Source organism: Candoia aspera, chromosome 4 (assembly GCF_035149785.1).
Source record: "Candoia aspera isolate rCanAsp1 chromosome 4, rCanAsp1.hap2, whole genome shotgun sequence".
Taxonomy (NCBI): domain Eukaryota; kingdom Metazoa; phylum Chordata; class Lepidosauria; order Squamata; family Boidae; genus Candoia; species Candoia aspera.
The window spans coordinates 16246724-16390902 of NC_086156.1; the positions used below are offsets into that span (position 1 = coordinate 16246724).

The following is a 144179-nucleotide window of genomic DNA, read 5'->3' on the forward strand; positions in this document are numbered from 1 at the left end:
TGAGTCACGCATCTAATGTGATGCAGCTCCTGACATAGAGAAAACAGCATGACTTCGATAAAATCCACCCTCTGTAAAGCTGGATAAATATCCTTCTTTCCCATGGGAGGATTTTCTAAATGAGACTTGGGAAGTGCTCCATCGTATGTCTCCATTTTTGATGGGTGTAAGCTTTTTTATGGTACATGAATGGAATTCATAACAATAAACAAATAAAATGTGTTAGTTGTTGCTATGAAATGTGGAGGCCTGTTCTATCAAAGAATATCTGGAGTATTAATGTCAACGTATTGTTTTCTTTCCAGGCTGGAGAAAAACCTTTTCTGTATGCAGATGGTATAATGTTGATATCTTACTGTCATGCAATGCCTTTCCTTAACTTGCAACATATCCAGAATTTTGAGCACTCTGCACCTACCAAATGAAAAAACATGCATTTGGAAGGAAGCAACACCAACCCGTACCTGTTAAATGCGGCTTGGATGACTGGCAAATTGCAACTGAGAAAGCCACAATTTCAGTGGTGGTTTACTCATAAGAAACAGAATTCACAGCAGTGAGATTCTGCATATTAAGTGCAATTGTAATAACAAAGGTGATAGACAAATTAGCTTCTTAAACCACATTATGGTGTGATTCAGTAAACACTGCATTTGGACATAGATATTGCATGGCAAAACACTCTTGAAAAGAGAATGTTAAAACAGGAAAAGGATTAATAATGAATTAACCAATCCAAGGTTCTGCTTTTCCTGTTCTCTTTTGGCCCGTGATGTTGTGGGGGAAAAGGAAAAGTATGTTTTTGTGCAAAGGCAAAGAAAACATGAAATTGTTGAGTTCATTCCTCTTTTTAGTCTCAAATGCTAAAATAGTTGACATTAATATCCAGTTTGAATGGGCTGCATATTTGTAGGGTGATACATCAACCAAATGATTTGACTGGAGGAAATTAGTTCAGAACCCAGATATGCAACTCTATCAAGTTCTCCTACCCTGCGTCCTTTGGCCCACCAGAAACATTGATCTGGGAGAATATGAATAATCCCAGCAGGGGAGAATATGGCAGGAATTACAGAAAGCATTTTATTGACAGTTTTATTCTAAACATACATGACAACCAGTAATAGACAACTGGGCACAAGAGATTTAACAGTGGACATAGCTCAATAAATACTGTAAAGGGAAGAGTGGGTTTAGCCCAATTCCTTAGAGTGCATGAGAACACACATTTTTCATAGGAGATGATATTGGATCAGGGTGATGAGTCTGTGTGAACTAGGTTACTGTACTGGCATAAACCATAATACGAAAATGTTTCTAGTCAAAAGGTTGTGAAACTGATTTTAATGGAAAATTTTGGCATTATTTCAAAATAATACTAACCATTGTTCCTGTTATGAAGACAAAAACAACTTTTTAATAATCAGTGCTTAGCCAGTTTGGTGTAGTAGTTAAGGTGTCAGGCTAGAAACTAGGAGCCTGTGAGTTTTAGTCCCACCTTAGGCAGAAAGCCAGCTGGGTGACCTTGGGCCAGTCACTTTCTCTCAGCCCTGGGAAGGAGGCAATGGCAAACCACTTCTGAAAAACCTTGCCAAAAAAACTGCAGGGACTTGTCCGGGCCGTCTCCAAGAATCAGACACAATAAAAAAATATCAGTGCTAGGTATACTTAAACTTTTCTTACATATGCTGTCTCAAAGGAGCTACATCCAAGGTAGTTGGAAACTTGTACTGATATTAAAACATAAAATATTTTTTTAATTTTGCCAAGTTTAATGGGATAATAATGTGAGAATCTGGACTGAACTGTGTTTTCCAATTGTTTAAAACTGATATGTAGAGAAATAGTTATTGCATATTATTGGTATTTGGTATGGGTGGAAAAACATCAAAGCTATCACTCTCAAATAAATGAATGACAGCTTAATTATTTCCTCTATGCAACTAATTTTTAATAAGGAAATGCAATTACCATCTCTTTTTGTACTCTGCAATTCTCTTTTAGAACCTTCTCTAAAATTTAAGCCAGTGACTATTTTGAAACAAAGTTTTTTTTTAATCCTATGGCATAGCAGTTCATGCTGCTTTTTTTCTTGCTGGGAAATCCTTGTGAGGTCCAGCAGCCAGATGTGTAGACTATTTAGCCATGACAAGTCTCGTTGCCCGGGGTGCACCACAAGGATAGTCTACATTGCACCGAGTTGGGCTGAGAGAAGGTGACTGGCCCAAGGTCATCCAGCCGGCTTTCGTGCCTGAGGCGGGACTAGAACTCTCATACCACGCCTGATTGGCTCTTGGGCTGAGAGAGAGGGACTGGCCCAAGGTCATCCAGCCGGCTTCCGTGCCTGAGGCGGGACTAGAACTCACAGACTCCTGATTTCTAGCCCAGCACCTTAACCACCACTAGACCAAACTGGCTCTCTTTTGAAACAATGAAAACAGTTATATGGAGGTTGCCTTATGCCTCCTGAGCATTCACATTGGCTTTCAATTTTTTTCTTTTAACTTTCAGATTGCATAAAATGTCTGTAATGGCTTGGAAATGAAAATGTACAAAGAATGGGCAAAGTGATTAAATCATTAGGCGTTAGCATTCTTAATATAGTTCTGAATATCAGGAACAAATCACTGCAAATAAAGTTGGAGTAAACCATTGCAGAAATGTGTTATGTTGGATGCAAAAACTAGAGATTGAAATTGTGGCATTAATGGATTCCAGTTAAGTGGTAGATAAAATAGGGGATAAAATGAGTTTTGAGAATTTGGAGCAGTTGGCTTGTCTTCTTTTTCTGGCCTTTATGGCAGTGCGGAAATATAATGATGGCTTGAATTTAGGAAATCTAGATTCAAAACCTCACTTAGGATGGGATGGCCTTAGATATTTAATTATCAGTATATCTACTTAACAAGAAGGCTGCTTTGGCCAAATCAGTGTAAAGAGAAAAGAGTAGGATCCATTTTTATGTTGCACGGTATTACTGGGCGTTTTGAAAAGTGTCAAATCTAGATAGATACTTACTTTATTTAAGACAAATTACAGCTGATAGAAGCTTATCATTATACATCTATTTTTAATTCTATCAAACCTTGTTAATCTCCTGCTGGAGAAAATACCATATAATCAGATCTTCCCTTATTGCTTCTACATTCTTTTATTGTAAACTTTTTTTTCCTAATAACTATTTTGCCTGTTGCAATTAAAACCATTACTTTAAAATGGTGTTTAAGAAACTTAATATAGCCCTTTTGGGATGAAGATAAAAATTTAAAACCATTCTCTGCTGTATGATTGAACATAGCCTCTCTAATTGGTGCCCTCCAGGGTTGCTAGATGAGTTCTAAACCAGTGTTCCTAAAGTACTAAGTGTAGGATGGAAGGTGAAAAAGGTGAAAGGTCCCCTGTGCAAACACCTAGTCATGTCTGACCCTTTGGGGGGATGCCGCTTTCGCGATGTTTTCCTGGCAGACTATAGAGTGGGGTGGTTCGCCATTGCCTTCCCCAGTCGTCACCTTCCCCAGCAAGCTGGGTGCTCATTTTACCAACCTCGGAAGGATGGGAGGCTGAGTCAACCTGAGCGGGCTACCCAAGTGTAGGAAGGCTATTCAAATACCAATAGTTTAATGTTAGGCACAGCACCAAAGCATCAGCAATTCCTGTCATTTAAAGTCAGTGGATGAGGGTGGAGTAGGACAGTTTAACTGGAGAAGCTTAACAATTGATCTTTTCTTCATTCCTTAAAAAGAAAGCAACCAGGAGGAATATTTAGTAGGAAAAAAAAAACAAGAAAAACACTTGCAAGGAATTCTGAACTCTCTGTGGCATTTGTTTAAAAGATGGGGCCTGGGTGCCTCTCAGAATTGCTTGGCTTGAGTTGTTTTGGTTGATTGGAATTATTGTGGAAAATTTGTGCAGATGAGCAAAGATAATAGGGAAAATAAATTGGGGTTTTGGAAGAGTGGATGTTGTTTTCACTACGGTTCACCGCAAAGATGAAGAAGAGGAACAATACAAATGTGAATTCTACCAGATTCTGCTCTGTTCCTGAAAATAATTTACTGGGCTACTGCTGTAGAAGAATGTGAGCTGATGCCGGTCTATCGTAGAAGGGCAGTGAAGCAGCAGTAATGTGGACGTCATTAGTGAGGAGATGATGGGACGGAGTAGCTCACATTCAAGCCAATGGTTGTGATCCCCAGGAGTGGGGGGTGGAAGCAGAGGCAATGGGATGGAAATGGAACATTGGAAAGTGGTGGCAAAGATTAAATTAAATTAATTAAATGTGAGGGATTTGGTTGAACTGAAGAGGCTGCCATGGAGGCTGGTGCACCAGAAAGCAGAGTTGGGAACAACCAGGCTGTCAGGATTAGGCACTGAGACTGTGGATTTTAGCTGGATAGGAGGAATGAAGGAATTCTAGTTTCTTCCCTTTGAATATGACTCAGGATGAGGAAGGCTCTCCTTTAGAGTGAGAGAATGGGGCAGGAGAATAGGATTCTATGACCCTGCTGATGTATGGTCAGAGGTACATTAGCAATAGTGTGAGAAGCTAGAGAAGGTCTGATGGTTGGTATGTCAGGCTGAAGGATTATGTGATATCAGTGTTTTGGAAATAGAAGAGAACGATTGCAAGTTTTATGTTCTGGAAGGGAGAGATCAGGTAGTAACTACAGTATGCGGGGTTATGAATGAATGCTTTGGAAGTACCTACTGAGGTACTTCCTACAAGTTAGTGCTGGTGAAATGGATGAATGGTGAGGGCCCAATGAGATGGTGGAGGGAAGGGGTCCAGGATTAGATTCTGGGGATGGACTAGTGAGGGCTTTTATTGAGACCAGGAAAGTACAGTGGGTCCAAGTTTGCCATTCCAAGAGAAGGGGGACCAAATGTTAGTGCAGGTCTCTTCTCTTAAGCCTTCTTTTAAGCCCTCTTTCCTGACCTCCAGTTGGCCAAATTTTGGGACATCATGGACTCAGCCTTGGTAATGGATCTTCCCAATGACCTTCAAGGCCATTCTCCATGCCCTCTACATAGGAAACCATGGCTGGGGAGGAGATGTGGCCACAAATATACAGATGACTATGGTGCTGGCCAGTAGAATTGTCCTGGAGGTGACCACTAGAAAGTAACTTTGTGTGATGTTGGGTTACAAAGATAAGCTAGGGCTGCTGTTGGCATTCTGACTGACCAGCTGAGCACTTCACAAACTGCTGGATTTCATTTCAGAGCTGGGTGTGGGAATCTCCACCAGGCTTTTGGTCTGGGTAGCTTTAAAACCAAGCTCGAGGAGGAGTCAGGGCTAGCTCATGAGCTGTGGTATAACTGGACCATGACACCCTGACAACGATCACTCACACCCTGATCACTTCTCAATGGGACTACTGCAACATGCTGTGTGTTGGGCTGCTTTTAAAGGTGATCTGGAAGCTGCAGTTGGTATAGAATGTGGCTGTGCAGGATACTAGCCAGGGAGACCTATTATTGTAAGACAACAGCAATACTGAAGCTGCTACACCAAATGCCACAAGGCTTCTGGGCCCAATGCAAAGTGCTGATTATCACCAATAAGGACATATATGGTGCGGCTCCAAGATACACCAGGCAACACCTTGCCAAACATGATTTGGTTTCTCCAGTTCAAACATTGAGGGGAGGCTTAATCCGTTTTTTCCCTACTAGGAGGTCAAAGGGACTTGCATCAAGAGTAACAGACCCTGTTTTACGGAACATGCTCCCACGGGAAGGATAGATCCTGCCTTTTTGGCATTCAGGAAGGCCTGCAAATCAATTTTTTTACAGCAGGCCCTTCGGCTATAGAGTCACCACTGCACGTTTTTTACTGATTGTGATTGTTTTTCTTTTACAACTTCATTAAGTGTGGGTTATTTTAATTTATGAAGATAGTAATTTCTTTGGATTTCTCATACACACTTACCTAGAATTGTTAGGATTGGGGCAAATATTGCCAAACAAGTAAGTAAGAGTATTGTAAACAAACCCAATTGTTTTTGGTAGACTATTTTCTGATTTATAAAACTGGATAGCCCTTTGTCTCATTTGAGAAGCAAACTGGCTTGACCCAGAGTAAGTGTGCATAGGATTTCAGCCCCCGATGCTTCTGAAATGTTCTTATATAGTTATATAGTTATAGAAATATATCAGAAATATAACACATGCTTGTATGAGGTACAGGGTGTCTTGGTTTATGATCCAAATACTCAATTCAAATTTACCATTTTCTTTGTTGAAATTCAAATCCCATCTTCATGCTCAAAGTAACAGAGACAGTCCACCAGATGGTCCTAGTTTCCAATCCCTCTTACTCCATCCAGTGCAATCAGTGGAAAAGGATGGGAGTTGCAACTCAACTTCTGGAAGGCCACATATGACTATTCTTGAAGATAAGAATAGCCATATTTACTTTGGTAAGAATACAATACTATGCATGTCTGTTCTGAAACTGACTGAGATCAGCAGAACTTTCTCTTCAGAAAGTGGATATTACAGTCTTCTTACATTAACTCTTAATATCATGGGAGAAAATATACTCTTCATAATCTTTAAAAGAAACTCTTACTCAGAACAGCATACATTTTCTAGTGAAAAAATAGCATGAAATGAGAGAACATTAAACATATGACTATTCATTTTAAAATACTTTTAGTCCTCAGAATAGTGAACTATTCTCTTTTATTGGAATAGTAAGCTATGTGTAGAAACCAATGCTTTTACAATATTTATGTTTATATATGCAAAATTATGACAATTTCAAAAAGAAAGTAGCTTCATGATTTGCAGAAAATGTGTATTTATGCTGTTTTTACACAGTAGGGGTAGCAACTGATTTTCTTTCAACAGTATTCAGGCAAGAAAACAAAAATATCAAACATGGTTTACTATTTTACTTGGCCTCCTAAAACCCAGATACTCCAATAATCTATTTGTATAGCATATACATGCTCTAATAATTAGTTCTCCCACCTAACTCAAACTGGTTAGTTGTATCCTTCAGGACAACAAAACCTGAGCCATGTTTTTCTGTAGATCTACCATTATTATTGATGCATAAGTTTTTGACTAAGACCTGCCATGATCTTTAGTAGCTGTGTGCAAACTGTTACGAGCTTGAACGGTTTTAAGCTCACATCGCCCCATTTCAAGCTAAATCCAAAACAGTTGCTTCAGCCTTACTGAAAATGTTTTGACTATTCTGGAAACAATTGTTTCACATTTGAAGTAGTCCTGTTTTTTGCTCTGAACAATTCTGGAATGGTCATAATGTTATTGACAGGATCAGTAGAGCCTATTTTGAACATGAAATGTTTTATGTATCAATAATCTTTAGTAAAAATTTCTAATACTCCTAGCATTTGAAATTAACAAAATTTCTGAAGTATGCAAAGTCAGCTAATATAGGATAATGTAAATTTTTTGAGCTCCTTGAATTCCTGGGTAACATCCCCCACCCCCAAGTCCCATCTCTGCAGCATCTGTGGAATTGCTTTTCAGTATTTCAGAATATGAAAAATACATAGCTGCATGCAGTAGGGAAAGCAACGTTATTCTATGGTGGCAGAAATCAGGAGGACTGGTACCACCTTTTCCGGCCAACAAAATTTTATTAAAAGGCATAAGCTGTAACTCATGAAAGCTTGTGCCTTTTAATAAAATCTGTAAATTGGAAAAGATGCTATCAAACTCTTTCTGATTTATAGCCCCATGCACCCTCACAAGCAAATGGCAGTTTTCTCTGATAATGACTAACAGAAAAGGATGGTATAATCCAGCCTGGCTGATTTATCCACTTCACTTACTTCTATGGAACTAAGTGAAGATGCTGTCATTAGGAAGACAAACCTGCTGCTTTCTGCATAGTAGGGTATCTTCTCTGTACCCGTAGTAACCCTTAGGTATGGCAGGGCAGTGCCTGGGTAGCAGTAAGGGGGAAAGTCATTCTGGGGAGATTAATGTTTGGATAAAACTTTGGCGATATCCCACAGAAATATGTCAAAGGATAAATTTTATTTCCACAATAATGACAGTAAATCAGGCTTGTTGATGCTTTTTTATTGTGAGATGGGGAGTCTGGTAAAAAACTAGAAAATGACCATGATGTAACAAGGAACTTAAAAAAAAAAATGAAGCTTCAGATTTGTAACTCACATATATGAATACAGGAACAAATTGGCACAGAAATGTTAAACATTGTTCCCAACACTGTTTAGAAGATTACTCTAGCTTGGTTTCCCTAAAGAAATGAGTGTTTTATGGTAAGGTTAATCTCTTAATAAAACTGCAGAGCATCATGCTATTAGTCATACAGTGAATTTCAAAATTTAAGAGCTTTATATTAAAAACTGGGAAAAGGTAAAATGAATTGATTGCAATTGTAAATTGATACATTCCCATTTTGATTCTCCTCTTCTACAGTCCAAGGCAAGTATAAATGTTAACGTAACACTGTTAAATCAAATCTCAATGCAAGAGAACCAATTGCCTCTCTACTTTAAATCTTATCAACTTCCCAAATTTTCATACTAAAATATATTATTGTATTAATACAAACTACAGTATTATACACTACTGTGTAATAAATAAAGAAATATAAAAATAAGACACATAAATATAAAAGTTTTCTAAAACTAAAAAGGTACATATGTCAGTAAGAAGGGTATTAATACTGCCAGGTTTGAAAACATACAGTACAAAATGTTGCACAGATCTAAAAACTAAAAGAAATAAAATAATACTGATAGGTTAAAATCAGCTAACATTGTCAATAAATGGGGTCCAGAATAACTAACATTTGGAAACATATGAGCCCAATAACATATCATGTATTTGTCTGAAATAAAGTGAGCCAATATAATAGACTAGAAATTTCCCTTCATAATTATTGTAGAGAAATTCTCCAGTTAAGTAATTAAAAAAGGAACAACTAAGAGTGAAGAATTGCATTATGAAATGTACCAGTGCTTTTACTTTTCTGATGGCTGGGTGTTTTTGTCCCATGATTTAGTTTACTGAAATTTAATACAAATCAACAAATGCTAGTTATTGTAGGCCACACATTGGAGAAAGGCTGGTCAAAGCCTTTAAAATACTGAGAAATGGCACTTACAGCACACAGGGTCTTGCATAAGGCCAAAAGAGATACAAAATTTCATGTCATATCCTTCATATTTTTTACTACACACTCCAGACACAATTACAAACACTGATTTTGACAACTTGGCTGTCCTCACCAGTATTAACACTGTTAGTCCCTGCAATCAGAACCCACCACATTCTTCCTTTTCAAACTATATTTTCAACCACATGAGCAAGAAACTTCAGTCCTTCTATCAGCTGCTCCCTTAAGGCTAACAATACACTTTAAATGAGAACATGTTCTACTAACAACATCTAAATGTTATAACTGCTACCTTCTAAGCTGAATTTACAAAGGTAGTCAAACACTGTTTGGAACTGTGTCATATCTTTCTGCTTAAGGGAAGTCTGTAGTGCAGAAATTCTCACATTTTAAAAATATAATAAAATACTGAAGCGGAATTAGCAGAATTGTTTCACTGATAAAATAAAATAATAAAAAAGAACATAAATCTCTCCCAATTGTACAATCAAAATATTAAACAAACAAAAAAAAATAATACTGATGGTAACAAATTGATGTCCAACACATACCAAATAAAACATGTTTCCTACAACATGTTCTTCTATTTGCTTCCAGAGTCATCACGTTCTTCTAATCTGTTTCAGGTCACAAACTTGTTCCTAAATTTGAAAACTGTGAAAAATTACTAGATTTGAGATTCAGGCACACCTGGATATATATATTTTTTATATTTTCTGTTTTTTTTTTAATTTTTGTTACACAGTAGTGAACAGGAATCACAGTGCACAGACTACTGTGCTTCCATAAAAAGCATGTAGAGTATAGAACAACTTTCATTACCAGTTGAGATTCCTTCTCCTTGTACAAAACCTCATCATCAGTTAAGCTTTATCGGTTGCTGCTTCTGACATTAGCTCCTCTTTTAATGTAACTTCTGGTTTAATACTGTTTCCTTCATCTACGGCTTCTTTGTCCTTCATGCTATCTTCAGTTATTTCCTCCTCCTCCTCCTCTTCCTCCTCCTCCTCCTCTTCCTCCTCCTCCTCCTCTTGTAATTTTCCACATTCTTTTTCTTTTTGTGATCCCTCCATGTCTTTGTCTTCATCTTCCTCCTCTTTTTCACTGTCTTCCTCCTCCCTTGTTATGCTCTCTCTCTCATCAGAGTCGAGCTGTGAGGGAGACGCCACAGCCCTTGCACCCTCACTCCCCAGGTGCTCCTGTGCTGCTCCTTCCTGTTCTGTGCTGTCACGCTCTTCAGCTTCCCTTTTACAATAGGAGTAGCGATGATTCATGTGCTGAGAGTAAGACCCCGAGTGAGAAAAGCGCTTGCCACATTTGTCACACTGATAGGGCTTCTCTCCAGAGTGCAGTCGCATGTGTTCAATTAAATGATGTTTATGTTTAAATGCCTTTTTGCAGATCCCACACTCATGAGGTCTTTTACCTGAAAAATAGAAATAAGATCATTTCCAAGCTCCCCAGGGTATATTTCGCTTGAACTGGAACTCACTTGCTGCATCTACAGTGCTGAATTTTTTAGGGGAACCTCAAAGACAAATTGGTTCTTCAGAAGTCAAAAGTGGGGTGCCATTCTCAGCAACTATTACAAGAGGTCCCTTCTAGACTTCTCATCACAAACATCAGAACTCAGTGAAAACTGTTGTATTTGCTCTTTTTACAAAACCTAAATAGGGTTCAGGGATTTGTAATTCCATCATATTTGGAAGGTACCACACTGATAACAGACTAAGTTTTCCAGAAGTTCTAAATAAGGATCTGTGAGAGTGCATATCTTATATGAACAGCTATACAGAACCTAAGAAAAAAAGTTTGGTTTTTTAAAGTGGAAAATTAATGGTATTTTATCTAAGTAGTGAAATAAGGACAACAATAATGATGGAAAATATTAGTTCAGAAAATCAAACAGCAGTTAGCAAGTTATTGACTCTGTTTTCAGACAAGTCTATAGACTCAGTAAGTTGAGGATTCCATGTCTTTTAAAAAATCTGAATAACTGAAAGAAAACCTCTTATAATAAATATTGGCATGAACTAATCATTGCTAACTAGTGATAAAACCTACGCTGATAGCTAATATGAAACTGGATGTTACATTATACTTCTTACTCCTGTGCAGGATTCAGACATAAATTAGAGTTGTGCCATGGCCCCACTTGTACAAAAGGAAGTCCATGTGAACAAAGAGGGGCTTCTTCACTTTGTATTGTTGTTTCTGACATTTTTCAGTCTGGCTCATTTTCCTAACCCTTCCCTTGCTTTAGATGTGAATGGGCCAGACATGTGAACGAGAAATGTGGATGTCCCAGTCGCTTCTATGTTATCCACAACAGGTCAACAGTTGCTTCCTCTGTCTCACCCTCCTTAACAGAGAAATTACTTGCAATATTCTACCTCTAAAGTGTAATTTAAGTTAAGGAATTAGGTATAACTTGTTCCATTTTTGAAAAGGTTTCAAACTAGCAAAGTAAATATCTTTGCAGCTCTCTATTAATTAATTAATGAAATTTATATGGCTGCCCAACTCACTCATGGTAACTCCAGGCAGCTTACAGAAATAAAACCCCAAATACAAAGCCCAGTATACCCCTACCCCCTTGGCGACAACAATATATTCAATAAAACCACTTAATGGGCTCCACATCAACATGGGATCCCCAGGCCTGCTGGTAAAACCATGTCTTCAGGGCCTTTCAGAGGAGTATTAAGGTGGGGGCCAGTCTTATTTCCGCAGGGATGATGTTCCACAGGGCAGAATCTACCATGGAGAAGGCCCTTCTTCTCAGTCCCACTAGATGGACCTCCTTAATGGGGGGGACCCGTAACATACCCTGCCTCCCCGATCTGGTGGGTCAGGTAGACGTAACTGGGAAAAGGTGGTCCTTCAAATAACCTGGCCCCAAGCTATGTAGGCCTTTAAAGGTGATAACCAGCACCTTGATTTGGACCCAGAAGCAAATCGGCATCCAATGTAGCTCCTGCAAGAGAGGTGACATATGTGCAAATCTAGACTTGCACAAAACCATGCAGGCCGCCACATTTTGAACCAACTGAAGCTTCCAGATACTTTTCAAGGGCAGCCCCATTTAGATGGTGTTACAGTAGTCAAGCTGGGAGGTCACTAGGGTGTGTGTGCCTGTGAATAGGTATCTAAATCTAAATCTATCATCAGTACAAATGTGTATCTGGTGAAGTCCTACTCAATGAGCCCAATATGGAATGGCAGGAGCTATTTTTTGACACAGAGATGCACATTCCCATTTGGGGTTACCACCTGTTATATGTGCTTATGCCTGCTGTTGTAATTGGACCTGAATTAAAAATTGTGGTACCTTAATTTCTTGTTCACATACCTGTATGTTCATATTTATGCCTCAAAAGTGAGCTACTCTTCTGGAATATTTTGTCACACAAATCACAGGCATACATTCCATTTTCTGTCTTTCTCATCTTCTTCTTCGGTGGTGTAGAATCAGAATCATTCTGATCCTCTACATTTGACACTCCTTCTGAGCTAGTGTCTTGTCTTTCATCCTAAGAAATCAAGGAACAGAATTCTTAAATCTGTTAAAATATAATGTTGGTAAAAGAATGTACAATAAAAAACATAATCAGTGTTAACTACACATTGGTAACTCATTTAATCTCAACTGTGACATATCCATCAATATTGTTCCGTTAATAGCTAGAAGGCTGTGAATATATGCATCTCAGAATAAGAGATATTTATGCTCAAGACTAGCCCAACAGACAGACCACTGGTTAGCAAAGAGAACGCTAGTATAAAATGTGAAGATTTCATAAGAAAAAAAATATAGACTGAAAAATGATGAAGGCAGCTTCACTAAAACCTCATAAATGTTAATAATATCCATGCTTCAAAGATCACTACTACTACAAGTAGTCCTTGTTTAGCAACTGCCTTGTTAAGTGACCATTCACAAATACAATGGTGATAGGAAAGAAATAATTCTCTGACCAATGTGTGCACTTATGCCCAAATTTCTGCGCCTGACAACAACACACACCAGAGTGAGAGTAACCTGGCATTGCTGCACAATAGAACTTTATCAAATGAGATGGCAGCAACCAGAGATCTTTGCAGCCCATCACATGGTTTGCTTAGCCGTGTTGCTTAGTGACCATTTTGCCAGAACCATTTGCAGTTGCTAAACAAGGACTACCTGTATTTTTATCAGCTTTTTCCAATCTACTGTAAGAATTACAGTTCCGCTCAAAAATTTAGGCACCTCTGGTCAAACTGGGTGTTTCAATGAATCTCTGAGAGAACTGAAGCTAACACAACGATCTGCAAATTTGAATTCATACTTATTAATCATATACATTTGTTTACAGATTCAAACTAAGAACACTCATTATGGTAGGCACAGAGGTTTGGACATATTTTCAGTCAGTATTTAGTAATAATTCTTTAGCAAGAAAATATCAGCACCCAAATGTTTCTTCTAGGCAACTAGGTGTCTTTCTGTTCTTGCTTTTGGATTTTTTTCAAACTCTTCCTTGCAGAAGTCTTCTAGCTCAGGAATATTCTTAAGTCTCCTTGCCTGCACTGCATGTTGAGATCTCTCCACAGATTTTCAGTAATATTCATGTCTGGACTGTGAAGGCCATTCCAAAACCATTACCTTTTTTCTGTAAGTAGTTTGTGGTTGATTTGGAGATATGTTTTGGATTGTTGCCTTGCTGAAATAATCCATTTTTAAAAACTTTTAATAAAATAAATATCCAACTTGCTTTTAGCTTCAAATTTTTTTAACTAAATGTGGAACATTTAGCTTCTAGGATATGCTAATATTCTTCCTTCCATGCACACAATATTTCCTATGCCACTAGCTGTCACACAACTTCAAAGCATAATAGAGTAACCTCTGTGCTTAACGTTTTGCAATGTGTTCTTTTCTTCAAATGTTTCATCCCTTTCCCCCCAAAAGTATCTTGTATGTATAGTTGTGTCCAAAGAGTTCAGTTTTGGTTTCATCAGTCCAAAGGACTTTGTTCTAAAATGTCTCAGGCTTATCAATATTTTCTTTTGCATACTTTCAACGATGACCTGTATTTTGAGGTTTCCTTCTAACAACTCCCCCCCAGAGTTCACTACTGTATAAGCAATACTACACTGTGGATAACTATTTCAGTATCAACTAAACTTCAGCACCTGTCTGCAATGATCTTTCCGTTCTGTTTTGCAGTTTGGAGGCAGTTCTAACCAGTTTTCTTGATCTTCTAGATCTTACACCTTGATTTCAACGTTCTAAGTAATTTCAATTTTTTAGCAAACTTTCTCACAGATGAAATTGCTAGCTGCAAATGGTTAGAGATTTTTATAGCCTTTCCCTGCTTTGTAAGAATGAATTATCTCCATTTTCAAATGCCCATTGGGCCTCATTAACAACTTTACAAAAAAAGAAAATCAACCGGAAAGGTGTCCAAACTTTTGTACCTGCCATATTCACTGCTTTTTTATTCTGAATGTTTAAATATTTGCACATAAATACTAATATGTGTTCAGATTTACAGAAAGATATGTTCTACCATATGTTCTACCATATTAAGGTTGTGTCAGCTTCTGTTCATTAAGGGATTCATGAAAACAATTTGATCAAATATACAATTTTATCATATACACATGTAAGTTGCTTACTATGTCTCTCATAAAAGTACATGTATTTCTAATGTTCCTGTGTAAGTTCACATTCAACTATTACTGTAGAATTTTTTTAAAAAGTGTTTTAATTCTATCCTATGCCGGAATTTTCTAATACAGGGATCAGCAGCCACCTGTGACTCCAGTCTGCATGCACTGTCTGAATCTGTTTTCTGTGCCCCTCAGAGCTGTTCTGATCATGAATTCTGAGAGCTTACAGCAATTTTTTGGCGTTCTGAAGTTGGGGAAAACTGTAATGCATGCCCCAGAATACATCACAATTTTAAAAAACAAAGAACCCCTTAGAACTCCTCCATAAACAGACTTGTCATATGTGATGTGGCTTCACCCACTTTGTGACTCTTGGACTTAAAAAAAAAGAAGTTAGGTGAGGCCCTTGGCCAGCATAAGCTTGCCTGACTGTTCTAACAATACTAACAAGCTTAAAAAAACAAGAACTTTGTAACAGTTTTTAAAGTAATGTGACCACAGCAATTTACAAACTGAATTTTCCTTAGTAATTAAGTTTACGTTTAGATTTATATCAGTTACATAATTATATTAGTTGCACTAAGTCTGGATGAGTCTGGATGAGTGGAAAATTTTGATATGACATTAAGAATTCCCCAGTCAACAGAACATGAAATATAAAGCCATTAGGAATGGCTTTCACATATATACATGAGGAACAAGAGACAACAGCTCCATGTATAAAGAAAAGACCGTGAGTTAGTAAGATTACTAATAATATCATTCCACATCAAACAATTACATGGGAACAGAAGCCTCTCTTTTTGCCTTTTAGTAAGAGATACTGTAAAGTGTCCTGGGGTGGAACATATGGTACAAGCTGAAGTAGATAGGCGATGTCTGCTTGGATGTTATAGAGCAGACTGGAGAAACTGTTGCCCTACAGGTAATTGGACTCCAATTTCCATTGACCTGAGGCAGCAAACCAATTTAGTTCTCAGCATTTGAAAGGCCACAGATTTCTCACCTGGCTATATAGATTTTATGCATGTGGCAGCCTAAGTGTCCCCATAATCGGTCTGAATATTGGGGGAGGCATACTAGTAGAGACCTTAGCAACTTGTTCCATATTGGGATGTCTATGACACACCTTACCAATCATCTTGTCACATCCCATTTAACACAATTACATTTACTGGTCCCTACATTTGATTTAATTTGGCCTTATTGCCATTTTTTAACCTGACTGGTATGACAAGAACACAAAGTTGTTGATAAAATCACAATGCTAAGCCTACTGTGAAAACATGAATATTTTTTAAAGTTCAATAATGAGGCCTGCTGAAAAGTATTAAAAGGCAGTATCTGGTACATATAGCAACTGAAGCAAAGTATAACAAAGGGGAAGATGAAGAAGAGAACTCTGGATAGACAAAAACAGCAACTAAAGGATTATTACAGTACCAAAAAGGTGTTAATACACTGCAACTATTCAACTGTTAACGTTTTTCAATCATTTGTTCCAACAGGCCGCATAGGCAATGCTTTTGATAAATATCCATCTTCAAAAATATTTGATATAGTCCTAATGGTTATAAACACTTGCATAAAGATCCAAAAAGTAATAGCGTGCATCCTCAAAGTTTCATTTATATCTTTTTTAGAAATATATTATAATGTAAAAATGCATGCTAGACATTTGTATTATACTATTAAACATCACAGTTTAGACAAGTCTATAGAGAAGACTGAAACAACGGCAACACCACTCACAGATTCTTGATTTGCGTTGTCCACTCTTGGTACTAGGCTATGTGATATAACTAAAGAACATTTAGGAAGTGATATGAAAGACCCCTTGCTTATATGTAGTAGTATGAAGTATTTATACCAAGATTAAAAAATGTTTTAAATGTTATCAGCCACACGATCACTCAAAATAACATATAATATTAGCAAAACTAACATTACATTTTCCGTATCTATCTGGTACTTTTTTTTAATGACACTGCTTCATAAACTGAAATATTCACATATAAAGGGATATAAGTGTAGGTACCTGACTTCCATTGGCCTGCGTCTGTTTTGGTGTTTCTTGAACTGTAGGGTTAACTGTGGCTGAATAAGTGTAAGCTACCTGTGGGATAAGAATGGTTTGCTTATTGGCAGCAAGAGCTCTTAAGCATGGAACACTGTTCTGGTCAGCAATGGCAACAATTGTAGGTAACTGGGCAGTAACTGTAGGAATAGCAATATTAATGGGATTGGCACTTGGTGGGATTACATTTACAACTGGTTCAGAGTCTGTAATACTGCTGTCCTTTTGTGGTTCTTTTTTTGCACAAGTTAAGTTCAAAGGTTCTTCCTGAACAGAATATGCACTGTTCTGGTAAACACTAGTAGATCGTTCCAATGATTCTCCATGTTGCTTTGGTAATGAAAGGTCAAGAGGTTCTATTTGTGGCTCTTCCTGGACACCCTCATTAAGGTACAAGGAACCCTGTGCATTTCTAGATGAAGAGAGGTTAAGAGGTGATGGGGATGGTGTGTTACTCTGCGAGCCATTGTGAGCTGATCCTGTTGATACAGTCTGTGGTTTATCGGTCTTAAGAGGACCTACAGCTTTAGACTGACTGTCCTGCTGTTCATTTGCAGCTGTAAGTCCAGTGTTGTCATCATTATTAATAGAGTTTTTTAATTTGTCAGGTTCAGGGGAAGATTGTCCAGATGATGGTACAGAAATCTGGCCAGCTTGCATTTTTTCAAACCACTTTTTAACTACATCCAATGGCAAATTTACTGAATCAGCAATTTTTGAGAGCTCATCTGAGCTTGGTTGTGCATTTAATGCATAATAGGCTTTAAGGAGGGATAAAAGGTTTTTTAAAGGAGGTTGACCAGGAGATGGGTTAACCTCCCCTGCTTCTGATGAAACAGAGGATTCAGACTTCTCAACTTCTGCACCACTGGGCTGAGTTGGCTGAGTGGAATTTTTGATATCATAGTGCTTTGATTCTTGAAGTGCATTAGGTTCCCCTGGACAGTCATCATGAAGAAGGCAAGTGCTATCATTGGTCTCTCCTTCAAAACTTTTTTCTTTTTCAGACTTCACTCTGAGATCTTCTGGTAGTTTCTCAGTTTTGCAGCTGTTATTTGGGGCAGAGTTTTCTTTTTTCAAATTCTGTGGTACAACCTGAAGAGGGCTAGGTTGCTCCAAACTGTAATTAATGATAATTTTGGTTGTCCCATCTTGATCAACCAAAGGAAGACTGATAGCTGAAATGAGGGAATGTCCAGCTTGTTGTAGGGGTGCAGTGTTGATTGTTTCTTGTTCTTTGGATGTAAGATTGGTGTGACTGTTCTCCAATACTTGCCTTATAACATTACCATCCACTGCAACTTTAAGTACATTTTGAATGTCACTTAAGTTGATACTTATTGGAGATACCAGACCAACAGTTGGCAAAACAACAGCTTGCACAACGCCCTGAGTAGAACTGGTTGCCTGTAATGGGCTACCACCACTAAATACCCCATTTTGCAAAGGGGCTGAACAGTTGATTCCTGATGCAACCACTATGGGCTTGAATTCATAATCCACAGGTTCAGTTTTAATTTGGTTTACAGGGAGCTGTTCTTGTAAGGGCTTATTTTCTATCTTTTGTCGTACTTGTGGTCTTGTTGGGCTACCCGGAGATGCAGAAAGAGAAGGAGAAGAGCACTGAGATGTCTTGATCCCTGATCGTGCTCGGCCATTCACAGGCACCATACCAATACATTTCTTACTGCTTATGTGGGAGCTGTAGGAACCAGAATGGGAAAAACGTTTCTTGCAGTTTGGGCACTCGTATGGCTTCTCTCCTGGATACATACATACATATATAAAAAAGAAACATCATTATAATGTAGAAATCTCAATTAAGAGGTTACAGGATGGATTTACAGGACCAACACTGAAATAGTTCTGTGAGTAGGAGGTGCCTCCCAGATGGGGAAGGAAACCTCTATCCAACCTGATATCTATATAGCAACTCCTCTAGATTTCCAGATACAAAATTAATACAGGCTGATTGCCCAACTCCTACCCTCTGAAGGAATGATATTTATACATTCACTGTCACCCTTCTTTCTACTGATAACAAAAGTCTTCCCAATTTTTCTGAAAACGGGCTAGATTTTTTTGTGTTCATAAAGTATGTATATTGCATAGAATGTTTTCAAAAACACTGATTTATTCACTGGGCTTATAAATGTCAGTAGTTCAACTGAACCACTAATATAATATGGTATATACTTGTCAACACATTTTAAATGATAATATATAAGACAAATGAATGATACAAAGAACTATGCTTCGTATACTGTAGTTCACTAGGCATAATACTCATTCAGTACTGGAGGCAAAGAACTGAATGGAAGGAAAATTATAGCACAGAATTTTACATTCTGTAAATGCTTGTACAAGAAATCATGGAGTGGTTCTAATCACTTGCACAAGAAGGTAAACAAACTAGGGTGTATATGGAGTATCTCTGAATTAATATCACTTTTCTTACAGCAGGCTACAGTGCAAAATATAAGATAGCCCATGCATAGAGAACATCTTTTGATCCAATTCTATTATGGTTGGTCACGCAGTCAGCCAGATGTTTAGAATTGATTTGGCATTTTTGTCCACCTATCAAGACCTTCCCAAGGACCTGAGATGGGCAGATGTTGTTGTTTAATAGGATAACAATAGGATGTAAGCTATTATTATTACTACTACTATTGTTATTATTAAAAAGCAACAACTGTTAAATAGAAGTATATTAATGCCACTTCACAATTTAACCTAAAAGAGGTCATAAGGGTGAACTGCTTCAGTATTGTTCAGTAAATCTGAACAGTAACAGCCTGCTTGATTTGTTTATAATTTTTATTGCTTTAGCTGCTCACTGAAAAATGATATTCAATATCTCAAAATAGATGAAATTTAAACTATGACAGAAAAGTCAAAACAATGTACACTGACAAGCAAAATACTAGGATATTTACCACTGTGGATTCTTAAGTGTTCCTTTAAGTGATGTTTATATTTGAAAGCTTTTCCACATTCAGTGCACTTGAATTTTCTGTTACCACTGGATTGTGTCACATGTCTCTATAAGACAAAACATGAAGATCAATCAGAAGACTAAACAGGAATAATGAAGCTTTTATGTGTGAGAAATTTCTTATTTGTAATAAGATACATTGAAATTTAACAGAGTTAAAAATCATCAGATGATTGAAGATATTGCTTGTGAAAAAAGAACAAGAAGGAAAACAGGTGAGCCATATTAGAAAAACAAGCCACAAAAATCACTTTATCTTCTATCCGAATTTCAGGCAGAAATGGTTTTGCAATTTTACATGCCTAGGAAATTCCATAAGGCATTCTGTTATCTAAAGAATCTGAGTAAAGACACATAAACATTATAGAAACATTATTTTTAATTATTTGACTTGATTTTTCCATTTACATGCTTCTAATTCTTACTGTTGGCCTTGAATTCCTTTATGCATCCACATCATAGGGCTGTTCTAGAGAAGATGGTCCAGTAACAAATACACCCAGTCACAAATTATTCTCCAAATAAATGTACAGAAATCATATTTCAAAAGTTAGTACAGCTCAAGATCAATAATCAGTGTTCCTAAACAATACTGAAGTGACTTTACTATAATTTTAAAAAACACCTTTTTGAAATATATAGAATGTATGTTTTTGTGACATCCCTGTTTTCTGCATGAAATGGGAGAATCACAAAGAACAATGCTAAAAAACTTGCATGTTTACGTAAAGTAGATTACACAGATGATGCTAAACTCTCCCTTATGTCATGAGTGCCAAAAAAAGACTTGCAGGCAGCAGAGATCAGAAACTGTTTCTGCAATCAGAAACAAACATGCACACAGAGGATCTGGTGGCTTGCTCCCTTGCTAGTTCTCCCTGGAGTTGTTAAACCCTCCTCATAAAACCTGCTGGCCTCTCCTCCCCACAGCTTGTGGGCAAGCTGACTAGATAGGCTGCCACCAGCTACTTTACTTGAGAAAAGTCCTCTCTGCCACTGATTTACCAGGGAGAAGGTAAGTAGCAATCTCCTTCCTTTAGTAACCTGATCTGTCAGGGTGCTTAGTGGCCAGATCCCTTACCTGGGACCAGCACCACTACCTCACTAAGAATTTAAATCTGCGTTACATCATAGTCAGTGACATTGAAGAAAATTAAAAAGAAAAAGGAAGAAGAAATGAACTATTTTATCAAGAGGGCGATCTTAATCCTTCTCCATTCAGAGTACAGCTGTCCCATCAACCCAGGATTTCCCACAAACATAACGCATGCGAGAGCAACTCTACCAGCCTAGACTGCAGTCCATAAAATCAAACAGAATCTGTAGTGCAAACTAGTTTTACTGGTCCTAGCTTGCTTCCTCAATTCACTAGGTTTCAGCCTGGCTGCTATTGGCTGAGGCTTCTGGGAGTTGAAGTCCATATATCTTCAAGTGGCCAAGGTTGAGAAACACTGGTGTATGGTATCTTTTATACCTGTATGACATTGTCCCAGAGTAAGTTTGTGTTTTGCATCCTAGTGCACTGCCTCCCTCCTTATACATTACCCTAATCAGATATTACTATTATTCAAATGTGTTAGTCTCTTTTGTGTATATTGGTACTAATGTTACTAAATCTTCAGTAGAACTATCATGGTTTGCAATTTGTGAATTGTTTGGCTTAAGTTTTACATAACTCTAACCCTGTTCTAGACATTCTGGGGTACAGATCAACCTGACTTATCAGAAACTGTACTAGGGTATATAGGTCCATAAACGTGTCTTCAAAAACAGTTGATTAATTTGGATTACAGTTGTTGAGCAAGTGTCTTCCTAATTTATCTTCCATAGAATATCCAAAATTATTTCTCAGCATACTTTGGTAGGTAAGGCATACCCTGAAAATCTTGCATGAAATCAATTCACATAAAGCAAGACACTGATCCAGTGGAAAAAAGGAAGTTTTGGGGTATAGTGTCAAATTTTATAATCCAAATGCTTTGACAAATGTGCTGATACATTTTTAGAGCCTTACTCTTAAACACATTATTCAAACATGTTTCCTTCCTTGTTTCATGTCCTATGTACAGTGAAAGCATTTTCTCCATGTCTTCTACAGCTGGATTTGTAATGTTATCATGGCAGACAAAGAGGCAGAATGCATCACAGCACTAAAAATTTTATTAGCATTCTTTATGTTGCACACGTTAAAGATTTCCCCAAGTTAACAGCTCATCTAGGGCTGAGGATCCTTCACTAGTCTCAGCACAACATATTGTATTATGTCTAACTTTGTTTCTATTGTTAAGAGGCCCTTTTCCTTTTGGATAAGGAGATTGGATAAGATGTTGATTGTCATTTTGGTCGCATAGTAACAGTAGTAGCTATTGCAGGTACAGAAGTTAGTAGAAGATAGATAGAACAACCACACAACACAATGGTAAACGTGTGAGTGAGGACAGAAAGGGGTTTTGGTGGCAAGAAGTCTTGGCATGTTTCCAGACCTTTACTGCAAATTGATTACGCTGGGAAAAATCACACTATAGTGACTTTTTTTGCACAACACAAATTCTTCGATGAAAATGATGAATCAGATAATAGCGATTTCACAGAAAGTGAGATAAACCTCTGTTGTGAATTGACTTGGTGGATTTGCATTGACTGAAGCTTGGCAGCCAAAAAGTTGGCATAACACTGACTGAGAATACCTGTGCATAAAGTATAAAACGCTCCAAGAAAAGCAATTTTTCTAGGCCATTATATTTTAAGGTAAATATACTTTTATAAAACATTTGTGCACAAAGTCAAATTCAAATGCAAACAAAATGACACACATCTAAAGTAATTAGTAGTACTGAACAGAACAGTGATAAGAGAATTTCATCACTCACTTGATCTCTTCCAGATTTATGTGATGTCATATGGCGTTCAAGTTGTGTTCTATATGCAAATGTGTAACTGCATAAGGAGCAACTAAAGTTATCTTCATTTTTTTCATGGCGATATTTTATGTGTTCTTTCAGAGAGGTAAAGCGTTTGTACCCTCTATCACAGTAAGGGCATGTAAGTAGCTGCGAAAATGCATCTGGTGTGCCTGAATGAGAATAAGAAAGTATTATTTTGATGGTCATGATTAAAGCATTCTATTTTGAAATTGGCTTTTTATTTTCATCAGTTCACCTCCAGTCAGTTTATAAGGGACCAAAAGGTGGCAAGCATATCTATTCATGCTATACAGGTATACTCAAGCCTCCTGTCATTTAATTCAGTTTAAAACAATCACATGACCACATTGCTTAGTGACAACAATCCCGGCACTCCCCATTGCCATCGTTAAGCAAGGTCCTGTCATTGAACTGCTACAGCTGATGTCTCTAGGAGCTGATGGGACAGACAGCAGAATAACTACCTGTTCCTGATCAGCCTCTTCTACCACCATTCTCTATTTCTTCCCTAACAGCTGAATAGATCGATTTGAACTATTGCCACACTTCCATGCTGTTGCGAAGAAAACTACAAGGACACCTGCTTGTCACCAGTGGTAAAAATTGACCAAACATGTTACTTTTAGAGATACACTTGGGGCAAAGCTCAAGACTACCATTGTACCAGTGGTTGAGCAGATATGTGTTATAGTATTGGGTTAGCTGGCTGGTAATGTTGTGAGTACTTCTATTGTCCTTGCTAATGTTGTGCAAAACTACAATAGTGTAGCAATTCAATTCAATTCACCTTGCTTAATGATGGCAATGGGGAGTGCCAGGATTGCTGTCACTAAGCAATGTGGTCATGTGATGTCACACTTTACAATCACATTGCTTAGTGATGGAAATGCCAGTCTCAATTACCATCGTTAATTGAGGACTACCTGGATTGCTCTTCTATATTGTTTTTATATTTTTGATTACATTACTCCATTTAACCACTTGTGTAATTATTATTATTATTCTCATTTCTTTTTAAGATACAAACTGGCAGCTCTAATGGTACTGTAGCGGCAGTGAAATGCCCCAACTCAACCATGTAACTGCAATGCTTCTGCAATATACAGTGTAAATCTTATGAACCATTATTTTTATAGTGCATAACTAAAACTGCCACTTATTAATAATAGTAAAATTAGTCAGTCCATTTAAAAGTAACACTGCTTTCATGATACCTTATGACAGTTAATTGCTATTTCATTGACATCCATACAAAGAGCTGAATTTTTATTTTAATGTATTGCGTTAACAAATCATTCTTTAATTTTATTTTAATAACAGAAAAAAGAAAGAAAACAAAATAATAATATTAAGATACATACACTGTCAAGAAAAAAAACATTAAAAAGTGCTGTTACAAAAAGTGAAGAAATATAACAAAAGTAAAAAAAAACTTGTCATAGTATATCGTTATAGTTACAAATCCATATATATTTAATGTAAATATTATTCAAATGCATATATATTTCTAATACATTTATATGACTATTGTGTGTGTGTGTGTGTGTGTGTGTATTACCTACTGTATTTTGTATCATTATTTTTAATAATACCCAAAACATAGTAGATGCAATATTGCACACAACATTTGACAAGGACTATGCCTTTAGTCGTATAGGTAAGAGCCAAAGATGTGAGATTCAATTACCTAACAACCTCTCTTCTTAAAGCAGTGTTTCTCAGCCTTGGCAGCTTTAAGGTGAATGGACTTCAACTCCCAGAATTCTGGAAGTTGAAGCCCACTGTAAGGATGGAGAACCCAGGAGCAATGGTTAATTGCACCTGGGTGCTCTAACCTTACACATCAAAGAGAAGGAAGGATAGAGGAGAGACTACATCAATGAAGGGGCAAGGGATAAGAAGAGAGCAGATGGCAGCAACCCCATTCACAACTGAGAGACTGAGAGGCCACCATCACGCAAGCTGTCAACGCAGAGGAAGGGGTGGGACAAAGAAAAGGCGGGAAGACAAAGGAGGGAGGCGGGAGGAAGTGGAGCCAGTTGTGGCTTTGACGGTCTGAGGTAAAGACCTAATAAAGAACTTCGCATATCCATCGTGGCTTGTGCTGTGAGTTTCTGAGATTAGGCCTTAAAATGAAAACCTCACACCCACACATCTTAAAGTTGCCAACATTGAGAAACACTGCCTTAGAACAACCAAAGGAAATAGGGGCTGAATTGAATTGAATTGGGCCTAATTTTCACCAGAACATTGGCACTGATGGACATAGTTCCTCAAAATATCCATCAGATCTGCTATTTATTACTCAGTGGGGTGAAGAGTAGTTTCACTGGAGCAAGTCCATGTAAGCAATTGGTGCAGGCAAAGAGCTAAAACCTGAAAGGAGAATGCCTGTTCATGGCGGGCTTAAAGGAAAAAAAATCTGAAAAGTTATGATTATGAACTTTCTATGTTATACTTGATTTAGCCCAAAGTTGGATATTAAACAATAGGAAAATAGGAGTGGAATGGGCAGGGGTAGCGTGTTCTTTCATTCTGCATAAATGCGATGGCCTTTTGCCATTTCCTCTTCTACCCAACTTGATTCTTGCTTTTCAGAAAAGACCTTTCTCTCTTCCAGACCACTTTGGACCACTTCCATCTTATTTTACTCTATCCAATTTTCACTAGTTCTGAATCCTTCATCATTTCTTTCACCAATGTTTTTCATTTAAGGAAAACTTTAAGTCCTTTTTGGACTATGTGATTTCTACATTTTAGGCAAGAGTAAAGTTCTTTTTTTTTTTTTCAAAGCTAGCTGCTTATTTGCTTTTCTGGAGTGAGCACTGTACAGTTATAGAAACGGTGTATGTAAAAGGGAGGGGATAAGATTCAACTGTGTATATGTTCTGTCACAGATTTTCCCAAACTCTGTTTCTGTGCAGAGTAGATTCTTGCCGGAACTGAAAAACATGACTTCAAAGGATTGCTTATTAGATATTATAGAGATGCAATGCACCACATATGGCTTATGTATCTTTAGATCAGGTTTTTCAAACTTGGCAACTTTAAGATGTGTAGACTTTAAGATGTGTGGCATGCCGGCTGGGGAATTCTGGGAGTTGAATTCCACACATTTTAAAACCACTGCCTTGGATGCAACTTACAGGTAGTCCTGGCTTAACAACCACAACTGGGACTGGAATTTTGGCCAGTAAGCGATGAGGTCATTAAGCAGATCTGACCCAATTTTATGACCTTTTCTGCAGTGGTCATTAAGCGAATCATGTAGTTCCCCACTGATTTTGCTTGCCGGAAGCCTGTGGAAGCCTATGGGATGCTGCAATGGTCGTCAATATGAACTAGTTGCCAAGAACCCAAATTGCAATCATGTGACTGCAGAGATGCCATGATGGTCATAAATGTGAGGTTCAGACATATGTCAGTTTTTTTCAGCGCCATCGTAAGTCTGAACCATCACTAAATGAATGGTCGTTAAGTGAGGACTATCTGTATACAGCTCTTCTAATTACACCATTTTGGAAATTACAGAAAACTGAAACAGCGCTTACCGTTTTCATCCTGACCACTAGCCTCAGGTGTGCCTTGCCGCTGATCCTCCTCAGGTGCTTCAGGGTAGATAACTGCTGTGTCTTCTTGTTGCAGAAATTCTTCAACATTCGGGTCATGATTTTGTTCATTTTCTGCATCAGAATCACATTCATCTTTTACTAGAAATGAGGATTGATAATAAGTATTCTTTAATTACTTTATTTGTATTATGCCTTTATACTCAGCTGAGTACTCAAGATGACTAATAACAATTAAGGTAAAGAAAAAACAAAATAGAATTTAACACTAAGCAGGGGTACTGTGGGTTGTGTGTCAATAAAGTCAAGATGGTGGGCACAACCATGCAATCAAAGCCCTGCTCCTTTTTAACAGGCATCACAACTATATTAAAAAGGAGAGGGGCTTCATTTGCATGGTCGTGGCTGACACCTTGACTGTTTTACCTCCTCTGTGGACACCCCTGATATTAATAATTAAATTATTAAATTAAGACAAGTTTGAAATGTGTAGACAATGAGATAAAAATACAGAGGTGGATTCCAGTATTTTACCAAGGGTTTTTTTTAATGTACTAGAGTTGGATGTACAAGCCACTTCTATACACCCCCATCATATCCTCTACTTTCATCATCTTAATTTTTACCTTGACATTTCAAATGTTTTAAGAAATGCAGATGCAGTAATAATAAAAAAAACCCTTTTTATTTTGGGACAAACACGATCCATTTGATCTTTCTATATTTTGCAATTATTCCGTGATATTTAATAGCTCAGCCAATAGTTAGGTGAAGTCGCAGATGATAAGGAGGCAACTGTTTTTAAAAGTACTGAGCTGAAATTCTTATTTTAGCTTTATAAATATGACCATGACAACAAGAATAGGTCTTTAGTTAATGTTGAAAACTAGCTAAACACGATGCCAAACACAACTGGGCAGGGAAATAATTCCATAAATAATTGCTTTATCAATTATGTACAAAAAGTACTCATACTTTCATGAAAAAATGTTTCAGAATAGTTGCCCTCACTCTGAATAGGTTTTATTTGGTAAGAGTTATTATCACTCACCAAATTTAACTGGCTCTATCAAGGTTTTACTGTTTCCAGGAATGTGACTTAATTATTTTTTAAAAGTCAAAGTTGCACCTAGACGTAGTACATGGCTGAGAATAAGGTACAAAAAGAAGACTGGTGAGAAAATATTACTCCAAAGTGTAATATTTGTCTCCCAAATCTAAATGGATTAACACTCAGTCAAGCTTTTAGATTTACATTATTGCAGTTGGCAATTTCATTTTGTAAATGAAAGTTTCAGTGTATTTTCCATTCTTAAAATTTGTATTTGAATTAAACAAAAATTTCCCTTTAAATTGCACTTCCAGCTGCAGAATTACTTTTTTTAAAGTATTGTTTTGGACATACTGAAAATGGTTAAAGGATCTAATAAACTGATTCACGGGCCGATTTGATGTAGAGAAGTTTTGCTCTTGGAGACACCAGTCAAATGGGAAAAGAGTCATTGGAATGTGGAAAATCCACCTGTGAAAACGAAAGCAAATTCTCCAACCCCACAACGTTTTCTTACCAGATACTAATTGCCACCTCCTCTATCTCTCCTCTCCTACAACATGTCCCCTATTTCCTTCCTTCTTTTTCTGGACAGGTAGACATACTTCCAAAAAGGGGGGAAAAAACCAGAAACCAAAAACAAAACCAGCAAGCTGCAGTTGCCCATCATTTTTATTTTCAAAAAAGCTTATGAGGCCCATTTGGAACTTTGAGTAATTCTTTGAAATAAAGACGATGCTCGAGGCTAGAATCATATATATATAAATATATAAATATAAATAAAACAGGCATCACCAGCATCAAAGGAGATCTCTATGGGGACAGTGTACTGTCCTCCCGCCTCCATCCTGGATACAGGGATCCCATGTTTACATAATCACAATACAGGATCAAGCTTTTACAATTGCCATCTGGGAGTTTATTCTGAGTTCCCCAAGATGTAATCTATACTGACTTGAATACATTTTTTGCCCTATAATTATTAAATGCTATTTGTATTTACTGTCTTATTGCCATATTTTTTTAAAAGGAGAAAGCAAAAGTTTGAAAGCTGCCAAAATAGTTTTGTTGTATTTCTCCCCTTATTTTCAGAAATGGCTATTTCAAATTTAAAATTAATCTTAGCAGCTGAAATTACATGCATAGAAATTAGGGAAAGGCCCTCATTGGTATCATAATTCAAAATGTATATTCATTTACACAGCACATCCTTTTTAGCATGTACAGAAATTTGCACTGTGGTAAAGTAATTTCCGTTTCTTTTTGCTTACTTCCTTATTTTTCATTCTTTAACCTTTGTTCATTGCATTTTTAAATGTACATCTAGGGCTATGATAGTAACAAGAGCTTTCAAGATGCATAGAAATTCTAGGTGATCACATGCACCAAAGAGCACTTACCCTAGAGCTATGATACGCTGCCAGTTTAAAATCCTATACAAAATAATAATAATTTTTTCACAGGATTAAAAGAGGAATTGCAGTACTTAAACCATATTCTTGTTATATCATCAGTTATAAAAACTGATTTTATGTGCATAGCTGAGGACAAATCTAATATAAAAAGAATATGGCTTATACTGTCACCTATGCTGTGCCTCATCATAATCTTGTATTATAATCTTGCAACAGACCCAAAATAAATTGTTTATCCATTGTTCTGCTAGGAACAGCAGCTAAGAAATTGCAGAGGCACTGCAGTCAGGGGAAGGAACTGTTGTGCATAATTTATCAGCAACACTTCCAAACTGCTCTATTGGGAGCCTAATCTGTTCACTTTCAGTAACTGAATATCCATACTTAAAAGCCTTAAGTGCAGTGCATGTAAAAAGCCAGCAGACAGAAGAAAGAAGATTAGAAAGGAGAGGTATGGTAGTAGAAGAGGAGCAATTTCCTTTTTCAAGAATGCATAGTTATACTAACCTGAAGAATAATCTAAATACTGGAAACAAAATTAAGGAATTTGATGACAAAATACCTGGACATCCAGATTCATCTGTCTGAGCTTCAGGCCCCAGGATTTCCTTTCCTTCTTTACTACCTAAAATATAATGGGATGCAAATGAAGAACAATCCTTTAGTTAACCTAGAAGCTTATTTGCTTGAAACAGTTCAGTTTCCTATCCTCTGAGTCACACTGATAAATAAATATAAAAACAGAGCCACTTTGGTCTAGTGGTTAAGGCAATGGGTTAGAAACCAGGGGTATGTGAGTTCTAGTCCCGCCTTAGGCATGAAACCCGGCTGGGTGACTTTAGGCCAGTCACTCTCTCTCAGCCTAACTCACCTCAATAGGGTTGTTGTTGTGGGGAAAATCAGAGGAGGAAGGAGCATTAGGTATGTTCCCTGCCTTGAGTTATTTATAAAAATAATAAAGGTGGGATTAAAAAAATCTTTAAAAAATGTTCATAATATTTTAATATGATATTATTGTTGCTTTTACTTGAATTGCTGTATACCACATAGTGGAAAAATGATATAAATAAATAGCATACGCATAATGTGAAGAGATTTTTCAGTAATGCTAGAGAATGAAATAACACTGAAAAATCCCTGTCCTTTATTGCTACCTTTCTCATTTCAAGTTGGGGATATCATGAGGAAGGCTTCTGATGAAAATTACAGTAATTGGCTAAATTCACTAACTAGTAGATTTTCCTTCAGCTACCCCAGTCCCCAGCTGTTTAAGTCTTTTATAAGCCAAAGTGCTTGGCTTATAAACTGAAGCCAATTAAAAACCTGATCTTTAAGTTCTGGTATTCTCTATGCTGTCAGTACTAGTTGACAGCCTTCCTACTGAACTCTGAACAAACATGAAAGACATCTTCATATAACGTGCTACAGTTTGCAATTTGGGCATTAATAGGCGTTAAAGACTCTAGCCAGGTAACATTTATCCCTTTTGCATATATGTATATGTATATATGTGTGTGTGTGTGTATTTGACAGTGAATTCTAAAAGAGATGGCTGCAAATGAGAGTTTACATTGAAAAAAGATTAACGTGTGCTCTTTGACTGGAGCCTTCAGGATCATTAACTCCAAATGTAGTCCAAAAAACACACTAGGATCTATAGGGAGGTCTACAGAGAAGACCTTGAGATTGCAGCTGATGCCACTTGGAAGGTTTCATCTAAAAAATTCACACCCTTTTTATAATAATCTTTACATTTAAAGTATGTCTAAAACATAAGCTGAAGTAAAAATATGAACATAGTGAAGACCATTAAATTATTTGGTGTGTTCCCTATTGCCAAAGTTCAAGTTTCTACTTTGGAAGATAAACTATCCACTATGTGTATACTTCTATTAACCACTGCTTATTTCAACTGCAAATGGAATATAAGCAGGAGAAATAAATAAATAAATAAACAAACAAACAAACAAACAAACAAATAAGAACCATTATTGAAATATTGCTTTATTCACAGAAAATCAAATTATAAAAAGGTATCATCTGACTTCTCTACTGAAAGAGCTAGCTTATTACACAAAAAGCAGCATTTGTTTTGGATGTATATAACACATCTGGCATATTACTGATCTATAGGTATTTAAAACCATATCTGAAATTAGTAACAGAAATAAGGGTACTTCGGCATGAAGAGTTTTATTCTGAAAACATCTGCTTCATTCAGCAAATTTTATGAAGGGTTTAGATCCTCTTGCAATAAGCTCATTCTTACATTTGTTCTAACCACAGAAAAAATCTGATAAGGAGACAATGAGTAGAACAGGAGAATTGGATCAGAATATGCATACTTGAGGCAGAGTGAGGGGCATTCTCTCTGAGGACGATAGACAACATTAGGCATCCTCCTTCCTTTGGTGCTTGTTACTGATTTCCATTTGTAGTGTTTTGCATTCTGCAAATAAGTCTTTTCCCCCCAATAGTAAGGCTTTCCTGAGCTTACAGAGAGAGGAAAGTAGTGCTTACTTCTGAATAGCCATCAGTAGGATCAGACTGAAGGCCACAATTTTCTTATTATTCCAATATAGTTCCTACTGTGATTAGACAGATGTTATCTCAAAGAGGTCATTATCTCTGCAATGGGTGACTACCTGGTAAACAGGCATTCACTGGGAGTAAAAAGCCGACCTAAAGCATTTGATTAAAAAAATACCTAGTGATAATAACCTTAAAGGCCAACTCTTCCCAAGTGCACTATTTTTAATCTTTTTGTAGGACTTCTGTATCTCTGAAAGCTGGATATCAGATAGTAAACTACTGTGGCCCTATGAATGAGGACAATGCAGTGACAGAACCTCATAGGGCCTGCATTTTTGCCATCTTTCTTGCCACTGAAGTATTAGTGGGAAAGGGAGGGACACTTGCATGTTCAGTGGGTCCCATATTCCCACTACTGATTGCTGCTATTGTAATATTGTGTGAGTGGGTGCTGAGAGACAAATGTCACTGAGCTGAAAGATAAAACATCCACAAAGAAAAGGTTTGTGCAATCAGCCTATGAACAAGACACAAAAAAGTTAGAAAATAATAGACTAAATGATAAACTTCCTAGGGTATGAATGCCAATGCTATACCATTTCTAAAAGAGGTTAATATTTTATTTCTACGTTTATGAGGAGATACATTTCTTGATACATACCTTCATCTTCCCAGCAACTGTTTGTACTTCCTTCTCTTTCATTATGTTCTGGTAATACCTCATGGTCTTTTGGCAAGTCATCGTCTGGCACGCTATTATCACAATCTGTTCCATCTACTACACTTTCTTCTTCAACAATGTGCAATTTGTCTTCATCATCTGAATCTGAATTAGTTTCTACAACATTATTGTAACTGGTAACTGCAGAGATACAAGGAGAAAAGATCAATGCATCTACAGCTGTTCAGGAATGATTCATTTCTAATAAGAATACTGATAATTAGGCATAACTACTATATTGAGTTCAGTCCTCAATTCTAAATATATAGAAACATACTATAACTCTCACTGAGGCAATTAAATACAACACCCACATTGTGCAATATCCTCCCCCTGAGGTGAGGCTGGCTCCATCACATTTGACCTTCTGAAGGTCCCTCAAGACCTGCTTGTGCCATCAGGCCTGGGAACCCCAGCGGATTGCTGAACTAGTGAGGTGGCTCTGTTATTATTAACATCCTTTTGCCCACGACTTCTTTTTAGCTTTGTTTTTATAGTTTTTAATGTTTAATAATAGTAGTAGTAGTTGTTTTGGGTACTTATTAACTGTTTTAGCTTTGTTGTACACTGCCCAGAGATACTTGTTTTGTGAGATGGGTGGCAATATAAATTTGACAACTAAATAAATAAATATTCTTCCCACAGGTGTAATGTAGTTGGATGTCTTACAGATTCAACAAACAAACAACTTTGTCATGTGTTCCAGAGATGAGAACATTCATTCAAAACAAGACTATTTTGTAAGGTATCTCCATTCCAGCTATCTTCTTGGGAAAGTTCTTATAATCAGTCCTTTATTCACTAATGTTCCTTATAAGTTCATGACTTGCTATTTGAACTACAGAAAATAATACTTGTTGTTTAATCAGTTCATTGGAAAAACTAAAGTATACTCAGCTCTGTCTCCACATTTACTCTGGCAACATCATTACAGAATTTGATTTGATTTGTTTATTTCATTAAATTTTTTTATGGCCACCCACTTGGTAGACTCTGGGCAGCTTACAAAATCCAATACCTAGTTAAAAACATAAACAACACAAGCCTGCCCAGACTAAAAACAACCACAATAATAGAAACACACTGGAGCCCCCCAAAGGCCTGGATTTGACTGCATCACTAATCGGGGAACTTACACTTGCTCATTCTCTAATGTACTCTACTATATGCTACCATCTCTCAGCAATGATCCACTACATTTTACATTGGACAAACTGGCCAATGTATATATAACAGCAAACATAGACATCATGTTCAAAATCGGTAATACCAAAAATAGTGAGTGATATTTCAACTCCCCTGGACATTCTGTCATTGATTTCAAAGCATCCTTCTTTAGAAAAGGAACCAGGAATTCTAATTTCACTGGAAACAACTGAACTAGAATTCATCCAAGATTTAACACCATTTCTTATTGATTAAACAATCACTGAATTTTATTATCACAGTATGTATTACATCTCTAAGAATACACTGTATGCATCAGTCCCTAACCTTCTGTTTAGACTATGAGGTAACCAGGAAAGTAAAATGGAATTCTTTATTTACAATACAACTATGTACAATTAGCAATTGTCTCTTGAATAATAGTTCAATTCAATTCAAGCCCAACCAGGCAATGGCAGAGTGCTTGGCATTTTATTTATTTAAAGCATTTCTACGGCCTCAGAATTTGAACAATGCAACTCTGGGTGATGTAGAAAAACAAATAAATGAAAATAAAACAAAGCAAGCAAATACAAATAAAACAATTAATTGGTGATCAGACTCAAATATGTAATATTCCACCAGAGGGAACTCTACTCATCCGGACCCAAGCAAACCAATTCTATTGTCTTTATTTATAAAAGTATCCCTCAGACTTACTGCTGTTTATTATATTGCTTTATTGTCTGTATTTATTAAAATGCTTTCATGTCTCATACATTGCCAGAATCTTTTTGAATTACAATTATAAAGGCAAAACAAGTATCAGCATTGCAGAAACCCATTTTCAGATGATTATAATGATTTGGTGGCATATATATAAGTACTGAGAGCCAGTTTGGTCTAGTGGTTAAGGTAATGGGCTAGAAACCAGGAGACTGAGAGTTCTAGTCCCATCTTAGGCATGAAAGCTGGCTGGGTGACCTTGGGCCAGTCACTCTCTCTCAGCCCTAGGAAGGAGGCAATGGCAAACCACTTCTGAAATCTTGCCAAGAAAACTGCAGGGACTAGTCCAGGCAGTCAATGAGGATCAGACACGATTGAACGGGACAAAAACAAAACAAAACCAAGAATTAATCCAAAGTTGCTCAAAGAGCCAGTTTGTTATAGTGGTTAATGGCATTGGATTAGAAGCTGGGAAACTGTAAGTTTTAGACCTGCCTTAGGCATGAAAGCCAGCTGGGTGAACTTGGGCCAGTCATCCTCTCTCAGCCTTGGGAAGAAGATATTGGCAAGCCACTTCTGAAAATGTTACCAAGAAAACTATGAACTTGTTCCTGTAGTCACCAGGAGTCAGAGTTGACTTGATGGGCTATAGCAAGAAGAAAGTTGCTCATCTTTACAGTGTGAGAGAACACCTGTTTCCAGCAGTTCAGAAACAGCTGGTTACTTATGCGACTATTGATTTGCCTGTTGATTAATTCATATTTATAAGAAAGAAGATCTTTCTTATAAATATGAATTTATAAGCTTTGGGTCTTTACACATCTGAAAAGCTCAGTCTATAACCAGGTGAAGAAAATTTAATGTGAATTAGGAATCTTGTATGGACGTAGAACTAATTTCCTGGCCATTGGCAATACCTTTTTTATTCCACAGTTGTATGAATTGCTATATCTGTCCATGTTCTAGTGGGATAACAATCTCTCCATAATGTTATCAAAAGTGTATACACAGTTGAAGGATCATTGTATCTCATGTGTAAAGTAACTATGTAGATTAGTACTTCAGTACTACTGTGTAAATCAGTACTATAGTATATGGTTTTCAGCATGTAATACTGCAGAAAAATAGATGAATGTACAATTTCACCCTGAGAAATAATGAGGACTTACATAATTTCTTCAGAGCAATGGGCCCCTATTACAATTATTCTCTTTCGAACAGCACATTATTTCCCACGGCTGAGATTGAAAATGCTCCTAAGCTTCCAGAAGTTGGTTATATATGACCACTGATTGTTGCACAGAACCCCCGGCTGCTATCCCAAAGGGTATCTATCACAAGTGTGTGTGTGTGTGCGTGTGTGCGTGCTTTTAATTACAAATGTACAGAGGTGTGAATGTCATCATAAAACGTTAAAAAACAAAGATAAAACCTACAATATTACTGCAGTTGCAAGCCTAGAGTTTGGTTGAGTTCTGCCTTCACTCTTAAAGTCAGATTTCCCTAGGAGTGACAAGGATTTATTTAGAGTTCCTTATTATTCTAATCAAATATAAATTAATTTGATTTAAAAATAATGGTAACACCACCATCAGCCAATATCCTTTCTCTATTAAGGCTGGATATCCCCAAATGTGTGTGAAAATGCTTCAGCAAAGCAGATTGGAAGCTTGAGGGTTGATCCGTGAGAATCTCATTACAGTAGCGATACCTACCCTACTGAGCAAAGTATGCAAGTGATTGGCAATAACTTTTGCTATGATTGTGTGCAAGAAATTGCTTTTGGGTAACTAGTAGTATAATGAGAAACCAAAAGAATATAATGATTTCCTTTGGCTGACTTTGGAAAAGCTCAGGTATACCCATAGCAATTCTAGAAAACAAAGTAAGAAACAAAAATATTCTTTCCATAGATGCCTTGACTTGTTTCGCCTTAGGTCTGAGATATTGACATTATCTTTAGCTGCCCAGAGTCACTAGTCTGAGATGGGCAGCAATATAAATTGAATGAATGAATGAATGAATGAATAAATAAATAAATAAATCTCTGACCAAATGAATCTGTCTCTGAGCCTCAGTAGCATTTTTTCTTGCCCTGTGTGATCTGAGAATGGATTTTCATGGACAAATTTCAGCAAAGCTGTAGAACAACAGCTTTGTTCCATTTTCTCTTCAGAATAGGGATCTCTACAAATTCTGTATAAAATCCCTTCCTTTTTTCACAAAGATAGGACGTTCTATCTACTCATCCTCTTTTTCAGCTACTGCTCATTTGCAATTTTCCAAAGAAGAATCTTTTTCCTGAAAAATTTTAATATCAGCATCCCAGTTTAGTGTCAAAGGTTAGCCTTGGCTCTTATTGACCTTCCTAATAGCAGATTCCTTCCTTGGCTTTGTTCTTGGCACTAGGTCTGGGTGAAGGGCAAAATATCAGAGGAAGCTTCTGCTCCTGTACCTGTTTTTGCTTTCTCCTTCCCCCATTTCTCTTGTTCCAGCTTCTGAAGCTGCTTTAGCTCTTGTGGTCATTGTAGCTATTTCTTCTTTCTGCTTGTTTTTCAGTACATGGTTTTTAAGGAATCAGTTGCCCAGAAATTGGCAAGTCAACACCAATAATTTTTTCATAGGGCAATTCTTCCAAAATACCAACAGTGATTTTTTTTTTTTTTGCTTTTACTTTCAGGCCTGAACCCAGATTTAACCAGAGGGACTTCTCTAGTTTCTCAAAAAACATTAGTGATGGCCTTTGAATTAAGTAAAGTTGTCTCATTGGCAGAGTACAATTTTTTTTCGGCTTTTTGATCACTGATTACAATTTCCCTTTTTTGGGGAGGAATTTTGCTGGAAAGCTGCATTACTGGGGTTAGACCCCTTTTGGGTTGCAGGCTTTAGCCCAGTATTCCAATTATAACAGATAATCTTTACCCCCTTGTTCTTGCCATTCTCCTTTGCTTTTTCCTTTGGGGCTTTTACTTGCCCTTTTTTTGGCACTGCCCCTTTAGGAAGCCTGGATTTTTTAAAATTTGGCTTTCTCCTTGGTTGTTCTACTCCCAGCCCCTAGGTGGATTGCCAAACTCAGAAATCTCCTTGTGTACTTTTCAGTTTTCCAAGCAGCATCATAATTTTCAGCCAATTCAGCTGCTCCATGTTCTGAATCAGGTCAGTTTTCTTGAATCTAATTGGGAAGGGCTTGCAAGAATTGTGCAAGGATTACAGTACTTCCTCCATCATTCTAATTTGAGCATCACACTGTAGCCAATGACACATTAGTTCCACCTTTCCTCTGAGTCATATGTATAGCTTCTGAACCTCTGCCAATAAGTATACGGAGATACATCATACTGCTTTACTGTGCCATAAACTTCCACATCTGTAGATGGAAAGCTAGTGTACACTTTCAATGCTTTCCTTGTGAGCGTAACAGCTAATCTTTCTAGTCATGACTTTCGGCCATCTACATGCTGAGGCATTTTTCTCAAATCTCAATATTTTTCAATGTCCTCATCATCCTTTAAAGGATGGATTTTAATCTGACAAGGGACATTATTTGCAACCCTACATTTTACAGCCTTAAGCAAAGCTCCTTTTATATTTCTCAAGCAGTCCTTGAAACAGCTCAATCCAATCCTTCTCCCTGTCAGGTAGAGTGGAATCTGTCTTTCCCCCCAGCCTTGATCAAGGCCCAGGTTCCTGCTCTTTGGAACTGGAACCATGAGCAAATCTCTCTCTCTCCACAAGACAAGCACATTTACTTTTCTAGTTCCAGTGCTGCTAATTGAACAGTTTGTTTGGACTACTCTGCCTCTTCTTAGCACCCTCCCCAGAGTCTTCATGGACATGGTTATATGTGACCAGTGCAAGAGCCATACCTATTTCAGGTTTGTCACCACACCTTTCCACTGTGGTAAGTGCTCCAAGGCAGCTAACAAAACTTAAAAACTGAATATAAAAAGTTAAAAACAGATTAACAGTATTAAAAAAAATTCAAAGACCTAAATGTCTGGTGAAAACATGTATCTTTTTAGGTTTTCTAAATGTTGACAAAGTAGAGCCAAATGTAACTCCTGAAGAATTGGGATCAATAGAATGAGACAAAAAAGGCTCTTTTATTTGGACCAGAAATATGGGACTGACAGTGGAGACGTTTTCCAAAGGCCTCTTAATGGGACAGGTTTCTAACAGGAGAGGCAATCTTTTAGATTGTCACATCAATACCAGCACCTTAAATTATGTAACTAGTACAGATCTTTCAGTATAGAAATAGTATCATCCCTGTAAGTTTACCAGGCAGCAGTCTAGTTGCCACATGTTTCATCACCAACTTCTGGACATTTTTGAAGGGTAGCTGAACTGAAAAGTTGTCAAGATCATATTTAACAGACGATCCATTTCAAGGTTCCAATCAGAATATGACATTCCTATTATTATCTACATAAATTCTGTGTCTCAAGACAAGTCATTTGGGAGAAGTATTCTCAAACCATTATTTGTAGAGAAACAGAAACAGTTTGAATAACATCTGTCAAATATAGTAATACAACTGCCTTGTAATAAGTGAATTGTTTTAATAAGTTTGTTTAACCTAGTTATTTGTACTGTGGAACACTATAAGCTATGGGATCGTAATCTAAAATAATATAGGAAGTTCACTGGGTTACTCTGAGCCAGTCAGTAACATAATAGTTAATCTATTTTATGACAGAATTCTTGCTGATAGGAAACAAAAGGCGATATAGAAAACAAAAATATATTATTAAGAACTCTTGGTAGGAGTGCAAACTTTGTCCATCTGCCAAACTTCCTGTTATTACTGCTGTCTTAGTTGTTAACTTCAGAGAGTTCCTCTGCATGACAAATGATGAGTTATCAATTAGATTGTACAGGTTTAGAGTAGACCACCCTCTTTAGATTTTGTAGTACAGATCAAATTTTATGATTTTAAAGTTTTAATGACAATATCTTTTAAGAGCTCTCAGAAACAGAATATTAAACTCTCATAATGAAAGTTCTTGGCCTATGATGAGGTCTCAATCACCTGCTATCTGAGCATTTTAACTGGAATGGTCAGGATTGAACCTATGACATATTGCATGCAAGGCATGTGTTCTGTCACTGAGCATCAGACCTTCTACCCCTTTGTAACACAGTCACATAATTCATTTATACATCTTATACAGGATTCTGAACAATATCATTGCACTCTGGCACCACAACTACCCCATCTGTATATTGTACCCTTATACAATCTTTCTGTATTAACTCTGTCATCAAGGAGGCAACAACATCTAAGATCTATCCTAACTAGAATTGGAGGCACCAAAAGAGGAACTAGCAACAGGAAATCACATAGCCCATTCATAATGACATTTAGCTTTACAAGGTTCCCTATCACTTATAACCAGGAATATGGCTGGATGGAATTATAAGAGAAACAATGCTGCATTTGCAGGGGCTCTAGCAAAAACTGATAGAATTCTCTTGCAGGAAACCTGGATGCTAGTTATATTGACTTTCATGGGTATACTGTAATACATTTACCTTAAAGGCAACATCAAACCAGAAGAAAGGGAGACAAGTGGGGGCTGGGCATAATGGTATCTGCAGCTTTACATGTTGATCTCCATCCCCTCCCATCGCGCATACACCTGGTGATGGCAGTTTGTTTGTATTAATGTTGGTGCTGTTAGTCTCCTCATTTTCACTACCTGTCAACCACTATGATGGCTAAAATCATTATGCAAGAACAAATGTGATAAGCTAGAAAATTATATTGGTGAAGATAGAGTTTCCTCCAGCATTTACTGTAATTGGTGGAGATTACAATGCCAAATTGGGACCCAGTGATACAGCCTTGTATGCAAGCTTCCATCGGTGTCCACAAATTTGCATTCCTATAGTGGAAGGCAAATTTAAAGACAGCATCTCCAGCTTTGCTGACTTCTCCTTCTGTTTTGTCCAACTAACCTACTTCTTAAACTTGAACATCCTTAATGGAACAACAGAGGGTGATTTCCCTGCAGGATTTACATTCCGGGGATCTGGAACATGCACACTCAACTATATTATTGTATCAAAAATGTGCTTAATTTAATAACCTAATTTCAGGTAACAATGAGCATCCCAGACAGTGATCATCTCCCATTATGTTTAATGTTTCCTGAAACATACACGCATCTTGACAAACCTCATCAAGTTGATTTAGGAGGGCAAAGGGTGGCAGGAGAGCTAAACAGACAGAATGCCTGAGTAACGTCATTGCTCAATTGTTGCATTCTAACCAGCTTCAGCAAATTCGTTTGAACTTAATGAGCAATAAGAATAAGAAAGCAGCTGATTTGCAGGGTGCCCTAAATGAGCAGGAGAATCAGAATTTACCCTCTGGGGACAAAAATCCAAACCAGAGTTTGATCATGAATGTACACAAGGGAAAAAAAAGCCCTTATCTATAGTTGTACCCAATACAGGAACAACTCCCACGCTGTAAATTCCTAAGGTTTACTGACAGAAAAACTTCGACATAAACAACTGATTCTAAGGAAAAAGAGGGAATCGTTAATAGAAAATTGGCAACAATTGATTATTGTGTCGGTTCTAATGACTCTAACACTTTTTGGCACAAAGTTACACACAATCCATTTAGAAACCCTGGATGTCACATACCTGCAGCTGCTTGGGTAGCTCACTTTCAATCTTTATGTGCATGGGAGTGCAATGTTCCTTTTATGTCATTAGAGTTAAACCCAAACAAACTTCCAAGAGGGCCAAAGGTATCTGTAAGAAGATGAGCCAACTAACAGATCAGTTGAAAAGCAATAAAACCCCTGGTAATGACCTTGTCTCTGCTGAGGTATTCAAAAAGAACAGTGATTGGTGTGCTCCAGTACTGGCAACCCTCTTTACTTTCACTGACAATTTGGCTCACATTCCAAAGGACTGGACAATGGCAATCACTATATGAAAGGCCAGAAGAAAGACCCTGCTAGTACTGCCCTGTCTGTCTCCTGACATAGTCAGCAAAATGTATACCAAACACTTATATTCCAAATTCTATGACTGGATAGAAGTCAATAATGTTTTAGCAGAGGAGCAAGTAGGATTTAGTCGAGGCACATATCCCCAATCAATCAAGTTACGTTACTTGGTTCAGAAATATGCATATGACTCTGGAATTCTACTTCATGTAGCCATTGTTGACCTGAGATCCGTCTGTGACTCAATCTCCAGAGAAACTATGAAAGAAACCACTGGACACTAATATAAATAAAATACTTCTCCTATTGAGGCACAAATTATAGTAATACCAGCCTGAGAGTCAGATGTGCCTGCCTTGGCCAATTAACCAACTCAATTTCTATAACATAGGGCAGTGTTTCTCAACCTTGGCAACACTGACATACAGAGTAAGACAAGGGTGTCTCCTTGTTCCACTACTATTCAACTTTTATATAGATTTGATGGTATGGCATCTTAACAGTCAAGAGTTCTATCTTCCCAAGTTAGCTGAGAGGCACATCCTGATATTCTTGTATGCCAGTGATAAGGCCATCCTAACCTGTTCAGTTATAGGATTGAGAAGAATACCAAAAGCCCTTATGCAATATTGTAAGAACCATTCATCTAGGCAGGGAAGTACTCATTTAGACCATGTTTCACAAATAATACAGTGAACTGCCACAGCTATACTATTTTTATTCTAAGGGAGGGCAATATATCCCTGTGGCACTAAAATTATTTAAAGCAAAAGTAATGGTAAAGTTATTATATGACAACCAAACAGGCCCTTATTCTTTGTCTCAGCAGAGAGAGTGCAATCCAAATTCCTGGAATCGATTTTGCAAGTCCCTAAATGCATTTTCATTGTGGCTCTAAGACTGGAATTGGGAGTCATAGGGGTAGTCTTGGATCTAGAGTGCTACTCTTAAGCTTTTGACCGCAGCTGAAGTTTACCCCAATTGGCTTGGTTATCCTGATAATTAAAAACAGTTTTTGCTCCCAATGGCTTCACCTGGGATGGCTTTGCAACCATTGGAATATGAACAAGCCAGAAAGATGGTGAAACAAAGGATATTGGACAGAAAGTGACAGCAGCCAATTAATGCAGGTCTGAGGCACCTTAAAATAAGGAGGCCCCAATCCTGTACTAGCCATGTGTCACTAACAAATGTTAGACATTGCAAGGCCTTTACACTAGCTTGTTGTTGTTTATTCGTTTAGTCGCTTCCGACTCTTTGTGACTTCATGGACCAGCCCACGCCAGAGCTTCCTGTCGGTCGTCAACGCACCCAGCTCCCCCAGGGACGAGTCCGTCACCTCTAGAATATCATCCATCCACCACTAGCTAGGCTTGATATATTACCCTCAGCTTCAGTGGATGACAGACACTGTAAGATCCCCTTTTCTGATCAGCTCTACCCTTGTAGATCTCAGGTGATTAAGAATATAGGTCATGTTCTACTATATTGTAATTTCTATAGCAAACTATGAGTGTCCATAATCTTACCTCTGCTAAACAGCTACCCAGTAGAGAAGATGAAGTATATATTTCTTTTCTCCTAGCAGAATGTAGGAGAAACATTACATGATCAGTAGTTAGATTCTGCCTACTAATTATGAGGTTTCACACCCAGATCCTAGTGGATACAGCAGAGTATCCATGCAATATTTAAAATCATTTGGTTTAGAAACTACACTGCTGACACAGTGTGACACAGGGCTAAGATAACAACATAAAATGTCTGGATTCAAGGCCCAGAGCCCAGAAATCAAAATTTGATAGTCCCTAAATCATAAGGGTAGGCCAATGCTATTTCTCTTTCGCCACCTAATTGTTGTATTATATTTGATGTTGTTCTGCTGTATATTGCAATTCTATATATGGCTGGTCAATGACTGTAAATTAAATTTTGCTTACTTATTTTCAAAAAGGTGGGATAGACATTTTCTACTTTAGGAATAAGGTAGAGGCAATTATAGATTGGGGATGGGCTGAGGAGAGTCCTGGAGTCAGAAATTTCACTGGTCATCTTCATTTACCTGGGAAAAATATTAAGTAGAAGTCAATGCTTTCTGAATAGCTAAAAAGCACTGAAAGGGAGCATATTTTTCTCTTTCAATGTGTCTGTGAAAAAGGGAGAGTGCACAAAGATTATCCATGGTCTCTAAGCTAACAGCCTCAGAGTTTGAAATGATGCCTCTCTACAGAGATCAGATGAAAGTGGATCTCTTGTAATATTTTAGCCATGTGTCCAGTCTCACCATTCAAAAATGGCATTCTTGCAGTTTTAAATATTTCTGCCTAAAGAAAATATCATGCTAAAGAGAAAACAAGTCTACTTTTTTCCCCTGAATATTTTGCTATGCACAGAAAGTTCTTTATACAGGAAAGAATTCAACAATAGCAACCTCCAGCTACAAGGTGATATTGCACCATAAGGAAAAATCTTAACCACTTGACTGTGATATTGATTTTGTAATCTGCACCTTAGCATAGAAACATCTATCTTCACTCTGTGACAATTGTTAAGTTTACAGTGATCAGGAGATGTAAGCAAAAGCACGTTTGAGAGCTTTAAGAAGTGTCTTAATTATATCTTGAACAATTACTAATTAATAAAAAAGGGGAAAAAGGGGAAAAAAAAGAACACATCGAATCCTTAGCTGTATCAAAATGCATCCAACTGGAACATATACACCTAACACTATTCAGGCATTTTATTATTTGCTCCAAATTAGGAATAACAAGGAAGCAAGATTATTTCTACTGTCTTCCACTCACCTTCCACTTTTTAGAGGCTACTAACTAGACTTTAGTTCCAATATGCCAACTACCTTCATGTATAGATATTGCTATTTTACTTCTGTTAATGAAACCTCATTCTTTTTAAAAAAAGAATAATGACCCTGGCTAAAGAATTATGGTATTAATATTAATAACTATTTAGGTACCAGCATAGAGATCTGCACTTGTAATTTAGAAATGAGGAAATATGAAAATAATCACAAGAAACTCATGGATAGGAAATATATATAGTCTTCCTAGAATCTGCAATTTTACATATTTATTAACCATCTAACCATCACCCATTATTTCAGATTACTTTACACCTACTGTTTACTAGTATCCAAATGTGCAGTGTAACAGTGAAGCTACATGTTCACTATACTGTACTGGATACTATTTGATCTTACATGCACTAATTTCCAGTGTGAACATCCACAATACCAAAAATTTGTGATCGCTGGTCAACAGAAGATTCTGCTGCCTCCATATAGCAGTTCCTACTGTCAGAAGACCACAATGTTTCTTGTTCCATTATTTCTCCTGCAACGCAATTTGATGTTCATTTACTGAAAAGCCCAATTAAGTTCATTGAAGTATACTCCAAGATAAATACAAACATGTACTCAATGTGATAATTTCCCTACTTTTCAGATTCTACCTCTTACTACATAAGGAAAGATTCCCTATAATTCTATCATATATTCAAAACTGTATTTCCCATATAGCTAGATATGCAATGAAAATGACACTTCACTTAAAAATGTTTTGTTTAGAAAATGAAATTTTCACCATAGTTTTGAATGCTTCAATATAAATATATTTTGATATCAAAATATTGGTGTCATAGTTGAGCACATTTTGACTAACAAAATTTACTAAGTAAATTTTTGATAAATGCATAATTAGAATTGATATATTATCAGTCAACTCATAAATGAAGTATGATACTGAAATGCTCATGTTCATGTAGAAAGATTTATGAGTAATTTACTAACTCAAAACTCAGTCACCCCCCAAGAATACATAATGTAACTAAGCAGATGCCAAAATGCAGATATTGTCTTATAATAAATGAGGCAGGATTGAGCATCATAAATGTGCTAACAGCAGTCTAGCAAACAAGGAGCCGTCAACATCCACTAACCTATTATTCACACCTCTTTAATCACTGCCACAGAGTCAATTATAAATCGCCTCATACATTTTTAAATAAGGTCATTCTGAAATAAAACATTGTAAATACTTAACACAAAAAATTCAAGTTTTAAAATGCAGTGAACTGAATATTTTAATGAAAGACAGATTAGTAAGTGATTCAAAATAAAGCATTCATAAGTAAAACGGAATTGTTGAGTTGTGTCACTCTATCTGCAGGCTTGATCCTTTTAATGTAATTAAAAGATTAATCCTGACAATGGGTCTCATGGATTTCAAATGATGCAAGTATAAAAGGGGAGGAGTTTGCATCACGAGACTGCAATGTTCATTTTGTTATTGGTTCCTTTGCCCACCCCTCCCCCTGGACACTCATGGCTGACTAAATTTAGTAGAACATTAGGCAGGCTGATCAGTATCTATGCTTGAGCTCTAAGAAATGAACATGCATCAACATCCGTAACTGTAGTACTGAAGATTATAGCGACATTACAGATATGAAGACAATTGGTAGAGAGTTCAAAATAAATTAATAATACATGAAGTACAGGAACAGCAAACAAACCAACCCCACCCAGATTAAAATGGATGGTAAAACTCTAAGTTTTTCTGACTTTATATTACAGAAGCTTGAAATTCTTAACAGAAGTTAAGTGCAGACTTAAAGTATATTGCACAGAAATTGTCTCTGTCAATCAAATACATACAAATGACAATATTAGAGGAAATGATTAAATTATAAAATCTCCAAAAGTTAACATGCTTTGTTATTTTGTTCCTTTTATTATCAAAACAAATAAATAATCAAATATATTTTCTAAATCTAGAAAATTCGTAACATTTACTTTACTACGAACATAATTGTAAAGATTTTAAAGATTCATGTTTTTTCAAAGGCACTTCCAATCCTTTTTGTTCCTGGCTTCCCACTTTCCCAATTAGCAGAATTGCTTTTAACAGGATATGTTGTTACCCCAAAGTTTAATATTCTAAACTAATTATCAAAAGCAGAAAGGTTAATACAATAATTATCAACATACTATATGTAATTTTAAGAGAAATAAATGGAAATTTAGATAAGGATTCTAAACAATAATCGCTCAATTCTTAATTATATTTAAGAAATAATTACTCTAGGAAAGACACTGGAAAACTTTGAGTAAACAAATATCTAGGGTAGTAAGATTATTTAAACATTTCTAAATAAAAAAAGTTTAGAAGATACATCTTAAGGATTATGCTCAAGTAGATTATACAACAGAACTCATTAGTCTATTGTATAAAGTGACTGAATCAAAAACTTAACAGTTATCATATGCAGATCTGAACTGGCAGGGATGAACAGTAAAAAGGTAATGACTATTGGTAGATCTCTGAGTAATTTATTCCTTTCTTCCCCCTCCCTTCAGTTAGGTTGTTGAAAATATACTCATAAGGAAGCCAAGGGAGGATTTTGTGCAAAGGTACATGTGAGTACATGTGAGGGGACGCGGTGGCGCTGCGGGTTAAACCGCTGAGCTGCTGATCGGAAGGTTGGCGGTTCGAAGCCGCGTGGCGGGGTGAGCTCCCGTTGCTAGTCCCAGCTCCTGCTCACCTAGCAGTTCGAAAACATGCAAATGTGAGTAGATCAATAGGTACCGCTTCGGCGGGAAGGTAACGGCGTTCCATGTCGTCATGCTGGCCACATGACCCGGAAGTGTCTACGGACAACGCCGGCTCTAAGGCTTAGAAACGGAGATGAGCACCGCCCCCTAGAGTCGGACTTTACGTCAAGGGAAACCTTTACCTTTACCTTACATGTGAGTTAAGGATGTGCTAGGACACAGACATATGTTTACCTACATCATTAGTTTCTATCTACTCTAACTGGTAATCCTTTAAGGAAATACAATGTAGATCCTGTTGGCCTGCCAACCCTTGGCTCATAATATGCATGCTCATTTTTTCTCCAGTTCTGATTAAGCTTTACAGCAGCGATTTCCCAACCTTTTCCTTTATGTAGAACACTCATTGCTGAACACATTAGAACCAGGGAGATGGCAATGCAATACTTGCAGCCACTGTACCACAAGACTCCTAGAGTCCAACATAATAATAAAATAAAATAAATATTTTAATCAAAATAGCCCAAATCACATGATATCACTAAGTCTTATGAGATTTTGATGAAACCTAGCAAGATTTAGGACAAAAACCCAAACATCATGGGAGATTTTCTTATCTCCTGAGATTATGGTCATTCTAAAAACATATACATATATACATACAAACATATATATATACATATATACATATACTGGTGCCTGTGTCAGGGATTGCCTCTTCATGCATCATGCACTGAAGGTTAGGAACAATTATTTTACAGGGAAGAGTGTGATTTTGGAAAATATAATCATGTGAAAAAAATGTAAATGTCACCACACAGAGTCCTTTGCGAGAGTAACCCATTACGTCCAGTTGCTGAAATTTTTTATGTTTACATCTCTAGTTATTGAGAACTATTTCAGGACTGGAGGTAGTGATAAGGTAGGATTGATGATCGATAATAAGTCTTGCTTCTAAAAAATTATCTGTTTATAACCTGACATCACAGAAAGACTGTTGGAGTTGCCTAAAAGAGCTAACAGAATGTCATTTTAAACTTTGCTTGGATAAACCCCTGGGTTTTAGAGAATAGTGATCTAATTCCATGGCTATCTGAATAAATTCATGTGGGAGCTACACAATCATTAACCTAGGTTTTTATTTTTAAATAGCAAAATGCAGCCATTGAATACTGTAGCTGCTAATTTTGTTCAAAGAAGAGAAAGGATGTTCAACTTTTTTTCTTCCCCTCATTATTTCCTTAATCTTTTGAAAAAAGTTTCTAATGGTAGTCCTTGACTTATGACAATTGGGACCAGAAAATACATTAAGTGGTGCAGTCATTAAGCAAGGCATCACATGACCACACCTGATTTTACATTTTTTGCAGCAGCCGTTAAGTGAATCAAGCAGTTCCTCATTGTTTTTGCTGGCTGGGGAGGTTCCAAATGGCAATCATGTGACCCCAGAATGCTGGCTGCCAAGTGCCCGAATTTTGATCACGTGACTGCGGGGGATGCTGTGACAGTCATAACTGTGGGGACCGGTTGCAAGTCAATTTCTTCAGTGCTGTTGTAACTTCGAATGGTTGCCAAACAAATGGTCGTAAGTTGAGGACTACCTGGGTTATGTCCATTTGTTCAGAGGCCATTCAAAGTTACAACGGCCCTGAAAAAATGGATGTACAACCGGTCCTCAAAGTTCTGCCCATTGCAGCACTCCCAAAGTCACATGATCAAAATTTGGATTGGCCCTCATTTACCACTGCCCCCCGCCGCCAGCTGACCTTTGTCATCTTCTTCACCTGGGAAGAGGTGGGAGTCCCGGGGAAGCAGGCCAGCTGGTGAGAGCTATGGGTGGGATGGTGGGTGCCGCAGTCAGGCACTGAGGAGCGTGGGGCTTGAAGCGATGTGAGGCTTGCTGTGGTGCTGGGGCTTGAGGCTGGCCGGTGCAGGGCTTGCCATGGTGCTGGCCGGTGCAGGGTGCTAGCCGGTGCAGGGCTTGAGGCAGCACTCTAGCTGGTGCTGGGCCTGAAGTAGAGGCCCGGGGGCAGCAAAGATAGGCTGAGACTTCTGAAGGCTGCCGCCACCAAGGAGTGCCGCCTCAAGCCCCGCGCTGCGGCAAGCCCCGAATTCCCCAGTGTCCGCCCATGGCACCAGCCTCCTGGCCTGTTTCTCTCACCTGCTGGCCTGCTTCCCTGGGGCTCCTGCCTCTTCTCACGTCGTGGTCACGTGAGGTCCTCACTTAATGACCTGTGCGGTCCTGGGGTTACAACAGCAACTGGGACTGCCAGGATTTCTATTGCTAAGCTATGTGGTCACGTGACCTTGTGCTTTACAACTGCGTTGCTTAGCAATGAAAATCCCTGGCCCAATTGATGTCATAACCCGAGGACTACTTGTACCACACACCTGCATTTCAGTAAAAACTCCCAACATGCTGAGCAATAATTTGAGGGGCTGCTTCTCCCTGATTACATCTACCCATCCCATTATGTCCCCCCAAAAAGGCATGCTCTGGGTACCGTCTGTTAGGGAATGTCCTCTGGCGGGGCCCCAGGAAGAAAACATTTTCTGTTATGCCACCTGCCCTTTGGATCATCATCCCCTGAAGATGAGGTTGGCTCCAACCCTACTAGCTTTTAAGACAAGATTCCACCACTGGGCTTGGGGATCTAGATGTGTGGTAGCACCTGTGCAGTGGTTATGTTGATTCTTGTAGAAATTATGAATGTAGGAAATTATAATGAGAAAAACATAGCTAAGACAAGCAAGCCATAAAATGATATGAAAAGAAGAATGTATCAGTCTTTCCCTCACATTCCACGTGTACACATTCTTTTTCATTTATAGCCTAATTATTTCAACAGTTTATTTCCTACATAAATGTTTTAGACAATACTTTAAATCTGAGTAGGAATTTCACTTTGGGGCCTTTGAAATCAGCTGCATAAGACATTCAGAGCAGAAGAACTCTAAAAGATCATATTAGACTGTGAATGAATAGCTCAATGCTCTGCATATTATTCAGAAGTAAATTCCCTTTCCAAGTATATGCCTATCTCAGTGCAGCTGAGATATTGTAAGATACATCTATAGACCCACTACAAGGACTCTGGTTTTCAAATGGAAAATTCAGCAGTGACCTAGTTAGAATAAAAATAAATTGGGTAATGTTAACAATGAAAAGAGATTCTTCACAAAACAAAAACATTAAAAAAAGATAATATGTGTCCATGGTAACAGATCTGCCTATCAGGAAAGTAATATAGCAAATATTCAGTTGGAATCATACATTCTTTTAAAATACGCAGTTAAAATGATTTAAAATTAAAAGAACAGTGGAGGGCAGTATAGATATTTCTCTGTTAACTCTTGAGGGTTTATGGAAATCTTAAAAATATTTTTAGAAACCTTTTCCTCTCACGCACATCTACCAAATCAACTAGTATCATTTGCAGTATTAGGAGGAACTGTGACAAGTTCTATAAGCAGACACTGGCTAAACTAGGCTGAGCAGCTGCTTGCTCCAAGTGATCAACGTGAATAGCCACTTTCTTACTTGCTAATGTAGACATAATAGAGGCAGAATATGAGGGGGTGCTATTACTGCAGTGGGTGATAAGGAGGAAAAGATAAATGTACCCTAAGAGCACAACCATACTGATTAAGATTAAACTATAATTATTTTGTGCCAAGACTTGTACCTGTTTTATCCTTTACATACCTAATTGCTTTTAATAATAACCAATTTCTTTGTATAGTAAATTGATCAGAAATGCAAGTATTTCTGAGGAATATATGAAGTCTGAAACAAAGGGGCTAGTAAGGAGAGTAAAATAGCCATCATCAACCTATTTTGTACTAGGACCTTATTAATACTTATTTATTTATTACTTAGAATATTTACGAAGTAAAAGGTAAAGGTTTCCCTTGACGTAAAGTCCAGTCGTGTCCGACTCTAGGGGGCGGTGCTCATCTCCGTTTCAAAGCCTTGGAGCCGGCGTTGTCCATAGGACACTTCCGGGTCATGTGGCCAGCATGACTCACGGAACGCCGTTACCTTCCCGCCGAAGCGGTACCAATTAATCTACTCACATTTGCATGTTTTCGAACTGCTTGGTGTGCAGAAGCTGGGACGAGCAACGGGAGCTCACCCCGCCGCGCGGTTTCGAACCGCCGACCTTCCGATCGACAGCTCAGCGGTTTAACCCGCAGCGCCACCGCGTATACATTTACGAAGTAAGTAAATGCTAAGAGTGCTTTTCCAATAATTCTTTTCTGTATAAATATTCAAATTAAGACATCAGCAAGAAATCAAATCTAGAAAGGAAATTAGCTTTTCCAGTTAACTGACCATTAGTCAAACTTCATTCAGATTGAATGTAGTTATAGACGTAAGATTATTAAAACAAGAAAACCAAAATGCTATTTTAAGAAGACAACCATCTGTGTCCCATAAACCAATCACATGAGCAATACATACAATATCCAATCTACAGTACAAACCAAGACTAAATAAAGACTTAGTACAGGACAGGTAGGAGAAGAGAATGGGAAGCAAGAAGATAGAATCTTATTTTTCTGGTAGCTCATGTACACTGAAATCCAGCATGATGTAGCGGTTAAAGTCTTGACCCAGGACCAGGAAGATCCAGGTCCAACTCCACTCTCAGCAATGGAAACTCTCTGAGTAACTTTGGGCCAATCATTGTCCCTCAGCCCAACCTATCTCACAGGATTAATTGCAGGGATAAAATGAAGGGGAATCACTATGCAAGCCACCTTGCTATAGGATTAAGCTGTAATTCCCCGTGCAGACTTTAATACTGCTCTTCTCTCAAGAGTAAGAGCCAACAACCAGAACATTGGTGAAGCTGGAGTACAATGCTTACTAGCATCACCATTCTCCTGTTCAGCTGTTGCTGCCAACTTCATTGGTGGAAGGAGGAAGGAATCAGCTCTGAATTATCTAATTTAGTTAGAAGATTTCTAAAACTTCTGAACTGTATTTAAACCAGATTATTGTAGTACCCTGAAGTGTAAAAAGACTTCAGTGAGGGTAGGCTTTTAAAAAAATTTATGAACCTGTATTAGTTCATGAGCCTTACCTGACTATAAAAAGCTAAGTAGGGTTGGACCTGGTTAGTACTTAGATGTAAGACCATCACAAAATACCAAGGTAGGCTACGCAGGGAAGTAAAAAACAAACAAACAAACAAACAAACAGAAGAAAGTAATGGCAAACCACCTTATTGGCAAGAAAACAAAGAACTGATCATGAAATCATGAAATTAATTTAAAGGAGATCTAATTAAGGTTTTGTTAACTTTTGAGTTATCTGAGGTTTTATGTAAACAATATCATTCATGCAGCAGATCTATTAAAGAATTAACGATCACTTCCAATTTTGGGGCTCTATGGAACCAGAGTCAACATGAAATACCAACTCATCTTAAAACCAGTACTTTTTTTTAATCACTGAATTTATACTATGTCTATGCAGTTATTGGAAACTGAGTTTTTTTTTCAAATTTGATTTTGTATTTTGATAAACTGATGTATTATGGGCCATTTGGGGTACAGACCAAACTGAACTTACATAGGAACAAAAACTTCAGATTGTTTTGCAGCAGCACTGAAAAAAATAAGAGGGTTGTGAAAGATGTAGATTATTTTCTTTAGGTTCTAACAATAGTTAGCATTATATCCCATTGTATTTATTCTCTTTATAAAGAAAAGTATGTATTGGCCTTCAGAAATAAAAGTTTCCTAATTTCTCATGCTTGCCTTCCTGAGAGATAACTATATTGCTTCAATCTACTGATTACAGACTAGAAACAAAGATGGTAAGTGATTTGCTCAAGGGCAAGCAAGCCTCTAGCATAAAGTACATATACCATATATATTTGTAGATAAACCCATCTGTGGATAAGCCAACCCTTGAAATTTTTGTACGTTTTAATTTTCACAGGTAGTCCTTGACTTACCATCTCAATAGGGACTGGAAAATTCATTGTTAAGCCGTACAGTAATTAAGCAAGGCATCACGTGACCGCACCTGATTTTACATTTTGTGGCAGTCATTAAGTGAATCACAGCGGTTGTTAAGTGAATCATGCAGTTCTCCATTGATTTTGCTTGTCAGAAGCTGGCTGGGAAGGTCCCAAATGGTGATCACGTGACCCTGAGATGCTGCATTCATAAATACATGCTGGTTACCAAGCACCCAAATTTTGATCACATGACCATAGGATACTGCAATGGTTGTAAGTGTGAAGACCAGTAATAAGTTGCTTTTTTCAGCGTTGTCATAACTTTGAATGGTTGCTAAATGAATGGTCATAAGTCAAGGACTACCTGTATCTGTGGGTGGTGCATTTTTCATGATATTTTAGTTAAAAATTCAAGGGTCAGCTTATCTGCAGGTGGGCTTATCTGTGAATATATATGGGTACTTTAAAAAAGTATTGCCATATATACTTGTGCATAAGCCCACCACAGATAAGCCAAACTCAATTTTGCGGATGTATTTTGGAACCTAAAATTCTTGACTTATATGCAAGCATATACAGTATCTTTAATTTTAACAATAAATATTATGAAATGACTAAGTTGTTAATATTAACAAACCTTTAAGTATAAAAGAGAATCACTAAGTGATGAAAATAATTTACTACTTAATTATGGGAGGTAATGGCTAATATCAGAGGAACCAATTAAACACAGACACAATTTTAGAGAGATACCATAAATATTCTCACAATTTGAGCAACATGACCAGTCAAAAAACTTCCTTTAGCAGAAAGAAACTGACAAGTTATAGGAAAACCTGCTCAAGACTCTAGGCAGAGCCTCATCCAGGTTAGGTGCTTTACTAAGCAGAATCAACCATACAGACATACCATCTGATAGATCATCTAGAAATCTGTCAAAACTTGCCTGCTCTCTTAGGCTGAATGATGGATGTTTTTCCTATTAGCAGGTGATGCCAGGGGAATCCGCCAATAACTTTCCTTAAGTTGTCCTGCATTAAATATGCAAGGAAAGCAGCAACTGCTGGCCTCACTGATGAAGCAGAATAGGGCTCAGCACTAAAGGTAGTACAAGGTATGCTGGCACACATTTGTGTTGTGTAACAGACACATTAACACAGTTGTAAGGAAGAGCCTAGTAACATATGGCTGCGAGAGCTGGACCATAAGGAAGGCTGAGAGAAGGAAGATCGATGCTTTTGAACTGTGGTGTTGGAGGAAAATTCTGAGAGTGCCTTGGACTGCAAGAAGATCAAACCAGTCCATCCTCCAGGAAATAAAGCCAGACTGCTCACTTGAGGGAATGATATTAAAGGCAAAACTGAAATACTTTAGCCACATAATGAGAAGACAGGACACCCTGGAGAAGATGCTGATGCTAGGGAGAGTGGAAGGCAAAAGGAAGAGGGGCCAACCAAGGGCAAGGTGGATGGATGATATTCTAGAGGTAACGGACTCGTCCCTGGGGGAGCTGGGGGTGTTGATGACCGACAGGAAGCTCTGGCGTGGGCTGGTCCATGAAGTCATGAAGAGTCGCAAGCGACTAAACGAATAAACAACAAGGAAGAGCCACAAGAATACTCAGAGGCTTTCTCTGAAATAAGTAGAAGGCTACAGCCTGACACTTTTATTTTGCAGCATGCCGGCTTCACATGTAATTTATTACATAATTCAAAGCTAGGAACTGGGCAGAGCAGGAGTCTGGTGCCAAAAAAACATTCTGTGGGCACAATAATGCTGGAGTTTCTAGTGTTACATTGTGATTAGCAAGGACTTCAATAAGAGAAACAAGTTGTGCAAATTGCTTAGCCAAATCATATTATCTCTATTCTAAGAGCTTTCAAAAATCCTGGATAAATTTTACCAATAGAAACCAAAATGAACTTAGAATGACAGCGCTGTCTATCCCCTTTCACAGTTCAGGACTATCCTTCCTTATCTGAAGCAGTGTCTATCCTATGCCAAGTCTTTGATTTTCACAAGACTGTATGTACCCTACTGGTATAGCATTGTGACAATGGCTCCTTGTTGCTCTGGATCTTTTCATCTAATAATGGGGCAGACACTAAGGAAAACTTTTCATACTATAAAATCAGACTAATACCAACACTTTTTATTAAATGAAACAGAACTGGATATTTGAGCAAAATGTGTTTGTTATTCTTGTTTGTTGAATGATGTAGCTTTGAGAGTAAACCTGTTACGAAATTTAGATGCCACTGAGTTACATTAAGCAATAAATTATTTTCACGGGTCTTTATAGAATTCAAATTATCGCTTCAGAAAGCTTTAATTATAGCCCATTAAAATAAATACATTCTTGAATAGAGCAGAAGAGAGAATATCAATTGTACTGAGTAGAATGGCTGGGTTACTTTCACATCATCTAACTGCCATTGAGGTGCTCTTGGGGAACTGGATACGGAGCTGTTCTCTGGTGTTCCATAGTGCAACACTGTGTTTGCTGAAAGACTAAGATAATAGGGCGGAAAGGAATATAATGGGGCAGTGAAGCAGTGTAAGAGTTCTAAAACAAAGATTTGTTCTGTAGGTTTGGAGAATATTATTTCCAGTGGAAAAGCAAGCAGCCCAGAATGATTATCTTAAGCATAGTGATCATCTTAAACTTAGTGTAGTTATGATACCTTATGTTTATTTTCTCAAGACTATATCAAGGAAAGGATCTTTTGAGCTAATAAAGATCCAGTAGTTAATAGTACTAGATTTTTTTACACATGGAAAAGGAAAAGATAATATGAGATACTATAATCTATTATATTCCCTATTACAGAGACAACATTCTATATTTTTAACTAGTTTGTAATACTTTCAAATCCTTTTATCGTTTTGGAGTCAGGCATTGCTAAAAATAAATACATTTCTTCCTTTGTATTAGCTGTATTTTTGTCTAGCTCATTTTGATACAATGTCCAAGCTATAGCTATCTTTCAAGATGTTGTACCAAAATTATACCAAAGTCAGAGAAATACAAATTTCACAGAGAAACCCATATTCAATTTGTATATTTGTAAACAAAGGTAAAGGTAAAGGTAAAGGTTTCCCTTGACGTAAAGTCCAGTCGAGTCCGACTCTAGGGGGCGGTGCTCATCTCCGTTTCTAAGCCTTGGAGCCGGCGTTGTCATAGACACTTCCGGGTCATGTGGCCAGCATGACAACTCGGAACGCCGTTACCTTCCCGCCGAAGCGGTACCTATTGATCTACTCACATTTGCATGTTTTCGAACTGCTAGGTGAGCAGGAGCTGGGATTAACAACGGGAGCTCACCCCGCCGCGCGGTTTCGAACCGCCGACCTTCCGATCGACAGCTCAGCGGTTTAACCCGCAGCGCCACCGCGTCTCCATTTGTAAACAAAAGCAAGATATATTTTCCACATATCACTGATGTTGACGTTTAAACAAAAGTATAACATATAATTACCTTGTTTTGTGGGCAAGAAATCCAGTCCTATTATAAACAAGATTAAAAAAACCCACACACCAGAAATATCTCAACATTTAAAACAGGAACATATAGAGAGGATAAGGATGGTTGGTGTGTCTTAGGTTAACATTGCTGATTTTTCAGAGATTTCAGGGTTTTAGAAGGGATTAGGACCTTTTGAAACTGAGCTTCAGAACTTTAATCAGCCACATGAGGGCCATTCCATGTCAAAGACCACAGTCCAAAAGTGGACAGAGCCAGAACCCACTTGTGGAGGGGATTTTAGGAGCTCTAAGAAGAAATATAGATGCACTAAAATCTGCAAGGCTTCAGGCACCCATATCTGTCCTTAAAAGCTCCCCAAATGAATGAACTGCATGGTGATAAAGTTTCCTCTCTGAAAAAGGATTCTCAGGGCCACAAAAGGGATGCTGGTGAGCCACAAATGGCCTCTGGGTTGTACATTTTTACTCCCTGTTTCAGGACTGTAGAAAAACAGAACTGGAGCAAAACAACCAGGATTGAAAAACCTAAGCCTACCTAAACTCACATTTCAGTTTTCTCTGTAGTAGGGATATGCAGCTCTTTAGATCGGAAGATGAAATGGTGAATAGGCATGCTGAACGCATCTCTTGATGCATACCTGAAGAACCTATGCCTGGGCTCCCATAGTTGTTGTGTGGTCCCAAGAAAATATTGGTTTCAGTTAAGGGATTCCTGAACCTTCCAAAGCACCTTTTCCATCCTTACTCTTTACTTGTCAGGCCACCTAACAAAGCAAAATACTGCAAGAATATATTTCCCAGGATGCAAAGGCTCACTGGGTTTGTTGTAGCAAACCCAAGAAGCTACTACAAAAGATTTCCAGCAATTGCTTTGTGTATGCAAGTTGTATGTGTACTACAATCATTGTTCAATTTCTTACACCTTTTTTTCCCACCTGCTCTATGTAAACAATTAGAAGTTATCCTTTTCAATGGGAGATACAGTTTTCATCTGTTTCTTATTTTGGTAACACCCTGATTTATTGCCAGATTACCTGATGTAGTTCCTTTGGCCATGTGTGAACTGACTTCCACACTATCCTATCTTGTCAAAATGAAGTAAAAAAAGAAATTCTCTATTATGAAATTAAAGGAAATACTATTTTATAAATTGTTACAAGCCCTATAATGCAAATCAGGAATATTCTCTCTCTCTCTCTCTCTCTCTCTCACACACACACACACACACAGGCATATACAACTGAACAGATAAGCAATTAAAAAACTAAAGTTATAGGTAATATAAGGTGGTGTTTATCTGGAAAACTTCTACAGCTAGATTAAAATTTTATCATATGCACTGCTCCTATGTATCAACTGCAGGTTCAGAATGATTCCTATCTTCCCATTTAGTTCAAGAAAAAAAGGGAAGAAGTAAAAGGGAATAGACATAGAATAGCACCTAACATAATATAGGAGGGTGGACTGTGACTGCAGGGATGATAGCTAAAAACCCTGCTGGTTAGATAGGTCAAACAGTTTTCAACAAAGGAATTATAAGAAATTATGGTTTAGTAGACTTTAACTAATAAAACAAATTGTATTCAAAAAGGTACCAATAAGACTACCATTGTAGGGATAGAAGTCAGTTGAAAAGATGCTGGAACACTACAGACTTAATGAACATGCTCCACTTAATTGCAATGTAATTTAGAAGCAGAGGTTTCTTACTGATAAAGATGGAATCTACTGTATGTGTAAAGAAAAATCCCCCCTCCAGCCCTCAAGTCCGTGTTAGTGCTGTATGAAGTAGAAGGTGACTAGACCAATTTGTTCCAACTCCTTTGGATAATAATGGATACCATAATGCCACATCAACCTTCTGATCTATCATTAAATCGGTGATAACGCTAAGCTTGTTGAGGATCAATTGAATATTAAATAATAGCACCACTTGATTAGTGGATAAAGTAGCTAAGCAAGCTTGGATGTTAAAAAATGTAAAATGGAGTGTCTATATGGTAGCCATCTACTTTCTGCCCTTCTTCCTATGACCTACTCCTTCCACACATCTTGACTTCTCTTGTCTTTCCCAAAACTATCATTATGGGAGGTGTTGGGGAATGTAATTTCCCCCAACACCTTCCAACCATATTTCACTTGCAAATAATACTTATGTACTGTAGTCATTTAATACAGGTAGTTCTCACTTAAGGACCACAATTGGGACAGGCAACTTCATTGCTAAGCGACACAGTTGTTAAGTGAGACACTATATGACCATGACGGGCTTACGACCTCATTTACTCTGTGGTCATTAAGCAAATCACCGTGGTCATTATGTGAGATGTCATGTGATCACTTGCGATTTTACTGCCAGCTTCTCCATTGACTCTGCTTGTCAGAAGCCAGCTGTGAAGCATGCAAATGGCTATCACATGATGATCACAGGATGCTGTGTCATAAATGTTAGGACCAGTCGCAAAGTTGTTTTCAGCGCCGTCATAAGTTCAAATAGTCACTAAACAGGGCAGTTGTTAAGCAAGGACTTCCTATATAGAGAAGAGCCTGATGCACACAACCAACCTATCTCAATAGTGGGAGACTCTCCCCCCTCCCCCCCAATTTCTAAGTATTAATACCACAAAGTCACTTCTCATTTATTTGGGCAGTTAATCCAAGGGCCTGTGACTAACTATTACCTTGATAGTTGATTACCCACCCTTCTAGCTTTCACACGAGGTACAGACTAGGCTTGCTGTTCACTATACTGTTTCAAGCTCTCAGCTAGGAATGGAAAATTTGAGCCTGCAATCACCTATTATAACTAAATTTAACTTAGTCTGAATTCTATTAAATTGTTTCAAGAATGTTCACAATTAACTTACTGGCTTGTTTACAAAAAGACATCAGATAAAAGTTCAACTATTCCAAAAATAGCTGAGCTACAAACTATTTGTACATTTTAATCAACTAGTCTCTTAAGACCAATTAGAAAATATTTTTTTCTTCTTTTGATTTATTTTAGTATCTTTGTTCTTAATTATTTTCAGATCCTATTATACTTATTGTTTTTCTGATACACACACTGTGTGTGTGTGTGTTTGTGTGTGTGTATTTCTATTATTAGATATTTTGATTGTATCTGGCCTTAGAGCTGTAATAAAATTGAATTGAATTGAATTTCTTTTTCAATTTGGTCTCTTCAAAGGTTTTAGAAACAGAACAGTTCGAATGCATTTGGAAGTAGAAGAACACATACAATGTGGAGGAAAGGAGCAAAGACATATTAATTAATAAAAACCTTCAATAAAGCAATATATGTCCAATATTTTGGGTAAGTTGAATTTTATTAATAATTACCTTTTAGTGTATCCCATCTTACATAGTAATGAGAATAAAGCAGGAGTCATGTATATTACTGATATTATAGTAAATATAAATACTGTAATTAAATAAAATTATAAATATGACAGATCCATACTAAACAATGATTTGGGTACAATTACGAATATTACAATGAAAGCCATTCTACTTGAACCTTCTGTTCTGCATAATGACTAGATAATCCAAGAACCTCATAGACAAGATATCAATCCTATATACCAGGGGTCCCCAAATTCTGCAGCTCACTGACCCCTTCATGAAGTTTCAGATTGTTCATCAACTCCCAAACATTTATTATATGAAAATAATTTAATAAATACTCCTTTAACTAATAGTATTATGAATAATAATAATAAAGACAACTCAAGGCTGGCCTTGCTGGCGGCTGACCATCCAACCCTGGGTAACACCGTCTCATCGCTAGCCACCTCACTTTCAGGACTAGGGACTGGTGTGGAACTCTACAGAGATCCCAAAAGATTAATTGACCCCAATCAACCTTCCATCATTTACTGATACCTATTGACCCCCAGCCATTTACTGAACCCCTTTTGACCTCTGGCCATTTACTGATTCTTTGGATAGTCCCATTGACGCTTGGGGATTGACCCTGACCACTTTGGGGAACCCTACTATATACAGCTGTCACCCAGTGGACCTCTGCTGAATTCAAAAAAGCTAAGCAGGGTCAGATCTGGTTAGTATTTGGATGGTAGACAACCAAGGTATAGACTAGAGTGGAAAATAGGGGAAAATAATCCTGTAAGAAGGCAATGGCAAATCACTTTTGTGTTAGTGCCAAGAAAAACATAGGCATTAGGGGTCAAATTTGATATGAAGGAAACTATCTTTAAGCCACTTTAAATACAAGTAGACATTGACAGCTTTATCCTCCATCTACATTGCTGACTATACAGTAAGTGGCAGTCATTTTTGTACTTTATACTTTAAGTATATAGGTTCAGTCCAACTGAAGCTACTTGAATCACCTGTTAACACAGGAATCACTCCTAAATGGGAAAAAAATATAGACTGCCCAAGTGGCCAAGATATCATCCAAGTAGTTTTCAGTTACAATTTATGAACATCATTTGAAACGCTTCCAAACATTTGAGAAGATAGATGTTTTCCTTCATTTCTCACATATGTTTTGAAACATTGTTCTTGAGTTTTACCAAGTAAAATCCATGCAAATGATTGAAGGGTACAAACTGAAACTAACCCTCTTGAAATTATAGCACATCCTTAGAAATGTATGGCTACACTATACAGTTTTCTTTTAGCTCATGATAGCCTGTACAATGAAACAATTATATACTGTCATAAAGATTTAGTATTTACTCCAAATTGCCATTACTACTCCTGTTCATAAAGAATCCTAGAAAGTGTGAAGGTACCGTCATTAGAAAAAATAGAATCTTAGGGTTAGCTGAAATATTTAGAGACCCTGATGTCTTTCCTCAGGATGTTTAAACATTACTGATTTTTGAAGTTTGAATCTCACTTTTTACTGTCTTATTGAGTCTACTGGTAAATAACTTTTTGGTCACTGAGTGCCACATTTAACATTTGGGAGCAGCTAGAGAGCCACAATAGACAAGGTAAAGATATGGTTAATCTAGCCCTCCCAGATATACGCTTTTACAGAGTAGCTTTGAAATCTTTGTTTTTGGTTAAGCTATGTTAAGCCTTATACCACAGTTTCCACATGCTTCCTGCCTCAAAATGGCAGAAACCACCAATTACAGTCAAAGGAGGCTCTAGGAATCAAAAAAGAGGATTTTTTGAGGTTGCCCACCACTGACACTGAGATTTCTGTATGCCAGCAGTAGTCAAAAGTGTACAATGCAGGTTAATAGAACAAAATATGATTTGCATATGGTGATGTTAGCAATTAATGATAATATTACCAAGATACATAAGCAAGAAGTATTTTAAACACAAACGAACTAGAACTTTCAGATTGGTATGACAATTATGTTAACTAGTTAGACTATACCACTTGGGTTCTTCTACATGATTTAAGGTAGATTCTGATTAGTTTTTAATACTTGCTGTCTTGCAGAAAGCTGCCAAACATACTGCTTAACTATCACTATCGTTTCAAATCCAAATGGATAAAGAACTATAGCTCAGGTAAAGAGCTCAGGATTCATATATAGCAGTGTTTCTCAATCTCTGCAAGCTGAAGATGTGTGCGCTTCAACCCCCAGAATTCCCCAGCCAGCACAGATTCACGTTTCTTTTGTTTCCAGGAGAAATATTACAGTACTTAGATAGAAACCCACAGGGATGAATTTTAAAAACTAAAAAATATTGCCACTTATTTGGTTATCCATGGCATATAAGAATCTGAGCAAAACAGGGAGGATAGAATACCTTTTAGACCACTGATAAGTGTGGAGAGGTAAATTGGGGTTAAATTTTTTGAACTGAGAACTCATTTGGAGAAATATGAAATCTATATTCTTATTTACATATTAGTCTGAATTGCAGTTCAGGTAAGTTTGGTTCAAGATGTGGACATCTTTTGTATATATTATGAACATCTTTCAAGAAATGTTTTCCGTTAAGAGAAAGAAAATAACTGCATCATAATTTATTCTTAACTATTACATTCCATTTAACTTTTATAATTGTACAGCTTATCAATGAGAAGTCATCCAAATACTCACAAACCGGTTAATTATTTTTAAGAAGGTCTTCAAAGCCATGAGTGGCACATAAAGCAGTTGAAGTACTCAGTTAAACTATTCAACAGGCAATGAAGCAGAAATTCTACCCCACAACTACCAAAGACAAAAGGCAAACCATTTGGTATTGTCGCAAAATCTAGTTTTCTATACTACAAAGACATAAGACCAATTTAGAGCTCCAAATTAGCATTCAGCAATAATTTCTTAACTTTCAGCCAGTTGCACAAAACAAGATGAGCAGTAAAGATCAAGATTTATAGTACCATTAATTTAAGATACTCTTCTAAGTGTACATAAATAGCAGCTAACATTTAAGACAGATGTTTTGCTTTCAAGAGTGATTATAACTTATCTCAGATCAGACTACTGCTCTGAGAATCTTTTGGCCACACAGGTGTGAACCTAATTACCTTTCGTCCCTAGCCCTGCCACACTTGTGCTTCACTTTCCACTGCATTTTCCATTTAACATAAGTTTCCCTTACTGTATTCAGAGTTTCAATTCCACCCTTGCCATTTTATACACATTAGCCCCCAGTCATTCTATATCACATGTTGCCATCACTTGGAGGTCACCCCCATTGTGTTATACACACACAGCAATTCCTGTGTAAAGTTTTTTTAATCCTTATATATCTCATATAATCTATTTTATAGACAAGGAGTAAACTGAAGAGTTGTTAGTTTGCAAAGTCCTTCAATGAAATTCCACTTATATTTGGATCTGAAGCCTAAGGGAGGAAAGGCAGATTGTTTTAGGGACAGGTGTAATTTCTGTAAAGCACTTTCATATACAGGTAGTTCTCGTTTAGCAACCACAACTGGGACCGGCAACTTGGTCATTCAGCAAAGTGGTTGCTAATTGAAACTGTGACTCTGTGCTTATGGTCTTAATTCAGCTTTCCTTTGCTTTACCGACCTGAGCAGGCCATAAATGTGAGGATTGGTGGCAAAGTTACTTTTTCATCACCACTGTAAGTGCAAACAGTTGCTGTAAGAGGCAGTCACTAAACAAGGACTACCTGTACATTTAAGTCTGCTCTATTGGGACAACTACTCTTCTTCTTAGTCTGCACAATATGCTTTAAAATAATACCTGCACTTTTATTACTATAAAATGATACAAATATCAATCTGAATTCAGGATTTACATAGAAATATTTTTGGAAATGGAACAGGGCCCATTTCTTAAAATTATCTAGAAGGAAGTTAATACATTTAGAATGAATGTTTATTCCACATCAGATATTCTTGGGGAATTTCCCTACATATTTCAAATGTTAATCTTTTTCATTACATTTTGTAAATCTAAGTGTTTTTTCATTCTAAATTCTTTGTAACAAAGTGATATTAAAATTGGAGTTACCCATTAAAGATGGCCTTAATTTTTCTAGTTATTATATTAAAAAGGCACCTTCTCTCCCATATAGACTACCATGAGATCTTGTTGTTTCCCGGGGCCCCCTTGTGGACTAATATGGAATCTTTCTATTTTGTATCCCTCAATAACTGAATAGAAGTTTATTCTACTTACACAGGTAAAGAAGAGTCTGATCCACTTACCACCTCTAAAATCAAAATGCATTCATAGTCATGAACAACAATTTCAGCTGGAATTTTACTGACTTAAACCAAATTGAATTCAGTCCTGACCTGGTAATTAGAAACCGATTAAAAAACAACAACAATTTGAATTAGTTTCTTAATCCAGATGAAGACTGAAGGACTGACAGCATTTGCAGAACTAGCAACATATTATGGCATTTTTGATGGTCGTCAACTCTGCACATCCAGTTTTGCTGAACAACTATTTTGATGTAAATGATTAAACTCTATGTCCATGTACAATTGACCTCTGATATATTAGAGTGAAGTGAAATGCAGAATTAAGCATCTCATGTGGAAGCTAAATTGGAAAGCTGCACTCAGGTCTATGAATTTCTTTCTAAAGCTAATACAGCAAATACTAATTAATACTTACTGGATCCCCTTTTACCTCTGAAGAAAAAAACATTTTTTAAAAAACAAGTAATAGACTCTGAGAGTGCCACATGGACTGATAATGGGTCCATAAATGATTCTAGGAGACAGCATACTGTAATGTGCTTTCTCTTCCAGGACCACATAGAGAGAGAGAGAGAGATGGTTATACCTCTTGTAGTAATGGTCTGTTTTTCGCAGATATTTGCAGCACTATTTCCAACGTATGTGGCAGCTGCTATGCTTTCAAACAGTTCCAAGTAGCTATTACATTTTAAAAGAAAAATAAATTTAAAAGTAGCTCTTAGATTAAGTTATAAAATTTGAGAGGAGTGAAGTTTCGCTGTGGGACCAGTTTCCAATACACAAATTTTGAAGAACCACATTCCATCTGAGAGATACAGCTCACACAAGTTTGCTTTGGAATGCAGCTGGATTTATTCTCCTAGACAGCTTCCTCTTCTACTTCCACCCCATTCCCCATGCATTCTATTTATCCCCCAAATAAGCAAGGTGTATGTACAGATTAATGGGTTAAGATGAACATAGTAGTAGGCGTGTGACAGTAAGCAGAAATGCCATTTTTAAAAAACAAATCAGCAAGATTGAGCAATTTCAAGTGCACGTGCCAGAGTTACATGACTAAATTTCAGAAATGCCTCCACAGAAAATCTTGAAATGAAGGGGACAAACTATTCATCTGTCTAAATACAATAAACAGAAACTTTTTCTAAAAACAAACACAAACTTATTCCCAATTATTAAAATATTTTTCTTTAACAGCATGATCAAGTGATAATAACAACAATGCCCACTCCTTTGCTTCTAATTATTACTGATATTCAGAATTTCAGATTCCTCATACTTCAATAAAAGTTTCAGGGCAGAATAAAATATTACCCAACTAACAAGCAGTAGGGGAAATAATTAGAGTAAAATCTAAGAATCATCATATAAGCTGACTGTCTCCAGAAGTTCCCAAACATTATGGGCTTGTCTGAAATTTGAGAGTATCATGGGCACATATATTAAAGACTATCATGAGAATATGTCCATTCAAAAACATGTGATTGCAATGGCACGCATATGAACCCCCCCCAACAGAAATCTGAATTAGAAAAAAGGCACACATAAAAAATGGAGATATGCTCTGCTCGACTGATTTAGTTTCCTTCTTTTCAACCACACTGCTTAGGTTGCTCCTTTTAAAATATCTTTTATGCTTATTTGCTTTTTGAAAAGATTTGTTAGAAGGTGAATCCTTTAACAACATTTTTTTGCATTTCTCCTTTTATTTTTCTATACTTTATTAAATGGACTGGAAACTCTGAGCCAAACTCAATCTGGAAAGACATTTAGAGTAGGCCGGGCCACAGGATATGGCTGATCCAGTTTGTTACAGTAAAGAATGTAACTGACTTATAATGGGAAAGACTGTATACTGTATACAAAAAGACTGTACTATACTGACTTATAGTGGGAAAACCATCTTGGTCAGTATCCCAGAGATGGTCTGTCATTTCCTTTTTAATCTCTTCAGGAAAAACAAAAACCCATAGTATCCCGTTCAGGTTGAAGACATGAGGGGGAGCGGGAGACACATTTTTTTCCCATTTCACCTCACATGCAATTGGGGAGGAAAGAGATGGAGGGCCTCGAGAAGTCCATTTTGCAGGGTCCCTCTAGCCTCCCATCTTTGTGCATTAACTTTCTCCTTCCATGCTTGCATAACACAGCTCTTTAAGTTAATCCTGAACAGATGGAGAGCTGTTCTGGATTCTCCCCTGCCCCACTGCTGACTGACATGCTAATCCTACACTTTACGCAGCAGAACGTGTCATGTGAATCCAACCATAGAGCTGGATGGGGCCACTGAGGCCACTCAGTCTAATCCCCTGTTCAATGCAAGAATCCAAATTAAAGCATTTCTAAGGTGTACTTCTTGTGATGACCCCAATAAACACAGTTGATAGTATGTATATTGAGAAAAGTAGCTAATGTTCACCTATCCTGTAAATTTGGAGCAGTGCCATACAAGATCAAGCCTATTGTGAAATCTGCCTCAATTGCACAGGAAAAAAATTGTAATTTATATTTTTGCAAAGATTAAAGAGGCTTTAGATTGAAGGCTAAAATCTTTTTTCAAGCTATAAGCAAAATGCAAGGAACAAGATTATCCTGCTACTGCAGATCTCATAAAGGCATTTTAAATGCAGAGAACAGAGTATTATTTGAAGTATGCCTAGATTACTATAGTCACACCTACCATAATCTCATTCTATATCAAGCCAATAAATATTCAATTTCCCCATTTATACTTCATATATTTCCCAAAACAAATTTTGCTTTCAAAAACTTTGCCAACAAGCAGGAGGAATATATGGAAAACAAACACATATAATACAGAAGGTTGAATGCTTTTGTTATTTAAATTTTATATATTTGAGCAGTGCAAATCATGAGAAAGTTCTAACTTGTACGGCTAGGATCTCTCCTCTCCCCTAAAAAAATACAGGGAAGCAGAATATTGGATAGAAAATACATGATCATTAAAAATGTAATGTTCTTGAACATTAATCTCCCATTTAGAGTGGATACTGTACAGGAATACAATTTTTTGAAGTTTCATTCTGGAGTATCTAGATTATTTCTTACTTGGTTTCAGTCTATTCTATCAACAACGGACATAACATTAATCAACTGCCTCTCTCTCACAAAATTTAGCTGTCCTCATGGGCAACCTGTAGTTTACAGCGACATGCAGCTTACCAGTTTCCCCAAAGAACAAAATTTCTTAGTGCCCCCCTCAAAGCAAGTTTTAAAATGTAGCCCTATCTCTATCTACAACATGGAATTGATAGTTTCCAGCAAAGTTTCTTTTCTGCTTTACCAGTAACTTTGATTTTTTGTTTGTTTTAGAATCTTAAAACTGAATGTTCTTCTGACCCTAACTCTGCATAGGAAAGAAAAGTTATTGAAACTAGCCTGTGTATTTCATATTTTTAATTTATGTATCAATATCAACAGCGTCAACCACACTTAAACTCAGACTGCAACATTATCAATCTCCTCCCAGTAATGCTTTACTATCAACAATTCTTTTCTATTTGAGAGAAACTATTTCTCTCAATATTCTCTCAGATATTTCTCTCAAATAACCATGGAGAGAGCCAGTTTTGTGTAGTGGTTAAAGCATCAGGCTAGAAACTGGGACACCAGGATTTCTAGTCCCGCCTCAGGCATGAAAGCCGGCTGGGTGACCTTGAGCCAGTTTTTTTTTTAAAGCTTTATGCTTATAATTTTCAACCCTGGAGTTTCTTTTTTCTTTTCATGGACATTTTCACTCTATTTACTGTGAATCACAGTATATTTTAATTACATCAGCACCCATTGTTGTCATATATCAAATTATGTCAGCTGGCGGGGATCAGGAGGCGTGCCTTCTCTGCTGTTGTGCCTGCCCTCTGGAACATTCTCCCTCCAGAGATCAGGATGACTCTGACCCTGTTGGCCTTCCATAAGGCCGTGAAGACCTGGTTATATGCCTGGGCCTGGGGCCTCAGGCATGTTAAGGGTCCCGTTTCTTGGCTATATTAACATCTATGGCAATTGTTTACTCGGTGACAATATATACTGTATTTATTCTGTATTGTTATAATTGTTTTGTTTTTTTATGATTGCGCACTCCCCAGAGTCATTTGCTGAGATGAGCAGCTATAGAAATCAAATAAATAAATAAATATGGCAACAATTTTGCAAAATTATATCTAACTCTCAAGTGGACACGAAGGCGCACAAAGTGCATTGTTACCGCTTTTCTGGGTATAACTTCAATAAGATGATAGTCTTATGACTCACTCACTCAGTACCTTCCCATCAGACCTTTGTCTTGCTTCAGTAATATTATTAGCTTCCTGAGGTCCATAGCTGTAATAATATTTTTTTTGTGACTTGCAACGTCTGGTTAGTGTGTTCACTACCAATCAGCTAACTTTGTGGGTGTTTTCAAAAAGCATAGAAAGAAAAAGTTCTAAAGCAATGAGGAAAGATTATCAAGTTTTATACTAAGATTGTGTATTTTGGAAGTCTTTTCCTGCTGTGTGGAAAAGTTAGAGAAAGCTAAAACAACTGGAAAAAGCAGACTGAAGAGCCTTTGACCTCCATCTGCATCACACCCTGTCAAATTCCTCCTCACCTACCACATAGTCCATACACAATTATATCAAGTCACCAGTACTGGATTAGGGAAGTCTCATAGATATGCTTTTGTTCTATAGGTTGACAAGAGAGAAGTGATATCTGTTCACAGATATCTTTGACATCAAGGATACGTGGTTGGCAAGGAGCACCCTAAAAGCAAATATTAGTTGTCTTAGAAAAGTGTAACATACAATAATAATGATATTATTTAATATTTATTTAAGTATAGTAAGCTTTAGCCTATTGGCCAATTAACAGTGTTCTGTGATAGGTAGACAGATTGGTACTATTCAATAATTATGTATTTCTGTTGCTCTTTTACACAATATTTACATCAAGGATATGTTGGGGCCCAAGAGCACTAAAAGGATATAATAGTAATTTAGAACAGAAGTGTATAGCACAATGTAACAATGATATTAATACTTATTTAAGTGCACTGTGATAGGTAGACACTACACAGAAGAATGTGCATGAGCAAATCTTGATTTCAATTCATGCATACCCTTCTGGATTAATAGTTATAAACCCTGTGTGGGGTTCAGTTACAAAACAAGGAATGAATGTTACTGTTGAAAGTATATTGGATTCTGTCCTAACAGCCAGGAACCATGCTGAGACAAGGAATAGGTCTCTAGTGTTTTATTACTGCTACATTAGACAGAAAATCCTAACAAACTGAAGAAGCGTGGGAAAGACCCAGACAGATAAACCCCAGAAGTTAAGGCGGGTCTGATCTGTGTCTCTTTGAATGGCTGCTTAACTCCTCAGTACTACGCATGCGTTTTCCCCCCTGGATAGGGGCCCCCTCCTGCTCACCATCAGTACTCATGACAGATTCTTTATATATAGATTATGCAAACTAATGTTTGTTTCACTGGGTGTAGAATTTATATGGTAAGCAGTGTGTGAACCACTTCTATTATCTTCTACACAAATAGTCTAACATCATTTTAAGTAACTACTCATTAAGACAAGTAAGAACTTGCATACATTAAAGGCAAATTTAGCCCATCATTTTATATCCTACATTGCTACCCTACCCTACATTGCTTACAGAAAGTTGAGAACAAAACTGCTATAGTATCATCCTGCACATTTTCTTCAGTGCTCTTGATAGCAGAAGTTAAGGATGTGCGAAATGTTTCATGAACACAAAATTTTATGCATGGAATAGAAGGTTTCAAATGGTCCATGGGTAAACAGAAATATGTGTTTTTTGGATGTTTTGTTCCAGATATGGACTGAAATGTGAGCTGTTTCATTTTTGATCTGAGTGGGTATCTGGATACAAGTGTTTCAGGTTTCAGGTGTTCCATTCCGCTTTAGCTGCTATAATTGGAAGTTGTTCTGTCTCTTGCAATTGGGGTGTTATCATTTGAATTCTCCTATCTAGGCTAGTAGGGCAAGAGGGACTAGTTATGTCCATTCTGCCATTGCCTTAGACTGGGTGGAGTTTTGGAGCAAAGCAGCAAGCATCTAAGAAGCATATGACACAGCGGGAACCATTCTGGACCTATCTGCTGCTGGAGATAGAATGTCTGCAAAGTGAGCAACAAAAAAGGAAATTGTTCTGAGGGACTACTGGCTTCAACCCAGGATTGGTGCTTACTACTAATATAGTGGCTGTAGCCAGTTGTCTGCCTGCCTCTGAAGGAAACTGCATAGCCCCAATCCTATTTTATTTTTTATTAATTTCAGCTTTCATGCACTATAAACGGGTGTGTGGTGATTTTAACTAGATAGAAAGAGGGATTCCACCACCCCTTGCTTTTCAAATAATCTCCCTTTAAATTTAAAAGAATATTTTCCCCCTAAATAAAACATACTGGCTTATTTGGAGCAACTAACTCCTCCAATTTGTTTCCCTACCTAACTCCACCCCCACCCCACCCCAAACAAGCCATGGCTGCAAGAGCTAGGCTACTTAAGAGTGCTACTTCGACAGAGGGCATGCCAAAGCTCATGTCAAGGGAACAAAAGAGGAACTGCCATAAGGAAATTTGATTTTAGTACCATACCTGCATTTCTTGGACAGCACTAGTTTCATCAGTTTCCCTGGTAGTCAGTGAGGCTGAGGTGGGATAAGAATGAATGAGGGGATATCTGCTGCTCTAGGCCCCAGACTTCCCATGATGCAAGACCCATGCACAGGTTGCTACTGCTTCAAATGGACTGAACAGATGTAGCTCACATGAGAGATAAAGAGTTCAGTCATGAACCACAGGTTGAAAGCTAGCTGCCTTGGGAGCTAAATCTCTACTATGGCTCATGGTCATGGTCATCAGGCTCACCTACTGCATCTGATTGCAGGAGATGGTTTTAGTCTTAGGGGAACAGCACCAGGATCATCACAGATGGCTGCCACTAGAACTCTAGCATTACAGGTTATTTCAACCAGAGTGTAAGGGTGGGGTGGATGCTTGACCAGTACCAGGTCCAGGTCCAACTCCAACTCCACCTACCCTGACATTTGATCTCACAGCACCTGTTGTGGCTGCTCGGACAGCAGGTAGCCATACACAGCATGGCAAAGCACTTAGCTATGTGTCTCATCCCCAGAAACTGAGGGGTTCCGCAGTTATTCCTCATAAAAATATTTCTTAAGCGCAGAGAAATCAAGAGGAATCTGGTAGCATCCTTTCAAAATACCAATTTTATTAAAAGGAATAAGTTTTCATGAACTACAGCTCGGTTCATCAGATGCATGGAGTGGCTAAACTGATACAGGATTTAAATTGGAATGAGATGCAGCAAAAAAGAGGAGGAAGGACAAAGTAAAATTTGTTAATCTGAAAAGGTGCTACCAGACTTCGGATTCTGGTTACCATAGACTACTATGGCTCTCCTCTTAAAACATCTTAAGTACAGATAGTCACACCAAGCCAGATTTTGTCCTTGGTGCTTTCATAAGAAAAGTCCTTGGGTGAACTCAAGGAGAAATTGGCCCCAAGGATGTCACAGCCTTGGCAGCCTAACTTCACACTGGATTTCTGCTGAAGCTGAAGCCCTTGGATTTTGAGCAAGCATTACATGTGATCCAAAGGTGAAGAAGATGATCATTCACACTCCCTCAATGGACAGAACTCCTGAGTGCAGAAGTGTTCCAGATAGCGGACCGAAGACTAGGCTGCAGCGAGGAGAAGGTTTGGGCAGTTCAACAGATATTCTTCCCCCACCAGTAGCCAGGGCCCATTCTGGCATGGGATTCTCCTTGGCAGGCCCAAGCATACCAATCTCAGCTTAGGGCAGCATGCATGGTACACTGCCAGGGAGGAAAGGTTTTCTCTGTTGGTTTGGACAGCAGAACATAATGCTCTGTTATATGCTACTTGAACAAGCCAGAAAAAGGTAAGGGGATAGATTTACTCCAGTTTTAAGCAACCAACGCCAAGGTCTGGGCAGACATGGAAATGGCTCACCCCTCAATCAGCATCCCAAGCAAGAGTATTCTCTAAGCCAAACAACATCCCATTGCTCATACTTAAAGGGCACTAGAGGGGTCTCAGGGCTAGCCTCTTACCTGACTCTCCAGACAGCTGGCAAAGCCTGCTCACGATCCAGGGGTAAGGATTGTCCCTAAGATACCAATGCACCTCAGTCACACACTGAGCCAGTCTCTCATTCACTGGAGCAAATCATACTGGGATGAATCCTTCGTTCGCATAATCGAGAGATGCACACCAGGCAAGATCCATGTGGGATATCTGACTGTTTTTTCAATCCCTGAGCCACTGAGTGAGGCTCATACTGGAGGAGGCCTCAAATAGTTCACTTGTTGGCTATCTCTTTCAGTCCCTGAACAACGCCACTCAGTAAACCTGATGCTGAGAGTCCACATAAATTTATCTAGCCCCTACACCATCTGTGCTGGTACTGGGTTTCATCCACCACCTTTCACATGGGGTCAGCCCTTTGGGCTAGATATGATCAGGAAACAGACTCCAAAGGAAAACTTGAACTGTACTTTATTGAGATAGGCTATAATAACAGAATCTTGTAAGCCTAACTGTGCTTTACCTCCTCTCCCTCTTATATCTTAGTGAAATCAGGGAGGAGCCTGCCTCAATCTCTTCCAAATACTATGTTGTTTCCCAGGACTTACAGAATGTTTCAGCCCTCTTTGCTTACATAACACTTTTTGCCTATTTCCTGTTCCTGGTTCCTATTGATGTTGAGATTCAGGTTGCTTATTCAGTGAATGTTATAATCTTCAAGGGCATGCTGAAAGCTCCACAATCAATAGGACAAAGAACATGCACATGCCCAGGACAGCCCAGCAAACTAAGGTGGATGAATCTGTTTGCCTGTCTGTTTGAAATAGAACCTATGTATAAAGCATTAGATGGGCCTTACAACTCCTGGCTTCCTCACTCCTCACCCTGGGGAAGAGGCCTCACAGTTTTGTACCCAGAAATTTTAAAGTACCCCTACTATTTTGAGAGAATCCAAGTTCAGCAGGCTGTAGAGCCAAAATAAGTTCTAGCCCATTTACATCCTTCTCTGCAACCCCCCCCCCCTCAAGTATCTCATTTCATTGCTGCAAATTGCCTCTCCACAACAGGCATATATCTTGAAGTAGACTTCATTCAACACTATAGGTACAGGGGCTGCAACTAGGAAACTCTGAACTTGCAGTGCTTAGGCTAGACAGTACTGTTACATAAACACTGAGCAGGTGTCTCCAATTCTCAAGGCTGTGAAAGGAACAACCAAAAATCCGACTTGAAAAGATGGATGAAAAGGCCTAGAATCTAAACCATGGAATGACTATGAATACACACACACACACACACACACACACAGAAGTGTGTGTGTGTGTATAGTTCCACTGAAGTGTGTGTGAGTGTGTATTGCATATATATGACTTTTTTCCTCTTCTTTAATAAGGCAACTTGTCTAGTCATGCTCACATCAGCAGTTAAGTATGTGTATCAAAACAGAAATATAGCAAATAGCAAAATTTTTAAAACCCTCTGTTGTTGTTTATTCAGTCGCTTCCGACTCTTCGTGACTTCATGGACCAGCCCATGTCAGAGCTTCCTGTCGGTCATCACCACCCCCAGCTCCCCCAAGGACGAGTCCATCACCTCTAGAATATCATCCATCCACCTTGCCCTTGGTCGGTCCCTCTTCCTTTTGCCTTCCACTCTCCCTAGCATCAGCATCTTCTCCAGGGTGTCCTGTCTTCTCATTATGTGGCCAAAGTATTTCAGTTTTGCCTTTAATATCATTCCCTCAAGTGAGCAGTCTGGCTTTATTTCCTGGAGTGTGGACTGGTTTGTTCTTCTTGCAGTCCAAGGCACTTTCAGAATTTTCCTCCAACACCACAGTTCAAAAGCATCTATCTTCCTTCTCTCAGCCTTCCTTATGGTCCAGCTCTCGCAGCCATATGTTACTACAGGGAATACCATTGCTTTAACTGTGCAGACCTTTGTTGTCAGTGTGATGTCTCTGCTCTTAACTATTTTATCAAGATTTGTCATTATTCTCCTCCCAAGGATTAAACGTCTTCTGATTTCCTGACTGCAGTCAGCATCTGCAGTAATCTTTGTGCCTAGAAATACAAAGTGTAATGATTGCCTAAACCCAAATACTCAGTCTCACAAGCTCGGGCTTAAAGATAACTGATTTATTAAAGGAATAGTATGCAAATACAGAGAAAGCTGAGAATGAGCAAAAGCGCGCCAAATACAAACTAAATACCCTCGCTTCAAACCCAATCCCGCCCCTCGCCCCACCATAGCAACCACCCCCTCCCAGGTGTTGGCAACCGTCACACATCGGCCTGGGAAAGTAACCTTGAAGACATGTCATAACCCAAACATACATTCCTGCAGAACAGCAAGGAGATTACAGCCTGGCACGGCTGAAATTCCCCTCCCCGCAAATGACAGACACGGAACAGGAGAGTGACATGTGAAACGTTACGATGTACTCAAACCATTGGAACGATGAACATGACATATCGCCCCCCTTAAAGAAACTAAACTAAGCAGCAAGTTCATGCGGCTAGGCAGAATATGACACAAAGTCTTTCACTGCCTCTACATTTTCTCCCTCTATTTGCCAGTTATCAATCAAGCTGGTTGCCATAATCTTGGTTTTTTTGAGGTTTAGCTGCAAGCCAGCTTTTGCACTTTCTTCTTTCACCTTCATCGTAAGGCTCCTCAGTTCCTCTTCGCTTTCAGCCATCAAAGTGGTATCATCTGCATCTCTGAGATTGTTAATGTTTCTTCCAGCGATTTTAACCTCAGCCTTGGATTCTGCACAAATTAGAAAGTGTTTTTCTTTGAATTTGAATGGTGTTCCCTTGTTGGCTATTATCATTATATTTTATCCCTAAGGGATAATTAATATGTTTAATATCCACAGACAATATACAGCTCTTATATATTGATATAGACTGGGCTTAGGCATCATGCTGAACCAAAATAAATTTTGTCTGTTTGATTTAAAATGTTATATGACACCATCACTGTTATTAAATTAATATAAAATAAGAACAACAATAATGACTCTACTGGATTAGACCATTTAGTTCAGCATTCTATTCACACAATGGCCAACCAGAGAGATACAAGAATCTCACAAACTTAGGAGGGTGATAGATCTCTTCCTTTCACTATTTCTCCTTGATTGGTGATGATTACATGCTATCAAATTTATGTCCACCCTTAGCGTCTAGGGACGCGGTGGCGCTGCGGGTTAAACCGCTGAGCTGTCGATCGGAAGGTCGGCGGTTCGAAACCGCGCGGCGGGGTGAGCTCCCGTTGCTCGTCCCAGCTTCTGCACACCAAGCAGTTCGAAAACATGCAAATGTGAGTAGATTAATTGGTACCGCTTCGGCGGGAAGGTAACGGCGTTCCGTGAGTCATGCTGGCCACATGACCCGGAAGTGTCCTATGGACAACGCCGGCTCCAAGGCTTTGAAATGGAGATGAGCACCGCCCCCTAGAGTCGGACACGACTGGACTTTACGTCAAGGGAAACCTTTACCTTTACCTTAGCGTCTAGACAGATAAATTTTCTCCAGGATCATCTGTCAACAGGGTCCTTCAGGCCTTCCAACACTGCACCCATTGCTGACATAACTGAGTTCATCCAGTTTGCTGTTAGTTGTTCTCTTTTCCTCTTCCTTCCATCTTTCTCGGCTTCATTGACTATTCAAGAGAGCTAGGTCTTTGCATAATAGGTCCAAAATATAATAATAAGAGCCTGGACATTTGTACCTCTAATAAAAACTCTGGACTGCTTTGTTCTATGATCCATTTGTTCATTTTCTTGGCTACCCATGGTATTCTCTGAAGTTTTCTCGAACACCAAAATTCAAAAGCATAAATACTCTATCTTGCTTCTTCAAAGTCCATTTTTGCTCTCACAGGATGTCACAGGGAAAACCACTGCCTGAACAGTTTTGATCTTTGTAGGTATAGACACATCCTGGCATCTGAATATTTTTTTCTAAGTCCTTTATTGCTACTCTGCCAAGTGCTACTCTACAACACATTTCTTGACTGTTGATTTCTTTAATGTTGATAGTTGATCCTAAAAAGGCGAAGCTACCTCCCAGTTCAATAAAAGGATTCACTGTGAATCTTAGATTGCTGTACCTACTGTTATTAGTCTGATCTTCTTTATGTTTAAGCATAGTCCCACTTTTTCACTATACTTTTTCATTACTAGTTTCCAGATCGTTTTCATTTTCAACTATCAGAGTAGTATCATCAGCATAGGCCATGCTATTGATGTTTCTTCCTCCAATTTTAAAACCACACTCATCTCCTTCCAGTCCAACTTCCCTCAGTATATATTCTGCATATAGGTTAAATAAATAAAGTGAGAGAATACAGCTTTGTCTCACTCCTTTGCTGAACTGGATCCAGTCTGTTTTGCCATGTTCTGTCTGGACTATGGCTTCCTGACCTGTGTATAGGTTTTGCATGAAGACCATGAGATGTTCTGGGATTCCCATTTTCCTAAGCACATTCTACAGCTTGACATGGTCAACACAATCAAAGACCTTTCTATAACCAGTGAAGCATATATTGATTTCTTTTTTATACTCTGGTTTTCTCAATTATCCAGCATGCATTAGCAATAATGTCTGTTGTTCCTCAGCATTTTCTAAAGCCTTTCCATGTATCGTTCTAATCTGCATGGGATAATCCTAAGAATTATTTTGCTGCCATGTAAAATTAAGGATATTCTACAATAGTTTGTATTCTCTGTTAAGTCTGTTTTCTTTTGATACTGATATATAAACTGACTTCTTCCAATCTGTTGGCTACCATGCGATAGTCCAGATTTGCTGACATAATGTCATGCTCCCCAATCAAATGTTCCCAGAACATCTGATTGGACTCGCATGCATGAATGGAGTTAACATGTGTTAGGACTTGCGAGTCAGCAGAATTGGGAGGGGGGACATGCCAGGAGTGTGAAAACATCTTGTTTGGACTATTGCTGGTATCCAAGGTCAAGCTGCCAAGCCATTGAAGACATCTGCATGGAGCTGAACTGACTGGCATGAAGAGGGGGGCTGCATGACTGAGAAGGGGAGGGGATTTGAATTCATTGGGCTATTTAACTTGGGGAAAACACGGGAACTTTCATTCGCAACTTTTTCACTGTTCTGTATGCTATACTCCATTAAAGAGATTTCTACTATAATTATGTATGAATCAAATTTGATGGCAGATTGAGTAATACAGTCATTACAGATAACTGGGTTAAAATCTTTATAGATTCTTCTGTTGCTTGCAATATTTCTGTAGATATTCCATAAACTCCTATAATGTTTGGACTTGGACTGGAGTGCTGATTTAGCTTCATCTTCTAACACTGGAAGTTCTTGTTAAGTACAGGTAGTCCTCAACTTACAACCATTTGTTTAGTGACCATTTGAAGTTAGGACAGCGCTGAAAAAAGTGACTTACAACTGGTCCTTGCACGTATGACCGTTGCAGCATCCCAGCGGTCACATGTTCATGATTCAGGTGCTTGGCAACCGCTGTGCATTTACAATGATTGCAGTGTCCTGTGGTCATGTGATCTCCATTTGCGACCTTCTCAGCTGGCTTCCAACAAGCAAAGTCAATGGGGAAGCCAGCAGGAATGTCACAAAAGGCGATCACGTAACGTCTCAGTTAATGACTGCAGTGATTTTCTTAAGGACCATGGCAAAAAAGGTTGTAAAATGATGCCTCATTTAACAACTGCACCACTTAAAAATGAATTTTCCAGTCCCTATTGTGGTAATAAGTTGAGGACTACCTGTAGTGAATATCTTCTGAGGTATCTAGGATGTTGACATGGATACCCCTTTTATTTCTGTCTAATCTTCTTTGAATCAGTTACTATCTATCCACTGACATCCTTTAGCACAGGGGTCCCCAACCCCCGGACCAGTACCGGTCCGAGGCCTGTTAGGAACCAGGCCACACAGCAGGAGGTGAGCGGTGGGCGAGCGAATTTACAGCCTGAGTATTTACAGCTGCTCCCCATCGCTCACATTACTGCCTGAGCTCTGCCTCCTGTCAGAGAAAGCAAGCCCATTGGTTGCTATCTCCAAACGGCGCGAAGAAAAAAGAATGAAAGGTTGGGAAAAAGAGGAAGTACTTGAATCATCCCGAAACCATCTCCCCACCCCGGCCCATGGAAAAATTGTCTTCCACGAAACCGGTCCCTGGTGCCAAAAAGGTTGGGAACTGCTGCTTTAGCATACCAATTTGAGGTTAGAGCCTCCTTCTGAGTTCAAAGATCTTTTGAAAGACGTTTCTTGTTTTTTCACATCTATTTCTATCTTTAATGCCTTTACAGATGTTGTTGTAATACTGCTTCTTGTCTCTTCTAACAGCTCTCTAAAATTCTTGACATTCTTTCCTGAGATCTTTGTCTTTCTTGGCTTTGGCTTCTCTTCTTGGCTATTTCCACTGTTTATTCTGACATCCAGTTTGCTTTTTCTGTTTTTTGGTCTTTGGCTGTCTCTTTTTACATTCATCCTGAAAAACTTCAAAGAAGTTGTTCAACAGTACCTCTGATTCCTGATAAATGAGGTTCAGGAGTTCAAAGTGATTCCTGATACTCTCCTTGAAAATGGTGGATATACGCACAATCATAGTGTGGAAACTAGTTGGCTTTGTTCTTCCACTTTAACTTGACTTGGAACTTACATATGAGCATTTTGTGATCTGTCAGCCCCTGGCTACATCTTTGCTGTTATAACTGTGCTCTTCCACCTCCTTGTACCAATCATACAGTCAATTTGATTTTTTTTTACTTCATCTGGTGGTGTGTACGTGTGTGTGTGTGTGATTTTGATTGTTGGAAGCAATGAAGAAATCCTTGGATTGACAAAAATTGATAACAAGTTTTCTTGCTTCATATCTGTTTCCTAGGCCTTATAGTCCAACTGTTTTCCTCAATATTTCCAGCTTTGGCATTCCAGGTTCCAATCACAAGCAGCACATCTTGCTTACATGTTCTGTTGATTTCAGATTAAACTTGACCATAAAACCCATCAATGTCCTCTTCTTCAGCATCAATGGTTGGCGCATACACTTGGATAATTGTCGTATTAAAGGATAGTCTGTGAAGTTTAACTGACATTATTCAGTCTTTGATTACACTATACCCAAATACTCGTTGCTATATCCTTTCCATGAAAGCATCACCATTCATTCGTTTTTCTTGTCCTGAGTATTAAACAGTATGTTCTTCTGACTGAAAGTCTCCAATTCCAGTCCATTTCAATTTACTGATGCCTAAGATGTCAATGTGTAGTCAATTCATTTCATTTTTCACTTGTTCACACTTCTTACATTCCAAGTTCCCACTGTAATTATGTCCTCGCAGCTTTGGATTTTCTTTTCCTGTATGGCAACAGGAAAGGACATCCCAAAGGCTTTAATCTAGCTAAGTTATAAACACCATTAGTACTGCAAAGATCCTGAGCTCTTCCTTAATAGCATGTTGAATGCCATATAACCTGGGAGGCCCATCATCTAGCATTATATTGTCTATCATTTTATACTGTTTATTCATGTGGTTTTCTTGGTAGAAATACAGGAGTGGCTTACCACTATCTTCTCCTGCACAGTATGAAACAACGCCTTTGCCATTGTCACTAAAACGATCATCTGCCTCCAGCATCTTCCTATATTGCTGTGTCCAATATAGCTGCCTGTATCCTTTAGCTGGGCAGCTGAAATGATCTTCGCACCTTGGGTAACCATCCTGAGATTATATACTATTGCCAAGAACATTCCAGGTGTTCTTTGCTCATCTCTCCCAGGAACACCTGCCCCCCCCCCCATGAGGCAGCATAACAGGACTAGCAGTCTAGTATTTAATGTGTGCTAGTATTTAATTGTGATTTTAGAGATAAACAGGCATCAAGATTAGTAGCCATTGATAACCAAATTTGTCCAGTCCCTTTTAATATAGTTTGTATCAGCAGCAACTGCCACATCTGAGAGCAAGCGAAATCAGTGGTTCAGCTATGTGTTGTGTAAAAAAGTACTTTACTTATCCTGGTCCTTAATCTTTCTGTATTTAATTTTAATGGATAACCCCACTGACTTATCACAATGTACAAATACAGTCATAACCTAATGTTCAAATAAACCAGGACAGTTCTATCATGATATTTCTCAATTCCAGTTTGGTAGTCCAACTGGAGAAAAGTAAGCTAACCAGCTCTAATCTTTATACTAATTTGTTCCATTTAAGCAGAAGCAATAGATTCTAACACATACTAGTTTTGCTAGGGCTACAGCTGTTTATAATACATTCCTGTATCCCATTAACTCACCAGTAGTTTAACACACCTTTTCAGCAGGAAGACATAACCAGAAACTAAAATGCAATATGAACCTTCCAAAAGCTTCGGATATGAGCCCAGTGCTAAAGTTTTTTTCTTGGCCCAGTTCCTTTTTTGTCCTAGTCCCACCTACTCTTTAAAATATTGCTACTGGGATGCCTTTAAAATCCATGTGCACCTTTCAGCTGAAAAAAAATATACACACCTATGTTGAAGCTTGGATGTTTTCTTAACAGTTTCTAATATTGAACATAACTTCTTATCCAATAGATATTGAATACCCCTCAAAACAGATGTTCAATGGATATTTAAACAACTTACCTTTCTGCCTTAACAGGATATAAATCTTAAAATTATTGAAGACAGAATATAAATAAGACTTTGGAATACCCCGGCAGCTAGGCCATATCCCAAATACTGTAGCTCTAAACTATCTAATGTAGCGGTTCTGATTAAAGTTAAGATTCAAGAGATAAAACAAGTCATGTCAGCTGACAGTTTCTCCATTTTAGAACAAAAGCCGTTCCTACCATAAATCTAAAGATAACATATAAGCATACAATATTCAATACTTCTGTTGGTCTACTGGGACCAGCTACCACTCAGACACTCTTCCCCAATCTATCAACAGCTACACACCTATTAATGGCTACTCATCCTGAAGCTAACAGAAGGGACATATACCTAAGCTTATTGGCATGCTGAGACTAACTGTATTTTGCAGCCTTGTTAACCCTCAGGGATTTTATTAAGAATAAGGTGTACATATTAAAAAAGCAAATGTAAAAACCTCTGCTGTTTAAAAATAGAAAGCAAAAATAAAATGATGTTGAACAAGTGAGTTACCCCAACAGCAAGATTCTCCCTGGTATGAGCAAAGGAGAATAGTCTAAAACGTTTTATACTACAGTACTGACGGTCTGAAATCAGAAAATAAAAGCATGCTAATGGTTTATGTAATCCCAAGTCCAGGCAACCAGTAGCACTCTTCCTTGGTTACCATCCTCAGTTAAGTAAGAGCCCAACAAGTAGCAGCTGTTCTGCAAGTCAGCATGCTAGTCACTTTAAAATACTGAAATAACTCAGACCATGTCACTGCTGGTAAACACTGTAAATTCCACATTCATTTTTGTTGCTGTTTTTCACTGATTAGATGATTACTTAGAGTGCCACTATCTGCAAAGTCAATCAGTTTCTTTTAGTTGAAGTAGCTGTCATATTTTAGGTAAGTTTGTACATGGGTCTAAATAGCATTTTGAAAGCTAATTAAGTAGTGAAAGGATAAAGGATGTTTATTACTACATAACATGTACTGGGAAAGTCCTGCCAATTAGCTTTTTCCTCTAGTATTTCTTCAAAGAAAAGAATGGGCATCACGATGTATCTCAAGTCTTGCCTTGTTCAATCTACTTTTCCAAATGCATGGAGTATATAAGCCATTTGTAGGGAGAGGAAGGCAGGTAAGGGAAACAATGGTAAACAATGGTCCCTTGGGGTTAGGCTTGCCCCCACTTATATAAATTCATGCAAAATTCTTGTTTTCAATAAAGTTAACATTATACTGTCCAGCAAACTAAGGTGAAATTGCTTCCGGTTAAATGGTCAGTGGATAGAGGGTGAATTTCAGGGAGCCAACTGCAGGTCCTTCAGCCCCCCCACCCCCGAGATCAATGAGGTAACAGCTTCCATATATCACCCCACCAGCCTGTGGCAAAATCTGATGCAGGGGAGCCATTACCTGGCAAGCTGCAGCTGTGGCCACCACAGTTTCTATTGCTTGAAAATCTTTCTCTTTTTCTCACTGTAAAGCAGGCAATAGCCCATTGTTTAAAAAAAAAAAGTTACCATCAAAATCAAACTTTATTTTGCTCCTGTTGATCTGTGCACAATCAGTATTTTTCTGAACAAAAATCCCTCTATACCTGAATAATAGTGCCACATTTAGCATTTCTATTATGACAACAAATTATGTGTGGATAATTAATAAAATAATAAATAGGAAATTTCCCAGTCAATCTGATACTAGAGTGTGCTGACTGGGTGTCCTTCATATCCCATTGATCAAGCATTTTCATCTAGCAGGACCCAAGAAACAGGTCTCCTCTGTTACAGCCACTGCCCTTTGGAAAGCTGCCTCCTCTCTCCCCAGAGATCTGGATGGTTCCCATCCTGAGGTCACTACTAGAGAACTGGCTGTTCTCCCAGGCTTTGGGGCAGGGTGAAGGTTAAGCCCCTGTTGGATGGGTCTCTTTGGTTTATATGTTGTCTCTGAGCCACTCATTACATCTTTTTTTGTCTTTTTTTACTTAATTATAAGCTGCCTAGAATGTTGGGAGTCAGGCAGCCTATAAGTTGCATGTATGAATGTATGTATAAATAAATAAACGTAAATAATATCTGCCTTGTAAAAACCATGTGGGTAAGAGACATAACATTATTTTAAAGTGCATGAAAAATATTCAAAGAATACATGCAATCTTTAGGATAGTAAGCCAAAAAGGAACAAGTAATATGCAGAGCTAATAAGAATTAGCACTTTTTAAACAACCAAACTATCATACCCAGCTATGTCTCTTCCAATGTTCCCTCTACGTTTTGGTGGTCTATGTGCCCAACGATTTTATTTTGTGCAATATTTTTGAATCAGAATTCCAATGTGTACTCTGTGAGATAAGTGTACACTAAAAGTATAATGCAATTATTACACATACTTCATAGATTTTTAAAATATTTTATTTGCAATGAAAATAATTTTAGAACATGAAGCTTACAAGGGACACAAAATGCATTCTTATATGCTACACTTTCATACAGCCTATTTCGTGGTCCTGGGCGAAAAAACAGAAAGAAAGGCTAACATACCTTAGTTTTTCCCTATGATATCTGGCATCTGCCCATACAGAATAAAAACTATCCAGATCTATTAATCCTCCATTAAGCTGAAAACTCTCAACCCACATCACCAGGTCCAAATGATCTAGTTGTAAATAGACCTGTAATTTGATTTTTAGAGTGTTCATTAAGCTGAAGCAATGCTTAAGAGTGTACATTGGATGCTAGGTATGTAGCTCCAAAATCCATTAACTGTGCCAAATCTTGAAACTGTTCTATCTGATATGCAAATGTCACCAAACCAGATAACTTGACACTAATTTCCTTTTAATCTTTTTTACCTACTGCAAACTTGATACTAGTATACTGACTACAGCAGTATTTTCAGGAAGAAAGTCTTTGCATTTTGAACATAGAATATTGATCTGTTCAATTCCAAAACTGAAATCACACTATGCTTACTGCTGCACTCAACTCCTGAACTTCATTCTCTGGTAACACATCTGCAAATGAGCACACAGAATGTTTACGGAAGTAATTATAAAATTAGCATCCACTTTTTTTTCTTTTGAGCTCGTATCTAGAATAGCCTTAACCAAGGTTCTGTCTTCTGATCTTGTTCTATTTACTGCATGCAAGAAAGAAATGCTTCAAGGTATGTCAGGTATGTTTTTGAAGCAGCATTGGTAATGAAGCTAAAAAACATCTATGTCAGTGAGCTTGCCCTGCCTGCTTCCAAACTGACTGCAAGCCAATCAGCTTCCTGATCATGCTCCCAGTTCCACCAACAAATCCCATTTAAGAAAGGCCCAAGAATCACAAAGACTGTTGGTACAAAGGATGCACCCAATGGTAAGGAGCACTAGAAGGCAGTTCTAGACACAGAAGGAAGAAAGCTGAGCTGGATGAAGTTCTTGTACTATGCAAGTAAGGTTTCTGCATGCTGGAACTTGAAGGTGCAGATCATTTGGTGGTGTTTTTATATTAATTAATCTTTGAATTAAGGTGAAATTACTAGAATTTCTTAATATTATATCCTTTGCACATACTATCTTTTGTGTCGGTGCTTGGTTATCTGCATGCATGTGCACATGGACACAGCTTGGATGGAACACTGCCTTCCTCCTGGAAAGACTAGAGATGTGGAATAGAAAAGTCCCAGGAAGAATTATCTTAGTTTCCAGGCATTTATAATATATAAATACTAAATACTGAACCAAGTTATATAATCCTTAAAAGTATCAATAAAATATCAGCCTTGCAGATCATACACTTCATGATCAGAACTATGTACCATATACAGATTTCCTATGCCTTAATATATTGCACATGATTACAGTTACGGTTAATTTCTTTTTACCTGTTTTATCCAGTGAAGGAAAAACATCAGCCACTTCTATGGCCTGTATAACCACAACAATTCAATCATGTTTCTTTCCTAACTGTAAACTTTGCAAAAGAGCTGTTCTTAAATGTTGGAAAGTAAATCTAGTAATTACATACAGTATTCTACAGATACTGCTGTTGGAATGTTGTTACAATGATGTGAATGATTTAAATATTTCTTTTGACTAGGTTCCCAGAACTGATTATTTCAAATTGGCATTTAAATCTACAGAGTGCACCAATGAAAGAATTAGGAATCCATAACAGACCATTTTGAGACTATTAATTATATTTCCTTCATGATATACTTAAGGAGTTCTAAAATGATACACAGAGTTTTTCAATGAAATTTCATCAAACTATTAGCTTGAAGGATGTCACTACATTCAATAAAAAGTACAGACAAAGCTGTGCATTTAGAATGCCTTATTACAAACCATATCATGTTTTTCACAACATTAAATGAAAACTGGAACAAGAATATATGACAAAAGTATATGCCAAGCAGTATTAGTAACTGCCAATTATCCATTTGTTTAACGAATTAATACAGGGATCTAAAATTGTAAGAAATCAAAATCTGTGTTATATTCAAACTTTTATGCGTAACCCTACAACCCCTATTTTTACACATTCTAGACAGGGGGAACATAACCTCCACCTTCCCAACCTCCTCCAAAAGTTGCTATGAAATTATAAGTGCTTATGTGACAGAATGAGATTCATGCATGGTCAATAATATGTTTATAATCTTATTTAACTGTATATTTTAAATCAAATTTAGTTTTTCTCCTGGTCCTATCCATTTTCTGGAGTACAGTTCCTAAATCACTCAAAGGGCATGTATGGACCTTAGCACAAAAAAAGGCTGCATTCTCCTTTTCTAGCAAGAACAATGCTGATTTTTTCTTTTAAAAAATGACATGAATTCCCTAGGAGAGTCATCTGTCTAGAAAGCCTAGGCAATTACTATCCCATCAAAGGTTAGCAGTTTAAGTTTTAAAGCATGATTATAATTATTTGTGTGCTTTAGCAACAATACTGTTCAAACCTCTCAAATAAACAGTTCATTTCCATAAACCCGTGTGACCCCAAATTATGGGCTAGCTTTGGTTTCTCTAATAAGGTATAGTGTTGCCTGAATCTGCAACACTAAGCCATAAACCATGGCTTATAAACCATAATGGCTGGTTGTGTTTCCATATAATGATTTACTGTGAGGGGTGAACACAACTACAGAAAGCCAATCCCAAACTCTCCCCATAGGCTTTACTGCTACTGCAGTACTGTCTGCATATTAGACTATATCCACAGAACAACCGAATGCCTGCAAAAACCCTCTACAAGAGCAAATTCACATAACACACTGAGTCATTAGTGTTAATAATGGTTAAAGGATTCAACCAGCAAAAATTCTTTAGGTGATAAAGCCAATCATACCAAATGTCATTTTGATATTTCCTTTACCTTCTGCCTAATGCCCCCATGCCTGTCAAGGATGCCTGTCAGGTTGCACATTGGGCCTTGACAATAAAAGATCAATCTCCTGACACTTCACCCTTAGCTCAGATTCTCAGCTTGACTCAGCAAAAGATTCACAGACACATCCTGGCTAGATTAGAATCATTACTGCAGACAAGAATGAAGCCACAAAAACAAGAGCTGAGGGCCCACTGCAATGCAAAGATGTCAGGGACTTCTATATTTTTTGCAAGGATTTAAACTCAAGGATTTTTCCTCCCACACTTTTAAATTAACAGTAACTGGTGCAGTGTTTGGTGCCCTTGAAGTCAGGCTGTTGTGACATGTTTAGATAAAAGCCATTTCTAATCTGGGAACTGCTGGTTCCTGCCTCTTCAGCCTCAGTCCTTAAAGCACCTTCTCATAACAAATATAGCCAAGTTCTGAGATTCTCCATTGGAGCTTTGTAGTAATGAACAGGGAGGTAGATGGAGATAAAAGGCAACGATTTTCAGTAGTATAACATCCACTTTGGAAAGCAGTCCTTGGCTTTGTCATTTGTTTTTAGGCTCACAACATTCTTCCTGCCTGAATACTTGGCTGTCAGGTGCTAATGTCATAGTTGCTCAAATTAAGACACTGATTTGTATATATACAGTGTTGTATGGACTGGATTATTATTAATGCGTTAGCTAATGTTATTTCCCTTATAAACTGAGCCAAAGTGAAATTCCCTTTGGATCAAAGGCAGATAAGAAGAATTAGAGTGAATTGTAAGAAAGTAATTTGCTTGAGGTTAGATAGAGAATACATGGTACAGACTTCGGCTATATTGTATATACATTTCATACAACATAATATGGCAGCATAGCCAGATTTATAGTTGAGATAGGCAAGTGGTAGTCTGGTAAGAGTTCAGGGAGGTCAGTTGGAGTAAAAGAAATATTACTGACCTACATGCAAAGAAATATATAGCTATTTCTTCCTTGGCCTAGGAAGTCTTTCGAAGTCTTGTTGAAGCTCACTCAGATACAAAGACTTCCTCTTCTATGACTTCTGTTTAGGCCTAGTATATGCAAATGAAGTACTCAAATACTCCAGACGGATTATATGAATTATATTATGAGTTCAGGATTTGGCATTGAGGCCGAAGTTATTACTTTGATTTCTCATAAGGTTAACAAGCTTATATGCAAATGTATTACTGCCATCAAGCTGGCTATCTATAGAAAGAACTCTCCATTAGAAGTAGCACAAACTTAAACATTGCATCAGTTCTAGTACTAAATTTGGCTGAGAAAAATGAGATAAGTCTAGAAGGAGGCTGTGCTTTGCCCCGCTACCATGGCCAAGACAGTCTTACTCGAACCTGTGCAGACATTAGACAGCTCCCTTGGGGACAAGAGCAATATAGCTATATTTGGAAGTTCCAAGACCATAACATTAGTTAGTTAGTTATGGTATCTGAACTTGTACAAGTTAAACAAGTTTGGTTGAACAAAGTAATTCCAGCCCATCTCAGTTACAAAAATCAAGGACTCAACAGGAGATACACTATATAGACTGTCAGCCATACATGGAAAGTGACTTTCATATAAAATGAGTAAAAAGGTTAATACTTTAACTTAGATGCCATTTGTATTTTGTCTGAATTACTCTAAGATTCTAAGATGAAAAATACTTCCCAGATTATGCACATTTTCTAACCCAAGTGGTCACACTTCCGGTGTTCATACTGAAGACTACTATTCAGAAAGTATTGAAATTGTTGAGGGAAAATATAGATTTTCCTTATAGATTGAAGGGAAATTGTTGAAGGAAAATATAGATACCAAATTTGGTTCAGCAACCTCTGGCCTTTTGCTTTTGCTACGTGTAGCCTATGCCTGTTAGAATGAATTATATAAAGCAACTTTCCAGATAGTCTGCAGTAACTAAAGAATGTTTCCATTCTTACACATATTCCATAAAATAATATTATATAATATTTAAATTTTTAGTTCTTGAATACATGGCAGTACTTTCCAGATATTCTATTAACAATACATCAAGCAAGGAAAGAAATCTCGATTGTTAAATCTGCATTGAAATTTCTGCAGAATGTCTTCTATCTGAATGAAATTCATGACTTTCAAAACAAGTTTGCATAAGAACTTTCTTAAACACTGCAGATAGTTATGGTTTTAATATAACTACATGGTGTTACATTTTTATCAAGATTATGGAATGAGTTTAATTTAATTTGATAGAAAATGCCAGACACTTTTGTATGTGTCTCTGACAGCATTAAAGTATTTCTATTAACATGCTCTGCTTACCAATCAAGAAGAGAATAGCATAGCAATTATATTTAGAGATTAAGATGGAAGATACTGAAGATATACCTAAGTTAACACACAGAAGGATATTTCCTTTTTACTGTTAAGGAGGGAGTAGGAAAACATAGAAAAGTTGTGACATCAATTTACCATCAATATAAGCAAAGCTGACAGAACATTTTCTAAAATAACATCTTTAAAACTATATTCTAACCCATTAAAACAGCAGCAGTTTTTAATCTGTGATGCAGTTAAGTAATAACTATACTTTTGTAATTCTGCATTCCTTAAGACCAATGACAAGAAAATTAAAACGTAAGCATAGGCAGACATGGTACCCATCAATGGCACCTTTTTAGAAGACATACAGAATGGAAATAATTTCAATTGCCTATTTGCAGCAAAGGATTAAGGGTTAACTTTTCCTAGTAATTTTGATCAGTCAACATTTGCAAGTCAAACAGGATTCTACTGCTGGGAAATCTCTAGTATCCAGCATCTATTATCTAGCCCTTTCCAGTAATGGTTAATGTATAGCAGCTTGAGTTATCATTTATTTTAAAATATTATAATTAGAATCAACAATAGATCAAAGGTTTTGCTCCAATATCTGAACACAAGGTGAGATGTTTTCAACCAAAAATCACATTTAAAATACCTGGAATAGCACATATCCTATACACCTTTTGTTTTCTACAAGTCATGCATGCTGCAGACAAAACGTTTGTGCTAAACAACCTCAAATCTGGTTTTCTAGTATTAAGCACAAAGGAAAAACACTGACAACAAGCATGGTAAATAAATCCCTCCCTTGAGAATGAAAGCAGCAGACAGAAGAGGGCTGACATGCATGCTAGAGAAACCTCACACACCATTTTTTTTCTACCTGCACAAGTTGCCATTTGCTGCAGCCCTCAGAATCCTTTTTTCCCAGCTGATCTCAAAAGCAAGATATTCAGGCACTCTCTCAAGGCATCTGTTGATAAGCTTTAGAAGTATAATATTTCAATAAGAGTATTTTTAATAGAAAATGCATTTTCTTTCCAGCTCAGGTAAACATGTTTACAGATCCTGCCCAGAAACTGGGTGGTTCAGACTTGTATGTCACACACATGTCGTCAGCAAGAAAAGCCCCCTTTTCTCTATCATTAACATTTTAAATAAGGTAACAACAGAGCAGGTCTTTCCAAACTTACCTTTAATATAGCCTCAACATGAAATACACACAGGTCTAAAACAGGAAAATAACTACACACACACACACTTGTGCTATAAATAAACCCACCCACTACAGAGCAGGGAACTACTACTTCAGAATCAACACCAGGTCAACTTGTTAGTCGGTTAGAAGGCCGGTGTTTATTCGTGCATTCCGCACGTTAAGATTCATAACCAATGGCGCCCTCCCGCCCAGGGAACGATAATTCCTTCTCCGAGATATCAAAACCCGTGCAAAACGTCATGATCTTGGACCAACCGCTAAAACCCTTCCTATCCATAACCGTATACAGGAAATGCCATACGAACACAAAAAACTGCCAAGAAAGGTTACAAAACCTCCCGTTTGACATCCTATGAAGTCACCAGCTTTCCCGTTATTTTCTAGAAGAAATTAAGGGAGAGAATCCAACAATACAGAACTTTCGTGTATTTATTTCCCCCTTTTCAACTCATTTCTAAAAAAACAAGAAACAAAAAGAGACAAATCGGAGAAGTAAGCCTCATTCCTTATATAGGCTGTAGCAGTTGTTCATTGCGAAGAAGCGGGGGAGGAGAAATGGGGGGCGCAGCGGCCAAATCGTTACCACCCATTATTATGATTATTATACAAACAGGTACCTCGAAATCCAAGAAGAGGGCGAGAGAAAGAGAAACTTGGCTGATTCACGCTCCCTCCCCAACCCAAAGCGAAGAAAGCTTTCCTTTCCCCCCATCACGTTGATAAAGGAGAGAAGATATTAGGGAAAAGGAGAAAAAGGGGGAGGGGGGAGACCACTTCTAATACTTCTGCCAAGATCTGGAGGTTGGCGGGGGTGTAAGAGGAGAAACAATATGTTCAATGGCTACGGAGATAAATCAACATACACTGCAGGCACTAAGAGGCGGAGGCGAAAGTAAGGGGGGGAGAGAAGAGGAAAAAAAGCAGAAGAGGGAGGGGAGGAAAGGGAGAGCAAAGGAGGGGGTCCCTTTCAAGGCGATGTCAGGGGTGCGCATGTGGCGCGTTTTCCTTGCAAAGAAAAATAAAATCAAATCGATACACACTGCAGCAAGCAACAGTGCTTCCATCGCCTCCTCCCGCCTTCCTCCCCTGTCGGGGCCAAAACACGCCACCCTCCCGGAGACGAAGTCCCCATTACAGTCCTCCTGCTTCGACGTCTGGTTGCCCGAAGAGTTTGCTAGTTACGCGCACTCCTTCCCACGTTCTTCCCCGCTAAAAAGTGTCCAAGCCCCACCACCCCACCCCACCCCATCCCAAGCACCCCAAATGTGCGGGAGGGGGGGAGGTAGAGTAAGGGCAGCGCTAAAGGGGGCCCCCGCAAACCACTGCGTCTCTCTCCGACTTTCCTGGCGTGAGGGGAAGAGGAAGAGGGACGGGAAGCGAGTACCCTTCCTTCCCCAGTCCTCGCCCAGAAAAGTTTGGGGAGCGGGGCGACGCGGCCTCCCCCTTCCAGAGCGGCCGGGACCCGCCTCAGCGCAGGTAATAAGTTTGCAAGTTGGGGCTGCGGAGGTCGCCGAAAGGCGAAGGAGCGGCCTCCACCGCCGCCGCCCCTTGTGAGGACCGGAGCGCCCCGCACCCCTTTAGTTCTCCCCCCAGAGAAAACGGAGAGAAAACGGGGCGAGGGGAGCCGGCCGCCAGCGAAGCGAGAGGAGGGGGAGGAAGAGGCGGCTTCGGGCGGCGAGTAACGGTCCCCGGGCAGGCGAGAGACCTCGGGCAGCAGCCGGCTGAGCGAGGAGGCACCGCTAGGCGGAGAAGAGGCAGCCAGGCGGGGAGGGAGCGCAGAGCGGGCGAGAGGCAGGCGGTCGGGCAGGCAGCAGGTAGCGGATCTAACGGTGCAGGGGGACCGGGCTCCCAGGGACGAGCTCCCGGGCAATTACTTTCTACTTCTCGCCTCCTTCCCTCTCTCTTCCCCGTCTCCCCATCCACCCCCGCTCCACAGCTCAGCCCGATCACGGCCCGGCGCCCTGAGCGGCCCCAGCCTAGCTCGGGCCGCTGCCCGGCGGAGCTGACTGACCGTTATTGCGCCTCGGGTTCGCCTGCTTCCTGCGCTTACACCTGGGGCCATCCGCCATGATCCTCTCGCTTGTGTCTAAATGCTCCAGTCACCTCCTCCCCCCTCCCCCTGCTCTCCCCCCTCAACCCCCGCCCGGACCTGGTTTACGACACTGGGTGGTTTGGTTTGAGTGTGTGTGTGTGTGTGTGTGTGTATGCGTGCGCGCGTGGTGGTTCTTTTTTTTTTTTTTTTTACTTTTTTACATCACCTTCCTACACCTAGTGCTCGGCCGCCGGAACCTTGTTGCCAGGGGAGACGGCCGCTTTACGGCAGCGCGTTTGAACCGGCAGGAGGGAAAAGTTTCTCTCGGCTCGTCCGCGGGCAGGTAGTGTTTAGCGCCTGGGGGGGGACCGCGAGGGAGCGGGGTGGGATCGAAGGGATGCGGGGGAGTTTCCTTTCACAGGAGGGATGCCCAGGGGGAGGGGCGAGGGAGCGGAGAGTCCCTTCAGGCGCACCAAGTTGGGGCAGCGCGCGGGAATGGCCGTGCGGGGCCGGCGCCGAGTAGGGCGGGCGGGGGGCTCTGAGGCGGCCGCCGACCACCCGAACTCCGTTAGCGAAGTTTTCTCTTTCTTCCTTCCTTCCTTCCTTCCTTCCTTCCTTCCTTCCTTCCTTCCCCTCTCTCTCTCTCTCTCTCTCTCTCTCTCTAATAAAACGGAGTTGCAACGTGTGAGGAAAAAGAATGCGAAAAAATGAAAGGCGGGCAAAAAACCGCATTCTAAAGCAACCGTCTTGGATCTCCTTGCAAACGAGTAAGATTAAAATGGCATGAACTACCGTATTCCAGAACTGCCAGCCTATGTCAGATGCATGGAGTGGTTTACTTCCCCCCTCCCAAAAGAAGACCCCGAAGGAGACTTCCCCAAATTAGCTATTAAAAAATCCTTTGTCATGTTCACAACAAACTGAAGAGGATTCTCCTGTTTGAAATGATCTGGGGGAGGGAAAACAGCCTTTCTTTCAGGTAAATAGAGTATACTTCCCAGAAACCACTATCCAAGTATTTAGCACCCTGGACTCAAGCTCATGAAAGATTATGCCATGGCAAATATGCTATTCATTTAAGATAGGGCAAGACTTTTCTTATTGCAAGAAGTGGCTTTAGGCATGCATGGAGGCTTTTGAAAGACCAATAGAATTGGGAACAAATTGGGAGTTGATATATTTATCACCTTTGAATGAAGACAGAAGGTCAGAGGGGGCAATGAGTACTGTATTCCACTTGCTGTATATTTAGGTGAAATTCTTTATATCCCACTTCTCATCCAAACTTGCCATAGAAGATAAAGGTACTAAAGTAATTATCAAGAATAATAGAATATCAGTAAAACCATCAGGAATCAGTAAAATTAAAAATATATATAATAATAGCAGTCAGTCTCACCTGTAGTGCAATTTCAGTCAATGCCCTGGTAGATGCTGTCATCATTTATTGATTGATCAAATTTCTTCATATATTTTGTGATAATGCACAAATACTTAGAAGAAAATCTTTCTGAAGTCAGTGGGTTTTAATTCTGACTAAATATGGATAGCAGTTGCCCAAATTCCTTGGGCTACTATTCTGCAACTTTTATTTATGAATAATATAAAGTATTTTTTCATGTATTTATAAACAACTTGTTTGTCAGTCAACCTCCAACCCAGAAATGAATTCCTATAAATTCAGTTATATAAGTTTTATACAGGTATACAGGTATAAAACCTGTATAAATTTAGAAGAGTAAAACAATTTTAACTGCTTTAATTATTATTGCATTTGTAAGCTGCCCAGAGTCTATGGGAGTGGGCAGCTATAATAAATTTAAATAATAACAATAGTAATAATTTACGATCTGTAAACCATCAGACAGCAAACTTGATGACAGAAGAAACAGTTAAAGACAGGATAGAATTAAATCATGTAAAATTCCCTGTAAATAAAGCAGATTTTAAAAACCCTACTAACTTCTCTGACACTAAAGAAAGAAATGGCCAGCTTTAATCTCTTTAATGAGAAAGCTCTGTCATCAGGAAAAAGTACTGAAAAGATCTTTTCCTGCCAACCAAATATTTCTTGTTGGTAGAACATACAAAAACTCCCTGAAAACCAATCCCAAACTATGGGTAGGTTGATACAGGTAGTAGTAGTATTTCAGATAGTCTAGGTCAGAGTGGAAAGGTAATGTTCTGTTCTTTTGGACATTCAGGATTAGTGTTAAGAGGGCAAATGTACACACACATACACACAATCTGACCACTATCTTAGCTGCAATTTCTGAATATTCTTCAAAATCATCACATAGTAAGTTAAGCTAATTTAAACAGCAAGTGATTTATTTATTTATTTATTGAATTTGTCACCGCCCATCTCCTGCAATCGGAGGGACTCTGAGCAGTTTACAATATAGAACAATAAATATATAATAAAATTTCAGTAAAATACACTCTAAAACAATTTCTCAACTACCAAATTATAATAAAATCCAGTTGGCTGTGGTCTCATTCAGTCATTATGTAGGAGGGGCACTTCAAGGCACTAGCTAACCCCAAGTATGACTATTTTCCTCCCTGCCCCAAGCCCAGTGGCAGAGCCAGGTCTTTAACTCCCTCCAGAATGCTAGGAGCGATGGGGCTAATCTCACCTCCAGGGTCAAGATGTTCCAAAGGGCGGGCGCTACTACAGAGAAGGCCCGCCTCCTGGACTCAGCCAGATGGAATTCTCTTACCCATGGGGTCCTCAGCATGCCCTCTCTGCCAGATCGGGTGGGGCGGGTAGATGTAACAGGGAAGAGGTGGTCCCTCAGGTAACCTGGCCCCATGCCGTGTAGGGCTTTAAAGGTGATAACCAACACCTTGAATTGGACCCAGAAGCAAACTGGTATCCAATGCAGCTCGTGTAGCAAAGGTGTTACGTGCGCCAAAAATAGCCCAGTCATTGAGAAAGGGCAGTCACCGCATTACTTACCTCACCCAGGATGGAAATAGATAATAGAGTATCATCAGCATATTGATAAAAGCCAGTTAAGTCTAGTGGTTAAGGTTCTGGGCTAGAAACCAGGAGCCTGTGAGTTCTAGTCCCACCTTAGGCATGAAAGCCAGCTGGGTGACCTTGGGCCAATCACTTTCTCTCAGCCCAACTCGGTGCAATGTAGACTAGCCTCCTCGTGGTGCACCCTGAGCAACGAGACTTGTCATGACTAAATAGTCTACACATCTGGCTGCTGGACCTCACAAGGATTTCCCAGCAAGAAAAAAAGCAGCATGAACTGCTATGCCATAGGATTAAAAAAAAAAGCATATTGATGATACCTCATTCCATGGTGACGGATGATCTCACCCAGTGGTTTCATGTAGATGTTGAATAGGAGAGGGGAGAGAACCGAGCCCTGCGGCACCCCACACAAGAGGGGTTGAGTGTTGGATCTCTCGTGTATCACCACCGATTTGGACCAGCCCTGGCGGAAGGAGGTGAACCAGCACAAAACTATGCCGCCCACCCCCAACTCCCTGAGCCACCCCAAAAGGATACCATGTTCAATGGCATCGAAAGCTGCTGAGAGGTCAAGAAGAGCCAGGATGGATGCACTGCCTCCATCCCGCTCCTGCCAGAGATCATCCATAAGCACGACCAATGCAGTCTCTGTCCCATATACTGGTCTGAAACCTGACTGGAAGGGGTCCAGATAATCTGTTTCATCCAGAATCCTCTGGAATTGTAACGCCACCACTTTCTCAACCACCTTCCACAAAAAGAGGAGGTGGGAGAAAGGACGAAAACTGTTCCAACACAGTAGGGTTCTCTCTTCCATTTATTCAAGTGTACAGAACTGTAGAATTCAAATCAGAAAACATTTATTTCTGGAATACTATTCTACATGAAAATAAATTTTAATTATTTACAAATGTGTATAAGGCCAATATTTGTCCAATTAACTTCAGCACCATTTCTATTCAATTGATAACTGGAGATCTTTGCAAAAGGCAATAGGAATGCATTAAAGATGTGTTGAATTATTAGATTGTATTAATCCCATGGTCTAAGAATTTTCTTTCCTTAGTTATAAAAAATGCCTAATTTTACGTGGCTATCTGGAAATGTTGTATTGCTTTGGGAATACTGAAAGGGACCAGAACAGGACATAAAATATATTCTATTCCATAGTTTTTAGGAATTTCCCGAAGGAATGCTATTATACTTACATCATTTTCTTGGCAAAAATCTTAGCACAGGGTCCAAATATGCTTTGTACGCAAAAAGTTCCTGCTTCAGTTTCTGGTGTCTTCAGTTAAAATGTTCATTTCGGAACTCACATCAGTGTCTGAGAGCATCCTGGACTAAAAGGACAAGTAGTTTTTACCTGAACGAAGTTACTCCCCATGTTTCTTTATTTGCAGTGACCAGTATAATGCAAAATAATATTGAATATGATAATGGCCTTAATGTTAAAGAATGTGTTAAATCCTTGGTAGAGAAAAATAGCCTTTTAGACAGTGGGAGCCATTGGGCTCAAGAAAAGAAGAAGAAAATGGCCAACATTTTGTGAGATTATTGAATCTTGTAATTAAAAAAAAAAACCTTTGGCATAGTTCTGCATACACTATCTAGAGCATTGTTTGTCAGAGACTTCTCAAACACTAATGTATAAGTAAGTATATCTTTAGCAACAGAGATGGCTACTGGTTTCATGCTTGAATGGTGTTGAAAATAATGGATGCTGGATTGCCTGGCATTCTGAAACATCCAGAAAAGTGATTGAGTTCTTAAACAGAAAACACACTTTAAAAAAGTTCTACTGAAGTATTTTGGAATAAACTGGTATAAAATTGGACTGCACAAAAATAATGAAGTTGATCTATTTACAGGAATGATAACAGTGGTTTCCTGATTAGAAAGCTGTGCATTAAAGTGCCATTCCATCTCCAGATCTGTAATATTGCACATCTTCATCTAGTCTATTAGCTCCAATTATAGATTGGTGGCAGGGATTTATTTGTCATGTACTTAAAATCTAGGTTATGCCATAGGATAATTTGCATAGTCGACACTAATTATTACCCTACAAGAGTTTTGAAATGGTCTAGAATGTGGTTGGTAGTTGAATATAAAAGCTTGTAAACATTTATTTTAAGTTCATGTCCTCCAATTTTTTTTAAAGACAGTGTTCTCCTAGTGTTTATCACTCTACAGATTTCTGTGTTCTCAGCAAACCTGGCTATTTGTTGCTTGCCCCAGCTCATAGACATCTAACCTTGATGATGGCAAAATAATGACATGTGCATTGTGATTTAATGACGTAAGTTCTGCCCTCTCGTTCTTGATCAGATGTTGCATGCCAAGTATGTAAGGAGCAGGGTTTGTGTACACAGTGGACATATTTATTTATTTAACTAATTTACATGGCCACCCATCTCATAGCAATGACTCTGGGTGGTTGTAGAGAGTAAGAAAGGTGATGGAAATATGCAGGAACCCCTAGGTTCCTAAGGGGTTGAAACACTTTTTGAGTCCAGAACAGCAAGATAACATTTGGAAGCAGTTCAGGTAGACACCTCCCTAATTCACTGAAGTAGAGTCCTAATTCACAGAGTCCCTCTTTTGGGGGAGATGGGCGGTGGCTAAATTTGAGTAATAAATAAATAAGGATGAGGAGGTACAGCGCAATCAGATTTGCAAGATTCTGTGATTATAGCCAATCTCAAGACAAGTAGTTTTAGCCTACCTGTGGAATTGATTTCCTGGTCTGGTCTATCTATGGGGCTGACAGCAGGATATAAGAAGTTAAAACCAAATAATATCATTGAAGAATCCAATAATCCACATAACCAAAGTCTGGGGTCAGGAAAAATTATTCCAAATTTACTACAAAAAAGCAATAAATCCATTCAACCAATCAGCAGAGCTTGTTTAGCATCCTGGCCCAAATTCCTGAGGGAACAGCCAGGTTTTGAGTGCCTTATGAAAGGCTAACTGGCCCCCTTGTTCCTCTTCAGACACCTGTGCCTCATTTCCAAATCATTTATCAACAAATTAAAAAGTAGGATCAGATACAATTTGAGTACTTGTATCTGATAATTTCTTCAACAGTTCTTGTACTCTACTATTTTACTGTACTTATGGTTTGTAGTACAGATAGACAAATCTGTAAATTTAATTAAGTTTGGTTTGCAATAACAACAACATATTATATATACTGCCCAATTCCTGGTGACTCTGAGTGGTTTAGAAATTGTTAAAACATTAAAAACAAGAAAAAAAATAAAAAGTAAAGATGACAAAACTGGATGGGAACAAAGAAAATAACACAATCTAAAGGGGACTTCGGTCACACTCGCTAAAGGCCTGGGCAAAGAGCCAGGACCTCAGGGCCCTTTGAAATATCAGTAAGGTGGGAGCCATTCGAATCTCAAGGGGAACCTCATTCCAGAGAAGTGGCTACAGAGTAGGCACATAACTCCTACTATTTTCACATAACTGTTCTCATACACCTCCATAAGGAAAAAAAAGTTACAATAAAAAAATTGTATGTTTTCTCCTAATGTAAAACATTTTAAAATTGTATTAGTATAAATGTTTTTATGCGTATGTTCTTCTGATAAACATAATTGTGTATCTGTTGGGGAGTTGCATCTGAATTGCAGATTTTTAAAAGATGGTTGAATTTTGTTTTGCTCATTGGAAATACAAATTTACCAAATTGCTCTTAAAATGCAATATGAGTACATTTTCACCACATACCTGCCTCACATGGTTACATATTACTTTATCTGTTTATCTAACGTTTATTGTATGTTGACAAACCAAAGAAGTCCTAATTTAGCTACCAGAATTGGGGCTGGCAACTTGGTCGTTAAGTGAAGTGATTGCTAAGTGAAACTGCACCTGTGCTTACTATCTTACTTCAGCTTTCCTTTGCTTTACAGACCTGCAAAGGTTGTAAATGCGAGGAGTGGTTCCAAGGTTACGTTTTCATCACTATCATAACTGCGAACAGTCGCTAAACGAGGAGTTGCTAAACAAGGACTACCTGCATGTTAGACTGATATATATACAGAATCTGATATATGAAATAATTATGATTTTATTTACTTCAGTAGAACTCAATTTTTAAGAACCTCGTTTAAAGACATATTTTCGAAAGGATGTTATCTACCACTTACATAAAGGGGTAAACCATTTACAGTGACTGGTGTACTTGTTGAGAAGCGTTTAAGACACTATAGGTCAAGCTGCTATGGTTGTAAGAGATGCACAGATAATATTCACTTTCTCCTCTTATGCAGATTCTGTAACTAGCCTTACTGGTGAAGAAACATTTTAAATATAGCAGAGGATTAATTCTGTAAGTTTTCTTTTAAAAGGTGTGGGATTATGGTTAAATTTGACTGCTAACTTGAGAAACTTTCTACTAAATGTTCCACAATAAGTTAAATGCAGTCTTATGCATAGGTACTCTAAACACAAGTTTATTGAACTTATTCCCAAGTGAGGGAATATAGGATTTCACCTGCAAGTTAAAAAACTATCTTCCATAATTTGTTTGCCATCAAATGTGTTAGGTCTGTAGCTTTCTAGAATTCCCAACCAATAGTCGTGGTTGCTGACAAAACTGGAAACTATAGTACCAACAACCTGTTGGAAAACTACTATAGTGTAGATTTGTTAAAATGGTAAAAACCACATCTTAAAAATAATCTTGTAATACTATAACCGTAGCACTACAGAGAAGGAATGTTGTAAATTCTACAGATTATGGCAACACAAGTGAAACCCACAAGTTTTGCATTAGGTAAGACTGCAAAATATTCCTCAGTATATCACAGGATAGATGCTGTAGGCACTTCCAAAGGGTTTCTTTGTGGGCTGTGCAGTGCTCTGAGCATGCATAGACAACACATGCAGCACCTGTCAGCATCTCCTTAAACCAAATGCATCTTTTCCAGAGATCATGCTGCAGCTTCAGAGGGCAGCCATGTAATTTCAAGCAAAGACTCTACTGCTTTAAGTAGTTGTCAACAGGTGCTACATGATCCCCCCATGTGCTCTGAATCACTGCACTGCTCCTGAATCAGGTCTCTATCTGTATGATCTTACACTGTCATCTGTGTTTGACAGCTGAGTTGATTTATTTCTGGCTCAGCTGCAGCAGAGTGCAATAAAAACTAGTCTTTGAAACTTGTGAGCTGGGTGGGGGGAGGAAGTCCATTTCCCCACTTGCAATAACCTTTGTTTCTCTATGACTGCCACCACCTGAGCTATAGACCCCCTAAAGTGACTTGAGAGCTTTGTAGTTTCTTATGATTCAGGAACCCCTCTTTTTTGCATATGACCAGAGAAATGCACATAACTTTAAGTGAGAACATGAAAGGTCTGTGTATGTGCAAGAATTTATTTTATTTCCCTTTTTCATGCTGGAGGGGTTAAGCTGTTTTTTTATTAATTTTAGGGCTTATCGCATCTCAGACATGCAATGATTTCATGATATTCTATGCTTCCTGTTCTTAGTACTTCAAAGTTGGCAGAAGTGAAGGTGATTGTGGATCATTTTCAAATGGTTGTTGGTAGATTTGGTATTGAAACAATTGCAGCCAGGAAGTACCCTGTGAACACTCAGCTTTGGAAGTGGGCATATGCCACCGCTTCATGGTACTTCCTGTAATTAGTTATTTCCTGAGCATAACAGACTATGAGACAATTGTCCTCTCTTCTGACTTGTCTACCTGAAAACAAGCTCTGCTTCTCTTCAAGGAAATTTTGAAGAAATTAATATAATAATTGCCTTTTTAGGTATTTCTAGCCATGTCTGCTATTGCCATCTTGACTCTGCACATCTCAACCTAGAAAAAGCCAGAAGTCAACCTGACTATCCCATGTTCCTGCAAGGTAATAAAGCTAATATAAAGGAAGCTGATGCTCATCTTGTATTAGCTGGATTACACTTGGGTGCGTTTTCCAAAATGAGTCATATAAGAATTGGGCTTGCCATTGGCTTTCATATACACATTTGCAATGAACACAAGTATATTTGTGTGAATGTTCTTTGGGAAAAGCAAAGCTTGTGAAATAAAATGTAAATTACATTGGCACAAGTGTAAAATCAATGCCTTGGACTTAAGATACATTTGTACTCTTAGAATTGTTTCATGTTTTAATATGCAGCTGTTTAATTTAAACAGGTCCCTAAAGATAGATAAAGCTAGTATAGCATTAGTATTTTATATTAGTATTTTATACAACATTCTAAGTATACATGGTGCCTTAAAAGAACAATGCAGACAAAAAAGACACATATATTTCCATGGAACATACTTCTCACATAAACAGCTTGGAAAACTTGAGGTTACCCCTTCTACTCAGTTAATGGCTCAGGAGCAACAGATGATGTTGAATTTTGAAGCTAATTAAGCAATTTCTATAGGAGACACTCTATTCAATAGTAAGGAGTTAATATAATAATAATTTGTTCCTACCCTGATTGTGCACTTACCCAGATAATTCATTAATGGAACTAAGTGAGAAAGAAACCATTAAAATAAATATTCATTTGTATGTTAAATATAACTTTACTTTTGCAACAGCAGCCTTAGTTTTTCTTGTTCACCCTACTTTCATTCAGAAGAAAACTGAAATCTAAATTTAGAGGCAACAAAGACATAGGGACAAGTTATGCTTGTTCTTTTTTCATCAGAGGACCGTGGAATGTTACTTGTGTTTTAGAAAGAGATGTATATAAAATTGACATTTTAATGAAAATATCAAGAAAAAAAAGTTGCTTGAAACAATTTCATATATGTGGTTTATTTCCGAAGACTTCCCTTCCCACTGTTCTCTTAAATTTTTAACATTTCATAGAAGTCTGATGTTAGTAAGATTTAAATAATGAGATATTTTCTTGGCCCATGAAATCTATTTGTGTGGAATAAATATGGTAAATGTACAACATCCACAGATGTCATTCTGAAATTTTAAATATTTTAATATATTACATATAATTTTAAATACTATCATAGACTTTGGTTACAGCAGTTTTACTGTTGCATGTGAGACTCCTTTTTTGGATATAAAATGAGCCTGATTTAGCCCATTAATATATTTTTTTACATTGCCATTCTTTTTTGTGTTTGTGTGTGTTTTGCCTACATGTAGTTAGCTTTGGCACTGTAGCATATTCATACAGTTTGCTTCATCATTCAGTTATTGTGTGGATAAATGATATTCTCCAAGGTATGTACAAATTTATTTATTTATAATTTAGTTTTATAAGGCTGCCCAACTCAGCACTAAGTCTGGGCAGTGTACAGATTAAAAACAGATGCAATACCTAAAAATAAAACAAAAAGTAAACACAACAGTAAACAACAGGGGAACAGATATACCCTAACTGAAATAGGCACTGCAGATCAGATGGGCACATCCAGTCTATGCCAGAACTTGGGGGAAAAACAGATTTTCAGAAATCTTTTAAAGTCTTGCAGGTTGGGAGTAGTCTGAACATCTGGGGGATGCTATTTCAAAGGGCAGGCACAGCAACAGAGAAGGCTTGTTCCTAGATCCCATCAGAAGAATGAATGAATGAATTAATGAATGATTTTATTACAGTCATAGACCAGTATAAGAAAATTCAAATAAAAATGCAGTCTTCAAATACAAACAAGGTATTGGACAATTAAAATATATACTAATTTGCATCTAAGTACTTTATATATAATCAGCTAGATAATAACTACATCTGAAGGTAGTGATCGACAAAACTAGACAAAAAATATCTATAAGCTACTTGGATATATTTTACAGCATATTGTACAAACAGTGTAATATTTAGCAACGTTCAGTGAAATATGGTCAGATTGATCTGATAATAGAAGTTGAGATAGGAGTTAGAGCAACCTGGATTTTAGCTAGAAATGGAGATAGCAGCTCCTGCTGAATGTCAGCATAATATGGGCAGTACAATACAACATGATCCAGTGTTTCAGTTGTTCCTCCACTTCAGGGACAGTATTTCCACTTGAAGAGGATGTTTGGATATCTCCCCTCACTAACAGCTGTTGGGAGGTGTTGAGTCTGGCCAGACCTAAGGCCCTCTTAAATTTTGGGACTATTATTTGGTTGACATATCTTGCTGACTGAAATGGGTGAAAAGAGCTAACAGTTTGGCTGTCTACAAACAAGGGTTGGAACAATTCATGGATGTCTTAGGGATCAATAGCTATTAGTCTTGACAGCAGTGTGACTGCCTCTGAAGGCCATTTGCAGGGAGACTAGTGAGCTTCCTTGTGCCATTGGTTGGCCACTGTGAAAACAGACTGCTGGACTAGATGGGCCATGGGTCTGATCTAGCAGGAAACTGCTAATGCTCTTATGTGCTACTCAAGAACAAGTTTCTGGGCAAGGCATGCTGGTTGATAGTGGCTAATGAGTGTTCATAGCCCATCAGGGAGATTTCAGCCCTCAAAAAACTGAAGACTTTTAGTTTCTTGTAAAGTGCCTGGCTCCAAGAAGAATTAAAGTTTTCAACCAGGATTAGAGGAGCCAGACTGGCTGGAAAGAATAGTAACTTAAGCCAATAGGAAAAGATGTAAATCCAATCAGATATTTCAATTTTAGGTAAACTGGCTTCATGAGAGATCACCATGTTGGGGATGCATCAGGGTGCTTGGAAGATGGTCCTTAGACATTGGTATTGTACCCTTTCAAGCAGGGAGAATGACCTTGCTTAAATGGTAGAATATAAGGCATGCCCACTCTGTTGGATCTTATGGGGATGGGCAGAAATAATGGAAAGAGGCAATCCCTCAGATAGCAAGCTGTTATGCCACAAACAGCTTTATAAGTGATAATCAGCACCTTGAATTGCTGGTAACCAGTGCAGCTCATGTGGCAGAGGTGTTACATGGGTACACCAAAGTATGGCCATTACTGCTTGTGCCACTGCATTCTGGACCAGCAGTAGCTTCTGAGTGGTCTTCAAATTCAACCCCATATAGAGCACATTGCAGTTATCCTCACCCAAGGTGACCAAGGCATGAGTGACTATAAGAAGAGAGTCCTGGCCCAGGAAAGAGAGCAATTGGTGCATTAAATAAATCTGTGCAAAGGCCTTCCTGGCTACAGTTGCTTGTTCTTCAAGCAGAAGCTATAATCAAGAATGAACCCCCACTCACCCTCAAAATTGCACAATAGTTCTGTATGGGTAAGTGCCATCCCATACAGAACCAGAGATGGAGAACCATGAATGCATAGTTACTGAGTCTTGTCAAGGCTGTGTTTAAGCCTGTTCCTCTCCATTCAGACCCAAACAGCCTCCAGGCACTGGGATAAGACCTTGGCGGCAGCACTTGGTAGAGCACTGTTGAGATATACAGCTTAGTATTGTTGTACTGATTGTAGCTGACCCTATGTTGATGGATAGTCTCACCTAGTGACTTCATGTAGATGTTAAACAGGTGTGGAGACTGTATTGTGTTGTGAGGCACCCTCCAAACTGGGGCATTGGGCTGGTCCTCTGCCAGCATTGACTGGAACTGGCCATGAAGAAAAGAGAACCACTGCAATACCATGCCTCCCATTCCCAAAATCCTGCAGACAGTCCAGAAGAATACCATAATCAATGGTATTGAAAGCCACTGACAAGAAGAACCAGGACAGCTGCATAACCCGCATCCTGATTCTGCAAAGGTAATTAACAAATGTGATTAATGCTCTCCATGTACTATGACCTAGCACGAAACAGTACTAAAAATATCCAGATAATTTGCTTCTTCTGGGGTCTGCTGGAGCTGTAGTCCAACCACCTTCTCAATAAACCTGCCCAAAAAGGGAAGGTTGAAAGCTGGATGGAAATTACCCAGAACTGTTGGGTTCAGCAATAACTTCTTGAGGAAAGGATGCACCACCATCTCCTTTAAGACAGGCAGAACCACCTCCTCTCTTAAGGATGAATGTAGCACCAGATGGATTTATCCACCCTTCATCTCCTGGAGGGACATGGATCTAATAAGCAAGTGACTGGCCTATATGAGGATCCTGCCCACTACCTCAGGAGTTAGAGGATCACATACATCTCAGGTAACAGCACATGGCTTGGCTGATTCAACAGGACCTACTCTAATACAGAGTGGATCTAAGTGACTCTCTCCACCAGATTTTATTTATTTATTTAACAAATTTATATGGCCACCCATCTCACTGAATGTGATCTGGATGGTATACAACCAACAATTAAAACAATGCTACAGCTATTAAAACTTTAAAAATAAATAAAAGCAAGATGCCTAGAATATTCCTCATAACAGCCCTATAGATATTCTTGTGACCTGTCCCTCCCCAGCTTGGAAATGGATCACTTTAAACAGAGCTGCTGGCTATTTGTCTGTGGATGTTGTAAGAGTGGGTGTGGAACTATGTTTTGCTGCCCTTATTGCCATAGTGCAATCCCTGATATGGGCTCTTACTTGTGCTTGGTTGAATTGGCTTTTTGTATTTCTTCAGTGCTGCTCTAGGTGTCTCTTTGTTGGTTCATCTCCTGAAGCTCCATGGAAAACCAGGATGTTGCATGGGATTGATGAACAGGGGAGGCTGCATAGGAGCAATCTAATTCAAAGCCTTCATCATGTACTCATTCCAGGCGGGGACTAAGGTATCAGTCAAACTACCCTCCAGATCCTCAAGAAAAACCTCAAGCTCTTTCTGAAACCAACCCAGGTCTGTTAGTTGCTGGGAGCAGATTGATCAAATAGGTCTTAACTTCTGGGGGTGGGGGGAGTGCAAGGATAGCATCAACAAGCCAAAAAGCAACCAGAGAATGGCTTGACCATGACTAACGACTAATGGTAATGTCCTCCACCTTCAGGTCATGTCGCAACCTCTCTGAGATAAAAACCAGATCTAGCGTATGATGACATATATGTATTGGACCCTCAGTAATCTTGGTGTTGAGAGTAAGGAATATTATCTTGATGGAGATGTGGAGTTGATTTCCTGGTCTGGTCTACCTAGCGGGGCTGACACTTGCTATGATGATTGTGAACTCCTGAGCTCTGCCAGGCTCTACACCACATAAGGGCAAGTTCAACTCTCCCAGAACTATCAGTCTTGGAGACCTCACTACCAGCTAAGTGATGGAGTTGGTCAGCTCAGGCACAGATCAACTGCTCCTTGGAGCCCAACTTTAACCACATGGCCTCACATCTGGCTATCTGAAAGCTGGGAAGACTTCCCAGATGACAACTGCCACCATATCCCATTGCCCTGGAATCACAGCTGATGACAAATACAAAACTCGGGCATATCTCAGAGAGGGATGAGCCCACCCAAGTCTCAGTTATACTTGTCAGGTTGGCTGCCTCATCCATAATAAGGTCACGGATGAAGGGAGTCTTACTACAAAGCAACCGGGCATTTAACAGCACCAGTTGGAGACCAGGGCCACTGAGGATCTGGTGACTTGACAGCAGGGTTGACTACTGGGAACCAGAAAGTGGAATTGGTATCAAATATGGACCCTGCCTTGCCCCACGTGTTGCCTGCTTGCAGATTCCTACCATATTTCCCTATTGCAAAAATAATTTTCAAGAGAACTTTAAATATTATATATACAGTGTGATCCATCCATACCTACCAAGTTATCCCCATTTAGTTCCGTGAAACTTAGTCAATGGGAGTGCATGTAGGATTGCAGCAAGGGAAATAGATCCTTTGTAGTGAAGCAGCTCTCCCATCCAGAGCTCTGCTGGCTCGAAACAGCCAGGTGGCCTGGCAGAGTCCCTTTACTCCCAGCAGTTCTTTTTACTTTTTCTTTCCCCTCTAGTTTAATTGAATGGGAGAGGAAATGGTCTGGTTCATGCCTTATGTTCAGTCACGGTTGGTGCAAGTCACAATGGCCAGGCTCACACAACATGCTGTGCCTAAGCCAAACAAACCACAGTACAACTTAGGGCAGCATGTGAACTCAGTAATAAACAGTATGAATTCCAGGCTGATGTAAATGAGAGAGCCCATCCAGAAGGTGATTGGAGAAGTAGAGTGGCTGTGAGTCCAGGTCTACTCCAGCTACCCCCCTTCCCTTCGCTGTACCCTGCTTCGGGATTTACTTAGAGCAAAAACACTAGCAATGTTACTTCTCTGTCTGCAGAATATGCTGGAATCCTGGAGCCCTGGGAATGCCGATTGTGCAGCTCTGAAGCAGGGTTTTGCCTACAAAAACCCATGTCAGAAGAAAATAATGAGTCTTTAACGTATCATAGTTTAGGAATGAAAATAATATTGCTTCCCTTGCAGCGTTCCTAGGTTTTATTTTTCCACAGTGCCACAGATCATCTGATGTCCTGTACCTCAGTGTAAGTTTTCTCATGAACTGAAACTGTATATTGCAGCAAATGCCTTAATATGTCTGCGACAAATTATTTTCCAAATAGGTTTCCTGATGCATAACAAATGCTTTGTTTTTGTTTTTTTGTTTGCTATGATTGCTATTGCCTTGTTATTAAACACTAATTTATTGCGAATGGCTGTTTTCTTCCATATGGTGTATTTGTGTTGCCTTCTGCAGTATGTGTGCTGCTTCAGGTTTGCTCTCTTACACTTTATGCGTTCCCTGAATATTTTGTTCTTGCTCACTTGGTGTTCATTTGGAGATTTTCTCTTAGTAACAGTCTCTATACAGCTGGCTCACTCAGGTCTGTAACTCTTAACAAGATTTCTCTAATTATTTCAGCAAATAAGATTCTTTTCATGTTTATGGTTTTATTGTAAGCACTGAAGATGCGATTCATCTGTTCTAGCCAATTCATCTCTCTTACTGCAAAAATATTTTGGATCTTCAGAGCATCAAATGTACTTTTGGGAAGTACTTCTTAGAAGATAGCAATCTACAGTCATACAGAAATTATATAGAATAGAATATAGAACAGAGCTTCCAATGTTTCTTTTTAAACATCAGTTTTGAATTGGATAGCAGTCTTTTGCCCCAAAGTCTATTTTATTTATTTATTCATTCATTCATCCAATTCATTTATCAAAGTTATTTATTTATTTATCAAATTTGTCACCACCCATCTCCTCCGACCAGAGGACTATGATTAAGCACAAGCATTTGCTCATACAAGTTGCTCTCTACCACCTTATTCCCATTTCCACTGCCATCCTATGTAAACACAGGCAGTGTATCTTTAACTGTTACTGTAAAATAATCATTCTTTTCAAGCAGTGAGAAGAATTCAAAGAAAGAATGGCTAGGTTTGCACATTATGCTAAGCCAGTGTTTCTCAGCCTTGGTCATCTTTTCCCCAGTGGCTGGCTGGGGAATTCTGGGAGTTGAAGTCCAGAATTCCCCAGCCAATACATCTTAAAGTAGCCAATTGTGGTTTATTCAGTAAACCATGGATAACTGTGGCATGGCATGCTGTGAGAGCCCACACAGTTAAATAAAAACTCTTCTCACTTTAGTTCTTCACTCTTTGTTTCTGATTATTAAATTTAGTTGCCCAGGAAAAGTTCCAAGGATAGAAATTACTAAATGCTTAATTCAGGAAATGGGCCTGAAGATGCTCACTTCTGAAATAATATTGTATACTTTTTAGGAAGAATCTCGGTGTATTATTATCTGTGTATATTTTTTAAAAATGTGTATTTATTTAAAAATATAAATGTTAGCTTTATCTCCAAGGTCTGAACGTAACGATAAAATGGAGAGGCCTGTCTGATTCAGTGGGTGAACTGCCTCATAATGTAAAACAGCTTTTAATTGGTAGCCATTTTTTTTTCTTTTTACTTTGGCAACTACTGATGAACCATTGCTGTAAGGTTTTCTCTCTTGCAACAGCATGGTGTTTTACTGTTTACGAATTACTGTTGGGAAATCTATCAGTTATTTACTATTGTTTTATGCAGCATTTTCAAAAGAGACAACTCAATATTTCTGAAATAAGGAACAACTGTTTCAGCTTCTTAGAGGGAAACTGCTCATTTTATTTTATTTATCAAAAAGATTTCTAACCTGCTTTTCTACCACAAGTGTGTTCAAAGGAAACATGCTCCTTTAGTCAAGGATATGAGGAGAATCACTTACTTTTCTTAGCAAGGAGGGCAAGCAAAACAGAACAGCAGTAGCTTATTTGCCTCTGAAGTGACTAGATGAGGAGAATAGAAATTAAATGCTGTTTTGCTGATTGTAAGGGCAGGCTGTGCAATCCTATGTATGTCTACTTATTAGAAGTTCAGCTGGGTTTACTTCCATGTAAATATGCATGGGATGGCAAGCTGACCTTTCATCTTCTCATCAGATTCAAGTTAAGGATTCTCAAAATAAGTACTGGTAAAGTCTGCAAGCATTTTGGTTCCAGCTTGTAGTAGATTCAGTTGCTGTGGGAAAACTATTGATTGAAGCCAATTACTGAGAACTTGTGCTGTGTTCAAACACTGTAAATTAATTATATATTGTTCTTTTAGAGGCAGTCTAGCTTCCAGGCTTCCTCCTCCTCTTTAAGCTTGGAGAAGCTTTGTGTGGGCCTCAAGAATCTTGAGTAGGGGCCATGTATAGCTCTTGTCTATCAGGTGTAGGCAATCTGAAGCCCTCTGAATGCCCTAGACCACAATCTCTATAAGACCTAGTTCATGTGGATAGTGGTGCACACTTCTGTTATAGAACTACCATATCTGAGATGCATTTTTCTGTATCTCTTTGCTGCCATCTAGGACAGGTTTCTAATTTGGTTCTCACATACGGACATCTGTAGGAAGTGGTTACATTATGTTATGGGGGTATTTTGCTTGGGTGGTATTTGAAGTGGGCTAAGTCTACTTAAGTGATGGGCAAGCTTCTTGGGACACTTACACTGTGCTTCACTTTATTAAGTGACTGAATAATCTAGCATGAATATAGGAAAAAAGAACCCACAGTCAAATGAGCTGCTGTTTCTCAAAAAAGAGTTATCTGGTTGGTTGGTTTTTCTCCCCAAGCTCTTCCAACCATTGGAGGATTAGAAAAGCTTGAGCAAAATATCTTTCCCCCCAAAAGTACTGTAGGTTGGACAGTTACTTTAACATTTAATACTGACAGAAGCAATGTTTGTTGTCTCTAACCATTTCTTAGCCCACTGATGCATTAGCTTAAGTAACAAAATAGTTTCATTCAGTACTGATCTAAAGTTTTCAGAAAATATTTGCTGAGAAACATTCATTGTAGAACTCTCCACCTAAGAGAATATTTGGTTGGGAATTCTGTTACATGCATAGTTTGTTATCGATACGTAAAGAATAGAATTTTGGAAAGTCATTTTTCACAAAGCTTGAACATTCATCATAGAAAATGAATTTTATGGCCATTTATCAACCATTGGGCATTATTTCTTTGCACTCGTTTGTGTGTTTGCTTATTATGATTGCTTTTGTTTGATTACTCTGATAATTGTATACCATAAAAAACAATTCTATATAAGAATTATCTGTGCGACCAGACATAGACTGAATAAGTTTGTTTCTGTTTTTCAAACTAGTTCTTCTGTTGCTTCTTAAGAGTATATATATAGTATATATACTGTGTTTTGTTCCAGATTTAACATTATTACACAGCAAGTTATAATACGGCACACCTGTCGCCTCCCTGGCATATGACTGACACTTCATCAGCCTCCCTTATCCAGATTGATAACGATTGCATCCTCCATGGTGACCGTACCACCTGCTTCTGTGATGCAGTTTTTCAACTGTTTGTCAAGTTGCCAGCTCTGCATTGGGAAGCTGCCAGGGCTGTTTCTCAGCAGCAGTAGCAGTGGCGCAAGTCAAAACCCAGGACAGGGCTGGCTGTCACTGAATAGCTATGGTTAGGAGGTGAATCGCTTTGTGAAAAGTTAGTCACTGATTTTGTATTGAGAAATATATGGGTTAAAAATGAAGTGTGCTCCCCAACAGCAATCTTGAAGGTAAGGCTCACTAGCATCCCAAAACATGTATTACCTAAGCAGATTGCAGAGGACGGATGGGAGCATCACTTCTATCCTGTATGTGGGGGCCCTCCTATTCTAGCAACTCACTTGATTTTTATGTTGGATTGAGAGATGGGAAAGAGGGTTCCATCTTTTCTTCTCATAATCTCTATGGAATTCCATGCACTTGCCTGGATGCCATTCATGTCATTTAATTAACAAACATAATACCATTTATTTGGAACACTGGAATGCCCAGTGGTAGCACTTTCAGGATTTACGTTTGTCAGAGCTATCCTGTGCTTTTGAAGGCAGCAGAAATGAGTAGAGGGTATTCTAGGAATGGCATTATGGCATTATACCATTATAGAGTGTCATTCTTTATGACAGTGATGCTCCATGGGATATACAGGCACCACTTCAGGAAATGAAAATAACAGTCGCCAACCAGGAGCCACTGAGAAGAGGTCTACTACTGTTAGCACTGTCAAAGAGATATAGGTGAGAGAAAGATAGAGCTCATTAGTTCAGCTGTTTTTACAACTTTTTTTTTAGCACAACCTTAATATCCGTACTAGTTTCTAAAATTGTAACACCAATAGAGGAAATAAAAAATGTTATTCTGAAATGTTTGAGTCCAAGTATAGGAATCTCTGGAGAAGAGGCTCTAAGAACAGGAAATGGATACAGCTTTTCAGTAAACATCTCTTGAAGAGAACTCTTAGCAAGACCACTTTGCTTTAAATTAAAGCGTTATAACTTGGTATATCAAGATTTGAAAAATCTCATAAGCTTCTTTCCATTTCTCCCTACATATTGGCATGGGATTGATTGATTGATCCACAACTGCTTAGTATGATGGGAGTTTTCCTGTTCAGACTATGCAATCAAGGCAAGGTCTTATAAAACACCCTTTATTAAATAACTATTTACAATAGTTAAGTCCTTGAAATGTGGAGACTTGAATCAACAAGCCCAACTGGGCACAACAGGCAGCGAAACAGGACTTCTCACTGGACAGGTAGACTAGATGCAACTGGAACGCAGTGTGCTGGAGGCAGCAGATCTCGAAGTGGAACAACACTGGTCTTACAGGACTGCAAACTGAACACAAGGCTGGTCTTGATTAGGAACTCTGGACTAGAGCGAGACTTGATGCAGAACTGGAACTTGGAGCAAGACTGGGCTTGACTGAGGGTTCTGGACTAGATTGTGGCTTGGAGTAGGTCTGGAGCTCGGAGCAAGGCTGGAAACTCGAAGCAAAACTGGACTTGGCTGGAAGCCCCAAACTAGGCTGGATTCTCTGGACTGGAGACTTGGAGCAAGGCTGGACTCGGCTGGAAGCCCTGGACTGACCAGGAACCCAGATTCTGAACAAGATAGTTGTAAAAACCCAAAACACAGCTGAGTCTGCGAAGTGTGGTCGCACAGGACTGAGGACTAGCAGTGACGCAGGAACCTCTCGGCATGACTACGCTGCTGAGGAGATTGCAGAATTTCAAGGCTGGTTGCCAGATGAAGGCTGCTGGGCACGGCTAACACTGGTTCCTCGGTTGCAGCAGACGCAAGATTCAATTCCTCTTTGGAGTGGAGCTCAAGCGCTGATTCCTCTTTGGCCACAGATGCTGTCTCTGATGCTGGTAAGGACTCTTGTTCTGAAGCTGCAGGCTTAGAGGATCGGTTGTCTCTGGCAGCCCACTCTCCGTGCGGCTGCCTTTTATTCCGTTCTTTGGTGCGCTTGGAGTCTCCTGTAGCCAATCGGACTGTTTTCTCCTCCACACGCTTTTCAGCTCGTCATTGGCACACACTGATTGGTGTATTCAAATCCTCCTCCGAATCTTACCCAATCAGCGCCGTGGATTCTTCCCACGCTGCTGATTCAGCCTGGAGTTTCATTTTCCTGATTTCAGGCTGATAAGTTGCCAGTTCCTCCTCTGACTCTGAAGAAGTTTGACTTTCCAAATCAGAGGCAGGGTTGGTTCTGACAGGAGTTATAGTTTATTGAGCAAAAACAAAATGCTACATAAAGCAAAAACGAAAATTAGGGTGCAAGTGCTAATCAGTGATTGCTTAGAGCTACTGGACCAGGAAAAAAAATACTTTCAGTAGGAGGTATATGAACTCTCTCTAGCTTTGTTTGCATGAAAAAGATAGTGCTTTGAAAATGTATGGTGGGGTCCAGGAAACGGGCCTTCTCTGCAGTGGCCCTCGCCCTTTGGAACATCTTGGCCCCGGAGGTGAGGCAGGCCCCTTCACTCCTGACCTTCTGGAAGGCCCTGAAGACTTGGTTCTGCTGTCTCGCTTGGGGCGGGAAAGTGAGTAATTATTTTTTGGGGTGGCTTGCACCCTAAAGTCCCTTCCACCAGCTTGGAATCTTATAGCCTCTTGGATTTTATATTTATTTATTGGATTTTATAATTGTAATGTGTTTGATTTTTATGAGATTTTAACACGGCTGTGGATTGATTTTATTGTAAACCGCCCAGAGTCCCTCTTTTGGGGGAGATGGGCAGTAATTAAATTTGAATTAATAATAGTAATAATAATAGTAAGGTACTTTTAGGCATTATATTTAAATAAATACATCCAGGTAAAAGTTTTCCCATGTGCTTTATTTTATTCATTGCCAACACACTGAATTAGACTAATAGCAAAGAAATGAAGATCACAATAAAATATCACTATCACCAAAAGGAAAAAAATATACAGAAACTTAATCAATAAACAAGATCAGAAATAGTGGATAATTTCACAAATGCTGGTCAGCTCCCTTGAAAAGCTCCCTCTCCCACAAATCATATGTTATCCACATGATGAAACCAAAGGAATGATGGGAATAGACAGACCTTCCATAGCATTGGGGCTGTCCTGGAATAGGCTGTTCTTCACTGCTAAGCCTCTGTTTCATCTTGGCTGGAGAAGTGTGTAAGTTCTTTTACATAAGAAGTGAATACAGATACACAGTAAAACAAACTTGCTTCATTTCTTACCTGGAAAAAATGCTCTGAAGGGATTTGTGAAATTCCATTGTATCAGCTTTCCCCAATCTGGGCCATTCTAGATGAGCTGGACTTCATTTTCCATCATCTCAGATAGTATCTCATCAAGTTAGGAGTTGTGGGAAATTACTGCATACTAATAGTGAGCTAACTCTAAATAAGTTGAACTATGTGTAGAGGAGGAAAAACAATTCATACCCAAGAGTAAACTATATGAACAAGTATATATAGTGGGAAAAGTCACAATTCACACCCAAGAGTAGACAGCCTGAAGTTACAAATTGCCAAAGGACTTGGGGAAATGCCCAGAGCATGCTCAGAAGGCACAGAGCAACAGAAGGAGAAACATCTCAAGTCATAAATATACTCTTGGGATTTGAGTGCATCTCTAAAGTTCTTTGAAAAATTAGTTTGAAAATAATGATGCATAAGCTCTGAAAGAAATAGCATATAAATCATAACCTAGAATCCAGAAATATCAGCAGTATACAATCTGATGCTCATGGGCACCAGTGTATTGTTCCTGATCACCTCCCAGGCTCCCTGTCCCACCTGACTTTGTTTTCAATTGAAAAAATTGAAATGGGAAACACCTTTGCTGGGTTGGTAAGGAGCATCGGAGGGAAGGAGAGTAACTTCATCAGTTTTCCTTTTGGTAAATAGACATTTTACTACTGGTCATACTCGATGTGGCAGTCATTACATGAAAAGGCAATGATTTATTGTGAGTGTCCACCGTGTGATCTAAATGTGACACTGGTCCACAACATTGCCAACCTGCTTTAGATAAGTTATATTTATCTCCAGATACTTACGTTTTTTTACTGGACAATGATCCCTAAATCCTAACAATTAGAATAATTTCTGTGACCATTTAAAATTATAGCAGGATTTGAGAATTAATTTTGACACTGTAGCTTTCCCTAAAATAGTGCCCTCTGGGTATGTTGGGCTCTAGAACCTACAGTTTCCAGCCAACAAGGCAATTTGTCTAAAAATATGGGAAGTGTAATCTAGAGGGTGCCAGCTTGAGGACAACTGCTGTAGCATGCTGAACTGTTCGATGGTGTAATCACAATACAATGAAAGTAACATTGTGATGACTAATATTCTGATTTTGCCCAAGATTAATTCTTTTCCCCCCATCCCAAGTGTCTAATTTTGACTTACTCTTCTTGATTCTTAACATGTCTTGGAACAATTTATCCTCCTGCTATGCCCTGTAACAGAACTATTCATTAAAACTTTATTTTCTGTGGGGAGAAGGTTGGCAGTTGTTACTCATCCACCTGTCTCCTTTAATAAAACACTAATATATAAATTGAAATATGTTTCTTTTGGAAGTGAGTTTTAGACAGGAGAGCATAACGCTGTGTTGGCGAGCCAAGGGCCTGATGTAAAGCCAACTGAAACCAATTATTCTTCCCATTAGTTTCAGTGATCGATGGTGTGCACCTCAAATACATCTGCTCTCTCCTCTGAAATGGACACTGAGAGCAACCAGGCAGTGGTGTTGCTTCAATCAGCTGTAGGAACAAGTCAGGTAAAAAATCCCAAGTCCACAGATATAACTGAAATAAAGGAATAAACACGCAGTTTCAAATTCTGGTACTTCATACTTAAAAAGCTGCCGAGTTCTTTCTGACTAATATAGGAACATAAGTGAAACTACAGCATTTTCATTTTACATAATAAAAACACCTGTTTCATTTACCACCTAGTTTTAATTCTCAGTCCAAAAACAGTTGTGTTACCTCGTTAAAGAATATAACTGACAGTGCAACAATTTTTTTTTTCCAAATCAGTGCTACTCCTTCCAAGGGTGGCTTCTTTCTGCATCCTGCATTAGTCATGTAGGTGGTTTCAGCACTCAGGAATTCTGCTATGAACGGAATTAGTAACCATTGCTACTGTGTAACTAATCAAACTTGCCCGTCATTGTATTCAACTGCATCCTTAAACATATTTAGTTGAAAGTACTGAATTACAGGGAGTTACCTCTTGTCATATACTTAGAATTGAAAACAGCCATTTAGGGCACTGAATCCCACCCCCTTCTCAATGCAGGAATTAAAAGCATTCCCAACAGACCATTGTCCAACCTCTGCCTAAACGCATCCAGCAGTGGGGAGTTTACCGTCACCCCAAGTATTCCATTGGGGAACTATTTCTATTGTCTGCAAGATATTTAGAAAATGTTTGGTACGAATTTGCAATTGTAACTTAAAACCATTATTCTGTGTCTTCCATGCTGGAAGTACAGAATAGATCATGATACTGTTCTGTGAGACATGTCTTCAGGTACTTGAAAAATGCTATTGTGTCCCCTCGGTTGTTTTTTCTTAAGGCTACACATATGCATTTCCTTTAATCTGTCCGTGCATAACTTAGTTTCCATTCTCCTTATTGTCCTTGTTGCCCTTCTCTGATTCTGTTTCAATTTGTCTGACTCAGTCTTAAAATGTCATGCCCACAATTCTGCAGTTCCATACACCTTTTCTTGGAATAGCTTCATAGAATACAACAATATTTAATGCTGAGTAGAGTACATGTGCACAACATAGTGTACTGTTAGTCACAGCAATGATCTCTACCCAGTCAGGAATCACACACTGAAAAGGATGTTGGAACAGGGCTGTGCTCCCCAGATAATGACATCAGTAGAGTTTAGTGAGTTAAAATAATAGTAGGATTAGGCTATTGCAAATAACGAGCATTTTTGCAAAAGGGTCTTAAACTTGCTGAAAGAGAGATGAAAAATGTGACTAGTTTATTATGCAAAACAAAGCTTATTATAGAATAAAACATTTGTTAAGAATAATAGTAAGTAGGTTTGCAGTGACTCACTGCAATTAGAATAGCCAACTGATTGTTTCAAACATCTAGATAGTGAATGTATGCTGCAAAAATATTTTAGAGCTAATTAAAACAAAATAGAAGTTAGATGATCTGTGTACATAAAGTAATACCATGGAGTTGAATAAATAAGACTGAATGGGAAAGACAGCCAGCAGTTTTGCATGTTTCCATCTGTTCTCCAACCTTTGATAGGAAACTTCTAAGGCATTCAAGGTAGACTAAACAAGAGACAGTCAAAACAATAGATTTGCTTCTCTGGTTTTAAACATGTAAATGCTTAAACTGTAAATTTCTGAACACCATTCTAATTAATAAACAAACTCAGTGTGGATTCAATCTCCTTTCTCTGAATCAATAAACAGAGAAGTCATGAGAAAAGGACCTTCTCCCTTCAGGGAGTCTTTTCTTTTAAATGTTAACTCTGATTGTTAACACTCTTTCTTTCCACTTCTTTGCAAAATCACCCCCACAGACACACACCTCACTTATTTTTTATACAGCCTTGTGCTTTCTATTTGTGCTTTGCTTTCATGTGTTTATCTATGCTAAGAATGATAATTATTAGTTGCTAAAATAAACTTTTTAAATGGGAGTATGTTTTCATTTTAAAGTCAAGTCTGAAAAAATTAAATAATGTCAAATGATACTTTAATTCATGATTAGATACTTGTTAGAAGCATATGCATACACAACCTACTTTTCAGAAGGAAAGAGAAGACAGTGATGTTTACCTGGGGGAAAATGTACACTTTAAAATAGATTTCCCTAAACTGGCACTTTGCAGATATGTTGGGACTACAAATCTCATAAATGCCAGCCAGGATGAAAAATGCCAGGTTGGGGAATTCGATTTACAGTATATCACTACCTGCATAATCAGTCAATATCCAGAGAATGAAACTACTGGGTCCAACTAGAATCTCAAACATCACTTAGCCATGTGCGATATACCACAAAGAGGATTTTAAAAAGATGTACAGTATATAGTTGGTTATTTCTTTATTTTCAGAGTTACACTCTGTCTGAGAGGTGAGACTCTCACAAGACTGCTCATGGATAATTATTACAAGAAATATGTATATCAATATGAAAAGTAAAACAATCAGTCACAGTAAAACAGAATAACCTAAAACAGAACAAATCGGACTATAGTGCATTGAAAATGACCAAAAAAAGGAACATATACCAAGCATTCTTGATGGATATCGTATCCCTGCAGATGGAATCGCAAAGTCTTGGTGCTGCTATAGAAAAGGTCCTGGTTTGGATGTTTATGAAAAGGTTTTGTTTAAAGGGAGGCTAGAGTAGAACATGAAATACTTACAGGAAGCTTTGTGGGGTAGAAGGCCCTGGGCAGTTTGTATTTTAATATTTATTGTGTATGTATATGTCTGTGTATGTGTGTGTTTAAATAATAACATGTAACTTAAAATATAATAAATTACACAGAGACATTTATTTATTGAACACAGTTTAATAACTATTTTGGATCTTTGACAAAGCATGTAATAGCACTTTTTGCTATTGCTAAAATGAGAAGATTTTGTTTTGTGTGCTTTTCACATCATCTATGTACTTAATTTTCTTCAACATGTCTGCTAAATTAATGTTGAATTATTCTTCGTTTGAAGAAGAAAAACGCAGATGAATTTCAGTGGAAAACAATTTAAATTTTGAATGAGATTTGAGATATTACCACAGAATAGAACTGATTCAGTAATGGAATCTTGCAGTCTGTTTAAAAGAAAAAGGTAAGTTGCCATTTTTGTTTTTAATGAAAGGTCATGCAGGTTATTTCTGTACCCACTGTGTATTCCATAAAAATATTTCCAGTGAATAAAGAATAAAATACTTTAGTAAAAATGAAGTTCCCCCTTATACATTCCATTGTCTAAAACCATGACCAACTCACAGCTGTTTCCCTATGACATTTCTATATCCATAAAAAAAATTACTCAGAATGTTATATGCAGAGAGCTGAAACTGCTTAAAAGCAAAGTGAACTGCTCCATAGTTACTACTTCTGCAACTACCATATACTTTTTTTAATTCTTGGATTATCCTTCACTAGTACAAGGAATCCAAGACCTGTAGTTAAGTTAAGGGTGATAGAAGTTGCAGTGCACATGGGTTGGGCTACAGATTCTCCAATCAAGTATTGTATAGCTATTAACTTCACATAAAGGGGAAAAAGTAAGGCATTATGGTTGGATAATTTACTATTCATGGTATATGGAACTGCTGCTCTGTGTTATAGGTACAGACTGGAATAGGCAACTCAGTGTCCTCCAGATGAATACCCCTCCCCAAAGCCCTTGCTATTGGCTTTGCTGGCAAGGAGTTGAAATCAAAACATCTGGAGGAACCAGCTGGTCAACCTTTGGTGTGGACCTCTAGGCACAAGACTTGATATGGGACAGCGAGAAGCCACAATAGGAAAAGTGAAAGAAAGCTCCACATTATGACTGGATTCATATGTCATGCTAGGCTAAACCCAAACAAATCATCTTGTGGCTTAGGGTGATGCACGGTTATCTAGCCTATATCTTCCATCCTCCCCCTGATGTCGGGAAAACAGACCTATATGCATAAGTAGGGTAGGTAAGAGTACTTCCAAACGTTTCCAATTACATCCTGCAAATTAAACTAGGAGCAAGATTAAGCAGAAGCAAATCTAAGGGTGCCTAGCGAATGTCTCAGATCAGAATATATGCTGTAGAGTGGGGAATTGTCATGAGTACTGATGGGAGCAGGAGGGGGCCCCTATCCAGGGGGGAAAACGCAGGCGTAGTACTGAGGAGTTAAGCAGCCATTCAAAGAGACACAGATCAGACCCGCCTTAACTTTTGGGGTTTATCTGTCTGGGTTTTTCCCACGCTGCTTCAGTTTGTTAGGATTTTCTGTCTAATGTAGCAGTAATAAAACACTAGAGACCTATTCCTTGTCTCAGCGTGGTTCCTGACTGTTAGGACAGGAATATTCAAACTATTAGCTACGGTCTTGATCCACTGAGATCAGTGCCACAAGAGAGTTGGGACTAAGATATCCTATTAACTTTAATGGGACTGAAGCATAACTAGCTTTATTACAATCCAGGCCAGTAATGCAGGACCAAAATGAGCCTGGCTGCTTGTCCATTTTTAAGCACAATTCGGAGTGCTGATGTGTGCTGTTAAACTATAAAAAGCTTGGGACTGTAAAGGACCAATGTGGACTTCATGAGCATTGCCAGAGGTCCTTCTAGTTCCTAATGTCAGACAGATGGTAACCTCAGAGAGGCCTTCTCAGCTGTGTTGCCCTGTATTCAGAATACCTCCCTCCTGAGAGAGAGGGCCTGATTTCCAAACTCGAGTCTTTTCAGTGCTAACAGAGGCCTTGTTCACACTGCATGCTACTCAGTGGATTATTTAAGCAAGCTTTGCTAAACAAAGTACAATTTTCTCACAGGACCCTAAATAAAAGTATATAAACTACTCTGACTGGGTTCACACAAAACAGGAACAACCATGATTACAATGAAATTGCATTTTGAGTTACCATGTTATGTGAATCCAGCCAAAAACTTACTTGACTATGCCAATAGCACATGCTGACTGAAGTTAGCTTTAACTGAGTTTTTTATATAATAAAGGCGACACACACACCACACACACACAGCGCACGCACGCGCGCGCGCGCGCACACACACACACAGAGCTTATATTATAAATCCCGCCTTTATCTTTTTTATAAATAAGGCATCAAACATACTTAATACTGCTCACTCCCTCCTATTTTCCCCACAACAACTCTGTGAGGTGAGTTGGGCTTATCTCTGTTATGCTTTGGTTCTTCTGCTGATTTTTGAAATATTATTTTACATTTTAAAAATATTTCTGTCACCCTTAGGGTTTTGTAAATTTCCGGTAGTGTTTAAAGCTTTAAACAAATTAATAACCATAACTATCTTACAGGAATCACTTTGCATCTTACAGGAAATACCAAATAGAGGAAACATACACGATTCATACATAATATCATGCATCATATTTGTAGAGATTTACTTGAAGGCTAACATAGATACAGGCCTACTACTAGATACATTCAAGTTTGAGTTTAATTGCTAAAGAGGAAAAACTGGAAAAACTGTCAAAGATGGTGGAGCTTTTTAAATAAATTCATAGCATCTGTAGAAATGCTACCTGCAAGCTAGACAAAATTCTTCATTTATTATTCCAAGAGTGAACAGTGTGTAGTGGGGCTGAATGTCGGCTCTAGTCTAATTTCAGTGCAGTCTTTTGAGACTCCAGGGGTAGGGTGGGGGAATAATCTTAGTTTTTCTTTGAACAGCCTGCTGTGTAGAGAGAGAGAAGATTGGGGGGGGGGGCAAAGACAGAAAAAGGGAAACTAGGTGAGGGAAGGAAGATAATGAGCAAATGTTACATGGGGCCTGACACAAAAAAGACCTATCCCTGTTTTAAAGCAAAGACTGACATAGGATTGCAGTCTAATATGAGAGTCCAATATCTATTGTAGGCCTTTAAGTGTCTACAGCAGTGTTTCTCAACCTTGGCAACTTTAAGATGTGTAGACTTCAACTCCCAGAATTCCCCAACCAGCATGGCTGGCTGGGGAATTCTGAGAGTTCAAGTTCACACACCTTAAAGTTGCCAAGGTTGAGAAACACTGGTCTACAGAGTATGTTCTATTGGAAGCACTTTCTTCCAAGTAAGTGGAAATTATTAGGCCAACTTTCTCCAACCTGGTGCTCCCCCAAGTGTGTTAGACTTCACCTTCAAAATTCCCTAGCCAGCCTTTTCAAAGGCAGAAAGTATGAAAATCCAATACCTTTGGGATGCACTAGGTTTGGTAAATGCTGGATTATGTTAGTCATTGTTTTACCTGTATATGCAGGGCTGAGATGGCTGTCTTCTGAAGATTATCTGTAAGGGCACAAAATCCCCATCATTTCTTAAGTTATACACAAACAAGCTGCACATGCATCTGGACTTATATTGTACACAGAAAATGCAAAAGTTTCCTTTCAAATCTTAGTCCAGAAAGAAAATGAGGAAGTGTGAATTGCTTACATCTCTGGTTTTCAACACTTTCTATAAGAAAAAAGCTGCAGTAAACCATCATTTTCTGCTAGCTGCTGAGAAAGAAAATACTACAAAGTTATGTGTGATATCATTATCACAAAGAGCCATAGAAAAGAATCCTGTAACTCTTACAAAATCATCACAAATATTTATCAACACTCAGATCTCCAAAATGTCTTTTTAAAAGCACTGTTCCAGATATTATAAAATGTCATATGAAAGTGGTTAGGGCAAAGGATTGGCTCATTCAGGATTCATACTTTAAAAGCACGCTTTGTAAAAATAGCGGGGTGGGGGTAGAGGAGATAAATGTTATGTAATTCAGAGCCTTGAGCTAAAAATCAGGCGAGCAACTGGGTTGAATGCACAATAACCCTCCGTCTGACTCCAAACTGGCCACTAACAGAAATTATGCTAAATCATGAACAGACTGTGCAGCACAGCATCAAGGCATTATACATGAATACAAGCTTCAGCACTTTTAGAAAAGCATTTCTATTGAAAGGTTCCTCCTCAAAGTATTTCTCCATAACAGTCCAAAGCCCCATTAAATAAAATCTACCTAATTAGTGACACACTAGCCTTCTATTTTTTGTCTAGCTAAGGGCTTCCTGGATATTTAAAAATTGCAGTGGACACATCTTTTTCTATTAAAACTAGAATTTTGCTGATTTCAGGATATGCTCAGAGCTGTACTATTTAAAAAAACCCCTTAAAGTTAAAGGACAAGAAAATATTGTTCCATTTCCTTTCCTTTCAGATAAAGACATTGATCCTGGTTTAGCTCAAGAAGCCATTTTTATTGCATGGTAAATGTATGTGACATATATAATGGCAGCAGAAGTGCTGCAATTCTGAAGCTGCAGTCTGAGCTTGTAAACAATGAATACACAACAGCAATGAAGTACGGCCCAGTCCTGGCCCCATGAGTTTCAAAAACCCTTCTTCCTTTCATAGAGTGTGCTGCTTAAGCTATGGCCCTAGAATATACATGACAAACTGAACTGCCACATAAAACAAATATGATTTATAAGAGGAGCATCTGATTGCACCCCAGGTATGACAAACCTTTATATTCTGATACTCAATGCGCCTCTCAGAATATCTTGTAACTTGGCCCTGTTAAAAAACCTGAATAGACCAGATATTAATTTTCATTGTAGATAAATATTTATGAGCTCAACTCTATTTTACAATAAATAACCTTCCAGGTTAGAACTGACTGGCTTTATTCTGATTAAGTAGGATCTGCAATTGCAAAGAGAGTTCCACTTGTGTTAGAAAAGCTGTTCATACTTGTCTGCACTATGGCAAAGTTCAGAACCAAGAGGGTGGAAGCAGCATGAATGGTTCTATCATCTCCTCCAGTTTTGCCTGCATGAGTTCAGGTGATCGTTTGAAGAGGACTCATGACTTCTTTATCTGCCATGCATACTTACGAGATAACTCAGTAATATACTCAGAATGAAAATGTAATGCCATCTAGCTGGTAGACATTAGCTTTGTGATATGTAATATTTTTAGATTTGGAGCTGTCTGTCTATTAAGACCTTTTAACAAGTTATTACATAATCATACTGCTTCAGGAAGTACATTTTTATGTAATCTATAATTAATAATTATTTAAATGGCTTTAATATTCTCTAGTTATATGACCGTTTTAATAATTCTCTTTGCTTATTTTTCTTTTGTTTTCACAGCTTGATTATCTTGGTATTAACTTGTCCAGAACTACATTCAGTCTGTTAGTTATGCTTTTGACTATTGATGAAGGCTAATAAGCCCAAATGCATATAGTCAGCATTATATCTGTTGGTGAGCATTCCAGTTGAAATATTTGTGTTTGTTTATCGGTCTATACATGTTAGCTGTTGTGAGCCTTTTTATTGTTTTTGTTGTATTTTATGTATGCTTGTTCAATTCAATACAAAATATTAGTAAATAGCATTGTATTTTTTAACTTGTGTCCCATCATATTTATATTTACTTGACCTTGTTGTTATTTCACTTTGTGTTTCTGGTTAAGTGGGTTCCCTTCTTTTTTGGTATTTCACTTCACACAATATAAGCCAAAAAACCCCACAATCCTGATTACTGTTTATTTATTTATTAATTCAATTTCTATCCTGCTGAAATCCAAATGACTCTTAGCAACCTACATGATGTAGAAACATGAAACATCCATGATAAATATTAAGATACATTAAGTCCAAGGAAACTAAGATAAAAATATCAGTAAAAAATAATCAGAAGGTTAAAAAAAAACATAGCTAAAACTCCCTAGCTAGATCCTCATCATGGAAAAAGGTTTTCATTTCCTTGATTTATAAAGGTGGAAAGGATTTGACTTATCTTGAAGCATAGACCTATTTCTTTACTGAATATGGATTATGAATCCTTCATGGCAATTCTTCCTAAGAAGATAAATGGTTTTTTTTAACTGAGATAATACATCTTGACCAGACATACTTGAGCGATAATGTCAGATACATTTTAATGGCTATCCATAAGATAAACCAGAAAGACCAAAGTCTGGTTATTATTTTCCATGATGCCAAAAAAGCTTTTGACAATCTGGAATGGTCTTTTTTGTTTGCAGTTCTTTAAAAAAAATGGGCTGCGGTCCTGACTTTTTTACATGGATATAGAGTATTTATAAAGAACAAAAAGCTAAAATTATTCTGAGTGGTCTTATTTCACAGCAAGGCACTACTGTATATTGAAGGGAAGAAGTCATTCTTTCTTGCTTTAGCTGGACAGCTGGGATGACCTTCATGCCTTGGGTGGCCCTGCTGGGAATATGTACTCTTGCTATTCACTCCCAATGTTCTTCACTTATCTCTTTCAGGAACACCTCACCACCACCACCACAGTGAGGCAGCTCACAGCAGGACTTTGGGGGGGGGGGGCACAAGCACATACACCTTCATAATTAAAATAAAATGTGCATTAGCCCAGGGACTGCCAAGATTGAATAGAGTAACGTAGAATAGCAGGCTTCACACTAACCCCACCCACTAATCAAATAAAAGGATATTTAAACCTCCTTCAAAGGCCATAAATTTTTCAGCAAGGTGAAGAGAAGGAAAGAGCTGATTCCAGAGAGGTAGGGCCAGGTCCCTGAAAGGATGGAGCATGGAAACTATCAGCCTGGTGGGAGGAATAGAAAGAAGTCCTGCACTGTTGTGAGAAGTGAGAATGGCATGGAAGATCCAGAACAGCCTGAATGTATTGTTCTAGACTGGTGTTTCCCATCCTCAACAACTTTAAGATGTATAGAGTTCAACTCCCAGAATTCCCCAGCCAGCATGCTGGCTGGGGAATTCTGGGAGTTGAAGTCCACACATCTCAAAAGTTGTTGAGGTTGAGAAACACTGTTCTACACTAGGACTGTGGGATGGAGAGCAGAGTGAGGAACACCTGCCAAGATACTATTGCAATAATGTAGGCATGAAACAACCAAGCCATACTCCAATAAAGCCACAGTCTCCTCTATCAGAAATTGGCAGATTCTACAAATATTTGCTTGTTCTTATGTCAATGCATTTACTTAGTAGCTATATTAATTACTAAAATATCTATACACAAGCTAACTGGCTTCTAAAACTGCTCCTGGTGACTGAATTGCTAAAGAGATTAAAATACTGTAAAAGTGTGTTGCACAGCCTATCCGTGCCCCTTAAGTTGCAGAAATATTTTACTGTAAGCTCAGTTGACTTTTAAATATGGGATAAGTGCATGTATAGTGATGGTGTCTTTCCATGCAGGCGATTAGCAGCCATTTACTACAGGGAGGGATATAGTTTCTAAGCTCTAGAGGGCATATCTTGAGTTAAGCAGTATCTGGATGGAATATAAGGGGAAGAAGAGAGAGATTATGGTATGTCAGCAGGAAGCATATCTATACTTTTATTAGAGGCTGCAAAACTCATTTCTCTATTCTTCCATCTGGTTCCTGCACAATATGAAAACTGACTGTGACATTTTAAGTAATAAGAAGAATATTTAAAATAATTAGTTCATTGATTTTTGTGGGGGGGGCGGGATATTGTTGAATAATGTTTTTCAGTGCCAGAAGGAAAATCCAGAACCGGTCAAATCACGAGCAACATTTTGCAACGTGGCTTATTTTCCCCAGTTCACTGTGATTTAGAGGTATAAATATTTTGAAGTGCAATACTTTAACTTGATACTGGCCAAATCATGAAATCTTGACAATCAGAGGAGAAATTATTACTCTGTCTGAAGTAAGATAGAAATGGCAACTGTTTTTGCCTGCCTGGTACATTCCAGCACAGTTGGTGTGCTCCAGGTCCCCACTATTAAACATTGCCATCTTATGGGACAGAGGAAATATGCCTTCTTGGTCATGGCCCCCATTCTCTGGAACAGCATCCCCCAGAGATATGGATGGTGCCCTCTCTCCTGGAGTTCTGGAAAGCCCTTAAAACCTGGCTTTGCCCCCGTAACAACTGTGGTCCAGACAGAAGTCTTACTGTCTGGGTGACATACTGTATTTATTGCTCTCTTTACTCAATTTTGCCATAATCCTCTGCAGTTTGTTATTATTTCCAATTTAATTAGAAGGGTCATTTGATGCCTGACATGAAAATAAAGGCGTTTATTATTGTAGTTTTGATATAATGATGCGCTAGAAATGAGGCTGTCTCAAGGAAGGACTTCCTGGAAAATGTTCAAAGAGGTTCAGCCCAGGATGATTCGCTACCAGAGGTGAAAGAGAAGATGGTACTACTCCTTCCATTCCTGTTTGCAAAATTGACCTAGCAGTTGAATCTTCTTTCTACACTGGCAATGAGGCAACATCTTCCACAGCACAGTCGCTAGGAACTCACTACCCTTACCCAGCATCTGCTGCTGTTTCATTCTGCCTAATGATAGGGCAGGCTCTGCTTACAAATTTTTCCAAGAACACATGTTTCAGTCCTGATCCATAAACTTACCCTTAAAAGGGGAGAGGAGAAGGCAGAGATGGGACAACATCAAGTGCTGCCAGGCTCAATACAGCAAATGCTGCTGTGGACAAAACTTGAACGACACATTATCCTCTATGTGCAATCCCTGTGAACATCTCCAAAACAGAAACTTCCCAGAAACATTTTTTTTTACTCCAGAAGATGTTTGGACTTTAGTGACAGTCCAGTTTGGACCAGAAAATTGAATCATCCATTCAGAAGAACAGGCTGAATATTATTCTGTCAGCAAGCCTGTGTTTATCCTGATCCTGCTCATGAGTGCTTGTGCAATCTATACCGCTCCAGAAATTGTTGGACTGTAACTCCTGACTTCAATCATCATTGGCCAGGACTGCTGGAAGGTCAAAGTTCAGCAACACTTAGAAGATGGTGGATTGTCCATCTATTAAAACTTTAAAATGAGTATTTAAGCTATTGTTTCAAACTGACACTTGGAAGTGGTAAATTTATTCTGCCAAATTAAAGCATGTAGATCTACATAATTTCTAATCCTTTCTTGTGTTCCTATCTTCAAGAAGCTCTGAATAGTGATTGGTTGGTGTTTTTGCTTCATTTTGATTAACAAATGTGTAGCTGGTCTTTTTTATCAGCATGAATCTAAATGATCAGAAGACTGCCTTAGAGTATTTCTTTGTAGCATACAATGAGCAAGGACTATCTTGCATTATACAGTAGCAGTTTTTCAACAAGTGGTGTTGACTAACACCGAGGAAGAGAATGACAGTGAGGGCAAGAAATGGTGGGCTTAGCAAACCTGAACCAAGGTCAGAGGAAAATAAACTTTTCTGACCCAAAATCATGATTATTTCATGTGAATATTTATATAAAAATGTAGGTCACAATCCCAAAGCCCTGGAAAACAGAAGTGCCCAATCAACTTTGGTTATATAATGGAGGCCAGAGGCAAACCTGGCTTTGCTGCCTGAAGCTGAGACCAAATAACGATGAGACCTAAAACTATTGAGGCTGGCATTTTAAAGATGTCTTGGTGCACCATCCAGATTTGAATTTCTGTCTTGCTCTATTTCCTCCTCCTGCAAACTTAAAATGAGTCAGTTTGATAGATTGTATGGTACAGCTCAAGTCTGTGTACAACAGACAAGACAGGACTGTAGCAAGTGGTTTCATGCCAAGTCCCACCATGTAGTTATTATCCACAGAGGACTCATGTAGAGCCCCGCAAGATCACACTATTAAATGTCAGCAGCAAAATGGTGATTTCTGCCTGGTGCATTTTTTTTCTTTAAAAAAAGAACAATGAAACAAGCCTCCAGTTAGATGGGCTGGGTTAAGCCTCTAGTGAGGCTTAACATGCCTCTTAAACCTCTGGCTGTTATAAGAAAAACCCTAGCTTCAAATTGGGCTGAGGAATTCAATCTGGCTCCTTCTGGTGACTTCACCACATGATGGCCACACCCTTTGCAGCCTTCAAAAGGCCAACAAAATATACAAAATAAACCTACCATCATGACCTGTAGTATTAATCAGCTCATGCTGGAACATGGAAAGCTTAGGACAGAAGAGCAAATAGTATTATTTCTAATAGGGATATGTGAAAAGAAGTTACCAGAATGTACACATTTTTAAGAAATAATGTTCTGATGGCGAGCTGGGTTTAAAGACATTGATCCATGTTGGTGATGGTGAATTAGGATGGTGAGCACCATTCTCCCCCTTGGGACAACCTCTTCATCTTTAATCATCACAGTACAGCAGCTACCACAGGATTGTCTTCAGGTTAGATGCCATTAGCTTCACCACTGAATTTGGCCTGAGCCAAATGGGCAAGTATTCACTGTGATGTACTATTTTTTTCTAAAACAAAGAGTTGCCCAAACCACAAATTACTTTACAAAACAAGTAGGGGGGAAAAAATAGAGAGATGGACAGATTTATTTGAAACGGGGGGAAAGCAAAAATCACAATGGACCTAGGAACTGTGCTTTTAATACCTCCCTGAGCATACGCTTCCTCATACGTGTGTGCAAGCAGAACATGTTCTCTAGCTAGATGGGGCAGCCTTTTTGTAAGAGCATTCCATGATTTTCAGAATAAAAGCCGAAGAACGCATGACCTCACAGAGAAAAGAATATTTTTGGTGTAAGTTAAGAATGTTGAAATTCTGGCTGTAGGCTTTTGGCAGCTGGTAGCGACTTCCATCCTCAGCAGTTCTCTTTCTTTGGCAACACCAGCTCCTTCCTTTAGCTGCAGAAGAGCTTATGTGTTTCCTTGGATTCTTTAGTGACATGTGACATGCAGGCAAACCCAGCCACGAAGAACAGCTGCAACTCAGGAAAACTAGCAGCAGCTCAAAACTGATTTAAAGCTTTGTGTATGGAGCAAGGACTTATCAAGAGTTTTCCCCTCTTTTTATTGACTCTTGCTTCCTTGAGAAATAAAACATATTTTGCTCCTTAAGACTGACAGTTTGTAATTTTTAGACTGTGGCAGTTTCATACCTATTCTCAACATACGAAATTGACAACAGCCTACAGCTAGTGAAGAAGTAGATCAAAATATATGGAGTGTGTATGTATGATTTTGTGTGTATAAGTGTTATAATACGTGCTATTAGTTCAGCTTTCTTTTTTTTAAAGGAAATGTTTCAAGTTTTGTTTTCTGTCGATGGCCTTATTTGAAACTTGAGTGAGGATTTCTTTTTCTATTTAGAGTGTTTAAAGTTTCTGCAAGTTCTGCTGAAGTTCACCATTTCCTGAGAAGAGACTGTACTCTTCTACAGAACAGTTTTGATTTTTCTTTATTTTTTTCGGAGACATGACAATTGCTCTTACAAATGATAAAAACAAATAAAAACAAATTCCTGCACTTGGTCTCCTATAATCTAAGATTGAAAAAAAGAGAAACAGGTAATGGAGAAGAAAGGAATCTGTTATGTGAAAGGAAAAGAACAGAGGAGAATAACTATGCAAATAATTATATCCATTTAAATTGAAATATACACTGTTGAATTAAACTGAAATCTCTCGAAGAACAGAAGAAAAGTATGTTTAGGAGAGAAAGGGAAGCAAAAAAGATAGAAGTTTTTCATAAAGAGAGGAAGAGGGATAAATATGTTCAGGAAAGCTATCCCAGGAGTACGGAAAAGGAAGAGATAAAGGTCAGAGAGAGACCATGGTCTAAAATCTCAGACTAGAATTTAGCAACAAATTAAAGAAGGATAAGACAGGTCAAACTGTTTAAGACGCTGAAGGAAAAAAACAAAATACATGTACCAAATATGAGACAGGAGAAAAACTGAAATGCAATTGAAGAGTCAAAAGAAAGCAATATGCTTGTAATAAATTCCAGACAGGCAGATGTGTGAATTTGTTGTAGCAAACACAAGGAAGTCCAATGACAATTTTTTAAAAAATTATTGGGTTATTAGCTTTTGTGAACTAAATCCTGGGGCCACAAAATTAAGAGAGGTAAGAAGGTTGGAGATAATTCCAGATGCTCTGTTAGACTAGAGAAAAATCAATATAAGCCACACTGGATAGCTTCATCTAGTTTGTAGAGGCTGTACTCTCACGAGAATAGTATTCCACCTTCATATAGTACAAAATCTTCAATTTAGGATCGCATTATTATGTGACTAAGTCTGATATTCTGGAGTTCATACAAAGAGGTAAGCTAACTTCCTGACCGTAAGGAAAAAAACCATGACATTTTTTTCATTGGGAAGGAACTTAAATACTTAGAGATAAAGCCTTATATCATAGTACCAGTAGTGACTTCAGTCACTAAATAAGTATTTTTGTATTAGAATTAGAAAAAAAAAATATTAGGGATTTTGAACAGTCTAATGGAAGGAGAGAAGAAGAGTGTTGGACGAAATTCTCATTCAAAAATACTCAGCACCTGTAGTCTGCATTCATCTATTGCAGTGCATGACTGGCTGAGGAATTCTGGGAGTTGAAGTCCACACATCTTAAAGTCACTAAGGTTGAGAAGCACTGACCTATTGGCTTAAGAACTTATTATCTGTATTTTCCAGATGCCTATGTTGTCCACTTTCTGCATATCCAAGTTGTTCATTTGCTGAATAGATAACGTTGCCTGTGGAGACACCCTCTTCACTGAACAACACAGTTGCCTTCACTTGTATCTCTTAATCAGCCATCCATTAAATGTTTTGGATCAACCCAGCTGTCAGATCACCCCGATCAAAGGTTTTACAAAAACCCTTATCGGAGCATCTACCATCATTTTCTTCTCCAAGGAATGGAATCCGTGTCGCCAGATGGGAGGGGGTGTGAAGTTGGAGTGTGAAGTGGTTTATTATGGCTATGGAGGACATCAAGGACACGGGGTTGAGATATGCCAGGAATACCATCTGGATGGGACGGGGGGTGACATCGTTTCATGGGAAAGGGGACAAACTAAGGGAATGTAGTTTTTAAGTTAGGCTTGAGCGGGAAATCTTTATTCGCAGCTTGCCTTCTGTACCGTTCATTACACTTCATTAAAACAGTTAAAGGAATCCCAGCCTCCTGACTGTGATTGTGTGAATGCTCGAATGATCAGGTGCTGACACCAGCCTAATTTACTACAGTTTGTACTTTCAAAGCCATAAAAAGTCACCTCCTCCTCCTATAATGCAGCTTACTGAAAAAGTTGAATGTGGGACGCTGTCTGGAGCCAGCCCTACTATAAAGGAGAGTAAGCAGCTGACTTGGGCAGACTTGGGCAAACTGACTTTAGTGTTGTAAAAGGGTAGGAAACTGTTAAGTCATTATGATTGCATTTTTGTAGTCAGGAGGAGAGGCACCTCTGGAATTTCTCCCTTAAATACCAAAATTTGACCAGCTTTCATTACTGTAAACCAGCCTTTCTCAACCTACTGACCCTGGAGGAACCCTTGAAATATTTTTCAGGCCTCAGGGAACCCCTGTACATCCAGGCTCAAATATAGGCCAGAAGTTACAAAATTATTATATTCGTTTCATGGGTAGGCCTGTAGATATGCATTAACTGTGTTCTTAAACTAAAAACAGAGAATGAAACTTACCTCTTTTAATGTGAAGTTGCCTGAATTTGAAATATTTTTTTAAATAAATCGTGATTTCCCAGGGAACCCCTAGTGACCTGTCGCGGAACCCTGGCTGAGAAACCCTGCTGAAAACCTTGCCTTGAGAAGGTGATCCTATGTGTTCCTCTGGAAAATGTCAGGCCATCCCAGAAGCCAGTTTACACACAGCTAGTCCTTCCTTTCTCTAGCTCAACATTGCTATTTTGTCTAGTACCAGTTTGTAAAGATTCAGACGTGACTTTCCAAACCCTCTAAGTCTGGAGGAAATATAAGAAATGGAAGCTGTCGGCTCTACAAGCATCATATTCCCAGTAACTCTGAATTACAGCCCAGCCCTCCGTACTTACATCCACCTTTGCAAAGCTGGCAGGTGTTTACAAAACTCTATGCACAAGACAAGGGAAAGAACATGATGCTTGTATACATCTCACCATCCAGCCTGCCATTTTCCTACCTTAAATATCAACATCGTTACTTTTGGAATGTTGTTATAAAGCTAAAAGCTGAAAAGAAACACCACTTTCCCAAGTAGCCAGAAATATTTGAACACTTAAGGCTCTTGGTTTGTGATTCAGAGACTTATTTATAAGACTTCTGATTTTTGGGACATCAAACATATACATTCAAATTGCAGGAATGAGTCACATTTGTAGGAGGTAATTACTACCAGAAAGCACATCTAACTTTTGTAGGTTCCTCTTTGAAAATGTCCACTTAAAAGCAGCATGTTCTAAAAATAGCATGCTTTGTTATGCATTCAGTGTAATTCAGTTCTACTGTACAATGTGGTTTCATATACATAATCTGTGGAGGTTTAGGCCTGTGATTGAGGGCACATGTAGGCTTATGGCCAGGAAGCCCCAGGTCATTTCTGGCATGCTAGCAATCCAATGCACTTGTTGGAATCATAAAAGCAAAAGGCCCCAGTGATGTCCCAGTGGCAGAACCTAACATTTCCAAACCAGCAATTTATGTAGAACAAATCCTGGAAATATTTTGCAAAGCTCAAATGTAAAACCAAATTGGTTGTTCACTGGCTAAAAATCCAAACGTTATGTATGATAGCGATCTTGCTGTTGGAGTACATTTCAAATATCCTGGAAAATTTGTGTTAACAGTAAATTGATCCAAAGCAATTTTAGATTACCTTCTATGGCAGAGTTGGCAGAATCCCCACAAATAATCTGTTGAAAGCGGCAGAGCAGATGTGGGCAGGGCTGATGCCAAAGAAGAGGGAAGAGTCAAAGTGGACTAAGACTAATTTTCACATGCACCTAATCACAGCACAAACATGACCTGGCAACTTTTTGTTGCTGTGGTGGTTGTCTGTTTTGCTGGGCCCCTACGATGGTGCTCTGCAGCACAAGATTGGCTTAAGTCATTGTTAACTGTGCCAGTGTCTGAGCAGTGTTTTCCCCCTTATTCATACACCTTTCAAGGGCAGCCTCAAGATGTGTGGGCTCCTCATACCCTTGTACTGTAGTAAAAATGGCAGTTTAAAGAAAAACGCATGGGTTTACCTTTCTCGTAGCCTGCTGTGTACTCCTGAGCCATCTATCCCAAGGAAAGGAACAGAATGGTCATTTTTTGCTCAACGGTAGGACACCTACTTCGCATGCAGAAGGTCCATGGCATTCACCAATGTAAGCTCAATGCCACCTGTGCAGTGAAAGAGCTTTCAGGTGAGTCACTGCTATTACCCTTGGTTCTGTCTTCCTGTTGCTGCAACTGCAGTGGTTTGGGGGGTTGTTTTTTCACAAATGGGGAACTTCCATTTGTACCCATGACTGGCATGGCAGCAACTGCCTGTGTCTTGCTCCAGTTCTTCAGATGCGGTGACCTCTGCAGCCATGGGTCAACTACTCTGCAAGGGTATCTGCTTTCTACTTTTTAAAAGAAAGCTAAACTATACAATCGTTTGGGGGAATGTCTGTTTGAAATCAGTTCTATGGCTGATTGGTTTTCTGTAAGAAATGGGTGGAAACAATGGAAGTGGTACCAACTATCAAGCACTGGTAAGGATGCCGCCTTGGGGTAGATTCTATGCCTTATTGTACAACTAATGCATCCTAAAACAGGCAATAAAACCTATTACTGGTTACTCTGGATAACCTGAAGACTAGTATCTGAATGACTTGTCTGCTCTAATATTGGAGTTATTTGTCTGCACTTGTGGAGACAAGCTTTTTTCTCCACAGAGACATCTCCCTAAAAGAGCTGACAGAAGTAAAAGAATGAGAATATAGAATACATTCTGTTAACAAAGCACAGAGAAGAAAAAAAATCATAAGCATTCTTGGAAATCCTGCTCTCAAATAAAAATAGGAGTAAGACCATTGATATGCCTTTGGGGAGGAAGAAGTAGAAGAAATTCATATTTATTCTGCTCATGTTTAGGCATCTTGTAACACTTGCCTCCCAAAATCAAGTCATTTTTCATTTGTCCATGTGCTGGCAGGTGTAAGAAACAGTGTCCCTATATTTGGAGGAGGGAGGGAGGGAGGGAGAGACATGTCCTTGAATACTCTTATTTCTGTACAGTAGGAACAAATGGCAGCTGTAACCAGTCTCTATTGAAGAGGTGATTTCTGTGCTGCCTGGTCTTTGGCAGTGAGTTTTAATGGAGAGGCTTGCATTTTCAGCCATTCCTGGTGTCCGCTCTGTGGAGGACTCCTTATGCAGAAGATGTCAACTGCCTGGGTTTAAGCACAGGGAATTAAGTTGAACTCTGTGCATGACTGGGTCTGTTTAGGGAAGCCTTTCTCAACTTTTTGACCTTGAAATATTTTTCAGGCCTCGGGGAACCCCTCACATTCAGGCTCAAATATAGGCCAGAAGTTACAAAATTATTATATTTGTTTCATGGGTAGGCCTGTATGTATGCATTAACAGTGTTCTGAAACTGAAAATAAAGAATGTAACTTACTTCTTTAATGTGAAGTTGCCCGAATTAGAAATAATTTTTTAAAATAAATTGTGATCTCCCAGGGAACCCCTAGTGACCTCTCATGGAACCCTAGGGTTCCACAGAACCCTGGTTGAGAAATCCTGGTTTAGGCGCTAAATTTAACCCCCATGGGCAGGGGTATCTGCAGGGTATGCTCAAAAAAGGTGCAGATGGTGGCCGCAACAGTGTGATCAAAGGTCTGCCTGTTTTTCATGTGCAAACACACATAAAAAACAGGCGGAGCTTCAATGCTGAAAGAAAATCTCCAAATGGGCTTCTTTCCAGTTTGACCACTTCTGTGGGACCTGCCATAAGGCTCTGGCATGCACACCCTGATCACAGACACCAGAGAGCCTTAGGATAGAACAGGTCTTAGCCCTCTCATTTGTTTTTCACACTCTAAATGGAATGCATTGATTTTGGCACACATGTAGATATAGAGATTGGATTTGAATTTTTTTCCTTTTGAGCACCTTGGCCATCCAAGCCTGGGAGTGGGAAATAGGTTTTATTCTCACAATCCTCTTGCCTTTTATTTGGGGAAAATGAAGAAAAAAAGAGAGAGAGAGAGAGAGAGAGAGAGAGAGAGGAGATATAAAATAATCCTTACTTCTGCTTTCCTTGCTTATGTTCTCAGGGTGGTTGTTATTTTAGTGTTGCTAATATCCACGATACACATTTATAATTTGTGTGTCAAGAGAACCCTTTTTGACTCTGCCCTCTTCATTATTTCAGGGTTATATGGATGAAATACAATGTTTGTGGGAATCTGAAATGCGTCTTTTCTCACTTGCTATGGGTATGTTTGGCTTGTAAGAGGGAATGTCTTAAGGCACCTAGGTTTCAAGCAATGATCTCCCAGTGCTGGAAAACAAGTCTGCAGGCCTCATCCCACTTACTTGGAAGTAAGGCTCATTAAATTGAGAGGGTCTTACTTGCTCTGAGTAAACATGTAGAAAGTTCAACTGTAAAAATCTGTGCTGAGGAAATGAAGCCTATAAATGACAAACTGGAGTAATTTGTTAGTCAAAGTACCTCTGTTTTATGCATCTGCAAACATTTAGGGCAAGGCCAAAAAAAAAAGGATTGTTATAAAAACTGTTACAGCAAGTTTGACTTTAGCTTTGAGAGCTCGTTTGGTGTAGTGGTTAAGGCATCAGGCTAGAAACCGAGAGACCGTAAGTTCTAGTTCCGACTTAGGCACAAAGCCAGCTGGGTGACCTTGGGCCAGTCATTTTCTCTCTACCCTAGGAAGGAGGCAATGACAAACCACTTCTGAAAAACCTTGCCAAAAAAACTGCAGGGACTAGTCCATTTAGTTGCCAGCAGTCAAAACTGACTCGAAGCCCCCCCCAACTCCAAACTTCAGCTCTATTATTAACATTTTGACTACAATGTAACCATCTCAATATATTTTTGTTTAATACAGTGTCCTGAAGGAAACAGTTGCACTATGCATTTTTTTTTAAACTGCAAAGTGGGTATGTAGTGGGTTTTGAATTTGGGGTTTAATTTCTGTAAGCCACTTGGAGTCACATGTGAGTGAGTTGGGTGGCCATATAATAATAATAATAATAATAATAATAATAATAATAATAATAATAAGGATTATTGATGATCTTTATAATTAATAACAGCAGCTATGGTCAATCTGGATTGCACCTTACATATCTACATTTCTGTACTGGGGTACCTCAGGGTTCTGTCCTGGGCCCATTGCTCTTCAACGTTTGATAGAAGGGAGGCTCAGCAAATTTGCAGATGACACAAAGCTGGGGAGTTGCTAACAGGCTCAAGGTTCAGAAGAATCTTGATGAACTTGAACACTGGGTTCTATTCAACAAAATGCTGTTCAGTGGTGAGAAATGTTAGGTTCTGCCTTTAGGGAGAAAAAACCAGATGCACAGGCACAAGATAGGCAGTATATGGCTGGGCAGCAGTACTTACAAGGAGGATCTGGGTGTCCCAGTAGACCACAGATTAAACATCAGTTAGCAGTGTGCTGCAGGTGCCCCCAAAGCTAATGTAATCTTGGCCTGCATCAATAGAGGTATAATGTCAAGATCACATGAAGTGATATTTCCTCTCTACGCTGCACTGGTAAGACTTCGCCCGGAATACTGTGTCTAGCCTTGGTCATCTCAATGCAAGAAGAATGCTGACAAACTGGAAAGAGTGCAGAGAATAGCAACAAAGATGATGAAGAACTTGGAAGCTAAACCCTATGAAGAATGGTTGAAAGAACTGGGTATGTGTAGCCTAACGAAGAGAAGGCTAAGGGGAGACATGATAGCAATCTTCAGGTAATTGAAGGACTGTCACAGGGAAGAGGATGTTACAGGTAGTCCTTTCTTAATGACCCTAATTGGGATTGCTTAGTGACGGCAAGCACATGCTGTGGTGATAAATGCAGGCAGGCTGCCAAGCTCCCAAATTTTGATCATGTGACTGTAACGTCAAGGACTGGCTGTAACAACCATTCATTCAGTGCCATTATAACAATGGTCACTGAATGAATGGTGACTAAGTGAGGACTACCTGTATTCTCCATAGGGCCTGAGGCTAGGACAAGAACCAGTTGGTGGAAGCTTCACAGAAAGAGATCCAAACCTGACCATGAAAACTATTAAGTAGAAAGAACAGCCTACTTCCCAGAGATGTGGGTGCTCCATCATTGGAAGTTTTCAAATAAAGCTACCTTTTATACTGCTATAGTAGCCTATAAAGTATCACTGATAGGAATAACTGCTGTTCCATATCTTCACTGAAAGGAAGATGGAGTGTCCCAGTTAAAAAGTGATCAGCCATCACGGGGGGTGGGGTGGGGGGTTGGAGAAGACCAAGGTATGGCCTCTTTCTTCCACCTAGAGGGATGGAAGATGTTAAGACCCATTCTCGGGATTTAGAAATGCATAAAATTGAAGGACTGAAGGACTTACAAGCGTTCTTTGTGATAAAAGGAAAAGCTATTCATGATAAATAGACTGGAAAGTAATTATGAATCAATAAAGTGGCTTTAAGCAAAAACTGAATGTACAGGCACACACACATTCACATATAACTAGAAGTGGAATTTACTAGAGTCTTATGAGAACATAGACAGGAAATTAAATCAAAACATGGCCATCTCTTAATATGATATCCAAATAATATCCACAACACTTGGGCCAATAGCTTTATTATCGATGGGTCTTTCATGGCTATGTTTGCTCAGCCCAACCTGCAGGGCCTTTCAAGATTCTAAGAGGCCCAGGGACAGAATCTACCCCTACTTCCCATCTTTTTGATGCCCTGAATAAAAAATGTTCTACCTGATCATTTCAAAAACTGAATTATACTTCAAATGCCCCTCTCCATGTGGATGGGAGGTGGTGATTGCCCACGTTGTTCCCCTTTTATAAAGGCCCTGCAGAAGTGAAATTTCTTGAGCCACTCTACTAAGGTATATGCACAAAATCTAAATGTTATATTCACCTGATGATATCTGAAGTTCTCCCACAATGTCTCCATCCCATTCTCCCATTTATTCACACACAGAGTAGCTTCCCATCTCAGCCTGCCTACAGGGCAGCAACTGGGGCGGGGGCGGGGGCAAGTGGGGCATGTGCCCCGGGTGCCGCGCTGGGGCAGTGCCAAAATGGGTGTGGAATCCATGTTTGCCCTGGGTGACACAGACCCTAGTTGCAGGCCTGCCTGCCTAAACTTCCTTTTCAAAGAATTGAGGAAGCAGAATCCTGCATCAAGTTGGGTATGATTTTGCATGAGCTCCTACTATTCAATTCAGCACTTTAGTTAGGAAATGTCCTTTACAGTTCAGAATTCTTCTGCCCCCCTCAGGTTACTTACTATTATTCCCAGAACTGAAGGATCTTCTTTCACAACCTCAGATTCCCTGCTGGGAAAGTTTGAGCCATTTTCCACCCATAAATAAAAGCTTCACAGGCTGTGTCTCCAAGTTTGTCCATAATTTATACCATGTTTTCCATCTCAAGTTCCCATTCTGTTTCCTCCCGGGCTTCTTCTCTTTGTTGGGCCACACCCTTTCCTTTGAAGTCCTCAGTCCTCTGGCCCTGCCTCTCCCTAGGACTTTCTTGAGACTTTCTTGGATTCTTTTTATTTCTTAAATTTACTATTCCACCATGGCCATCTAGATCTCTGCTTGCTTTCTGCCCATCTTTCCCATCTATTCCTTTTCAATGTTCTCCCATCAAGTTATATGGGTAAGCCATCAACTCAGTCATGCAATGTGGGGCTCTACCTTGCTGGCCATTCACATGTGTTATCTGACTGATATCTCATACATCCATGACAGGCTCCATGATGGGCTTGGATAGAAGTTTCCTCCCTGCTAGCAACCGTGGTGGCTGATCTCGAGGAGACAATCTAGTACTTTTTCTGTAGGGCCAAAATATTACTAGCACAAGGGGAAGGAAAAATTCATCTTTCCTGGAAGATCAGGATGGGACTTGCCACTTAAAGTCTTCCATTAAGAAGTGAACACTTACTTACTTACTTTGTATTTCAGGAGGAAAGCTGTGTAAATCTATGGTAGCCCAAAATCAGAAGAAGTCTGGTAGCACTTTTTTAGACTTACTAAGCTCACAGACTTATGCCTTTTAATAAAATTTGTTAGATTGAATAGGTGCTACCAGATTCCTCCTTGCTTCATATTGCTTTCTCTTAGTAACAGTTGTGGTGTCCTAACTTCGCTAGTCTAAACTTATTTCATGGTAAGTGGTAGAATTATGTTTATGGAGCTGGGTGAATTTTTAGGTTTGTTTTCATAATGGTTCTTGTTGAATTTTTTAAAAAAATATGTAAATGTGTTTTCATTTTTCTCCTAGAAGCTGTCTTGGGAAGATATTTGTCTCAAAGGGGGTTCCAAATAAATAAATAAAGATTGCCCATTATTAATTGCCTCTAAGTATTTTCTCGGAATAATTTGTTTGGGAATAACTGATTCCCAGTCTCACAGACGTCAAGGTTAATTCTCACTGTTCTGACATAGCACTTTTGCTTTGACCACCCACGTCTGCAGTTATTCAATATTTCTGAATAAAACCAATATTTCTTTTTGAAACAAGTCCCTGTGTAGAGGTACAGTGCAAGGACAAAAATATTTTATATACCTTAATTTTATTTGGGGAATTGCAAAAACCCAACCCCACAGCATATCTTTTTTAATGATTTCATCAGAACAGCAATGAGCAACAAGGCATTGGCAGGGACTGTTGATATTTTCTTCCTTTTTCTTAATAATGACTTTTCCAGGAAAATTTAGAGAGAATGCACAAATGTGAGCCATCTCTGGAAATTGATTGCTGTTGTGTTTTCATTAAAAGCCGGGCTACCTCTCACCTGCCTGGTGACCAGAGAGCACCATTAAGAAAACCGTCTTCTTCTTGTAGATTGTCCTCTGCTTTCGGACTTGCTAGGAATTTGGCTTCAGTTGTGAGCCAGCATGAGTTAGATCTGTGCAACGGAAGAACTTTTGCAGCTGCTCTTGAGTCAGAGAACAGAGTTTTAAACGTCTTAAACTAGTTACTTGAACGGCATTTTCTAAAGAATGAAAACACAACAAAAAGAAAGCAAGAAAATCTCACAAGGGCTGGTTTGTGAATTAAACTGACTTGTTTACAAATCAGAAAGTTTATTCAGAAATAATGTATTATGACAAAGGACCTTCATTCCTGAGAAAGACAAATCTGAGCAATCCCCATGGACTCCTGAGCCTTATTTGGCCACACAAGCTGGCCAATTTCTTATGCAGTCAACTTCCTGCCCCCAAATGGGAGAAAATAAACTATGGCTGCCTGGATTTCTGAAATAATTAGGAATAATCACAAATAATTTCTGAATCATTAGGACAGACAGACAGGAGTTGCAAAGTAAAATGGTTTGATTCATGGCAAGGCTGTGCCTTTTTGGAAGTTTTAAAAGGGACTGTTCAGTTGTGCTTTCTGTACCATCCTGTCCTGGAGGGCTGCAAGAAATCCCTCCTTAGCAGTGTTTCTCAACCTTGGCAGCTTTAAAATGTGTGGGCTTCAACTCCCAGAATTCCCCAGCCAGCATGTCCCCCCCAATACTGGACTCCTTGGGAAGATCAGGACCTCTCAGGGCCTCTCCCCAGCACTGCACAGAAATTGTGCTCCTGCTACATTTCCAAATCACATTTTTCCTATATACACGAGGGAGCATCTATTAGCTGCTCACTTGAATAGGAGCCACTGTGGCTGCTGCTCCAGGCCATCCTAAATTCCTCATCCACTCCCTCAGAGATTTCAGATGGAAGTAACAGTGCTTGCAAGCTGCAAAAATGTTTACTTGTTGTCTGTATGGGAAGGAAGAGATGAGAAAGCAGCAGTAGTTCACTGTGTTGTGAGGATCAAGGTGACATCTTGATAAGGACCACCCCACCCCAATCTTGCATTCTGGCTCTTGTATTTATGCACGTGTGTGTGTCTGTGTGTGTGTGAGAGAGAGAGAGGGAGAGAGAGACAGAGAGACAGAGAGATTTATTTAGGACTTTCAGTATTTAGAGGGCATCATGGATGTTATCTAACTGAAATCCTCATAGTAGTAAAGCTGGGGAGGCTAAACGGTACTGGGTGAGACATCATTTCATGGAGGGCTACTCAAATTCTTTAAGATTCTGGCTTATAAATGTAACTCATCATATTCATAGTAGCCTAGTCATATATTTCTTCCAAACTCCTAAATCTTGCTATGGCTTTATAGGAAGTAAGAGAATCACACTTTATATTATCCATTGCATTTCTGTTCCATCCTTCTTCTAAGGAGCTCAGAATAGTGGCATATATGTTCTCTTTCACACAGCAATCCTATTGATAGGACAAGAAAAAGAATGGCTCGAGTAAGATAAATTAGGTAAACAAAGACAGATTTTTAAACTGAGCTTATCACCTCTCAATGATTCTGAAGCTCTCTCTTAAGAATTTGAAACAGATTAATAGAGAGGAAATGACGTGCGTTCTAAACATAGAACTATGAAACAATTCTTCCTGGTTGCAGTTCTAGTTGAATAAATAAATCACAGCATAACAGTCGAATATCCACTAGATATTATCACTATGAGGAGAAAACTATGAGCTGACTTTTCTTTCCACTTCCTCATTATGATTCAGCAGTCACTTCACTGAATCATCTTAGTAATACTGCTGCCCATATGAATATTTGAGAAGTAGCAGCCTTTGAGATCAGTTCCAAAATTTTATTATTTGAGGTTTGCAGTTTGTCTCTCCCTCTTGAATGTATCTAATGAGTATTTTGGAAATTCGGGGAGGGGTTGACTGAAACGCCAGCAACACATTTAGCTCCCAAACTTCAGCAGGCTACTATCTGTAAAACATTTAAGCGATCATTAGGACAATTAAAGCACCTTTGGAAAACTGACTGTGATTAATATTTGAATAGCCTTTGACCTTTCTCAGTCTTGCCCCCTCTATATATCAGGCAAGATTTCCTACAGCCTCTATCTACCATGTCCATTGAATTAACTATTGACAAGTAACTATTTCTTCCTTCTCTGTTTATAAATAAGAGCAGTGGATGATAGCAATTAACTACAACAATACATTTCCTGTAGAATTCTCTATTTGCAGCTTTGCAGCAGAGCTACAAGGAATAAAAAGCTCTCAACTCAGCCTCTGATATCTTCAGGTAGGCCTGAGAGCAGTGGTTTAATTTGACATAAGGCAGATTCTGTGCTGCTAACTCACAGAACGGTATATACATTTTTGAGAAAAATTATACAAAATAGTAGCTGGTGCTTGTTTGAATGGTATCTATCATTTAAAAAGCAAATTTCACTCTTAACGTCAGAAGTGGGAAATCTGTGGCCTGACAGATGCTGCCGAACAGTCCAAATGATCACGCCCAATGCCAAGGGATGCTAGGAGTTGAAATTCAGCAACATCTGGAAGATCATAAATGGTTCATTTTTGTTCTACCTGCTAGCATTTTATTAACCTTCCTGGAATTTGGAGCATGTGTCTCCTAGCCTTCTATGAATTTCACTTTATGCAGAGTCAGGTGCCCCTGGATGAAGATCCATACTTTGATTAACATTCTCAACTGTTATATATGAAAACACTTTGTTATGGGTTTCAACCTGGCGCTTCTCATTTATGGAAGTTGAATAACCTGTAATATATAGGTACAGTATCTCAATAATGATACTGTACTTTGAATAACATTTGCTTCTTTGCTCTCCTTCATTATCAGTGCAAATGAACACAAGAACTTTGCTAGATCAAATCAAAACCTTATCTAGTCCAGTACTATGTGTCATATGATGGCTAATCAGTTGAATCTGGGAATCTTGTATCTGGACATGAAGGTGGTAGCCTGCTTTCACTGTGCTTCCTAGCAATTAATATTTAAGTCATGCACCTGTTCTTTGGAAGTAGTAACCGATAACCCAATCCTTCATGAATCTGTCTAGTCCACATCATCACAACTGATCATGCCAAATTCCATAGTTGAGCTATATGTTAAGTAATTATAGTAAATACCTTCTTTATTGGTCCTCAATCTTCTCTTCTTTCTGTTTCCATATTTTCAGTGCTATGCTTAGTTTCATTGCATGCCTTTGCCTGAAACTAAACTCTCCAAATACTCAGTCATTCCTTGGAGGAACTGATTGCTTACTTTGAATCATGGCCATTTCCATTCAGAACACTTTGGCACAGTTCTGACACTACCCTGTTGCCCATTTCTTTAATGTGTCAAGAGAATCAAGCACATGTTGCCCCTCCTGGCAACATTTATGCAAAAAGAGCATTAATGCCATTTCTTTTATGGCTTTTATGCTCATAGGCCTTTGCATGAGGGAAGCTCTGGGACAGAGTGGCCCATTTGGTGTGAAATCTGCCTTGGCTGTGGTATGTTGTTTCTCCTTGTTATATGTTTAACCCTATGTTATCATGTTTGTTTTACTCTTCAAAGGTTTTATTCAGAATCAGTCATGAAGGGTAGAACTTGTCAGTCAGGTGGAAAGTCCACAATAATTTCCTTAAAAAGAATCAGCACATCATTTGTCTGTGTTTGGTAGGAGTGGAGAATTGAATGTCAACTCCCCACCCCCCATGCTAAATGAAATCTCATTCATACATATCTTCAGCGACATGGGGAAAGTTCCCTTATTCTACACTGCTGCAATATATGTGGGGTATCAATACCAGAACAATATTAATGAAGTCCACTATTTGACTATTTTCCACCTGACTGTTGACTTCTTTCTCAATTAGGTGATAACATCTTCTGAGTTCAAAGCATAATCTTTGCCTCTGGGGTTGAACCTACAATATTTAGCTCTTCCAGATCTGCAAGGCTCCCTGCTTCCCAAATAACATTCTGTGTCACTTCCTTTATCCATAAGGGAAAGGCAGGCAATCTGGCCTCCAGGTGCCCTTTGATGGTTTGGACTTCTAGCTTCTATTAATGCCAGTAGCAAGGGGATGTGAGACTTGTACATAAGTTGTATGTGGCTTTATCAGGCCCAGCAATAACAGCAGGAGCCATAGCGCAGGAAGTTCACCCATCACTGTTGTGACCAGTAGATTTCCTTTGTTCCTAAGCTAATGCTTTTTCTTCATGTGTTGAACAAAAATCTCAAGCATCTCTCCACTTGTGAAATTTAATAAAGGAGACAGATAGATTGTTTGCCATCAATGCTTGGCCTGTTTGTGGCCAAGTCAGCAGAAATTCGTCCAGTTTGCAATGAGAGCCAAGGAACTGGCGAGGAGCAGAGGAGAATCTTATATAAAAAGCTTGTTATAACTTTATGGAAATATCTAATTAGGGAAGAGCAATATAGTGTATGTTCTCTGAATAACAGACATGCTTTTAAAATTATTGTTTCAAGGAGTGAAGAACATGCAAATGTCCCACCTTACCACCCTCAATTTTCATATTTTATGTATGATTTGACAGCTTTATTTTGACAGCCTTCCAAGAGTATAAGATTTCACCCGATGAAATTACAAGGAGGATCAAGAACACATTCTCCATACATTCTTAGCCCAGCTCTGGCCTATCTATTTTTTTCCACCAATTTTCCCCTTGAAAA

At 38.7% G+C, this 144179-nt stretch overlaps 1 protein-coding gene and 1 long non-coding RNA gene across 4 annotated transcripts; one reads left to right on the forward strand and one right to left on the reverse strand.

The window, feature by feature from the left end:
* Positions 1-8043: 8043 nt before the first annotated feature.
* On the reverse strand, positions 8044-91318 carry ZEB1 (zinc finger E-box binding homeobox 1). 2 transcript variants are annotated; one of them, XM_063303463.1, is made up of 9 exons: positions 91239-91318; positions 32013-32213; positions 29382-29444; positions 26336-26467; positions 22731-22933; positions 19802-19907; positions 16824-18625; positions 12483-12663; positions 8044-10556 (listed from the first exon to the last, which is right to left on the reverse strand). In XM_063303463.1, exons 1-9 carry the CDS (start codon positions 91294-91296, stop codon positions 9994-9996), a joined length of 3309 nt encoding a protein of 1102 aa, XP_063159533.1. In that variant the 5' UTR covers positions 91297-91318; the 3' UTR covers positions 8044-9993. The 2 variants fall into 2 exon arrangements, with proteins under 2 accessions (XP_063159533.1, XP_063159532.1); XM_063303462.1 differs by having other exon boundaries at positions 26336-26494.
* LOC134497660 (uncharacterized) lies at positions 91307-106268 on the forward strand. 2 transcript variants are annotated; one of them, XR_010067933.1, is made up of 5 exons: positions 91307-91602; positions 99701-99784; positions 100042-100137; positions 103701-104322; positions 104757-106268. It is a non-coding gene; the product is annotated as an uncharacterized LOC134497660 (long non-coding RNA). The 2 variants fall into 2 exon arrangements; XR_010067932.1 differs by lacking the exon at positions 104757-106268 and having other exon boundaries at positions 103701-104544.
* Positions 106269-144179: the final 37911 nt, after the last annotated feature.

Excerpts from the sequence above, each read along its gene's own strand:
- ZEB1 (XM_063303462.1), bottom strand. The coding sequence starts at position 91,296 with ATGGCGGATGGCCCCAGGTGTAAGCGCAGGAAGCAGGCGAACCCGAGG. Across the intron at positions 32,214-91,238 it reads GAACCCGAGGCGCAATAACG|TTACCAGTTACAATAATGTT; the intron begins GTCAGTCAGCTC and ends GTATCTCTGCAG. Across the intron at positions 10,557-12,482 it reads GCATAAATATGAACATACAG|GTAAAAGACCTCATGAGTGT; the intron begins GTATGTGAACAA and ends TCTATTTTTCAG.